The 134,583-nt window shown below is 36.8% G+C and overlaps 1 protein-coding gene across 1 annotated transcript; it reads right to left on the bottom strand.

Moving 5' to 3' along the window:
* Nucleotides 1-53,297: 53,297 nt before the first annotated feature.
* LOC145663202 (acyl-CoA Delta-9 desaturase-like) lies at nt 53,298-119,565 on the bottom strand. Its single transcript, XM_081729552.1, has 6 exons — nt 119,423-119,565; nt 71,117-71,338; nt 68,733-68,863; nt 66,146-66,351; nt 58,188-58,373; nt 53,298-56,121 (listed from the first exon to the last, which is right to left on the bottom strand). Exons 2-6 carry the CDS (start codon nt 71,322-71,324, stop codon nt 55,821-55,823), a joined length of 1,032 nt encoding a protein of 343 aa, XP_081585678.1. The 5' UTR covers nt 71,325-71,338; nt 119,423-119,565; the 3' UTR covers nt 53,298-55,820.
* Nucleotides 119,566-134,583: the final 15,018 nt, after the last annotated feature.

The raw sequence follows: 134,583 nt of genomic DNA, 5'->3' as shown, positions 1-134,583 counted from the left end.
TTTTGTCTATCTGCCGATGTTTTAAATATTTGTATAAATAATCTTGTAACGACGAAGTTGCTGTGGATAACGCGTGGTTTAAGTAACTGGCTGCTAACGGGTGTTTAGCTAGCCATTTTTCTGAAATTTAAACACTTAAATATATATATATATATATGTATATATGAGTTGACGTACGCTTATGAATCGCGTGTTGGTGATGTTTTCACGATGAAGTGTCGACTTAGAGTAACCTCTCTTCCGTGTGGGCGTTCTCCCAGCTTTCTTTATTTAAAAAAAAAATAGACGCTTCATTCTTCTCTTTGTGAATTTTGAATTTCGGATTCTGATTCGCCGCTTTAAGTTCGTGACACCATTTCCCAAAAGTCGGTTGATAATTTGGCTTGGGTTTCTAGCGTCTGTTCTGGGCTCGTACGTGATGTTAAAGAGTTTCATAAGCACTTGCGAAGATTGTAGATAAAAAATTTTGGTTCCTGTGTGTCTGTGACGTGATATTTGCGATATCGAGGTACTTAGGTAGTGCGACAGTATGGCTGGAGTAACAATACCATCGACTGGCGAGGTAGAACGGTGGGTGGTCTATTAGTGCGGTTACCGTCTTATGTTTTTTTTTTCTTTCTGAAAAGCAGAGAAACTTCTTTACCTGGGACAAATGAAAGAGGTTGCTCGGTTGCTAAATGAAACAAAATAAAATTTTCCTTGACTTTTTAAAATAAATTGAATTTACATATAACGATGTTTTAATTTGAATATATGAACAATTAATTAAGTGTGTGAGCGTAATTGTCACAGACGTTCCGCGCGTTCCCTCTCATTTTTACACCTGGTAGCAACTCCAGCCAGTAATAAATATTGTATTCATCATACAATAGAATATTTATACATTTATTTGCCATTTATTTTGTATGTCTACCTTTTTCTACTACCTGGCACATATCTACCAAGACAAGAAGTTGTCATTTGCTATGTAAGCCCAAAGTCAACAGTATTAATGCAATTCACACTACATTTACGGTAGCAGTCCTAGATTTTTTTTATATGTATATAATTCTGTCATCAATACCAAATAGCTTCTATTGATCATAGTCAAAACAAGTGAATTTAAAAATAACATTGCGTTTCAGTTTTGTCGGGATCCAAAATTACCATTTTGCTTTTGTTTCAACAACTTAGAATTTACTATAATGTCCTGCTGCGAGATGCTTCTGTAGAACTACGTTTCATATAGCTTTACTGATGAATAAACACTTAACTCCGATTTAACCAAACAACCAAGAATCTAAGGAATTACTAAAGCAATTTCAATTACAAAAGAACAATGTATCTTAATATGACGTTGCCTGTAATTCTTTATTCTGTTCTTTTTCCTAAGTCTTTTAAGTAGATAAACAAATTCAACTTTTATGACAATGGATCGGATACAGAGTTTTAGCTTTGTAATTTAAAAATGGAATCCTGAAAACGTGACAGCTATGATTGAATCGTGGCTAAATTGCGAGGGCCGTAGTGGCTCAGCGTTAAAGCGTTCACCTCCGGTGCTTGGGGTTCCGCGTTCGATCCCAGCTCTCACCAAGTGAAATTTGTGATGTGCAAACACCATGTGCGTGGGTTTTCTCGGGGATCTCCCGTTTCCTCCCACTTTCTTCATTTCACTCATTACTCATCATCACCGTCTCCTTTAGCCTAACCGGCTCAAAGATTTAATTTCATTTTTTTCGTGGCTAAATTGAAAGTGTATGTACAGTCATGTCCAAAATTATTGTCGTATGTCTATAGATATGTTGTAGGAATATAATTTGATAACGAATATGCCCGGTATTTCTCGTAATGTTAGTATGTGTATAATCGGCTAAGACATATATGTGGTAAATTCCATGTCAAAAAAGCACTAAATAAAAACAACAAAACGAAAATAAAACTTTCTTGTCCATTTAGCAACATTTTATTTTACTCGTTCTAATTTTCGTACTTATAATTCTTTTCCTATGAAATTTACCACAAATATACATTTCCCAATTATACACATAGTATCAGTATTAAAAGTGCCCTGCAACATCATTATCAAATTATATTCTTACAAGAAGACAGTTATAGATATGCGACATTCATTTTGGACATGAGTGTACACGGTTGATAAATATTTACAGCTTCTTTGACGCAAATAATTAATGAAATACATTCATTCTTAAAATTTCATACTAAAATTTTACCCAACTTGTAACAATACTGCAATTACTTTATCACGTGAAAATATACTCCAAAATTCTAGCTTGTAGCCAAGATTTTTACACCTGTCATGGATTCTCAGTTCGTGATCATTAGCACTTGAGGAAGTGCCCCATATTTTAATGGTTGAGGGTAATGTACTTGAGGAAATAACACGACGTCCTCTGCGTAGTACTGAATGGTTTAATAGATAGGGAATCTAGTTTTGTTACGTACTATAACATTTTAGGTTAAATAATAGCCCTGAATTCGTTATTAAAATTATAGAAATATTTCAAAGACAATTCATATACTTACCACCTGTTCAATTGATAACACAAGAAATCAAATTTATTTGAACTATTGTATTTTTCGTGGATTTTCTGCATTGAACTTAATCTTCTTTATAAACGAACTTACCTACATACACTATGGCTTCCTCACATACTACAGAACTATCCAGAAGGAGCAGGTTTCTACACGTCTGGCCATGAAAGAAGTAAATGATACCATACGGTACAGACCATAGAAAATGATATCATAAGATACGGATCAGGGACCTTAATGACGTATACATATTTCTGCAAGTTATCGTTACAGTACTCATGTCTAACTTTATTCAACTCCGTGTAGTAAATGGGCAATTCTCTGGCAAGTAGGAATGCGCACGAGACAAGATTGGAGACTGTCTCGTCTCGAAAATGTGTTGTAAAAGTGATGTCTCGACTCGAAAAATATATATTGGAAGAGCTGTGTCTCGGCTCGAATTTTGTCAGGAAAATTCTGTCTCGACTCGACTCGAGCGCATCCCTACTGGCAAGTGGTCCATTGTCAGTAAATTTTCAAAATTAATTTGAAACTATGATGTTTATGTTTTTTTCCATTAAGAAATAGTGTAACTATATACTGAGACACTTAAAATCTTTTTGAAAAATATATTTGATAGGTTTTGACCACATAAACTTTGTCTGTTCTACACCTTGCTTTTCACATATCCCAATTTTCAAATAATTTTCATACTAAATTCTAAACCTGTAATTATATGAACAATAACGGAAAATATAAAGTGGACCTTTGGCAAAATTTGAGAATTTTGTTTTAATTAATGATTGATTCTGATAGGCTAAAATCGTAGTTTTCTCATGTTATGTTTTGCTGCCCCGTGCGTAACGGAAAACATGTATTTTTTGTGTTTCCTTTGTAATTGTAGAAGATAAAGTATTGAAACTTTTGCTCCAAAGTAGAATTATTATTAGCCTCTTAGTGGTACTTATTATTATTATTTTTTATTAGTCTCTGTATTTACTTCATGAGGTATAGAAATGTTGTTCCGTGCGTAACGTTACGCACGGGACATTTACAGATTTATGCAAGGAAGTGAATAAAATTAAGTTATTAAGATTTCAATACGTGTTTATTGTTATTGAGGTTAAACAATGATTTTTTTTTAAGGCTAGCCATTGGCTAGCAACCTTTCAGAGGGCTACACCCTCTTTTAGGGAAGGGTAGTTAAAGCTATAGGAGAAGTGAGGAATTGATGGATGGGCTATGGGCTGTTTTATTTAAATCATCTTTTATTTTGAGGTCTTTATGATCTTTTCGATCATAAACATACAACAAGGTATAGGGAAAAAACATATGGTTATATAAATGTTAACATAACGAAAAATAATATAGTAAATGTAAGAATACAAAACAACATGACAAAAAAGAAAGAAACTATCGAATTTAAGTGAATATAGCAACGGAGAAAATATAGTGAATAAATGAACTCATAACAATAAGCAATAAAGGAAAACTAACGAAATTTAGAATATAAACTAACGCTCAATGTGAAATCATAGGCACTGATGGAGATGAGAGATGAAGTGAGGTGCACTTGACGCCACAACACATTATGAGGACTGTTAGAAGGACAAATGCGGTTATCTTCCGCCTAGGGGCTGCTCTAGGCTAATGAAGACGTGGTGAGCCCTGTTAGTAATGATGGAATCACTGTGCACAAAATGATGGAAAAATATGAGGGAGATGAACATGCAGGCGATATTCTTCCAGGAGTTGACGATCCATGTGGTCTGGTGGTACAGTGTAGCAGTATAATGTAAACAGAAGGTGAAGTGGAGTATAATGGTATCGTGCGGGAGAGGAGTGAAGTGCAAGATGATGCATGGTTTCAAAGAGGAGAGGTTGATGTTGTGTGTAACGCTGAGTGATGAACTTTAAACGGAGTGCTTCAAGATGATAGCGGAGAGTAGGAAATGAGATCAAGGAATAGAGATCACGAGTCGGACTTGGCAGAGAGATTCGGAAGGCAATGCGAAAAGCATGTCTTTCAAAAATGGCTAGTTTGTCATAATAGGAGGATGAAGCGGAAATCCAAGCCGGAAAGCCATACGTAAGAACTGGCCTGAGAAAGACTTTGTAGGTGTTCAATATGACGTTAGCTGTAAGGCCCCAGGTAGTACCGGTTAGCCGTTTTAGCAAGTTCAGACGGTTGTAGGCTTTAGTTCTGATACTTTGTAGGTGTGGTTTCCAGGTGAGATGGTTATCGAAGATAATGCCTAAGTATGTGACAGTGCGTGTTGGAGTGATGAATGTATCGTGGACAGTGAGCTTTAGAAGGGATGGATTGCGATGAACTTTGGTACCTTTACGGGGTGGAACGAAAACGATGGCTTGAGTTTTGGAGGCATTAATTTTAAGTTTCCATTTAGAACACCAGTGGGTGAAACCATCTATAGATGCTTGTAATGAAATATTTATAGCTTGGATGGTTTTGCCAAGAGCAAGGAAAGCAGTGTCGTCAGCATACTGGAAGAGGTGAACGTCAGTCGGTAGCTGCGGAAGATCTGCAACAAACAGGATGTATAAGAGAGGGGAAAGTGCAGAACCTTGAGGTACCCCACACATAAGAAAAATAGGATGTGAAAGCTGCTCATTTATTGCAATGTATGAAATGCGACATGCTAGGAAGTGATAAATAAGGCGAATGTAGGTTATCGGAAACTTAAATTTAATGAGCTTGTATATGAGTGCTAGGTGCCAAACCTTGTCAAATGCCTTCTCAAGATCGAAGAGAAGAAGACAGGAGGGTTTAATGGAGTTGTAATGATTGGTGATCAGAGTTGTGAGACGGAGTAACTGATCGTTGATTGAAAAAGATGGTCGAAAACAGGCTTGGTGTGTAGGTAGTAGTTGGCGGTCGAGTAAATAAGGATGTAGGCGTTTTACAAGTATTCGTTCGAAAATTTTGCTGAATGTAGAAGTTAACTGTATGGGGCGATAGGATGAGAGATTCGATGGAGGTTTATGAGGTTTGGGAAACATAAGTGTTTTAGACACTTTCCAGTCAGTAGGAAAAAATCCAGTTCGGAGTATAAATGTATATATAAATGCCAAAAGGGTAAGTAGTGTTATAGGGCTTTCTTTAATGTGTCTGTAGGTAATAGAATCGAGGCCAGGTGCAGTGTTTCGTTTGCGCTGGATGACGGATGTAATTTCGGGAACTGTGATAGGACTCGTAAGAACATGGTCGGGAAGTACATGAGTGATGTTTGGTTGCAAAGTCCTAGAGTGAAGATTCACTTGATCGACTGGATGAGGTATGTCCGTGTTGTCCGACTCGGATGGAGTGAATATGTCCTGCAGATAGTCAGCAAAAGCGTTTGCTTTATCTATGTCTGAATGAAGTGGAGCATCATGTAGTAGAAGAGGGTATGGGGTCCTGGTGTGTTTGCCACAGAGTGCATTGAAGCGCTTCCAGTATAGGGTAGGATGTGCTGTGTCGGAAAGATGATTGCAGGTTTTCACCCACTGGCGTAATTTATAAGCCGAAATGTAGTTATGAACTGTTCTTTGGAGTTGACGATGAAGGCGGAGTGCTTCGGGATTCCGGGTGCGCAGGAATTCCCGATATGACTGGCGTGAGCGACGGACAAGAGCTAGATATTGTGGTGGGAGTTTCGGCCGATACGGGATGGATTCAGACTGTGGAATGTATCGTGAAGAAGCCTGTTGAATGGTGGTAGTGATAGTATCGACCTGGTGCGTTAGTTCGTCTTGCGTAGTTGGGGATTCGTAGGCTGCTAGTGCGTTTGATATATAGGAGCGATATGAGGGCCAATCTGCTTTATCGTAACGTTGAGATATTCGTGGCGAGGGTGATGATGATGGAGAAGTAAGACCGGAATGATAAGTGAGCTTAATGGAGGCATGGTCGCTCCCAATTAAGTCCAAAACAGTTACCGTACAACGACTGATGATAGTGTTGGAGACTAATGCTATATCGGGTGTAGTATTACTGATAGGACGAGTTGGGGACGGTAGTAGAAGCAGAGAGCCGGTGGTATGAACAGTAATGAAGTCCGTAAAGTCATCTCGCTCTGTTTGAGAACGACTATGAAGGTTGATGTCGGCGAGAATAATGAAGTGTTTATATGATTGAGAGATGTGTGAAAAAAAGTCGTGAGGAATGGGAAGGCCGGGGCGGATGTAGATTGTTGCGAGAGTAAGAGCAATATTTTTGAAATACAAGGTAGTGATGACGTATTCGGGGATGTGTAAGAGAGGACATTGGTGTGATCGGTATGGAAGTGAATGACGGAATCCTATCGCAACTCCTCCGTTGGCTCTAAGTGCTGGGATGTGACTATCATGACGGAGTAAGGTGTATCGAGGGACAGTGCATGAGGTAGTGTGCTTTAGAAAGGTTTCGTTTAACAGAAATGCTGTAACGTTTTCTTCCAGCAAGAGAGTCTCAAACAGTACTTTGTTTTTAAGAAGAGAGCGGATATTGAGAAATAAAAATATTATATCCATAGTTGAGAAAGTTATACTGCTGTTTCGAGTTTAGTGGTATGGAAGTGGACATAGTTGTTGGAGTATGTAGCGTATAATGATACATGAAAAGTGGATTTGGCGGAAGCAATGATATGTTGAAGAACATGTTGACGTTGGAATGGATGGATATTTTGTAATGTCAGAGCAATGAATTCGAGTAGTTTGCTAATGGTGACAGGATCGTCAACTGTGCGGTTGGTAGAAACTGTCGGTTCTGCAGCCCGCAAAGGAACAACAAGCTCTGGATGAGATTCTTGGGCTGTAGGTTTGCCTTTACATTTATAACTATATGCGGGGTGTTGATCATTGCACGTGGGGCATTTTGGTGGTTGTTGCATGTTTGGGCAGATACGAGTTTGATGAGGCCCAGAACAGTAACCGCACACAGTAGAGTTGGTGCACTGAGAAGTGTGATGGGAGTTGTATACCTGGCACTTTTCACACCGGAGAGGCAAAGGTGGAGAAGAACGCGATGGTTCGACACGATGTTTACGTTTATATATAAGTGCCCCTGCAGTGAGGAGGTTATCGATGGTGTCTTGTGATGAGGTGAGGACACGTACCATGTAAGTAGGACCAGCATTATTTCTAATACGAATGACTTTGCTGATGGTATGTCCTTCATATTGAAGTTCTTCATGAATTTCCTCATCACTGTAAGTTGGTTCGACTCCTCGAATTACTACGGAAAGTAGTGGAGGTCGTCTCGGTGGGGGTGCTTGTTTGCGTCGACTAGAGCTGAGTGATGTGATGGTAGCCTGTTTGCCGAATATTTCAAATGAAGCCTTATTCCGAACTGTAGTGGCAAACTCTGGGTCTGGCGATTTGAAGATGTACCCGTTTCTGGTTTTTATTACTTCTGTTAGAGGTATGCTCGGTAGATATTTTCGAAGTTGAATTGTTACGAACTTTTCATTGCTGAACTTCGTGTCGTATTGTTGAAGGAGAAATGAGTGAAGAGAGGGTTTATCCGAAATGTGATTGTCCATGAGAGATGATTGATTATGATTGGCGGCGTTAGCAGTGTGGTCATCGGCTGCATCCATATCCGAAGTGTCTGATGGTCTATCTCGATGCTGCTTTTTCGCCTGATGGCGAGACTGCGTTACGGTATCAGAATACAACTGCTTGCTTCTTGGTGATCTGGACCGCGTGGAGATGTTTGATGTAGTTGAGGCAGTTGAACTGCCCGACTGGGTTCGCTGTCTGTTCCCCGTATCCTTCCGCTTGACCACCTTCGTGGCCGAAGCAGAGGGAGGCAAGAAAACAGCTGGTAAATTTGCGTGTCGGCCATCCCCTATGGGTCCACCAGAAGCATTGGGGTCCGCCATCTTGCAGACCGGAAGTGTAATAAGCCGTGACTCTGATCGATGTAATTCTGATGAAAGATGAGTGAGATGATGAAGGTGGGACAACCCGTTTGGATAGCTGTCCAGGTGGAGCAGCCCCTCTGGCTCGATCCGTAGATCCGACCGCCCTTGACTGGATGAGTCTGACGAGAGGATCTCAAGAAAGAGACAGACAAGAAGCTCAGGATTTGGAACAGGAAGGCTCGTTCAAAAATCGTTATCATGCACTTGATAACGCTTCAGAGCAAGCTCTGGAATAGTATCGTAAACAATGAAGAATTAACTTCTATATTAACTCAAAGAAACATGAATTTGCTGAGAGAAACTAAACCAAACATAACTACCGAAAACGTCTACGTTACGTTACATAGAAACATTTACCACGAGGCTTAGAAACAAATTATTGTGATAAATCATTTTTTTTTTCTTTTCATTAGAAAGGTGGATATTAAAGTTGGTTTGACAATCTTGTAGGAGACAAATAGATTCGCTTCAAAACTCTTTAGTTCTTTTCAAAAACATCTATTGGTTCTGAAAAATTATAATACATTCTTTCACCCTTTATCAGTAAATTAGGTGCTGGAAGTATGTTTAAAACTTGATCAAATGAGACACAAGATCTATTCTTTTCATCAAAACAAATCTTTGTACACCTGTTTCCATGCATTTCAGAATTGCTACTCTAATGTCCCTATCTTCCTCTACATTGTATACATCACTTTGAGACACACATATATACCGATATTTAATCCTATTTCTGGAAGAACTACAATCAAATTCCACTAGGAGAAATACACCTGCTCTAATATTCTCCACTCTGAGCTCGAGGGTCGGAGTTGGAATATCATAATGAACTTTGGCTTCATATAACGCTGCATTCTCATTTTATTTTTCAGTCTTACCTTGTCCTTATGTCTAAATTTTCTAGCCCTTCCAACTCCACTCACTGCTTTTGTTGATCGATTCAGTTCATCACTGACAATATTACTTGGAACAAAGTTACTTTTCTGTGAATCCATTATTACTTATTTTAAAAACTCACACTAAAAATCTTCACTGTGAAATAACAAACAATCGTGACAAATAACCAAAAATCAACTATTTCCCTTAAATTCACTTTCCTGCAGTTCACCTGACAATGGGCAGCATTCAAACAACTCAATATTTGGTAGGTATTAATAACACAGAGGATCGAGCAACCAAACAGTTGTACAACATTGTGTGGTTAGAACGCCACCAATCAGCGCTCAGACAAGTAGTCCAAAGACATGGTTACAACGCTAACCGAGTTGCTTAGCAAAGTAAGTCTATGTTAATACTTTGGAATATAATTTTATTCATTTAAATTAAGTTATGGATGCAAAACTTTTATGATTGTAAATTTCCAAAGTTAATGTTAAAATATCAATCTCTTTAGTAAGGATATTGCATAACAACAGTCTTAGAACAAAAAAATAATTGCATGGTTACTTTTCTATCCCGTGCGTAACGGTGAATAAAAAAGAAAACATAATGTGACAGTAATTAGATTCCTTTTACCAATTTAAAAACATAATCTACAGTAAGGAGAATGAATGTAGAACATAGATGATGGCATATAAAATTAAAATGCTGTCATAAACCACAGAGAATATCAAATGAAATCGAGGCTGTCAAATGAGCTTTTTGTCTGAGTCCCGTGCGTAACGCTTAATTTTGGCTTATAACTCAAATTTTCAATTGTTTTGAGTGTTTCATTTTATGTAACTATGTATTAATAATTTTCCTCCTGATTTTGACACATTTTTTATTTTATTTGAAAATATATTTTTTTAAAAGAAGTAGTTTTTGTGTACAGATGTCCCGTGCGTAACGCCGAGAATAGCCGAAATAGAATACTTTTGAAACTTCATCTCTTGAGGGATCTCAACGTGGAGGAAAAACGTGTAGATTTGGTGTTAATTTCATAATCAGGGTAGTGATAAGCAGGACCGTGCCTTCGGGGGGGGGGGGGACGAGCGGGGCGCCGGAGTAAGGGGGCGAAAAAATTTCGGGAGAAAAAAGGAAAAAAGACAGGAAAAATTGCTTATGCGTATTTAGATTATTGTTTTAAACAAAATAAACATTTTAAACATGTTTTTTTTTGTTTAAAACAAAGTACTTTGTTTTAAACGTTTAAAACGTTTTAAACAAAAAAAAAACGTTTTAAACATAAAAAAACGTTCTTTTTGTTTTTTTAAAAAAACATGTTTTTTTTTTCAACCCTGCTTGGAATATATGTATGGGGGCGCCGTTGTATACTCTCGCCCCGGGCGCTGATTTTCCACGGCACGGCCCTGGTGATAAGCAAAATAAGTAGGTGAAAGGAAAGTTAAATGTTAAGTATCGGAACTAGGGTACCCGTACCTAATTGGTTTTACTGTGAACAGTGGCGTGTTTAAGATTTTGTTTCAGATAGGGCTTTGGTAAGTTTATTCCTGGAAATGTGAAAATTCTCCAAGATATTTCATTTACTTTAAAATAGTAAATAAAATTTCTGGGGCTTAAGCCCGAAAGCCCCCCTTAAATACGCCACTGACTGTGAAGAACATATTGTAAGAAACTAAGGGAAGATAACTTGCGCAATGCATTAACTCTTGTGTGCAGACTTCTGCAGCTGTATAGAGCTTTCTTTCCTTAGTATGTAGCGATAAAATTTTAAATTTTGTCGGTGTGACCCTCCTCAAGAACCGCCTCTGTTTCAGAATTAATCCAGCATCATAAAATCAAGTTACTCGAGTCAGCTAACAGCAGTCAATAAAGAGAAAAAAAGAGCATGAATCAATGTGCTGAACACATATTGCACAACTGATAGAACGCTGACTAATAAAAAACGACGCTCTGGCGTCGTAAAATTTACTTTTGAATTTTCGTCTTAACAGAACGATTTTTTTTTTTCTTTTTAATCGTCTGGTGTCACCTAACATATTAAGTGTGAAAGAATGCAATGTTTACTTGCTTTGCGGAAATAAGCAACTGAATATCGATAGCAAAACTGAAAATATCTCTTTCGAAATACCTCAAAGATTATGTTGTAAAATAATATCACGTTGGAAGATTGCAAGAAATATCTCTCTGATCACAAATAATTGCAGCTTCTGAAATTCTTCAGATAAATTAAATGAAACTTGATTGCGTCTTAGGAAGTTTTATTTTTTAAAGCTCACCAATAAACTTTCCCACACGCACTTTTCTGTAGCTGCTGGTTATAGTCCATTTCTGCCCATTGGATGGACAACATTTGAGAACGGAGTGATGTAACGGCAGCAGGTTTTGCGTTTTTCAGCGTCTCAATACACAATACATGAGTATTATACATACAGCGGAAATGTTATAAAATGTCATATATATATTACCATATGAAAAAATCTAATGGAGTTCCGTTAGGAGTGCATGCATAAGGCAATAGTTCATTTCGACAAAACTAACGTCCTGCATAAGCGACGACACCAAGAAAACATTGGGGAGACATAGTTACTGTAAAGCTTTCTCGTATAGAATAGTACTTTCCACTAATTTCTACAAATATAACTATTTCCAATATTTCATGAATAGTAGTATTTTTTCAATGAAAATGACACTTAGTTGGCGGCTATTTGAAGCGTTCGTAACGCGTTTTTATTGCTCAGGCATACGCTTGGAATACGCTGACCAAGTATTTAAATGTGGATGGCTAATTACACTGCGCTGCAAACGCTAAAGCAATAAAAACGCGCACAAAACGCCAGCTCGAGCGTATTTGGTGCGTTTTGGAACAATAGACCACCTGATGTTTAAAAGATGTCTAAAGGAAGGGAAAAAAGGAAAGGCATGTTGCCAGGCAAGGGAATTTTAGCAAGAAACAGCTGCTTTGAAGATGCTTTCTGCAGAGTATTGGAACTCTGCTATTATAGACGTGGACCTGACAAAAAAAGACCTGGAAACCCTGACTGGCTCACAGTATAACTCTGGCGAAAGTAAAATTACCGAGAAGCCACCTAGGTCGCGTTCGCCGCAGGGGCTAACGCATCAAAAACGCATTCTCAAATAGTCATACGCTTAAATATTGGGGGCTCATCCTCTTTAATGTCAAACGCACAGTGACGGTTGACGTTTGTGGAAGATTGGATAGTTTGTATCATTAAGCAAAGATGAAGAAATTCTGTAGTTATCTGGTGAATAAATTTTGTATACTGCGCTCTTGGGAATTTGTAATTCCCATGAGGAATTAAGGACATGTCTTCTTTAACTTCAAACAAGAATTCTGCTGTTGTCTCTCGCATGTCTTCTGGTAGTCAATGGCTGTTCTCTTCGCGGAAGATTAAACAACCGTACGTCACGTGGTGAGGTACCATGATTGAAAGTATCTTTCCGTATATTTTACTGAATTTCTTATTACTCTGCAGCACACGCTTTTCTCTCGGTTGTGAGTCTATTTCTGATTTCGTGGATACAGTTTCAGAGACGACTCGTGAGGGAAGTTCCACTGACAATAAATTAAAGTTTGGTACTTGAAACTAAGAACATAAATGTCAATGTAATGTATTACGTCCCCGAACTGTTTCTTTTGCACTTATAGAACATCAAGGATCACGGTGGCTCAGTGGTAGAACACTTTCTTCTAAAGTGAGGAAGTTTTAGTTCGATCCCACTCACACGAGTTTGTGATGAACAATGTTGTGATCGTGAGTTTTCTCTACGCCCTCTCGTTTGCTCCCACATTCTCATTCCATTAGGTTATTTTACAATCGTTCAATTTCATTAACAATCAGTCTCGTAATACTAGAAATTTCATTCCATTTTATTTTACAATACACCAATTGAATATTAACAAAACAAACCTCAGGATCGTACTATTTATAGCAATTTTCCTTTATTTTAATTTTTCTACCTTAAAAGCTTCACAAATTATAAATTAAATTAATTTTTTATAATCAGAACAAGAAGTGAGTAATTATACAACTCCGGCCTTTACAGTTTCATTTCTTGTTTGTTTGTTATCCGCTCTGTCCTGCCACATTGGTCGAATAGTCGACAGTTTATTGTGGTGTACATTTACGAGCTGAGTCGAGTCGAGAAGTTTACGACACGAGACGAGAAGAAGCTCCCCGAGAATCGAGACGACACGAGAAAGAAATCTTCGAGAATTGAAATGAGACGAGACTTCTATATGCATTTACGAGACGAGACTAAAAAGCTATTTTTCCTTTCGTCTTGTCTCATGGGCAACGCTAGATGAAATGAAAGATGAGATTTGGAAGAAAATTACGTATAACTGAACAAAAGTGGAAATACAACAAATGATAAAGGGTAGTGAAGTTGGAACTCAAAAGAATTTTGCCTTTCAGTAACCTGATTTACTATCAATACGATCTAATTATGGAGCACATTAATTTGATAGGAACTGGAACGACTACCATAGTTCCTTTTCAGACCTATGTGTACCATAGATGTACATTTTACTTCGACCTCACTCATCCTCGCCCTCGCAGTAGCAGTTGGCCCTCGCCCTCGCGAATGGAATTGTCCATCCCCCTCGCTGTCGAAACTTGTCCTCGCCCTCGCGACCAAAACTTGTCCTCGCCCTCGCGCACCCTCACCATCGCCATTGAAGCTTGTCCTCGCCCACGCGAACCCTCACCCTCGCCATCGAAGCTTGTCCTCGTCCTCGCGCACCTTCGCCCTCGCGCACCTTCGCCCTCGCTGCCGAAACTTGTCCTCGCCCTCGCCGTCGAAGCTTTTCCTCGCCCTCTCGCACCCTCACCCTCGCCATCGAAGCTCGTATTCGCCCTCGCGATAGGAGTTGTCCATTATCCTCGCTCGCCCTCGCCTTCGTGCTCAAAACTTTTCCTCGCCCTCGCACACCCTCGCCCTCATATCATTGAGGGCGAGGGTAATTGAGGGTGAGGAGGCCTCGAGAGAGCCTCCTTCGTGAGGATCATAGCATCAATTATTCAACCTATTTGTTGAATTATTTCCTTATCGTCAGTGGCGGATCCAGGGGGGCGATCGCTCACCCCCAGAAGAGGAAACTTCTTTATTTTATATATACAAATAAAACGCATCCCAGAGTTTGGAGCTCTTAAAAGTAGCTCTAAGTAGCAGTATTACAACCCACCACACCCACCAGAAGTCCGTCCTGGATCCGCCCTTGCTTAACATACGTCCTAAAGAAAGGAAACGAAACATATCATCGTATAACTTACTGTGGAACACCTAAAATGGAACAACTGTTACAATGGAGATCTCGGTCATAGTGACGTTTACATCATTTATCAACAGTATCCAATGCCTTTACTTCAAAATGTACCTTGAACTACGATGCAAGCATAAGTATTCAGTCACACAAGGGCGGCTCTCATGAGGGTGAGAATGAAATCAAGGTTTGATGAGTGGCGGTAGAGTGACTGCCGTGGACTATCTGTCAGAATTTGACAGTCAACACGTTGGCCATCCCTGATGTATGTAGCGTAACTGAGGAATTTGAACAAATTCAAAGGGAAAGATCTAAAGAGCTTATTTTTAAAGATCCGTCAGCAAACAAATAAAATACTTCAGAACACTATTGTTGAATTATCACTCGGAAATATATACCCACTCTAACCTATAACATGAATGACTTCATTGATTTGAATGTGAATCTAAGTTAATTGGTATTTTAAAATATAAACTGAAATGTGTCAATGTGCTTGTAAGGTTAATTTCGATGCTCAAATATTGTTAATATTCACCACTAATAGAGATACATTTGTCCTACCTTAACAATGTTAATTTTTTTTTTCAATAATTGCCATAAATATGAAAGTTTGTCTGAAAAAACTACCCTAGGGGCCAATTTGTGCACTTTATCACTTTGGTCTTGGTTCATTTTTGGCAGCTATCATTGTTGGAAAGTTTATTTTCAGTAATTCCCACAATTATGAAATTATATCTTTCAAACGTTGTCTCAAGGATTCCTTACACTACAAATACGTAAAGGCAAATGAAAAATGAAATCTTTAGTTTAAGATCCCACGATTATGCAAGCTAAATGCTAAAGGAGACAGAAGTGAATGATGAAAGAAATAGTTGAATGAGAATGTGGTAGGAAACTGGAGAATCCTCAGAAAACCCACGAACACGATGTCCTCCACCACGAACTTACTTGGACGGGAATCGAACATGCGACCCTTCGAACAAAGGTAATTTCTCTATCGCTGAGCCACCGTTCCTCCCTAAATGGCACGCTCAGAGCTTAGCGCCTCCAGGGGCCTTGGAAAGATTATCGAGCCTAAAATGATTTAGCACTGACTTTTATAAATCCACCAATTCAACAATTAATAATATCGTGCAAACTTTAATACGTGCAAACTTTAAGATTGTAGTAATGAAAGAAAAGATGAAATCTTTAGTTTAGCGCCCCAGAGTTATGTAACTGCTAAAGGAGATGGATGAAATTGCAAGTGAATGATGATGAAAGAAATGGTGGAACGGGAAAGTAAGAGAACAAACCTTTATTTTCTTTGGCACAAATAATTAAACGTGTAGATTAATTGATTTCCAGAAATTTTATTATAATTAGCAATTAAAAACTGAAAGGGCGATCACAAACTTTTCTTGCCCAGGACCTCGCAACAATTTGTTACACGCTGCCATACATCATTAAAACAGGAGTAGAGTGACTGAATTATTTTGCTCTGTGGTTGAAAAGTAATAATGCAAAACAGACAATTATTGACTTGAAGAGATAGGATAGTTTAAAAATTCTGACTGGGGAATAAAATCTTCATCTTTACGTTTTACGATTATCGCAGTCTTGTAGCCAACCTGGAACGAAAGAGATTCAGCCCACTGAAGATTCTTTGCGAATATCATTTCAATGTGAATTTCGAACAAGATCTAAGCTTACCTTCATGCTTACGTTACGTCAAACAACTAACATATAAGGTGGAAATTATTCAACTTTTTTCATAGGATGTAATCCAGCTGACTAATAAAAATTTCATAAGCTTTATATGTTATATGTTGATTGATTAAATGTTGCACCTGATAATATGTAGTCGTTACTGCTTGTTGCATAGTATTAGCGTGTGTAATGGTTGTATGGGGGAGAGGAGTATTTAAACGCTAATATTCTAAAGTGAAATATTTACATAAAAATTAGGATAATTAAACATTTTCAATAACTCCCTCTTAGACTTCGACTCTGGTTATAGCTCGATTACCGGTGATTACTGAAAGTTAATGATATTGAAATATACAAAGGAAGTTAGTATAGTGTCTAGCAAGCATGTCTGCTTTGCAGCAAGTCTCAGGTTCGATTCCCTTGAGTGAAGTTTGAACGCATTATGGTGGTTTGGATCCTACCATAAACTATAGATTCACGTACCATTTAGCATCGGCATCGGTGATGAATTATAAAGGGACATTAACTCTAATACATCAGAATACAGACAGTCGACTGATTCCCAGATATTCATAAGTAAAACTTATATTTTCCAAAACAGCAAATTACGTTAGTAGAGTGCTATTTTTTTCTAAATATAGATCACTAGCAGCGTTCACCCCGCTTCGCTGCGGTCACCCCGGAACGCAATAAACTTTGTTACTTAGATAATTTTTACTTTTTCGCTTTCAAGTGATATGATAAAAACCATAGAAGATTGCAGTAAATCTTAACATTATATCGCCTGTCATTTATGTTAACCCGCCCCGCTTCGCTGCGGTCATCCCGGTGCTGGCATATTGTAAAAGTGTCTGTAAAAATAAGCAAATCAATTAAAAAATTTTAAACAGAAGATTCAAGCTATTTTCCGCTGTATATCGCCTGTCATTTATGTTAACCCGCCGAGTGACACGGTCATGCGGGTTGCATATAAATACGTTTATTTTTACCTATGATGAACTAATAACAAAGGATTTGTACGTTATGGACACTTGAATGGTCAATTATCTCAAGACACTGGTAATTAAAAATTAAAGTGATATGATAAAAACCATCTAGGGTCCAAATCCTAATAACCCCCCAAAAATGAAAGAAATTGGTTCAGCCGTATTAGCGTGATGAGCGGACAAAGGATTTTGTACGTTCTCTTTTATATACTAGCAGCGTTCACCCCGCTTCGCTGCGGTCACCCCGGAACGCAATAAACTTTGTTACTTAGATAATTTTTACTTTTTCGCTTTCAAGTGATATGATAAAAACCATAGAAGATTGCACTAATGTTAACATTATATCGCCTGTCATTTATGTTAACCCGCCCCGCTTCGCTGCGGTCACCCCAACCCGCCCCGCTTCGCTGCGGTCATCCCGGAACGCAATAAACTTTGTTACTTAGATAATTTTTACTTTTTCGCTTTCAAGTGATTTATAGCGCCTGTCAGTTATGTTAACCCGCCGAGTCACAGGGTCATGCGGGTTGCATATAAATACGTTTATTTTTATACCTATGATGAACTAATAACAAAGGATTTGTACGTATGGACACCTGAATGGTCAATTATCTCAAGACACTGGTAATTGAAAATTAAAGTGATATGATAAAAAACATCTAGGGTCCACATCCTAACAACCCCCCAAAAATGAAAGAAATCGGTTCAGCCGTATTAGCGTGATGAGCGGACAAAGGATTTTTTGTACGTATTGACACCTGATTGGTCAATTATCTCAAGACACTGGTAATTGAAAATTAAAGTGATATGATAAAAACCATCTAGGGTCCAAATCCTAACAACCCCCCAAAAATGAAAGAAATCGGTTCAGCCGTATTAGCGTGATGAGCGGACAAAGGATTTTGTGCGTTCTCTTTTATATATATAGATATAGATGAACGGTTTGAAATTATGTTTATTCTGTTGTGTGAGAACGTTTCTCTATAGTTAGAATTGAGGACATCTTCGAAAGTTCCCCTTCGGGAGAATGAACACTAAGAATCATGAAATTATAGGTGTAAACCTGAATGCAGTTTTACCCACTTATCTCAATAGTAATCTATGTAAATGTAAGGTCACTTGACAGGTCCAAATGTAAGGTCACTTGACCAAAGGCTTAGATAATGTCCCCACAACCTCCACGATGCGGGGCCACCAACTCCAGGGATGTAAAATATATAGAAAATGTTTAGAAAGTAGAGGCGAATAACTAGGGGCTGCAGCGGGCAGGGGCTGTGTTGCAATAATAGACTATCAAAAACTTCCTGCTCAAGTCCTAAAATTTCACACGGCGTACACCATAGTCTTAAAATTTTTCTCAGAGTATACGCTAGTCTTAAAAATTTCACAGGTTATATATGCTAGTTTTGAATATAGTACTACACGCCTTGAAGCAGAAAGTATGCGCAAATTACTAAGATTGAGTGAGCAATACACCTTCGTATACTCTCGACTACACCCCTGAATATATGCTTTTATTTTCTTAGTTTGCTTACATACGTGTGACGAAAATCTGGGAGGAACGCGACCACCCAAGCCCCTCGCTATGACGCCCATGATTAGATGAACCATAGCCGAATACTTCAGGTAGTTTTGCTTCTTTATTTCTAAGTTTTCCTATACTTTGCTGACTAAATATCAGTTGTCAGGAAGCTTTAAAACTTGCGATATAGAACCAAATCATTCTATTTTAATATCCTATTTAGCGAAAAAAAAAATAATAATAAAAACGTCGATAATGAAGGGTAACAGATCACAGAAAGAAGCCTACTGGACGCCCAAAATAGTCTCCCTTATCAAGACTCTGCGCTGCATATTCTTACACTATATTAAAAACGCTTTCAAAGATACCAATCTTTAAAAAAATAAATAAATAAATAAAATAAAAAATATAAATCTTTAGTTTAACATCCAACAGTTATGCCATCGATGGCTAAAGGAGACTGATGGAATTGCAAGTGAATGATGATGAAAGAATAGGTGGAATGAGAAAACGGGAGGAAACGGGAAAATCCCGAGAAAACCCAAGTATACGCTATCGTCCTCCACGAACTCACTTGGCCTGGGATCGAACGAGTGACCCCTGAAACCAGAGATTGGCTGTACCACTGAGCCAACGTGCTCCCGTCCAATAATACCAATCGTGTTAATCGTTTAATTGCAATAAATATTTTAGTTTTTAGTTTTCAGCATACATGTTCATTTTACTTCGACCTCACTCACCCTCGCCCTCGAGGCCAAAACTTGTCCTCGCCCTCGCGCACCCTCACCCTCGCCATCGAAGATTGTCCTCGCCCTCGCGTCACTGTGGGTGAGGGAACTTAAGGGGGAGGATGCCCTCGAGAGGGCCACCCTCGCGAGGGTGAACATCTCTGATGTGTACTGTTCCGAAATCTGAGTAGAAATTTAACGTGATAAATAAAAAAACTTGAAAAATAATTTGAGGTTAAAAAATATTGACGCTGTTATTGTTAAAAACTCTGAGCAATGAAAAAAATTGTGGTTCCTTAGGTAGTAGTGTTATTAAAGAAGCAACGAAGGTATAAAATATAAACGATAAATAAAAAGCGACCTGAGAAATGACCAAATTTCTGTAATGATGAAAAGCCCACTACGTGAGTCGCCGAATAAAGAGTTAATCAAGTAAAAAGAACTTAATCGCTAAATATTGAATTATACGGAGCAGGGAAAAGAAAATGTTGAGGAGAATGGAAAACAGCTGATTGCAATGATAAACCAATAAGGGCCACTAGGAACAATAGAGCTAAATCAAATAATGTAACATAATTAGAAAGATGTTAGGATATTGTTGTAGGATAGGCACGTAGCCAAGGGGGGGGGGTCCGGGGGTTCGAAACCCCCTTCGAGACCAGAAATCAAAAAAATAAGGAAGGATGAAACAAAATGAAACCAGAAAAAGAAGGATCAGCGTTAAAATAGAAAGCTACAGCAAGCTTTTGGTTACTCTTTCTTATGAGGAGATTTGTATTATTTGAAATACATGGTGGCGAGGTGAGCGAAATATCCTGGAAAGGTCAGGGAATTTGAAATTTCTAGAAAAGTTATGGAATTTTCAGAATTTCTGCTACTAGTGAGGGAGATTTCAAGGTTTCGAAAGCATAGTGATTTTGTGTAATAGCGTGAACATTTTTTTTTCATAATTTTTCGTCATCGCATCCTTTCAGTACAAACATGTTATTTCAAAAAGAATTTCTGCTGCTCCTTTAACCTGTCATTTGGAACAGAGAGTAGTTGACGGAAAAATAAAAGCAAAACTTTATGTGGAAAGAAAGTTCTGTTAACATTTGATTCAACAGAAAAAGTAACGCAGATATTGTAAAATACACCTATTTTACAATACATTATTCAGTATGTATTTTTGATAAAAATGAATACGTACTTTTCATAATAGTTGAGATCATAATGAAAGGAAAATTGTTATATTTGAATGAACAAAGAAAGGAACGTAAATATTGTAAAATCTTTTTCAATACTTTTTTTTTATTATTTTATTAGTCGAGATTTCTTCATAGTTTATTAAAATACTTACCAACATATCCTCATTTTATTGTCCTAACAAACCAATATATGTTGATAGTAAAGTAGTTTACATTGATCAAGCTCCTGAGCCTTCAGAATTTCATGTCACGCCTCCCTCCTCCTCCCCCACCCCCCGTTATGAAATCATGGGTAAACGAACCAATATATGTTCCAGTAAAATAGTTTAGAATGATCGAGCCCCTTGTGTGATGATCATAGTATTTCATGTCACGGACCCCCCCCCCACTTCACGAAATCCTGGCTACGTGCCTGTGTAGGAGAAAAAATTTTACTTTGAGTAACGTGGTAAAGGGTATGATGGAAGGAAAACAAAGGCTGTAAAGAAATATCAAATTAATGGATATAATTCCTATATCAACACGAACTTCCCTAAGAATCAAAATAAATAGGAACTTCTAAATATGTAGCAAGTGGCCTATGAATGATGAAGGAATACCTATGATTAATTGTACTGTTAGAGGTAGGAACGCGATCCTACTAATTCAAGTAACTTCTCATTTACCTAACGATTACTGCGTAAAGTTAGTTGGGGTCTACAAGCATTCTCTTTACATGCTAGAGAGGCCTATGGACTTTCCGAAAGAGATGTCGATTATACAGGTCACTGCTGAGACGGACGGACGAATGAAAGAACAGTACTTTAACCTCTACAAATCACGTGTAAATTTGTTGAAATTAGGGATGTTCAACATTTTCTGGAAACGAAAATTTCACTTTCCGGACTTCGGAAAAATCCAGAATTTAAAATGTTCTGAAATTCGAAAATTTCCGAAATCGAAATTTTTAACCTTCGGATTTTTTCCGAAATCCGGAATTTTTCCGATTTTACTTTCCGAAAGTAAAAATTTCGGAATTGACCGTCCCTAACCCTTAAGAGAACCGGGGTTTTTGGGCTATTTTTTAGACTTTCAGTCAAACAGCTATTGCATCGTCACTATTTATCCTAGGATCATGATTCATACCTCATTTTCTTCAGAATGGACCTGGCTTTCAAACGATACCACTTGCATGCTCATACCATCTACCAGGAGCGGGAAAAATGATGTCAAAGGGAAACTTTCGGAGGGATTTTTTTTTCTCGCACTTTGGGCCCCTCTGAAACGGCCCTGTGTGAACGTAGCCAAACAAAAAAATCTGATAAATAGTACTTGGTATACTGAATGTGTGTGCCAAATTTCAAGTTTCTATCTTGAATACCAAGGGCGGGAGAAATTTTATCAGGAATTCCCAACATGCCCCAAATTACCGTAAAACACCATGATCTCAGGTAAAAAATTTACTGAGACATCCCTAATTACCCTAAAATAATGTTTCGCCCATGATTCTCCTCAGAATAGAACTGCCTTTCAGGCGGTACCATTCACTTGTTCCCATCATGTATCTAAGGCGGGAAAACCAAGTAAAAGGGATTTTTTGATAAATAATTCCCTTTTTCAACGTTTAGCCCCTCTATACCCCCTGTTTTAACGCAGAAATCTGAAAAAAAATCTGGTAAATACTACCAGGATCGCGAAGAAAGGGATTTTTGTTAAAAATATCCCTTTTTTCAAATTTTTGACCCTCTGGATCCCCCTGTTTTAACGCAGAAATCTGAAAAATAAATCTGGTAAATACTACTCGGTGGACTGCATGTTTGTGCAAAATTTCAATCTTCTACGTGCAAAAATAAGCCCGCCAAAAATACTTTACATACCCCCCCCCAAAAAAAAAGTATTACACGAAAATATAGACTTAGTAAAAATAAAAATTTTAGACTTATGACGTCATCACCTCCTATGTCTCGACGTAGGAAGGTGTGAAACCATACGTAATGTCTTCTACAATGCCTCTGGACTTGAAAAACAAAACAAAAAAAAAAAAACGGACGAAAATGCTCAAATAGGAAAGTTATAACAAAATGTACCATGAAACACCCCGTATGGTACAAATTGTACCATGGGATTCCCAAAGGGCTAATTGAAATCTGTAAGATTTAAAAATCAAGCTTGTTTGTTCACTCTTATTGAGAGCAGGAAATCTTTCTTCCACGTCCTTCAGCATGAAGTGCAGAATTACTCCACCAGAGGTCGGGAAGCAACACACTTTTAAATTGCAAGTGTCGCCACCTAACGAATGGAATATAAATTACATAAAGAACACGATCATGGTGTTCTATAGTCCCGTGTAAACAAATTTCCGGCTCAACCAAATCGAAAGAAAAAAATGGCCGATTTATGTGCGCCTTTAATTATAAACATTGTGGACACAGTATTTCTTTGAGTCTAATAGTCATTTACAAAAGAGTAAATTCATTGTTATGATGCATTGGCTGTACTCAACTACTTCCCCCTCCCCTCAAAATATATCAAATTTTCGCTCAACGGAAACATCATCGGTCTCATCATAGTCCCTTAAACGGGACTCTAGTGCAACAGTCGGCAACTGGCGGACTGCGAAAAAAAAAAACGAAACTTTTTTGAAAGTATAAATTAGCTACTCAAGTAAATTATTTAAAAATATATTTTTCAGTACATAATATGCTACATTAGGGAACAATTGCTAGCAATATTGCCGTTTAAAGGCAAAACTTGGGGAGAAGATTTATTGAAGACTTGATGACTATATGACAAAATCAACATTAGTTACATGAAATGAAATGAAATGAAATTTTTGAGTTTTACGTCCCACGCTTATGCCGGTTAGGCTAAAGGAGACGGTGATGATGGGTGATGAATGACATGGTGGAATGAAGAAAGTGGGAGGAAACGGGAGAACCCCGATAAAATCCACGCACACGGTGTTTGTCCACCAAAACATTAGTTACGAGCCATAGCTAGAGGGGGGCGGTTGCCCCGGGCGCTGATAACAAGGAGGCGCCGAACTAGCAAGAAGAAAGCAAAGGTGTCGGAAAAGAGTAGGCTAAACGACGCGGCGCCCCGTTAAAGAATTGGCGCCCTTTAAATCAATGTTGTCAGTTTGCAAAGAAATACATAATGCTCGTTCCACTCGCGACCGAAAGTTTTTAATGAGAATCACAACAAGCTTTTATTTATTACTTAAAGAAAGTTATTGTGATTTGTTAATGATGATGTTATATACATGATGCCAAGTAATGACTTATAGTGTACGCAGAGGCGTTTTCAAAATGGGAAACGGTCAAAGTCTGAAATATCTGTTTAGCGCGTTGTGATAATGATGAGTTTGCTTAGTTAATGACGCTTTTCTACCCAATCAGATCAATCACGTTGGTGAGAATGAAGGTATGAAAATGAGAGGAGTTAAGAGAGACACGCAAGCTGCTGTTTGGGCGAGAATATTAAAAATGAAGGTAAACAAGGAGAATAATAACATATTCGAAATCGTAGAGTAGGGACTAGAAGGGTCAGAACTTAACCCAATGAATTTCGTCTTTTTCAAAGATTAATCACTACCAGAGATTTTTTTTTATCCCATTGACCTATGAAATGCTTCCAATTCAAAGGAATTTATTGGCATCATTTCTCCATCAACTAGTTGTACAGCCAGGATATGTTTTCTGTGCATAAGTATCAGCTGTGCTCTTTTCTGTCTATCTATATACAAATAAACCATAAACCGTCTGAATTTCCGTTATATTTCACTTTTTTTTTTATCGTAGAAGAATTAACTAAAACTCTATGGCCTATAAAACCCGGAGGTTCAATGTTGCTTTTATAAAACTTCTCCAATGACTTCTGTCCTTTCCCAACTGAGTCCAGTTTCTACTTTGTATTACTATTTCTGACAGATTCATCTTAATATTGCCGTCCCATCTGCACCTAGGTCTTCCTAATGGACTTTTTCCGATTGGATTTCCTGTCAAAACTTTGAAACCGTTCCTATTTTCTTTCATTCCCGTTACATGACCTGCCCACCTGAGCCTCCTAGATTTCATGGCTCTAACAATGTTTGGTAAAGGGTGCAAATTATGCAGTTCCTCGTTATGAAGTTTCTGTCATTCCCGATTGCCGTTTCTCTTGAGTCCGAATATTCGTTTCAGAATATTATTCTCAAATACTTTCAGTTTGCGTTCTTCCCTTAAAGTAAACGACTGTTTTGCAACAATACAGAACAACAGACATGGTTATTGTTCTATATATTTTAAGCTACAAATTCCTCGATATAATTCAAAACAACAACAGATTTTCAACTGAATAATAACACGAATTCCCTGCTTTCAATCGGCATTTCATTTCTTCGTGGATATGATTTTGGTTTGTTAATACTGATCCTAGATAGTTGAAAGTATCCACTTTATCGAAAATATTATTTGATACTTCGACGCATCCATAATTTGCCGTATTCCGATCCCAGAGAAATTCTATGTATTTAATTTCTTCTGCATTTACTTCTAAAAATGCAAGAATTTAATAATGTTTCTGCATTTCTTTCTATTGTTCTCCTATTATCTATCAGATTTACATCATCAGCATACGCCATAACCTCGCGAATACCGTTCAGCGAACACCAATTATGCTAGACTGTCTTCTTCTATATCTACTAAATTTGATCAATTTGATTGTGTATTCTTCATGCATATTTATGAACGTCGCAATGTGGGAATTTTGTAGAGTACACGATAAGATTTTTTGGATGTTCCAAAGTTCACGAAACTAACGCCGTTGTCATTACTTTCCTTATGCAGACTTTCTTTCACTATAACCGATTTGGAAATATTCTGCCGTCCTACCTTCGGATTGAGATCCTCTAGTAGAATTGTCATATGATATCGCGGGACTTGGTCGAATACCTGTGATACTTATTAAAAAGTGTCTTTTATATCATCATCCTTATTTTCTGTTGGAGCATGTACATTTAAAACAATAATATCACACCACCAACCTTTAAGAGTAATAAAAGAAAGTCTGTCATTAACAAATTCAACCCGTTTAACTGCTGATATTAAAGAATCGAAATTAAAATGCTACTTGTGTGGTCACATACAGAATAAAATTACAAAAGTTTAAAATTATTACTGGAAATTAATGCTATCACCCATTTGGGCGAACATTTTAAAAGCACATAGTTTCTAATGTATTGAAATTTCATTTGTTATTGATAGTATGAAACGCTACAAATAGCTGTTTCCATATCAGCCAAAGGTAGTTTTGTTAAGTTTAACAAACATTCCAAAGTATGCCTCTTGAAAATAGCTCTGGTTTGTAAAAGAATACATAATGATCGTTTTTGGCTGTTGCAATGGTCTGTCTATGCAGCTTGATTAAAAAAAAATAACAACATAGTATGACAACAAAAGCTGCTTCTCTTATATAAAAAAAGATGGAAAGAAAAGCTTGGTGTGGTGAGTGTAGGGGGCGCCGAATTCTACTTCGCCCCGGACGCCAAAATCTCTAGCTACGTCTCTTTCAACTGACGGGGCCACAGCGATGATCGGGAAAGAGAATCAAAGATAATAATGCTGGGCTACTATCTTATCAGTGCATAATTCACCAGATAGCCCTTTGTGGAAAACTTGGTGCTACTCTAAAAGAAGTAATGGACAGATTGATCAACTTGAATAACTTTATGAGGTCTCGTTCTGCTCTTCAGCACAGACTGTTCAAAGAGTTTATATCTGAGTGTGATTTGGCGCAATCTCACTCACTGCGATACAACAATGTTCGTTGGCTAAGTAAAGGGCAAGCGATTGAACGTTTTTGACAAATAAAAGAAAAAAATAACCTCCTTTTTAGACAACTTGGATACACAAGAAGCAAGGAAGCATCTGGAGTTTCTAGAAAACAAACGCAGTATGTTAGCTCTGACTTTCCTGAAATACATTCTGAAACATTTAAATACGCTCAATACCGGGCTACAAGGGAATGGCAAATTAATATGTAATCCGATACAAAGTGTGTCTTCTTTCCGTCGCAGGCTGGATATATTTGAAAAACACATTGTAAGTCAAAAACACAATTCTTGAATATAAAAATAATTCTGAAATATACATTGCAGTATTTTCAAATTTTATGTCAGATCTTAGGACGGAGTTTGCAGCAAGATTCCAAGACTTCGCAGGGATAGTTATCCCAATGCTTAAAGTCGGCTTTTGATGTTTCTCCAGCACAGAATGGATTGATCTGGCTGCAAAGTTGTTTCACCTTTCAAAGCCTTTACTCCAAATGAAGATAATAGACTTGGAGGAACATATTTCCTTGCAAACGTATAAAATTGCATCTACCTGAAATTTTTGGAGTAAACATGTCGCAGAAAAATATGGAAGTTGCAGGAAATTAACCACTTACCTGGCCACTATGTTTTCCTATGTTTGTGAAACTTCACTTTAAAAAATCAGCTGAACAAATTTCTGTTATCGCTCAAGATTAATGGCCGCCCACTTTGAAGATACTATTTACATAAGGTGCTTGGCTCAAGACCGCAAATGTAATTTCTCTCATTGTTTTTTGAATGTAATTATTTCTATCTATTGTATTTCATATTATTTTGTGAGTGAAAATTAATTTTCTTTTAAAAAATAAGAAATACGAGTTGTTTTTTTTATTTTTTGGACCTCGATAAAAATTTTCAAGAGTATCCGGACTCCACCTAAAATTACTTGCCGACCCCTTGTATAGACTAGGGATGGCCGGATCCGAAGATCCGGATCTGATTGGGTCCGGATCCTTTAGATCCGGATCTCGAATCTCAAATCTGGGTCCGGATCTCGGATCTGGATCCGGATCTCGGATTTCGGTTCTAGATCCGGATCTCGGATTTCGGATCTGGACCCGGATCTCGAATCTGGATCAGGATTTCGAATCTCGGATCTGGGTCCGAATCTCGGATTTCGGATCCGGATCTCGAATCTCGGATCTGGATCCGAAATCCGGATCTCAGATCTTGATTCTTATCCAAACCCACATCCCACCCAAATTATGATAATCTTGAATATCTAAAATTCGCCAAAAGTAATTTCACGAAGTCCTGACAGTGAAGAAGAGATCAGAAAATTAAGACGAATATTGACAAGTCTATTTGTTCCTTCATTCTACTCTAAAGATCAAATGCTTGGCTTACTTAAAAAAAAAAAATGATCCGGATGAGAGTTCCAATGTCGAATCTAGATCTACTCGGTTGGAGGACCGAGATGAAATACATACATATATGTATATGAAACCAGAGTACAAAACTCGAATATTTAAAATTCCTCAATACACCTATTTCACTGACAGTTAAGAAAACATAAATAGTTAAGACAAGTATTGACTAGTTTTTAGGTATATTTATCTTGCTCAGTCTGCTCAAAATATCAAATGTATACCTTACAATTAGATTTAATAATTATTTAGTAAATCACAATATGAGCACCGAGAATAAACTATGAATTTTGGTGACCCCTAATCTAGATTTGAAATTTCGGATTCAAACATAGAATCAGGCTGATATATAAATATTTAAGATCTGGAAACCGAAACATGTGTTAGTACCAAGATCGTAGCCGTTTGTACCTAGGTAATGCAAGCGGAAGGCACTTGCACTAATTCCGCATGTAGTTTAGGAGTAGTAGTCCCCGACGTTCGCCCGAATGACTCATCCTCACTCTCTTTTATGACCGGGGTGAAAGGTCAATGACCTGGCCCGGGGGCAATGACCTAGGGGTAATTAGGACCACCCCCTCTAAATTTTGGCAGGGGTACCTTGGCCCACCCCCTAAATTTTGGCAGGGGTACATAGGACCACCCCCCTTAAATTTTGGAAATTGCTAAATCTAAAAATTTGGTATGGTAGCCTAGGACCATAGTATGTACCTCTATTAGTACTGGGGGTCTATGTCGTTCCCTTTCATGGGTAAAAAATTGCCAAAAAGTCAATTTTCGGAGGTTTTTGACCTAATTTATCCCCTTGGATGAGGTGTTATTACCCTATATAGTTATATGGGCGTATACAGGGGTCCATTCCCTTTCATAAGACATGGGTACATTAATGCACCCCTTTAAAAATTTGGGAGGGGTACCTTGGCCCACCCCTTAAATTTTGGAAATTGTCCAATTTAAACATTTGGTATTATAGTATAGGACCCTAATATGTATCATGATAAATTTGGATGGTCCACCTCGTTTCCTTTTAGGGGTACAAAATTGCCAAAATATAAACGTAAGCAATACGTTGTACCACGTGTTTGGTTTTCGACCTAATTTATCTCCTTGGATGAGGTGTTATTACCTTATATAGTTATATGGGCGTATACAGGGGTCCATTACCTATCATAAGACATAGGTATATTAATGCACCCCTTGAAAAATTTGGGAGGGGTACCTTGGCCCACCACTTAAATTTTGGAAATTGACCAATTTAAACATTGGGTATTATAGTACAGAACCCTAATATGTATCGTGATAAATTTGGGTGGTCCACCTCATTCCCTTCTAGGGGTACAAAATTGCCAAAAATTCAAATTTCGGGGGTTTTTGACCTAATTTATCCCCTTGGATGAGGTGTTATTACCCTATATAGTTATATGGGCGTATACAGGGGTCCATTACCTTTCATAAGACATGGGTATATTAATGCACCCCTTGAAAAATTTGGGAGGGGTACCATGGCCCACCCCTTAAATTTTGGAAATTGACCAATTTAAACATTTGGTATTATAGCACAGGACCCTAATATGTATCGTGATAAATTTGGGCGGTCCACCTCGTTTCCTTCTAGGGGTACAAAATTGCCAAAATATAAACGTAAGCAATACGTTATACCACGTGTTTGGTTTTTGATCGATTTTATCCCCTTTGATGAGGTGTTATTATCCTATATAGTTATATGGTCATGTATAGGGGTCCATTACCTTTCATAAGATATGGGTATATTTGTGCACTCCTTTAAAAATTTGGGAGGGGTACTTTGGCCCACCCCTTAAATTTTGGAAATTGCCCAATTTAAACATTTGGTATTATAGTACCAGATCCTAACATGTATTATGATAAATTTGGATGGTCCACCTCGTTTCCTTCTAGGGGTACAAAATTGTCAAAATATAAACGTAAGCAATACGTTGTACCACGTGTTTGGTCTTTTGGCCCAATTTAACCTCTTGGATGAGGTTCTATTACCTTATATGGTTATATGGTTATAAATTTTTTTCGCTTCAAAATTTTGTTTGAATTTTTTTCGTTTGAAATTTTTTGTTTGAATTTTTTCGTTTCAAAATTTTGTTTCAAAGATTTTTTGTTCTAAATTTTTGTTTCAAAGTTTGGTTTGACATTTTTAAAAGTTTGTGCACTCATTAGTAAAGAACTGGAACTGTTTAGAGCAAAAACCTCTGGCAACATTGTGGTGCAATAGTACACGTCAAAACATGATAATGCAACGTCATCAGTTTTTCATCATCGTTCGAGTTAGTATTCATGATAACATCATCATGGCTACTTGTCTGCAGTTTCTAAACACGCGTGATGTGATGAAATCATTTACCAAGATTACTGATTTACAACAGAATGTACCTTATAGAGTCTTAGCTAGCCAAATGATCCCTACAAAGTTTGGATTAAGAATCGTAGTGAAGCTTGAAAATGATAAGAATATAATTTTACCAGCAAGATATTTACCCATGGAAGCATCAAAACAAGAAGGACTGCTGCGTTTCTTAAATACTGGATCTGTATCTTTATGTTACAAAGGATTCTTGGGTCGAAGTCATCAACTTGAATTTAGTACACAGCAATTGTGATGAAATCATGAATCAGCACATTTCTTTCCAATGACGTCAGCCGTAGTTGTATGAATTTGGTTGGTCGGCATGACGTCAGCAACTGTGATGAAATCATGAATTCAAACGTCAGCACATGACGTCAGCAATAATTATAAACCAGCAACTATAAATCAACCAATACAGTGTCATCCCACGAAATCATTTGAGCAAGTGCTTTTCAGGAGGAAAGATGTGTACTTCTAACGATAAAGAGTTCATCTTCGCAAGCTATTATCCAATAAATATATTTCAAACAAAACATGTGATGATTGGTATCAGTGCTAGAACATTTGAACCTGTGATTCGATTGGGCAAAGCAGAACAATTTGGTGTACAACTGACCTGTGAAGAATGGCAAATATTATGTTCACGAATCGACCAAATGAACAATTATTTTCATGATGAGCTAAATGTGACCATAGTCAAATCATTAGGCTCAAATCATGAAGTGGTGATGCGTACAGTCCTCGAAGAGAAGATGGTGCTGTTACGTAAAAAGAGTACATTTCATGTCCCTCGCAACATGGTGTATCTAACACAAACAGAATGGAACAAATTTATCAGCGTATTTCAGTGTGTTAAACATGCAGTGGAAGTGTGCAACAAAACAAGTATATTCCTGAAAAAGTACTATTTTGAAAAATGTGTTATGCATATTGTACAACATGTATCTAGATATTGTGATGGTTGTCAACATCGTTCGTGGGTGCATACCTGTATTGATAAACAGTTTATTTGTGATCAAATGGACATTGAGTTTCCACCAATTGATATTGCAATAGACCTTAAAAGACTTCAATTGGAATTAAAATTATATGCTAAAGACAAACTAGTGCACGAAGTTCAAAATACATTGTATCGACAATATCCAGAACCACTATCTGGTATGGATGTATGTGGAGTGTAATAAAATGATCCATTTCAATGAATTGTGTTTTTTCATTTCAAGTACAACCCCAGGTTCTGACGTGTACTATTGCACCACATGTTGTCAAAGGTTTTTGTTCTAAACAGTTCCGGTTCTTTACTAATAGGTGCACAAACTTTTAAAAATGTCAACTCAAACTTTGAAACAAAAATTTAGAACAAAAAATCTTTGAAACAAAATTTTGAAACGAAAAAAAAATTCAAACAAAAAATTTCAAACGAAAAAAAAAATTCAAACAAAATTTTGAAGCGAAAAAAATTTCAAACAAAATTTTGAAACAAAAAATTTCAAACAAAAAATTTGGAAACGAAAAATTTTAAACAAAAAATTTTAAACAAAATTTTCGAACAAAAATTTTCAAACAAAAAATTTCAAACGAAAAATTTTTAAACAAAAAATTTTGAAACAAAAAATTTGGAAACGAAAAAATGTCAAACAAAATTTTGAAACAAAAAAAATCAAACAAAAATTTGAAAGCAAGAATTTTTAAGCAAAAAGTTTCAAGCAAAAAAATTTTACGTTTCACGGTTAACCGTCAAACTTTATCCGGTTTTTAACTATTCGATTAACAAATAAACGGTTTTGATCATATTTATCAGTGAGTGCAAAATGTTGAACGAAACCAAGATTTTTAAATGTTAAACAAACTTAAAACTGAATACAGCAAAGATTTGAAAATCATCAACCAATCAGATTGCACGAAAGATAGTGATCAACCAATCAGATTGCAGGAAAGATAGTGATCATCCAATCAAATTGCATACACAATAACTTTGCTAGTGTCAGATTACATCACCTTATGATTAAATTTTAAACTGTTGTAGCATGTATTGCCTTTCGTCTATGAGTCATAAGATTCAATAAGGTTAGCTATCAGATTTCAAATCAATCACCACCAATGATCTTAGACTATGAGCTGTGACTAAAGTTCAATGTATTGTTTCAAATTTCGCACCTTATGTTAAAATTCTGTTTATCACCATTCCCAAATTTAAAGAATACTTCTCTTGATATACCTAAGTCTTAGAGTTAATCATATCATTATATGTTCAATAAGGTCAATAATGTCCGTCAATTGTTTACCTGAGTAGAACCAACTGTTTTCTAGAAGTGTGTGTGTACTCAAACTTAAGAAGTACCACAACAAAGGAAATGAATCCCTGTACACTACCTCATCAAGGACAATCACGTGGTACAACGTCTTGCTTACGTTTATATTTGGCGGGAATAATCAAAACCAATGACGCATTCTCAAATTATCCTACAAAGTTTCAATGTACCAATGTCCTGGACTCCTAATCCCATCATAGGTCAATAACCGATCACGTGATCGTAATGATTTACCCAATGAACAATTACCAATTATTGATACGACAATAAGAAATGTACCCCTTCCAAAATTTAAGATTGGTACACAAATACACCTGTGTCTTATGAAAAAAGTAATAAATCCTGTACTTATTCAATAATAAAGCCGGTCAATAACATTTAAATTTTGAATATTTGGCCATAAGAGGAACATCAACATCTACAATGGGTCTTAGAAAACGTTTACCGAATTTTGTTATTTGATAATTCCCAAATTTAAAAGGGAACATAAACATATAAAGGTAATAAACCATATAACATGCTAAATAGGGGTCAATAACCTCCGAAATTTGATTTTTGGTAGTTCTTTACCTATGAAAAGGGAACGATGTGGACCATCCAAATTTATAGTGGTACATATTGAAGACCTGTACTATGATACCAAATGCTTATATTAAACAATTTCTAAAACCGCGTGGATGAGCCAAGATACCCCTCCCAAATTTTTAAAGGATGCATCAATGTACCCATATCTTATGATAGGAAATGAACCTATATACATGACCATATAATCATATAAGGTAATAAAACCTCATCAAAGGGGAGAAATTGGGCCAAAAACCAAACACATGGTACAACATATTGCTTATGTTTATATTTTAGCAATTTTGTACCCCTAAAAGAGAACGATGTGGACCACCCAAATTTATCATGATACATGTTGAGTCATGTACTATGATACCGAATCCCCTCCCGGGGTGCATCAATGTACCTATGTCTTATGATAGGGAATGAACACCATATAAGGTAATAGGACCTCATCCAAAGGAATAAATTAGGTCAAAACCAAACACGTGGTACAACGTAATGCTTACGTTTATATTTTGTCAATTTTGTACCCCTAAAAGGGAACGAGGTGGACCACCCAAATTTATCATAATACATGTTAGGGTCTTGTACTATAATACCAAATGTTTAAATTGGGCAATTTCCAAAATTTAAGGGGTGGGCCAAAGTACCCCTCCCAAATTTTTAAAGGAGTGCACAAATGTACCTATGTCTTATGATAGGGAATAGACCCCTATACATGACCATATAACTAAATAGGATAATAACACCTCATCCAAGAGGATAAATTGGGCCAAAAGAACAAACACGTGGTACAACGTATTGCTTACGTTTATATTTTGGCAATTTTGTAGCCCTAGAAGGGAACGAGGTGGAGCACCCAAATTTATTATAATACATGTTAGGGTCCAATACTATAATACCAAATATATAAAATGATCAATTTCCAAAATTTAAGGGGTGGGCCAAGGTACCCCTCCCAAATTTTTAAAGGGGTGCAAAATGTACCTATGTCTTATGAAAGGGAATGGACCCCTATACATAACCATATAAGGTAATAGGACTTCATCCAAGGAAATAAATTGGGCCAAAATACCAAACACGTGGTACAACGTATTGCTTACGTTTATATTTTGGCAATTTTGTACCCCTAGAAGGGAACAAGGTGGACCACCCAAATTTATCATAATACATATTAGGGTGCAGTACCATAATACCAAATGTTTAAATTGGTCAATTTCCAAAATTTAAGGGGTGGGCCAAGGTACCCCTCCCAAATTTTTCAAGGGGTGCACAAATATACCCATATCTTATGAAAGGGAATGGACCCCTATACATGACCATATAACCATATAAGGTAATAACACCTCATCAAAGGGGATAAAATCGACCAAAAACCAAACACGTGGTATAACGTATTGCTTACGTTTATATCTTTGGCAATTTTGTACCCCTAGAAGGGAACGAGGTGGACCACCCAAATTTATCATAATACATATTAGGGTCCTATACTATAATACCCAATGTTTAAATTGGTCAATTTCCAAAATTTAAGGGGTGGGCCAAGGTACCCCTCCCAAATTTTTCAAGGGGTGCATTAATATACCCATATGTTATGAAAGGTAATGGACCCCTGTATACGCCCATATAACTATATAGGGTAATAACACCTCATCCAAGGGGATAAATTAGGTCAAAAACCCCCGAAATTTGAATTTTTGGCAATTTTTTACCCATGAAAGGGAACGACATAGACACCCAATACTGATAGAGGTACATACTATGGTCCTAGGCTACCATACCAAATTTTTAGATTTGGCAATTTCCAAAATTTAAGGGGGGTGGTTCTAGGCACCCCTGCCAAAATTTAGGGGTGGGCCAAGGTACCCCTGCCAAAATTTAGAGGGGGTGGTCCTAGGTACCCCTAGGTCATTGACCCCGGGCCAAGGTCATTGACCTTTGACCTATGACGTCACAAAAATTTTTGCTGACTCGACTAGATATAACGGGGGGACTACTACTTTAGGGAACACGAGCAACTAAAAACAGATAAATATTCTTTTTCAGGGGTAAGTCGCACTTTAACATGACTTTTCATGAGTGTTGTGTTCAAATACGAGAACTGTAATGGCAACTTGTTTGAAATAAAGGCCTTTTCATTTTTAACAAGAAAGTTAGGTACTTTCACATTGGGGAAAAATTAGCAAGGCACATTCCATTGATTAGGGTGCTGGTTCTTATGGAAGCTTTCACACTGAACCGAAAATTTCCTCATGTGGGTATCGGCTTGCTGAAAGACGTGGTTTATCAGGAGGTCGGCCAAGATTCTTTTGGACTTAGCCTGTAGACTGCATCTGGTCTCAATTATTCCCATATAACAAGAATAACCATTTATAAAGTTGGTTCGAAATGAGTTAACACTAATTGACCTTAAGGGGATAATCGTGATTTAAATATTCGTAAATCAGAAGAGATGTAAAAGTTAAGCGTTAAAATAAATCCGATAATTCCTAATGCAACCTAATGATAGCAATAAAACTCCTAATGTAACATTTTCAAAGCTAAGATTAACAGTTATATTCCTGAAGAGGGTTTATGGCAACATAGAATATTATAAATCCAATTATCATAAGTAGTACCTCTGATAGCCCCGCATTTCACATCACCATTGCCCTTCATCCTGACAAGTGGGCAATTCACTTACCCACAATGACTTTTCAGGCATTCCAGTGACATCAATATCTCAGTTTGGGTTTGGGATCATGCTTCGGTGAACCTTGACTATCACCATCAGCAGCTATTAGAGAATCAGAACTTATTTCTTATTAGATTATGTGTGGTAACTATAGCTTTTCGTCTATAGAAGACGGATAGTGTATGGTATTATCGCAGGAAATATTTGATACATAAGATTTAGTCTGTCAGTATTTAGGAGCAACTTTTAAAATAATCAGTTACTTTAAATGTGCTACGGATTAGCCGAGAAAACCCGACAGCCATAGTCGAGTGGTCTGCGGCATTAGGCTAGTAGTAGGCCCCCCCGTATGCCCGAATGACTCATCCTCACTCTCTTTTACGACCAGGGTGAAAGGTCAATGACCTGGCCCAGGGTCAATGACCTAGGGGTACTTAGGACCACCCCCTCTAAATTTTGGCAGGGGTACCTTGGCCCATCCCCTAAATTTTGGCAGGGGTACATAGGACCATCCCCCTTAAATTTTGGAAATTGCCAAATCTAAAAATTTGGTATGGTAGCCTAGGACCATAGTATGTACCCCTATTAGTATTGGGTGTTTATGTCGTTCCCTTTCATGGGTAAAAAATTGCCAAAAATTCAAATTTCGGGGGTTTTTGACCTAATTTATCCCCTTTGATGAGGTATTATTACCCTATATAGTTATATGGACGTATACAGGGGTCCATTCCCTTTCATAAGACATGGGTATATTAATGCACCCCTTGAAAAATTTGGGAGGGGTACCTTGGCCCACCCCTTAAATTTTGGAAATTGCCCAATTTAAACATTGGGTATTATAGTACAGGACCCTAATATCTATTATGATAAATTTGGACGGTCCACCTTGTTTCCTTCTAGGGGTACAAAATTGCCAAAAAATATAAACGTAAGCAATACGTTATACCACGTGTTTGGTTTTCGACCTAATTTATCTCCTTGGATGAGGTCCTATTACCTTATATAGTTATATGGTCATGTATAGTGGTCCATTATCTATCATAAGACATGGGTACATTGGTGCACCCCTTGAAAAATTTGGGAAGAGTACCTTGGCCCACCCCTTAAATTTTGGAAATTGCCAAATCTAAAAATTTGGTGTGGTAGCCTAGGACCATAGTATATACCTCTATCAGTATTGGGTGTCTATGTCGTTCCCTTTCATGGGTAAAAAATTGCCAAAAATTCAAATTTCGGGGGTTTTTGACGTAATTTATCACCTTTGATGAGGTGTTATTACCCTATATAGTTATATGAGCGTATACAGGAGTCTATTATCTTTCATAAGATATGGGTACATTGGTGCACCCCTTTAAAAATTTGGGAGGGGTACCTTGGCCCACCCCTTAAATTTTAGAAATTGCCCAATTTAAACATTGGGTATTATAGTACAGGACCCTAATATGTATTATGATAAATTTAGATGGTCCACCTCGTTCCCTTTTAGGGGTACAAAATTGCCAAAATATAAACGTAAGCAATACGTAGTACCACGTGTTTGGATTTTGGTCGATTTTATCCCCGTTGATGAGGTCCTATTACCTTATATGGTTATATGGGCGTATACAGGTGTCCATTACCTTTCATAAGACATGGGTACATTAATGCACCCCTTGAAAAATTTGGGAGGGGTACTTTGGCCCACCCCTTAAATTTTGGAAATTGACCAATTTAAACATTGGGTATTATAGTACCGGATCCTAACATGTATTATGATAAATTTGGATGGTCCACCTCGTTTCCTTCTAGGGGTACAAAATTGTCAAAATATAAACGTAAGCAATACGTTGTACCACGTGTTTGGTCTTTTGGCCCAATTTATCCTCTTGGATGAGGTTCTATTACCTTATATGGTTATATGGTTATGTATAGGGGTCTATTCCCTATCATAAGACATAGGTACATTTGTGCACTCCTTTAAAAATTTGGGAGGGGTACTTTGGCCCACCCCTTAAATTTTAGAAATTGCTCATTTTATATATTTGGTATTATAGTACTGGACCCTAACATGTATTATGATAAAATTTGGGTGGTCCACCTCGTTCCCTTTTAGGGGTACAAAATTGCCAAAATATAAACGTAAGCAATACGTTGTACCACGTGTTTGGTCTTTTGGCCCAATTTATCCTCTTGGATGAGGTTCTATTACCTTATATGGTTTTATGGTTATGTATAGGGGTCTATTCCCTATCATAAGACATAGGTACATTTGTGCACTCCTTTAAAAATTTGGGAGGGGTACTTTGGCCCACCCCTTTAATTTTGGAAATTGCCCCTTTTACATGTTTGGTATTATAGTATAGAACCCTAATATATATATATATATATATATATTACTATAAATTTGGGTGGTTCACCACGTTTCCTTTGATGGGTACGAAATTGCCAAATTTTAGTACAACCACGTGTTTGGTTTCGGCTCAATTTATCCCCTTGGATGAGGTCCTATTACCTTATATGGTTATATGATCATGTATAGGGGTCCATTCCATATCCCCTTAAATTTTGGAAATTTCCAATTTAAGCATTCGGTATCATAGTACATGACCTCAACATGTATCATGATAAATTTGGGTGGTCCATCTTGTTCCCTTTCATGGGTAAAAATTATTAAAATATAAACATAAGCAATATGTTGTACCATGCGTTTGGTTTTTGGCCCAATTTCTTCCCTTTGATGGGGTTCTATTACCTTATATTGTTATATGGTCATGTATATGGGTTCATTTCCTATCATAAGACATGGGTACATTGACGCACCCCTTGAAAAATTTGGGAGGGGTATCTTGGCTTATCCACTCGGTTTTAGAAATTGTTTTAATATAAGCATTTGGTATCATAGTACAGGACTTCAATATGTACCACTATAAATTTGGATGGTCCACATCGTTCCCTTTCATGGGTAAAGAACTACCAAAAATCGAATTTCGGAGGTTATTGACACCTATTTAGCACGTTATATGGTTTATTACCTTCATATGTTTATGTTCCCTTTTAAATTTGGGAATTATCAAATAACAAAATTCGGTAAACGTTTTCTAGGACCCGTTGGTATTCCTCTTATGGCCAAATATTCAAAATTTAAATGTTATTGACCGGCTTTATTATTGAATAAGTACAGGATTTATTACTTTTTTCATAAGACACAGGTGTATTTGTGTACCAATCTTAAATTTTGGGAGGGGGTACATTTCTTATTGTCATATCAATAATTGGTAATTGTTCTTTGGGTAAATCATTGTGATCACGTGATCAGTTATTGACCTATGATGGGATTAGGAGTCCAGGACATTGGTACATTGAAACTTTGTAGGATAATTTGAGAATGCGTCATTGGTATTGATTATTACAGCCAAATATAAACGTAAGCAAGACGTTGTACCACGTGATTGACCTTGAGTTTTAGAAATCTGATAGCTAACCTTATTGAAACTTATGACTCATAGTCTTAAGGGAATACATGCTACAACACTGGCAAAGTTATTGTTGATGCAATTTGATTGGCTGATCACTATCTTTCCTGCAATCTGATTGGCTGATCACTATCTTTCGTGCAATCTGATTGGTTGATGAGTTTTAAATCTTTACTGTATTCAGTTTTTAAGTTTTGTTTTACATTTAAAAATCTTGTTTTCGTTCAACATTTTACACTCAATGATAAATATGATCAAAACCGTTTATTTGTTAATCGAATAGTTAAAAACCGGATAAAGTTTGACGGTTAACCGTGAAACGTAAAAATTTTTTAGTTTGAATTTTTTTTTTGCTTGAAACATTTTGTTTGAAAATTCTTGCTTTCAAAGTTTTTGTTTGAATTTTTTGTTTCAGAATTTTGTTTGAAATTTTTTTGACAACTTTTGTTTCAAATTTTTTGTTTAAAATTTTTTTGTTTGAAATTTTTTTCGTTTCAAAATTTTGTTTGAAACTTTTCGTTTGATATTTTTGTTTGAAAAAATTTTTGTTTGAAATTTTTTGTTTCAAAATTTTGTTTGAAATTTTTTTTGTGTCAAAATTTTGTTTGAATTTCTTTCGTTTGAAATTTTTTTGTTTGAATGTTTTTTCGTTTCAAAATTTTGTTTCAAAGATTTTTTGTTCTAAATTTTTGTTTCAAAGTTTGGTTTTGACATTTTTAAAAGTTTGTGCACTCATTAGTAAAGAACCGGAACTGTTTAGAACAAAAACCTCTGGCAACATTGTGGTGCAATAGTACACGTCAGAACATGGTGCAATAGTACACGTCAGAACATGATAACGCAACGTCATCAGTTTTGCATCATCGTTCGAGTTAGTATTCATGATAACGTCATCATGGCTACTTGTCTGCAGTTTCTAAACACACGTGATGTGATGAAATCATTTACCAAGATTACTGATTTACAACAGAATGTACCTTATAGAATCTTAGCTAGCCAAATGATCCCTACAGAGTTTGGATTAAGAATCGTAGTGAAGCTTGAAAATGATAAGAATATAATTTTACCAGCAAGATATTTACCCATGGAGGCATCAAAACAAGAAGAACTGCTGCGTTTCTTAAATACTGGATCTGTATCTTTATGCTATAAAAGACTCTTGGGTCGAAGTCATCAGTTTGAATTTAGTACACAGCCGGATTCGTCAGCCATTGTGACGAAATCATGAATCAGCACGTCAGACATAGTTGTATGAATTTGGTTGGTCGGCATGACGTCAGCAACTGTGATGAAATCATGAATCAGCACATTCCTTACCAATGACGTCAGCAATAACTATAAATCAACCAATACAGTGTCATCCCACGAAATCATTTGAGCAAGTGCTTTTCAGGAGGAAAGATGTGTACTTCTAACGATAAAGAATTCATCTTCGCAAGCTATTATCCAATAAATATATTTCAAACAAAACATGTGATGATTGGTATCAGTGCTAGAACATTTGAACCTGTGATTCGATTGGGCAAAGCAGAACAATTTGGTGTACAACTGACCTGTGAAGAATGGCAAATTTTATGTTCACGAATCGACCAAATGAACGATTATTTTCATGATGAGCTAAATGTGACCATAGTCAAATCATTAGGCTCAAATCATGAAGTGGTGCTGCGTACAGTCCTCGAAGAGAAGATGGTGCTGTTACGTAAGAAGAGTACATTTCATGTCCCTCGCAACATGGTGTATCTAACACAAACTGAATGGAACAAATTCATCAGCGTATTTCAGTGTGTGAAACATGCAGTGGAAGTGTGCAACAAAACTAGTATATTCCTGAAAAAGTACTATTTTGAAAAATGTGTTATGCATATTGTACAACATGTATCTAGATATTGTGATGGTTGTCAACATCGTTCGTGGGTGCATACCTGTATTGATAAACAGTTTATTTGTGATCAAATGGACATTGAATTTCCACCAATTGATATTGCATTAGACCTTAAAAGACTTCAATTGGAATTAAAATTATATGCTAAAGACAAACTAGTGCAAGAAGTTCAAAATACATTGTATCGACAATATCCAGAACCACTATCTGGTATGGATGTATGTGGAGTGTAATAAAATGATCCATTTCAATGAATTGTGTTTTTTCATTTCAAGAACAAACCACATGTTCTGACGTGTACTATTGCATCATGAAAACAAATATTGACAAAGGTTTTTGTTCTAAACAGTTCCGGTTCTTTACTAATAAGCGCACAAACTTTTAAAAATGTCAAACCAAAATTTTGAAACAAAATTTTTTAAACGAAAAAATTTCAAACCAAATTTTCTTTTAAGCAGTTTCGGTTCTTCACTAATGAGTGCACAAACTTAAACAAATTTAAACAAAAAAAATTTGGAAACGAAAAATTTCAAACAAAAAATTTTAAACAAAATTTTGAAACGAAAAAAATTTCAAACAAAAAAATTTTAAACAAAAAATTTTGAAACAAAAGTTGTCAAAAAAAATTTCAAACAAAATTCTGAAACAAAAAATTAAAACAAAAAATTTGAAAGCAAGAATTTTCAAACAAAATGTTTCAAGCAAAAAAAAATTCAAACAAAATTTTGAAACAAAAATTTCAAACAAAAATTTTTTCAAACAAAAATTTCAAACGAAAAGTTTCAAACAAAATTTTGAAACAAAATTTTCAAACAAAACTTTCGAAACAAAAATTTTTAAACTAAAAATATCACACGAAAAAATGTCAAACCAAAGTTTCAAACAAAAAATTCAAAAACTTTTTAAATGTTAAAACAAAACTGAATTCAGCAAAGATTTGAAACTCATCAACCAATCAGATTGCACGAAAGATAGTGATCAGCCAATCAGATTGCAGGAAAGATAGTGATCAGCCAATCAAATTGCATCAACAATAACTTTGCCAGTGTTGTAGCATGTATTCCCTTAAGACTATGAGTCATAAGTTTCAATAAGGTTAGCTATCAGATTTCTAAAACTCAAGGTCAATCACGTGGTACAACGTCTTGCTTACGTTTATATTTGGCTGTAATAATCAATACCAATGACGCATTCTCAAATTATCCTACAAAGTTTCAATGTACCAATGTCCTGGACTCCTAATCCCATCATAGGTCAATAACTGATCACGTGATCACAATGATTTACCCAAAGAACAATTACCAATTATTGATATGACAATAAGAAATGTACCCCCTCCCAAAATTTAAGATTGGTACACAAATACACCTGTGTCTTATGAAAAAAGTAATAAATCCTGTACTTATTCAATAATAAAGCCGGTCAATAACATTTAAATTTTGAATATTTGGCCATAAGAGGAATACCAACGGGTCCTAGAAAACGTTTACCGAATTTTGTTATTTGATAATTCCCAAATTTAAAAGGGAACATAAACATATAAAGGTAATAAACCATATAACGTGCTAAATAGGTGTCAATAACCTCCGAAATTCGATTTTTGGTAGTTCTTTACCCATGAAAGGGAACGATGTGGACCATCCAAATTTATAGTGGTACATATTGAAGTCCTGTACTATGATACCAAATGCTTATATTAATACAATTTCTAAAACCGAGTGGATGAGCCAAGATACCCCTCCCAAATTTTTCAAGGGGTGCGTCAATGTACCCATGTCTTATGATAGGAAATGAACCCATATACATGACCATATAACAATATAAGGTAATAGAACCCCATCAAAGGGAAGAAATTGGGCCAAAAACCAAACGCATGGTACAACATATTGCTTATGTTTATATTTTAATAATTTTTACCCATGAAAGGGAACAAGATGGACCACCCAAATTTATCATGATACATGTTGAGGTCATGTACTATGATACCGAATGCTTAAATTGGAAATTTCCAAAATTTAAGGGGATATGGAATGGACCCCTATACATGATCATATAACCATATAAGGTAATAGGACCTCATCCAAGGGGATAAATTGAGCCGAAACCAAACACGTGGTTGTACTAAAATTTGGCAATTTCGTACCCATCAAAGGAAACGTGGTGAACCACCCAAATTTATAGTAATATATATATATATATATTAGGGTTCTATACTATAATACCAAACATGTAAAAGGGGCAATTTCCAAAATTAAAGGGGTGGGCCAAAGTACCCCTCCCAAATTTTTAAAGGAGTGCACAAATGTACCTATGTCTTATGATAGGGAATAGACCCCTATACATAACCATAAAACCATATAAGGTAATAGAACCTCATCCAAGAGGATAAATTGGGCCAAAAGACCAAACACGTGGTACAACGTATTGCTTACGTTTATATTTTGGCAATTTTGTACCCCTAAAAGGGAACGAGGTGGACCACCCAAATTTTATCATAATACATGTTAGGGTCCAGTACTATAATACCAAATATATAAAATGAGCAATTTCTAAAATTTAAGGGGTGGGCCAAAGTACCCCTCCCAAATTTTTAAAGGAGTGCACAAATGTACCTATGTCTTATGATAGGGAATAGACCCCTATACATAACCATATAACCATATAAGGTAATAGAACCTCATCCAAGAGGATAAATTGGGCCAAAAGACCAAACACGTGGTACAACGTATTGCTTACGTTTATATTTTGACAATTTTGTACCCCTAGAAGGAAACGAGGTGGACCATCCAAATTTATCATAATACATGTTAGGATCCGGTACTATAATACCCAATGTTTAAATTGGTCAATTTCCAAAATTTAAGGGGTGGGCCAAAGTACCCCTCCCAAATTTTTCAAGGGGTGCATTAATGTACCCATGTCTTATGAAAGGTAATGGACACCTGTATACGCCCATATAACCATATAAGGTAATAGGACCTCATCAACGGGGATAAAATCGACCAAAATCCAAACACGTGGTACTACGTATTGCTTACGTTTATATTTTGGCAATTTTGTACCCCTAAAAGGGAACGAGGTGGACCATCTAAATTTATCATAATACATATTAGGGTCCTGTACTATAATACCCAATGTTTAAATTGGGCAATTTCTAAAATTTAAGGGGTGGGCCAAGGTACCCCTCCCAAATTTTTAAAGGGGTGCACCAATGTACCCATATCTTATGAAAGATAATAGACTCCTGTATACGCTCATATAACTATATAGGGTAATAACACCTCATCAAAGGTGATAAATTACGTCAAAAACCCCCGAAATTTGAATTTTTGGCAATTTTTTACCCATGAAAGGGAACGACATAGACACCCAATACTGATAGAGGTACATACTATGGTCCTAGGCTACCACACCAAATTTTTAGATTTGGCAATTTCCAAAATTTAAGGGGTGGGCCAAGGTACTCTTCCCAAATTTTTCAAGGGGTGCACCAATGTACCCATGTCTTATGATAGATAATGGACCACTATACATGACCATATAACTATATAAGGTAATAGGACCTCATCCAAGGAGATAAATTAGGTCGAAAACCAAACACGTGGTATAACGTATTGCTTACGTTTATATTTTTTGGCAATTTTGTACCCCTAGAAGGAAACAAGGTGGACCGTCCAAATTTATCATAATAGATATTAGGGTCCTGTACTATAATACCCAATGTTTAAATTGGGCAATTTCCAAAATTTAAGGGGTGGGCCAAGGTACCCCTCCCAAATTTTTCAAGGGGTGCATTAATATACCCATGTCTTATGAAAGGGAATGGACCCCTGTATACGTCCATATAACTATATAGGGTAATAATACCTCATCAAAGGGGATAAATTAGGTCAAAAACCCCCGAAATTTGAATTTTTGGCAATTTTTTACCCATGAAAGGGAACGACATAAACACCCAATACTAATAGGGGTACATACTATGGTCCTAGGCTACCATACCAAATTTTTAGATTTGGCAATTTCCAAAATTTAAGGGGGGTGGTCCTATGTACCCCTGCCAAAATTTAGGGGATGGGCCAAGGTACCCCTGCCAAAATTTAGAGGGGGTGGTCCTAAGTACCCCTAGGTCAATGACCCTGGGCCAGGTCATTGACCTTTCACCCTGGTCGTAAAAGAGAGTGAGGATGAGTCATTCGGGCATACGGGGGGGCCTACTACTAGGCTGTGGATCGTTTGCTGTGAATGTCTTGGATTCAAATCCCGCTTCGGACATAAGCGTTTTTAACTGTCCTCGTTTACTTCTATGTCTGTGTGGTGTCATAATGGTTACCGTGTAATCCGTGCAAAGCGTTCAACAGGTTAAATAATCTGATACAAAGCTGTTACCTTTTTATATATAAAAAAACAGTGGTTAGCGAGTGCCTTCGGTGCCTGTGGTCATGGGTTCAATTTCCGGAGAGGCACTCAACAATTTCGATGTTGACCCAGGATCGTGAGGACAATTGGGGAGTTATCTTAAGTAAGAGGTGGCGGACTCCAGTCTAGAAATCCGGCATTAGGGACTTTGGGTGTCGATGCGTTGACTACACATTCCCACTTTGAACGTAAGCCCGCTGGTAGGAACCAAAGGACTGTCGTGCCAAGAATTTAGTTTGTTTTAATTATCATAAATGCCTTCTTTATTATTAAATTTTATCCAATATTTTCTTTTCAACCAGTTTGCGAAATTCAGAGCTAGCTACTTGTTTTCTTTTTAATTCATGTTCATAGTTAGCACAACTAATCACTAAGGAAAAACAATCTTTTCAATAAAATTCGCCTCGCGTCTTTCGTAGCTCTAAGTTTAGTTATTTTAAGTTTTCTTTTTTTTTTTTTTTTTAAGTTGAAGGGCGGTTTATCATTTTCCCCTCGCTTTCCCTATTTTTTTTCTAGTTTTATCTATGTTTCTTTGCACGGACATTGCACCTATACGCACGTGCTTAGTGTGTTCGTTTACAAAAGCGGCCCATTTTCCTGCCACTATAGAAAGTACGAGTGCCCTGTATCAGAGAAATATTAATTGACGTATGTAAGTGAATATATCTGTGACGAAGCCATAATTACTCAGTTTTTGCATCGTACATAGTTTCCTCATCCTCATTAATCTCTTCACCCCCGCTTCCTGAATTCCAGTTCTGGTATTCTTTCTTGATGGGGGACTGATGTCTCATGTAGGCTTATTAACTATAACATCAGCAATAAAGAAAGTAGGGTTTAATTTGCACTAATTTTAAGACATTACTTTAATTAAATAATAATAATAATACGGAGCGAGCTCAGACTACTCGTTAGGATTCTTGCTTCGCAATTGGATAATACCGGGGATTTTCCAGGGTTGTTCCTCAGTTATACTGGGCAAATGCTAGGTTAGTACCTTGATCTAAGGCTCTGGAGACCTTCCTTTCATTCCTTTTCCAAAGTTTTCATCTGTTGATTACTACAGTGTAAAGTGGCCTCTGAGGATGTATCTGGTAGCTTATAGTAAATAAACAATAACGACTTAATATATCTTCACGAAACGTGTGGGTTAATTTAACTATAGCCTTACAGTCCCAATAGATAGCTAAAGTTTTAATATCAATTTCCTGACTTGTAAACACTATTTTCATATTGTTTCAGCTTTCAATTTTCTCATGTATGTTCCCACCGAGAATTGAACCTATGATCACATGAACAAATGCGAATATGTTAAATATTTTTGAACACTTTAATATACCAAACACAAAACGCTTCACTGATACGATGTATGGATATGTTTTGGTTACGTCCTGCAATGTATGATTAAAGAAACCTGGAGGGCGAAGAAAAAATAACAGAAATCTCTTTTATATTTACTCATTCAACAAACTCCCAACCTCAGGAGGGCAAGCCGTAAGTTAGGTAATAAAGTCATACAACGAACACAACATATCGCTCTCCTGAAATTCTCGTGTGTTTAATTAAAAATCTACTGTTGGTCCACGCCAACCAGTCTGTATTTTTTGTTGTATATACTGTACCTTCGAAGTAAAAGATATTCATTATTACATTTGTTGAGGGTTGGACTCTAGTGAGTCAGAAACTACTATTAATAAAGAGTTTGTTTTGTTTAGTATTCCTGCGATTAGAAGTGTCTTATCTAAAAGATATTTCATTTGTATATGAGAAAATAAGAAAGTTTATTTTCTAAGAATAAAATAAATATTTTCAATGTGAAGCTAACATTAAGTTTCGAAGAAGAGTTTGTTACCATCTACATCAGTTTTCAGACAATTCAGTATACTCTGAAATGGGAAGAAGTCACACTTGGAAACATTTTACTAAAGAGACTTCGACAGAAAGTGCAAGATGTAGATATTGCATGGTTAAAATAAAATAAAGAACAAAGGTAACACAAACCTGTTATGGAAACATTTAAAAGCACAGCAACCTACTATATTAGTGAATCCGAAAAAACTTTTGACTAATTTTAGATATTCAATTTTATCATCACAATTTCAGATATAGGTTTGGATACGAATCAAGATCTGAGATTCGAATTTCGGATCCAGATCCGAGATTCGGACCCAGATCCGAGATCCGAATTTCGACAAGATCCGGGACATCCGGATCCGAAAATTTTTGGCCATCCCTAATTTACATAAGGTGCTCCCCGCGTGAATCTAACTTTAAAAAAGTAGCTCAAGACCGCAAATGTAATTTCTCCCATTGTTTTTTGAATGTAATTATGTCTATCTATTGTATTTCATATTATTTTGTGAGTGAAAATTAAAATTAAAAAAATACTAGTTTTTTTTTTCTTTTTTGGACATCGATGAAAATTTTCAAGAGTATCCGGACTCCACCTAAAATTATTTGCTAACCGCTTGTATAGACGAAATATATCTGCACATATGGACCGACAGAAGAGAAGACACATGGACATCAAATTTGCTTCACCATGTAGGGCTTGCAACACGGAGTACCGAGTTAGTCCGCCAGAGGTCGGAGATATCCCACAATACAATTTGCTCCCTGCTTACCCAGTATCGCCATCTAGCGAAAGAACTATACATTACATTGGAAAGTACTGTGTAGTCATCTGACTGCACTGTGTTCATTTATTTATTTTTTTCTGAAGATCATGAAATATTTAAATTTTATGTTCCATAATTTTTCCCTTGTAGGCCCATGAAGGCGGATTATTAATGACACTGAATGATTGTAAATGAATAAGTGGAATGAGAATGCGGGAAAAAATCAAGTGAACATCGAGAAAACCAACGGACATAATAATGTTAACCACTAATTCACTTAACCTGGGATCGAAGCATATACCTATCGCACCACAAGTGAATATTCTACCATTGAACCACCGTTTTCTGAAAGGAGAAATTATTTATACCGTGATGTATATTTTCTGATGAAATATGAAAAAAAAAAAAAACATTTCAAAGCAATCCTTAATACCACCAGTATTTTTTTTTTTTGGTTATCTTTTTACAAAGTATGGATTACATAATATTTTAAGGAAATTAAGAACATAGTAATTCTAAATCATCTATATAAAAAAAAAAACAATCTACGCCGCGGTGTGTTACTGGTAGAATGTTCACCTCCGGTGTATGGGGCCCCTGGTCCGATCTCAGCTCTCGCCAAGAGGAGTATATGTTAGACAAAATGTGTCCGCGGGTTTTCTCGCAGTTCTCCTGTTTCCTTCCACTATTTCATACATTATCATCTTCACCGTCTTTCTTAACATGTGACACTAAAGTAGAAATTTCATTGAAAAAAAAAACCCACCTAAAAACAGTTCAACTCATCAGTTAATTATACTTCCTATGTTGTTTCTAGAAATGCCTTATACAAATTAGTTGATTTTGTTAACGAAGTATTTTTTATGACTTCAATTTTTGGTAAAATCATGCGAACAACACCCCTATCAATAAACTACTTTTGGGGGGGAATTTTATGACAAAAATGAAAATGAAATGAAATGAAATCTTTGAAATTTTTCAGTTTAACGTCCCACGATTGTGCCCCTCAGGCTAAGGGAGACGATGATGGTGATGGAAGAATTCGTGGAATGAGAAAGTGAGAGGAAACGGAAGAACCGCAAGAAAACCTATGAGCACGATGTTGTCCACTGCAAACTTACTTTGCCGGGGGGCGTACCAAGAACCTCACGCACCAGAGGTAAGCACTCTGCCACTGTGCTACTAAGGTTTTTAAAACCATTAACTTGTATTGGCAATAGCATTTTAAAATACCTCTCTCAATCTTCACATTGCTACTTTAGCTGTTTTCATGACGAAGCGAAAGCTTCTAGATGGCCATGTTTTGCATTTACGATGCCCTATTCTTATATACAGTTCTTCCTTCTGAAATAATTACCTCTAGGTAAGCAACCAAAAGCATATATACTAAATACAAAATCTCAACATTTTGTGTGAAACGACTTAGACATGTTTCTATGTTACTGTAATTACTTTTTGCCCCAAGGCTTTCAGTTCTTCTCCAGGATAGCGACGTCTCTTGGCATTAGGTAGGAAGCAGCAGGCACGTAGCCAGGATTTCGCAATAGGGGGGGTCCGTGAAGAATTACTGTAGTTATCACACCAGGGCTCGATCATTCTAAATTATTTTAATGGTAACATATATTCGTTCGTTTAGCCAGGATTTCTTAATTGGGGGGGGGGGTGACATGAAATACTGTGCGTACAGACCAGGGGATAGATCAATCTAAACTATTTTACTGGCAACATACCCATATTGGTTTGTGAGAAGAATAAAATGAGGATATGTTAGTAAGTATAGCAACGAGATCTCTTTCGGCAGTAAAGACATTCTATAAAATGGATTACTGTTGCCCCAAAATTCAAAATGTCTCAAATTATTGGTGATTCTGGGCAATTCTTAAGTTCTACCTGAGGCTCTCTCTTATCGAATCGGCTTATATATCGTCATTTGTAGTCCGTAGCATTAGCATGGAGATAGCTGGAATTCGGAATGCTTCGTTACAATAATATCCATTTTTAACTTAACCCCTCCCGCCCGTTTCCTCCCCACAAAACCCCTCATAAGAAAGAGTAACCAAACGCTTGCTGTAGCTTTATATTTTTAACACTGATTCATCTTTTTCTCGTTTCTTTTTGTTTCATCCTTCCTTAATATTTTTCATTACTAGATCCAAAGGACACCCCGGACCCACCCCTTGGCTACGTGCCTGGAAGCAGCCGCAAATAGCGACAATTGTTAGTCTGGAAGAACTATTATAAATTAGCGTGACTGACAGACCGATTCGTCTTAAGTTCATATAGAATATACTGTATATAGATATTTTTGTCTAGATATTTTTATGCAACCCGTAACTCTAAAATGCTTTGCTGTTTGCATATTTGCGTTAGTCACAGACTGAGATTTTTTTTATTATAAATAGGATTCATTTTTATCCCCTTCAGATTAGACAACCTACAAACTCTCATGTGTGAACGTTGTCTATTAATCAGGCGTATAAAGGGTTTGCACAAAATACCTATGTTTCTGTTATATTTAGTAAATACTATTGTCAAATACCGTTTCGTTGGGTTAAAATAAGAAAAATTAGTGATATGTTCCGTTAGTGAGTCACTTTTTTACTATTACTGAAGCGGCATCGGAAGTGTCACTGTTATCTCAGCAATCCCGAAAACTGTGGATTCGACACTAATATCGGTCATCTAAGTTACACCACCAAATTGAAATAATAAAACCCATCCCAGGCTGAAACCTCATCTATATTGAAAATTTGATTGAGATCGGTCGGGTGATTCAAGAGTTATTAGATCACAAACAGTCACTTTTATCTCTATTTATGCAGATTCAATTCTGAAATGTGTTGAGTTCGCTCGTGTCGTAAGGGACTCTGGAAACGTTTTTCTTTTTAATAATAATAGTATTTTCAATTACAAATTCGCTGCACTTGATTTCGTGGCTAAGAGTTCTTATCCTAGATATGATAAAGCTTTTTTTTTCAACATAAAGAAGTGTGTAAAGTTAATAATTAAATAACGAAACACTGTAAATCTTTCTCTTCTCATCATTACGTTATGACTAAGTTTACTTTCTTTGGTGTGTACTTAATCCTGGTCACTTAAATCTTTTCTTCTTCGAAAGTTTCTTTGAAAAACTATTGAATAGGTTCCTTATTATATGATTCTATTCAATTATCTAGGATAGATCTTTAGGTTTAATTTTTTGTCATCTGAATTGCTATTTTTATATATTTATTTTGAGATATATATATAGATGATACCCTTTATTACGTTTTTCTCTTTGTGATATTGAAATTGATCATCCCTAGTTAATTTTATTTTTTTGATGTGTCATTATTGGAAAGCATTAATTTCATAAAGCTGGGTTAGAAGTTAGCGTCCAGTTCAGCACCGAGGCTATATGAGACGTAGACCTACGGTTTAACATGAGATTTGAGCCACATTAGCTCCTGCCGGGATTCGAACCCGAATGTCCCACTCCGAAGATACACACGCTAGCCATATTGTAATATCCCACACATGGCTCTGTTTATAAACAATCAACACATACTTGTAAAAGCAGCGTCCCACTACAAACTACTCCAATGGCACACTACAGGAACACCAGTGACGCAACTAGTCATGTGACGTAGAAGGATCATCAGTGCCACCACCAATTTGAAGCAACTATAAAACCAGTCCACATCTGGTATCAGTCTTTGGCTGTTCAACTCCACTCTCTCAGCTTGCCTAGAGCTTTGATAGGTACCTTACCCAAGCCTTCTAGCTTGCCTGGAGCTCTAAGACCTCTTATCTACTCCACTCTGCTTACCTGGATCATTGCGGAATTTCTAACTTCAGCCACCCAACTTGCATGGAGCTTTATGGTTATCTACCCTCTCTCAGCTTGCGTGGAGCATTGAGAATCCTAAATACACCCCATTTAATTTTGGATCTCTGTGTGGATCCTTCCTTAAGTTGCCTAGGCCTTAGAACACATAGGACCCGGATCTTGTGGACAAGTCAACTTGTTTCTGTTATGCATAGGACAAGGCAAGTTCAAATAAAAACGTTATCCATCAACTCTAGGCTCTAAAAATACGTTTTTTAGGGTCAACTTTTGGTCACTTTTTGCCGTTTTGAAGTTTTAGGTCATTTTTTAATATTTTAAGGTAACTTTTAGGTCACTTATGGTATTTTTATTCTTTTTCTTCGATATAAGGAAATCTTAAAATGAACACTGTTTACGGATGTGAAAAAGACGAAGTTAAATAATCTCGCTTCATGCTTCCTGACTATTGGGGTGGAAAAACTGCATTCTTAACAAGCTAATGAAAACTAAGCTGTAGCTGGTTAACGAAAGGTGGGGTAGGTAGGTGGCCAAACAGAGAGTTTTGGGTTGTTGACCACAAAGGATGTGATCACGTGAATAACTGAAAACGAATTAGAAGACGTACTAAGATTTTAAACAGGGTTTTTATCTATTTTTCTCATGTAGTCTACACTTGCGAACTTTTATTGTCTAAGAGTGCTTCCTAGTTTCAACTCGGGAGTGAATTGACGCTTTCAGTACGTACAATGCCGTACAATGGACTGATCGATGAACATAAATGATCAATGGAGTGCAACTAACTTAAACAAAACTTTTTGAATATGAGTGAGAAACGTTAATTGAAATACAATGCATATTTTAAAAAATGTCAATGTTTAACGAAATAAACGTTTTAAAAATCGCAAGTTTTAAGGTTAGTTTTTGTGAATTTTAGGGTCATTTTACAGGAATTTTAGTGTCATTTTATAGGTCAGTTTCTAGAAAATTTTAGGTTAACAAGATCCGGGCTCTGTTTATCACAGTTATTAAAGAAATTTATGCTTTTTATAGTGATACAATGTTATATTATTTATAACAGGAAATTTTATAATAAAAATTGGCAGCAGGAGAAAACGATTACCGTATGTGTGATTTTCTTTACCTACCTGCATTATAAGCAGAAGTTTACAATATAGCCAAGAAATTGCTCGCATTTGGAAGATTATTGTTCAGGATAAATTTTGGGATTTCTTTGATTGATAGCCATTTATTATCTTGGAACTTCATAGTGGACTACAATGGTTGAACAAATTCTATTGTTAAAAGGAAACTAATCTTCTAATTTAATTGTTTATTGCACGATTTCATGTACGAAATGAAAAAAAAAATCATAATATTACAAAAAGTTCATGGTATTACATTACGTTTAACTTACATTAAGATCCTCTTACACTGAGTTATTCTTTTCGGACATGTCTACACTATAAACAAATTATACCCAATTCAAAATAATATTTTATTCCAGAGAGTGATCCAAATATACGCCAAGTCCTTAATTTTATTTTTCTATCAATTTGTTGCTTCAGCTATATGTTACGATGTTGGAGGAAACATCAAACTCATTAAAGGATTGATAAGGAAACGGACTCTGGTCTCCTTACGAAGGATATTGTAATCCTGAGCTATGATCAGTAATCAATGGACTAAGGTTTATTTCTCCCCTAGTCTATGGGCAGTTGCTTTGTAAGTCTATTCCAACTTAGTACTTCATTTACAGAAAAAAGTGTGCAACAGAAGTATTTTTAAAATACGGACATTACAATAACCAGGATTCGATTATCTATACTGAAAAGAAAATTCTATTTGAAAATACAAAATTCATACATAAAAATATTTTGGCCTTCAGTTTGTGAATTAATATGCAATTTTTGGGATGATTTTTAAAATGTGATGTTTTCTTACAAATTTACTAAAAAAAAAAAACAGTAAATTCTTTCTATCAACAAAATTTTAATTTTAAATAATTTCATATAAATGATTCACATAAATAGGATATAATATTCTTTTACATTGTATATTTCTGTTAACTATTTACTGTAGCAAAAACACACACACACACAAAAAAAAAAAAAAACATGCACGTTCCATAATGGGATTTCATGATTGCTAGTACCATCCGGAAACGTACATAATATAGCACCTATTCAGGCATATATTCATGGTACAGAAATGATATACAAACATTATAGAATATAAATATTTTGAGGGGTAAATATGCAAACATGTCTGTTTTTAAGTGAAGGGCGTAATAAGCTATTTGCTTAGGGGGAAAAATTGCCTGAGATTAGTAGTTTCTTGTTTATTTAAACATGTTATTATTTAATGTATATACAAGGTATGATCAAAAACTAGGGTGAATGTAGTTGCACAGTGCCATCTACCAATGTTGTATTCATTTCTAACTAGTAAGCCCAGTAGCATAAACTTTTGATACAGTCAATGTCGAGTTTGAAAGATTTGTGACATGTTAGTTGGCTTTCAGAGACAGAAGAGTGAGGACGTGTTAACAGTGTCTGTAGCTCGCCAATATTAAGTTTTGTTCCAAACTGCAAAAAAAGGCCAAAGAAGCTCACGAAATGTCAAAATTAGTGTATGGTGATGAAGCAGTGGCATTAAAGACTGTTTACAACTCGTATGAGCGATTCAAAAGCGGCAGGGAGTCCGTTGGAAACAAGCAGCGATCGAGAAAACAATAGCAGATGACGTCAGAAACAGATGAAAACGGGCAGAAACTGGTACAAATGATTTGTTCATGCAGGCGAACGACTATTCCGCAGCTTTCCGAAGAACTAAACATCTCGTATGGGTCCCTGAAAAACATTTTAACTGCCGATTAAATGGGCAAATGGGTTCGTTCTTCACCACGAAGACGCACCCTGCCCCGCCTTGCTTTTGATCCGCGAGTTTTTGGCCGAAAATATATTCCTGTCTGTCCAGATTCGTTCTGCTCTCCAGATATAGCACCATGTAACTTCTGGCTCTTCTCAAAAATTAAAACCTGCTGAAATAAAACTTTTTGAAACCATTCCTGACATTGAGAGGACCATGACAGACAATTGAACGTCCTTCCAGATGTGCTTCCAGTCATGGGTTCAACGTTGAGATAAGTGCATTCCTAGCCAAGGACAGTACTTTGAAGCAGATTAAACCAAATTCCATTTAATCTTATTACTTTGCTTCTAATAAAATTATTCACCGTATTTTTTGATCACAGCTCGTATAGCTACAACATTTGGTAGCGAGACATTTGATGCATTACTAGGTATTCAGATGATAATAGTTTACTCTGAGACTTGTATTTTGTTTTACCATTATAACTAAGTAAAATGATTTACATCACGCCCGGGCATACACATTGACACACTTTCTTTTTGGAAATTTGCCCACGAGATTTTTTACGGTGTAATCGGGTGATTACTTGCAAATATCACTTCACGGTAACTTCAGAATGAGCTTCGCAGTAAACTCACAACGTGCTTTTGAAACAAGGGAATTCTGCTCTTGATAGGTAACCATTTGTTGAGTCACTTCGATATAGATTTGGTAACATTGATATAGATAACCAGCTAGTTAGATATCTGCTGATATAGATCCTAGAAACAAAGTATTTCTACATCGATTCCCTTCATCGGCACTAGAAACACAAGTCCACAGCCATAAATTACAAGACTCCGATCTACATGAAGTCTTCATAGTACTTGATGGGCACAATTTGTGCATTTTTTTTTAGAAACATTGTTTTAAAAACAGTCGCACTGCTCTTTGTTCACAACAAGTTCACTGACAAGGGACTTCTTCTTTCTTCTCATTTTGGGAAAGAGCGTCTTTTTGGTTCAGTGGGTGACTGCCATCGCCGGTTCTCATCGCCTTCTTCCAAACAACTTCTGGAGATGCCGTCTTGAGGTCGTAAGCCCAGCCGAGCCATGCGAAGAAGTCGATGAATGCTGTGGTCAGGTTGGCTCTGTAATTACCCAATTCGGCGGCCTTGTAGTCCCAGGGAAACGCATGGTGGTAGTTGTGCCACCCTTCGCCCCATGACGCCAGAGATACGTAGATATTCTCTGTAGGCTGGATATATCTAAAAAATAGAAGATAAACCTAATTATTTACAATCAAAAGAAATTTTTAACGCCTAAAATATTTGTAAACATTTTGTAAGCACTTAAGGAGACTTTTTTCTGTGTTTTCAAAGAGTTCATGTATCATGACAACGTGGAAAATAAATATTTCCAAATTAGGTGTGCACCCAGAAATATTTGCTGAGAGGGGTCTAATGCTGAACGTGTCTTATTCTACACCCTAAAAGACGATAAGTAATTGTTCATTATTCCCACCTATATTTCAAGATAAAAATGATAGAACTAGGTTATATTTATAAGTAAAGGAAGATGTGAAATCAAATAATCACTTCTCTGTTAAACAAATATAGTTCTGTTAATAAAGTCTACAAATGTTAGTGGACTTACGACCTTTTGGAGTGTTCGGACGCTGGACCCCTGTGGGTGCACCCTTGTTCCAAACCATGTATAGCAACACATATAAACATCATTTTCACGTCCACATAAAGATTGCAAAGAGAAAGATATTTCTTTTGATTTGGGTTCAGAGATAACAACAAGCAGTGGAGTAGTCGAAAATCAATTTTGTTGTCAAATGAAGCCTCAATATTTGATGTGCAGATACTGCATCTCTGTCCTAGGTACAGGTAAAGAAAAAAACGCTGTTCGCAACTGAATTGACGATGCATATATATTCTACTCTTTTGATTTCAAATATTTATGAATTAGAAAGATGACAGGAATGAGAGACATTATAGCTAAAATAAAAGGATGAAGTAGTAGTGGGCCAGACATTTTGTAAGCAGATATGATGACTGATGGAGAAAAGCAATCTTTAACTGGATTGGATACCAAGAGACAGAAATTACCTAGGAAAGGCGTGGGGAATGACGTGGAAAAGAATTGTCCAAAAAGATGACTGTTTAGAAGAGTTTCTGTCAGCAGTGGATCGATAACAGCTCAACACGATTTCTTGAAAAGATATCCCTAAATGATTTGTGGTTGACTGTGAACATAGTGGAGTTTTATAAGAAATTGTCTTTCTATTAACCCACTTGAAATGGAAAATAATATGTTCTCCTTGGAAAGCATGAAGTCAAGACATAAGCGAATTTCCTGGTAACACATAACCACAGCAACGTGTTTGTGATAATCGAAAAGCAGAAAAGAAAACGTCTTCGGAAATATCATTTCCACACGAGAATTAGGTTTTATGTTCATGATGTTTACTATGAAACTAGGATTAGTAGTAGGGATACCTTGGATTAGTAGGAGACTTTAAAATAAATAAATTGTTAATAGCTAGTTTAAAGATGGCTTCAATCAGGAGTCAATTAGTTCAGGTATTTTTCTTCTTAAAGATTATGCCTAACTGGTCTTGCATTCAATTAAAACAGGACGTTGCGTTTCATAAAAAGATCAGAAGACAAAGTGGCAAACCGTATGTGCAAGTTAAATCTTTGATTAATCTCCGACAGATATTATTTAATCTGAACGAAAAGATTGAATACAAAAGGTCCTCAAGGTCTTGCTTTCTCCAACATTCCCATTCCAATAATTCACTTTCATTGATTATCTGTCTGCTTTTGTTGTCTACAAGGCACAATTGTTGGAAGTAGAACTGGAAACTAGGGATAACCTTTTTCGAAAAATCTGTTTTTCGATTTTCGGAAATTTCAGTTTTCGTTTTTCGCTTTTTCGAAAAATTTTTCGTTTTCCGAAAAAATGTGCGTTTTTCGTTTTTCGAAAAATTTTTCGTTTTGCGTTTTTCCTTTTCAAAAAATTTTTCGTTTTTCGTTTTTCGAAAAATTTTTCGTTTTACGTTTTTCGTTTTCGAAAAATTTTTCGTTTTCGAAAAAGCCATTTTTCAAAAAAGTAATGAATATAAAAACTTTCCTTTCATTTTTACCTTGGTAGGACTCGAACTCATGTACGTGTAGTGTAAATGTTAACCTAGCGCTTCAGGTCCTGATCAGACCACATGACTCTACTAGGCGGTTTCCATTTGAATAAATTATATGCTTAACTCTTTGTAAAAATACACAGAAACAAAATTGATACAGAAAGAACAGAAGAGATATCTTACTTGTCGTAAGGTTTGTTTCCCCACAAATGAGCGGCACTGTTGACAAAGAAGGCGATGTTCAAGGTAGCCACGTAGCGGAAAAATCCTGGAACCATGATGCACACCAGGAGGTCCTCGTCCCACATGTAGTAGGGGAACAAGATTGGAACACCCATCCACCAAGTCGCTCCAATAATGAAGAAGAATCTAAACAACACAAATATACAAATAATAATAATAATAGAGCTATAATAATAATAATAATAATAATAATAATAATAATAATAATAATAATAATAATAATAATAATAATAATAATAATAATAATAATAATAATAATAATTCAATGCCGCGGACAGTTTGTTGGCAAAAATAGAGTACTTGCGTGTGGTTATCAGAGCACTACATTATGATGGAATAATAATACTACTAATGATAACAGTAATAATAATAATAAATTAGAACAAAAAGCTAAAAAGAGGAGCACTAATACATAGAAAATACAATGTAGATGAAAGTTACTTAAGCAGAAATAATTCTTTGTCAACGCTGTAAAAATTATCAAGCTTTGTATCTATCTAAACTAAGTAAAAGCTAAGAACAGCAGTCTTAAAATTACATTTTAGCTTAATGTTGTTAAAGTTATTGCTTTAAAAAAATATCACTTATCTCATAAAATTTTCAACTTGCTTCATACAGTATGTCTAAATTTAGGTACTTAAAGAAATCTGTCAATCTTTTTTAAAAAAAAAATCGCATTTGGAATTCAGAGGAACTAAAATTGTGCTATTCTTATGCTATGATTCGATACTTTAAAACCTATGTTTCGTAAACAGTATTCACTGATATAAACTTTATCTAGTTTTTTTTTTTTTTTTTTTTTTTTTGCATGCATACTTTGTCAAAATCTTTTTTTCTATTCGTAGTATCTTCAAACCACCATAAACATTCCAATATTCAAAGTTATTTGAACAGTAGCCTATTTTCATCTTAAAACATAAAAGTCGAATAAAATGCACTGATTCTGCCTTGTTTGTCAAAGTTTTAGAAATGCTGTTCCATATAACCGAACCAAATTCTAGTTTTGGTCTTACAAGTAAATTATACAAATATACATATGATTTATGACTAATAATAATAATAATAATAATAATAATAATAATAATAATAATAATAATAATAATAATAATAATAATAATAATAATAATAATACATTTGTCGTGTTTGTAATATTGGATTGGTTCACAACTTTGTACTGTTTTGTTTACAAGTTTGGTAATAATACGCTATTTCTTAAGAAAATTCCCCTCGAATGTCAAAATTTTGTCTTTTCTTACCAAATTTTCTCTAATTTGAGTGTTCAATTCTTATGACGAAAGTTATGTGACAATCAGCTATATTAAACTAAGTGCCAACCATGTTTTTTTTTTTTTTTTTGATTTGCTTGTTGCTTCTGTTTGTTTACTTTTTGCTTAACCTTTTTGCAAAAATGACTTTTTCTCAGTTTAACGTTGCACGATTATGCCCCTTAAATTAAGGAAGATGATATAAAACAAGTGAGTGATGATGGAAGAATTGGTGGAATGATAATACTGGAGGAAACAGGAGAAAACTCACGAACACTGTTGTCCACCTCAAAATTACTTGGCCGTTGATTGAACCAGGGACCCCACAAACTAGAGGCAACCGCTCTACCACTGAGCCACCGTGCCCCATTAAAAAAAAAAATCATCCAGTCAACAACGGATGTAAATTATGCTACTTTGAACACGCACACACACACGCACAGAAATTATTACTACTGTGTTGGTTTATTTCTGAAGAACAAAGAAAATTTTAAGCATTGTATTGGTCAATCAGTCAGCTTGAGAATTTCCCTGGATTTTCACGTTTTATCAAAAAAATCCCTTTTCCTAAATTTACCTACAAAATTTCCCTAGATTAGGGGAATTTCCGTCAAATTACAAACACCGCGCTGTTAAGGATTTTGTATTTATTACTTCATGGTTATTGCTTAGTTTTTTTTTCCGGTTGGTAAAAACTTATTGTATTTCTTAATACTTCTGCACACATTTTGTGTATTTTGTGGTAGAGGCAGTAGGGTCATTTCCGGTTTTGTTTGGGATGAGGGGAAGGGGAAAAATCGTCTGGTATAAGTAGAGACTCTTTTTCATTCGTATATTACTCAGAGGGAATCAATTACCCCCTCCACCCCAAATGACGCCCCTGGCAAAAAAAAAGTACCAAGTAAACAAACTACAATATTTCCGCCACATTCTGTTCTTCAAGTTTAACGAAAGATTACATGAAAACATCAGCAACGAAAACCTTTTGTGATGCATATAGAACCAATGCCATTGCTGATACTGTCTATGTTCTTTTTTCTTCTACAATGGTTTTCTCGTTTCCATACGTACTAATTTGAATACTACCTACAAACTTTGTGAATGAACGCTAACCGAAGTTTCTTCCCGAGAATTCTCATCAAACAACGCGGGAATTGGCACAAGGTATAAATTAATGCTATTGACACAATTATGTGTTAATTAATTAAGAAGTATTGGCAATTTAAATAAACATACATTAATAGTAATTGCGTCACCTGATCGCGTTTTGGACTTTGACCCCGACCTTTGTGACGTCATAGGTCAAAGGTCAATGACCTTGGCCCGGGGTCAATGACCTAGGGGTACCTAGGACCACCCCCTCTAGATTTTGGCAGGGGTACCTTAGCCCATCCCCTAAATTTTGGCAGGGGTACATAGGACCACCCCCTTAAATTTTGGAAATTGCCAAATCTAAAAATTTGGTGTGCTAGCCTAGGACCCTAGTATGTACCTCTATCAGTATTGGCGGTCTATGTCGTTCCCTTTCATGGGTAAAAAATTGCCAAATATTCAAATTTCGGGGGTTTTTGACCTAATTTATCCCCTTGGATGAGGTGTTATTATCCTATATGGTTATATGGGCGTATACAGGGGTCCATTCCCTTTCATAAGATATGGGTACATTAATGCACCCCTTTAAAAATTTGGGAGGGGTACCTTGGCCCACCCCTTAAATTTTGGAAATTGCCCATTTTACACATTTGGTATAATGCTATAGGATCCTAATATATATTACTATAAATTTGGGTGATCCACCTCGTTCCCTTTCATGGGTACGAAATTGTCAAAAATATAAACGTAAGCAATACGTTGTACCACGTGTTTGGTCTTTTGGTCCAATTTATCCCCTTGGATGAGGTCCTATTACCTTATATGGTTATATGGTCATGTATATTGGTCCATTTCCTATTATAAGACATGGAAAATGAATTGAAATTTTTGAGTTTTACGTCCCACTTATAAGACATGGGTATATTGATGCACCTTGGAGGGGTACTTTGGCTCACCCCCCTTTAAATTTTTGAAATTGCCCAATTTAAACATTTGGTATTATAGTATAGGACCCTAATATAGATCACTATAAATTTGGATGGTCCACCTCGTTTCCTTTCATGGATACAAAATTGCCAAATTTTAGTACAACCACGTGTTTGGTTTTGGCCCAATTTATCCCCTTGGATGAGGTCCTATTACCTTATATGGTTATATGATCATCTATAGGGTTCCATTCCATATCATAAACCATAGGTACATTGATGCACCCCTTTACATTTTTGCTAGAAGTACCATGACCAACCCCTTACATTTTAGAAATTTTCCAATTTAAGCATTCGCTATCATAGTACATGACCTCGACATGTATCATGATAAATTTGGGTGGTCCACCTTGTTCCCTTTCATGGGTAAGAAATTGCCAAAATATAAACATAAGCAATATGTTGTACCACGTGTTTGGTTTTTGGCCCAATTTATTCCCTTTGACGCGGTCTTATTATCGTATATGGTTATATGGTCATATATATAGGTTCATTTCCTATCATAAGACGTGGGTACATTGATGCACCCTTTAAAATTGGGAGGAGGTATCTTGGCTCATCCACTCAGTTTTAGAAATTGTTTAATATAAGCATTTGGTATCATAGTACAGGTCTTCAATATGTACCACTATAAATTTGGATGGTCCACATCGTTCCCTTTCATGGGTAAAGAACTACCAAAAATCAAATTTCGGAGGTTATTGACCCCTTTGATAAGTATTTAGCACGTTATATGGGTATGTACAGCGGTTTATTACCTTTATATGTTTATGTTCCCTTTTAAATTTGGGAATTATCAAATAACAAAATACGGTAAACGTTTTCTAGGATCCATTGTAGATGTTGGTGTTCCTCTTATGGCCAAATATTCAAAATTTAAAGTTTATTGACCTATTTTTTGATACGGCTTTACTATTGAATGAGTACAGGATTTATTACTTTTTCATAAGACACATGTGAATTTGTGTACCAATCTTAAATTTTGGGAGGGGTGCATTTCTTATTGTCATATCAATAATTGGTAATTGTTCTTAAAATTGGATAGTATCTCATTCATTGGGTAAATCATTGTCAAATATTAGTATGATCACGTGATCAGTTATTGACCTATGATTGGGTTAGGAGTCCAGGACATTGGTACATTTAAACTTTGTAGGATAATTTGAGAATTGTCAAATGAAATTGCGTCATTGGTTTTGATTATTCCCACCTATGGACCAAATATAAACGTAAGCAATACGATGTACCACGTCATTGACCTTGATGAGGTAGTGTACAGGGATTCATTTCCTTTGTTGTGGTACTTCTTAAGTTTGAGTACACACTTGTAGAAAACAGTCACAAGGTGATGTAATCTGACACTGACAAAGTTATTGTTGATGCAATTTGATTGGTTGATCACTATATTTCGTGCAATCTGATTGGCTGATCACTATCTTTCGTGCAATCTGATTGGTTGATGATTTTCAAATCTTTGTTGCATTCAGTTTTAAGTTTTGTTTAGCATTTAAAAAGTTTTTGAAATTTTTGTTTGAAAATTTTTTGTTTGAAACTTTGGTTTGCAATTTTTTCGTTTGATATTTTTAGTTTGAAAATTTTTGTTTCAAAATTTTTGTTTGAACTTTTTGTTTCAAAATTTTTTTGTTTGAAAAACGTTTGTTTGAAATTTTTTGTTTGTAATATTTTTTGTTTTGAAATTTTTGTTTCAAAATTTTGTTTGAAGTTTTTTCGTTTGAAATTTTTTCGTTTCAAAACTGAAAATTTTTTCTTTGAAATTTTAGTTTTAAAAAAATTATTCGATTTTCTTCTGTTTAAAATTTTTTTCTTTGAACATTTTTGTTTCGAATTTTTTGGGGAAAATTTTGGTTTCAAATTTTTAAGTTTATGCACTCATTAGTGAAGAACCGGAACTGCTTAGAAGAAAGTTTGGTTTGAAATTTTTTCGTTTGATTTTTTTTTTTTTTGAAAATTTTTGTTTCGAAATTTTTGTTTGGAATTTTTGTTTCAAAGTTTGGTGGAGAACAAAAGCATTTTACAGAGAAAACACAAACTAAATGGACATGAAATATGGAAAATAGAATGAATGAGGATTCCTCCCTCCTGGACCGAAGGAAACTTCTGGAAGCGCTGGATCTCCGCGCCCCCAGGAAGGAGGTTGAGTGATGGTGTGTGAGTGCCTAGACCATTCTCGGTCTTTGACTGGTAAGGAACTCCGGATGCTCTGGGAGCGTGTGTGTTTTCTGACGGTGATGCAATGAGTGTTAAATCTAAAGCCGTGGGAATAAATATACACTAATATGTAATAGAATTAATCATATAAAATAATATCGCAAATTGTGACATGAAGACTCGGAAATAGAGCATCATCTCGAAGCCGCTTCGCGATTCGGTTACGATAGCGTGCGACTTTCGGTCCGTGTGTACGCGGTGGCGGGACACAACTGACCAGGGCTCGCACTAAGTGCTCCGAATGGGTCCTGGGCCTCATGCCGATACTCACGGTCCGTTTCTGATGTGTAGGACGAACCGAGATCAATGAATAATACAGCTACATTAACAAATACAGCCATAATCATAATTTAAAAAAAAAAAATCAGTGAACGAACTTCATCGTTATGACATTTAAGTGCATTATAGAAAAGTGGTGTGTTATTGAAGTGATGTGCAGTGTAGTGTTAGTGAAGTGATGTGTATATAGTGATTATTAACCACACAGGGAAAGCCGTGACACAGGAGAGGAACGCACATACAGGTGAAAATCATTAGGTGAGAAACCAAGATTAGGAAGAGAATAAGCAGTAAGCAGACACCGAAATTAACAGAATAGGATAACAGGAAATTTTTCGTGTTATTTAATAAACTCTTGAAATCAATAAGACAAAAATAGAAAATGTAGGTTTTGGAAATATTAAACAATTGTCAACTTACTATGACAATTAGGTAGCAGCTATATAGCAATCAAATTTTGTTAAATAATACGATAATAAAATTAGGTAGAAATTAGGTAGTAATTCAATTCTTGTTTAGTTAGTTAATATTGATTAGATAGCTCAAGTCCTTTTGTTTTTCTTTCCGTTTTTCCTTTTGTTTTGTAACGGAACTGAATGAAAAAAATGATTAAAATAGAATAAATGTTATCGATTAGTAAGAGAAACAGATAGCAAATGGGTGGACAACAGATAGAAACGTATATTCAGGCTTCATTAATGAAAAACGTTAGTAAGAATCAGGCAGTTTTGATTTTAATATTGATCTACACTTGACTGTAATTTTACAACGATGTTTCGACAACATCTGCCAGTAATTCATTGTTAATTACTAGTAATATTAACATTTTAAATTATTCCTTGTGTACTGTCATGGGTTCATTTTGGGACCCCAGAGATATTTGATGCAGTGTATCTCTTAAATGAACGTGCGTATCTAAACATCTGTTGTTGTATTCTCTCCCCTGTCTATGTTTAGTATATTGAACACAAAATATCGTTTCCTGTTATTTCGCTCTTATGTAAAAATAAATAAATAATAAATAATAAATAAAAAAATGATCGTTTACCACTGCGGTCGTAGAAGGATCCCAAGGTATGCCCATGTAAGTAATCAAATATTTCTTATTTTTGTTTCTATCTGGGTTTACATAATTCTTAATAGATACTGACTACTAATATACATAACTACTCTTAGTACATAACTGCTAATATATTTTTCCCGAAAATTACTTCATTATTGACTTAATAAGTTGGGTGTGTAGCGAAAAGAAAGTTTTCTTACATTACTCTATATTGTTTGTGATCTCGTCTCTTTCTTGCTAAGGTTACTATTTTTTTCCTGTGGGGGCGCAGTGGCTCAGTGATAGAGCGTTCACCTCCCGTGTTTGGGGTCCCTGGTTCGATCCCAGCTCGCGCCGTGTGAACTTTGTAGTGGACAAACATCGCGCTCGTGGGTTTTCTCGGGGTTCTCCCGTTTCCTACCACCTTCTTCATTCCACCATTTCACTCATCTCTCATCACCGTCTCCTTTAGCATAACCGGCATAGCCATGGGACGTAAATCTCAAAGATTTCATTCCATTTTTTTTTATTTTCTTCCTAAGATTACTATTTGAAGTGATAGATAATTTGAATGCTGCTTAGATTTTTGAATAGTTTGTGAGTAACGAAGTCTCTAGTTTCAAAGGGCTAAAGCCAGTTACATCAAACAACAATTCAAGAAGACGACATGACTTCAATACTTTGGGTTGTAGTTGCGCCTGTTACCTGGTGAGGAGGTAATCAAGTATTATTTTTCTATTTTGAATGATGTCAATGATGTCGAAAATGACAGTCTGAGTTAGAGTGGAATGTAATACAGTATTGTTTTGAATCTGTATATAAAGTTTTTGTACGAAACACAAATAATTACTTGTTGTTAATTGGAGTTACTAAGGGGCCTCACCGTACCTCCTATGCTATATTGTTCGCGGTAATATACACAAGGGTTATTGCTAAAATCAGCTGAAGTCTTGATATTCAGATGCAGAATTATGACAAGAAACCGATATACCCAGTGTATATTACCTTTTTTGAAGCATGACGATAGGATTTGCTTGAAGGTCACTCATATCAACTGATTTGCCCTTCTTCTTGACCTCTGGGAGCTTCTCCATCATCAGCCATCCAATGTGGGAGAAGAAAAATCCTCGGTTGGCGTTGTGAGGGTCAGCGTCTGTTTCGCTAAACTTGTGATGCGTCCGATGGTCCCTCACCCACTCGTAGATGCTATTCTGTGGAACGGAGCAAAGTTATTTGATAAATAACACAAGAAAAGTTAAACAGAACATTGAAGTTAAAATATGCTCTCTGTACTAGTGATGACCATTTTCCAATCGGAAAGTGATCGCACGGAGTCGTGAAGCTTGACCTAGATTTACCAATTTCAGTGTCCAATAGAACACGAGATTGTGTCCCGGTCGTCAACCTCAATCCATGGAAGTTTGTCATTGTCGTCTCTAACACTGTACGGACACGCAGAACATTTACTGAGGGTACAGTGTTGTCGAATTGCTGCTCAGTTTCGTTTTCTTCATTTTTATTATTATTGTTGTAGTTGTTTTATATTTTTGTTATTATTATTATTATTATTATTATTATTATTATTATTATTATTATTATTATTATTATTATTATTATTATTATTATTATTATTTCCGATTAATTCGAATAATTGTTAATGTTCGTGTTGTGCTTTTTCTCGCTCCTTCGTCATGTCTTCTAAATTTGGCAACACTGTTGGTGCCCTTCTGTTGTTTCAAGTTTTCTCAAATGTGCATTCTGGAGGCAGCTCCTCGAATCATGCCGAATTCTTCCGATGCAACACATGTGAGGCAAAGAAGTTCTACGATTGGCATACAGCCCAAGGTTCAGCAGTTCTCGCGGTCACTATAGGGCTCACACGGGTTTAACCTCACTATTCTGAAAGAGGCTCACACTCACAAATGCTAAAAAGGCTCACGCTAAATCAGATTCGTTCTCGTTTGAGCTCACTATCCTCAATGAGGTTCACGGTAGCTCAAAACTATACTCGATCGAGCTTGAGACGCCATCCTCAATGAGGCTCGCGCTAGGGTGATCTCTCTCTCATAACCTCATTGAGCTAGCACTTCTTAGCCTCCATCCCTGGCTCACTATCTACGTATAAAGTTCATGATCATACGAACTCGCGCTGAATTATTGAGCTGAAGAGCGATTAAGCTGAAGAGCTCGACGCCGATTGGGTGATGACAGGTGAAATTAAGAAAAAATCAGGACATAGAGTCACAACATCATACTAGAAAAATTCGAGAGGAAATAAGGATAGCTCTTCGAGAATTGAGAGAAAAAAAATTCTTCGCAAATTGAGACGAGATGATACTTCTACGAAAAAATGAGACAAGACAAGACAACCTTATTTTTTGTTTTGTGCGTAATAATGCTGAATATGTACGGAGCAGTCGCATGTAAAGTACGGAGAGTGACACGATTTATGATTTCCATTTTTGTTGTTAAAGTTGGGAGCCTCTGTTCGGAAAGCACTTTTCTGTTAATGTTGCACTCATAGACGCTTTGAATACATTGGCGGCAACAGAAGTACATTGACAATATAGAAAAAGAAACACTACGCTGTGGCAGTGGTTTCCAACATTTTTTGATTGACGACACACTCTACCTAGGCAGTCAATGTTCATGACATCACCACACCTTTTATTTTATTAATAATATAAATTATAAAAGTGTAAATCTCTAAGTTTCTATAAAATATTGACTTTGTGCACTACTAAGCATTGTTGCTGACACTGTGCATTACTAAGCATTGTTGCTGACACTGTGCACTACTAAGCATTGTCGCTGACACTATGCACTACTAAGCACTCTTGCTGACACTATGCACTACTAAGCATTGTGGCTGACACTGTGCATTACTAAGCATTGTTGTTGACACTGTGCACTACTAAGCATTGTTGCTGACATTGTGCACTACTAAGCATTGTTGCTGACACTGTGCACTACTAAGCATTGTTGCTGGCACTGTGCACTACTAAGCATTGTTGCTGTTGACTAGTACAGTCTGTCTCACAATAGATTTTAACTAATTATCAAATGCTTTATGATCCTTAAATTCTGATATTTCGCGAAACACCTTATGCGACTTCTAGCTACACCAGTGTGTCGCGACACATTGGTTGAGAACCACTGTGCTGTGGTAAATGTTAAAATGTGTATGACGAATATTTACAAAGTAGAGGAGAGTAGGAAGTTTCGGTATCTTAAATCTTTTCAACACACAATTTGTCGTTTGGTTTTCACATTAAAACGTTTTCTTCTCGATGACCCTCGTACATACATAAAAAGAAATAATAATAACACTGCTATACCATTACTTCCTCAATAGAACTTACTTTTAATGCATTTACTGAATATCTATAGGCCTACCAATTTATTTTCTTACATCAAAACAAAAAGCTAAATATTTTTTTAATAGCCTATACTTGAACACCAGCAAATGTTAATTATACTGTATGTACAGTACAATATAATAATAAGAAAACTATACGTAGTTTAACTGCATACTAATAATGATAATTTAAATATTATTTCTAGTAATTATTAAAGGTTTTTGAAGTGTTACCTGTCCAGCCATAGTAAAGGCAATCGCCAGCAAAATCTCAAGAGGCCATTTGGCTTTGTACGCTCTGTGCGCCCATAATCTGTGGCCGCCTGCGGTCACTCCTAGGCCAGAGAATATCATCAGGAATATGGCTGAAAACAAGAAAAGATATTTACCACGAAGTATTTCAGAAGTCAGAAACTCTGGCTGGAAGGATCTCAAGTTTCTTTTCATGCGCGGTCGGCTCCTTTAAGCTTAACGTTATAAGTACACTATAGTTTGTCTCTAAGTTCTCATCCATTTTCTAAACGTTACAGCTCTAAAACGTAACGGATAATCTATTTGAATACAACGTTTCCAGTTCGAAGCAGGGAGTCGTTTCAAGATTCGTTTGGATTGGCGCGAAATGTTAGTAATATGGAGAAGCGAGTCTAATTGAAATACAATCTCAATTACTGAAATTAATATGTTCACAAGATTGAGTTACATCTATCCTATATAACGCAACCTTTCATATTCACTTCCGTAACTGGGATTGAATTTCAATTATATTTTGCTGGCACATTAAGTATCTTAATACCGTGGTCAAGTTCAACAATGGGTGTCTCGTTACAAGGAGAAGCTAAGCACCTTAGCATAGAGACGTGGCAATGATCATGGAGCTAGAAAGATGGAACAAGCGCTACTCACAAGCTTTTGCACAACTGAACACAGACAAAAGCGAGCCTAATTGCTGCACCATGCGTAGTTTTTGAGATCTAGCATCAAACATATCAAAACATTTAAAATTTTCCAGGTTAGGACCATCGTCATGTACGTGCTTTCTTAGCATTTTTCCCATGTCCTCACTTTTTTATCCATGAGATATCAGTCCTGATTTTATTGCAACAGTTTATTCACATACATAATTACTTTGTGGCCTAAGCAGCAATTTTTAGCACTTTGCCCTCCTGAGATATTATGCCACAAAAATGGCATCAAAGTCACACACTTCAACTTTCGGATCCTCATAAATCTACGGTGCAAGCAGTATCATAGCTGTGGATATTTCTGCAAACTTTTTGCAAGCAATAGTATTCAGCACAAAGCTTATGAACTCCTCACTTTATGCCATTCAAAAATACAACCCCTTTAAATGTGTAATTTTCTGTACTTTTTCTGGTGAATTCATGTATTGGTTTGCAACCCTGCATATTTATTTGAAAGCAAGAGTATATATTCTTTGTGTACCACATCTCTCCTGTGAATATTCGTTTTTTCTTTGGTGTTTGTTTGATTCGTACGTCCTGAGCAACTGTAGACTTCGTAAATACTTTGCAAATGCAAAAAATGGCACTCCACCGACAACAAACATGGCCGCCATTCAGGAACACTTGTACATACGACAACGTGAATAGTGTTATTGACCTCATACACAAGGTTCGTCACACTCAAATTTTTATAATATTCGGAGATACTCGAACCACTTCGAGCCACTTCGAACCACTTCGAACCACCGGAGTCGAAACCATTCGTATGGATTGACCTAGCTATCTACATTAATCTTATCACACAACGTCTGTGATAGGAAGTCGATACTCAATAAACGAGATAAAATATGATAAGAAAAAGGAAAATTTTGTGTCAGTCGAGGGAAATATTCTAAACTAAACCTACGAACACTGCTTATATTGCTTGATTTTATCACTGCAGGATCAGTCAATGGGGCACACTATTGCACGACACTAATCAAACTGAAGTCCGTCATTTGACGCAAGAAATCAGGACTCTTTACTCTAGGGATTTTGTTCTTGGACGACAGTGTAAGACCCATACACAGCAAGAACACTGTAGAATACATTCGTCATTTGTGTTGAACCACTCGACCTACAACCCTGATCTTGTTCCATCAAACTTTCACATTTTTCCTGCGTTGAAGTCAGGACTATTGAGACACCAGTTTGGAAGCAACTAAGAGGTGTGAGGAACTTTCTTAAACCGCTGAGCACCATTTTATTGAAGCTGACTTGAAAGTACGACAAATGTGTCAATGTTGGTAGCGACTCTGTGGGAAAATAGCCAAAAGATTTTATTTTATTATGATATTCATTTCGTTTGTTTGTTTGTAATAACTTTCAATGTGAAAGCAGTGTCGAAGCTTACTTTCGGAATCTCTCTCGCACGAAAACACACAGTTTAATTGCTTAATTGATTTATTGGTATTTACGTTCTTCATCAGCAGTGAAACTACATTGGAAGAGATCTATAGTTTAAAGGGGCTTCAGAACCAATGTAGTGAGTTCGATGGGTCTCCACATCAAGAATCAAACCCGGGACCTCATACACCAAAAGATATGCGAGCAGCAACGAATACCACATAGTTTAAAAGTAAAACAATAGAGAAATTGAAGTACTTGTATTCTCACCCCAAATATTGGTGTAAGCTTTGGCAGTGTCGAACATCAAAGTGAGTCCCCAGACACCAAGGACATGGGCCATCCCAATGATGAAAACATTCACCCAAACAATCTTCTGGCAGCTGTAGTCAGTGCGTTTAGGTTCTTCAGGCTCCGGGAGAGGGGCGGCCTCTGTCGTGGCATTCTGTACTGGATTGACAGGACTGTTTGGTGGCATGGTCTATTTTAAACCTAGAAATATACATACATTTAAAAATTATTTAAATTATACATAAATTATACGTAAATTACAAAATTATACATAAATTTAAAGATTTAAAAAGTATTAAGATATATTTAAAAATATATATTAATATTAAGAGTAAATTCTCCTTTTTCTGTTTTATAGAAAAAACAAAGGAAAACGAATATTTATGAGGAAAAAAGGTGTTTGCTACTAAAATAATAATTCACAGTTTTTATTCAGCTGTTCTTATTTATTGTTTATTTATTATTCATGTATTCCATCTCGTACTCACCAGATGGTGTCGGCATTGCGTACCAACCCACGTCGCGTCGTGGGGACAGATGGGGAGTTATTTGAAAGAAAGAAGTTTCGAGCTCTGGTCCAGAAAGCCAGCACTAGCACTGAGGGAAGTACCTAATTAACCCTAAAACCAAGGATGCAATAAGCCGGCTGGCAGAATCTGAGCCCCAATGAATGTGGCGCCAGACGTTATTGTAGTTTAAATTTTAAAAAAAAAGAAGAAGAAGAAAGGCTATTAGTAGACCCTTACTATTTCAAGTGTGCCCCTTCTGGCGCTGCTGTCGATCTGTGTTTTCCCCTCACCTCCCGTGAAAGAGGAGGGAAAAGTTGCTGTGGCCGAGGTCATTCACTTCTTTTCCCTAAGCAAAGGGAGGGTTTCCTCCATAAGAGGGGTGGCGGGAGTGGGACCGAAGTATGTTTCGCATATATTTCGAGGGCACACTTGAAATAGTAAGGATTTAGCAAATTGTATCAGCTGTTTCTTTGTCTCATCCTAGTTGTAGAACACATTCTTTCAATGAAAGAACACATTTTTTTCTTTCAGTTTAACGTCCCACGATTATGCACTTTAGACTAAGAAAGACGATGACTAAAGCAAGTGAATGATGATGAAAGAATCGGTAGAATGAGAAAGTGGGAGGAAACGGACTAATCCTGAAAAACCCACGGGAACTGTGTTATCCTCCAAAAATTACTTGGCTTGAAATCAAGCAACAAACCCCACGTACATACCAGAAGTTAACGATCTACCATTCAGCCACCGAACCCCCTACTTTCAATGCAAAATCATATTTACTTATAAATATTTTATAGAACATCTATAGTAGAACATGATACGCGAGTCACTATTTCAATTCATGATTAATGATCATATAGTATGGTAATTTAATACATTTTTTCCATTATTCTAAATCGTTTAAGTAAAAATATTTGAGAAAGTAAATACGAGGAATATTGGACAACTTTATTCTGTAAAAATAGGGAGAAGTATGCCTTGCTAAATGACATAATTTTCTGCCTTGTTAACTTCTAATGAGTTAGACAATGGTTATCTTTTTCTTTTGTTTCTGCACTGTTATTAGTAGCACGCACAGCAGGTTCTGTAATTTCTGCGCTGTGGACAGGTCGGGGTCATTGCCAAGAACACCATTTAGCATAGTTTCAACTCAGTCCAGTATCAACTGGCCAGACAGGTTCAAGTCTTCATGTCACGATCACAAATGGTTGCTTTACGTGTTTTATCAACTTATGCAACAGTCCAGTGTATTTAGATAAAACAACTACTTTTTACAATGTATTATGACCATGTATTCTTGCAGAATAAGAATAATAGAGTGTGCCAATACACTTATTTTGTGGGCCAATAATTTAGTCAATTTTCTTCTCTTGATTTCACTCCTTTGAGTTGTAATGCTATTATTCTTACTTTTACCATCTTAAATACTAATAAGAGTATACTCTTGGCTATTCGTTTTGTGGTCTTCCTTTCTTTTTATGCCTCTTTCTATTTCTTTCTCTCTCGTTTTTTTTGCGATGATAAATTACACTGTTGTAACACTTTTTTTTTTCTTATCTCGGAAACTATTCATCAGCTTTCACCCTCACCCCTATCATTTTGTTAAGAGGCCTCATCCCGGCGAAATTAAAATACCGCTAATTTTACAGTAATTATGTGATATCTTCAAATAGATAAAAGATAATTGAAATGTGGAACAAGAGCGCCCTAGACAATATTATTTTGCATGAGGTACCGTTATCACAAGTCACCCAGTAATTTTCTGTTATCAGCCGTTTAGAAACGCGAAAATAACTGCCGATTTTCAAAATGGCTCGAAATCGAAAGCAGATAAGTGAGTCGTAATAACGGTATCCCATGTAAAATGATATTGTTTAGGACGCTCTTGTTCCACATTTCGATTATCTTATATATTTGAATATATCACATAATTACTGTAAAATTAGCGGTATTTTAATTTCGCCGGGATGAGGCCTCTTAAGCTTAATAAGATGTATCCATTGTTATATTTAGTAGTAAAAACATCTAATTTTTGTGCCTCTGCATCCCTGGCTCAGAGGCCATGGTTCCTGCCCAGGGGTCATGGCCAGAAGTGCATAAGACAACTGCTCTAAATTTTGGAAGGGTACCTTGGCTCACCCCCTAAATTCTGGGTGGGGTACCAAAGACCACCCACCTTAAATTTTGAAAATTGCCAAAGCTAAAAATTTGGTATGGTAGTATATGACAAGGTGTTTGTACCTCTGTAAGTTTGGGTGGTTTATCTCGTTCCGTTTTATGGGGGAAAAATCTGATCTTTGGACATTCCTTTTTCGTTAAACTCTAAGAATTTTATGGAATTGATAATACTAACTTTCTAGGGCGTTTCAAATTGTTTTCTGCTTCTTAGAGCTTTGTTTGTTACAATAAGTGTATCTTATAAGGTTGAACGTTAGGACGTATAACGTTACACACGATAACTCTTGGAAATGAAAGCGAATTTTAAAATTATGTTTCTTTTTCTTTCTTTGGAATAAATAACCAGAGCAGTTATCCCCGCCGAGTACTTTAATGAAGTCAATCTATCACCATATTAACGGCTAACGGTGATTGTAACGGTGGCTATCCATATTAAGCATTTCTACTATTGAAACAAAGGTATATACTTGGGTGCGCGCTAAAAATGGCAGGCGGAAAAAAATGGCAGGAAGGAAAAACAATATGTGTACATGTAACATATACAAGTATGAAAGCATTTTCATGACATTTAACCGGCTGTCCTTTCTGAAGTATCTGTTTGGTTTATTGCAACATCACCTCGATTTCAGTTACCTAGGTAAATGTAGTAAGGGTCCCGAGAGGAGAAATAGCTATAACGATTACCTATACATTGCTTCAACGGTTGTATCTGACTTTGAAGAAGCAGTTTACAACACAGTTTGAAATAAACTTGGACATGATGTTTCTAAAGAAGGATGTGTCTTCTATCTACGACAAAGTACTTATCGTAAAATTCAAGAATAGGGTTTGTCAGGACTTTTATAATAAAGATGTAGAGTTTTCTATGTTCTGCAACTAAATTGATTCACTGGCATTTCTTTCATGTGAAGATGTGTTACAAGACATGGAATACTTCAAACAGATAGCTCCTTCAGAAGCAGAAGAGCTCATTCATTATTTTGATTCAATATATGTATCTGATTCATACAGGAGAATAGAAGGGGAAGAAACGTCGAAAGAAAGACGCATTCAGCCACAGTTTCCTCCCCAAAACTAGAACGTGCATCAGATACTCTTGGAGAGAACCCACGCACAAATAATTTATACAAGGGTTGAACAATAGGTTTTCCCGATTTGCTGGGTACAACCATCCAATAATATGGAAGTTGGTTGAGTGCTTGCAACAGGACTGCGCGGCAGTGGAGATAGTGATCCTGCAGTGTGACAGGGGGCAAGTGCCGAATAAGAAGACAAAGCGAGTGTATGTTGGTTTGCAGAACAGGCTGAGGGATTTGTGTTTAGATTACATTGACAGAAAAACTCTGTTGAAGACTTCTTACGTACAGTTGCTCACAATTTGAGATTTTAAACATGGTATAGTACAAGGTGGTTATTATTGTTGCATGTACGAGTAATTTACGAGGCTATAGTACAACGAAGCTAACTGTAGATTTGCATTATACGAAATTGGACAATACAAAATTATATAGACCCTAATAATGTAGTTATTGTTATTGGATATAAGTTATTCTGTATGGAGTATTGGGAATGTGACTACCTAATTTGCATTATAAAAATAATAACATTGTGGTTACTGTTGTTTCACGTAAATTATGTCCTGTATACAGTAAACATCAATTCAGGAATAATAGAAAATTAAATAAAAGAAGTACCAGAATTTTCGTTTGACAAGTTGCGTACTATAGTCAATTTGTTTCTCGAATATTCCAGTACTAATAATTTGTCTGCAAGGCTCGATATTCTTATATGCAGGAGGTAAGTTTCAGTAATATACAGTATTTGAAAATGTTTTCTTACGTGTTTACATATTGTTTCTCCTTCCTGACAGTTTTTCCTCCCTGCCATTTTTTCGCTTGCCATTTCTTCTGAATTTCATTTTTTCCGCTCTAAATACTACCCCGCTATTTTATCCGCATGCCATTTTTACAGTGGATCGTATACTTGTATAATGTCAGAAATTACACATCGCGCCGTTAGATGACAGCAGACATCCTACAGCGGTTGGCATCTACCGGACGAAATCGACATTTCAAAGCCTAATCGTTCTCACTGTTTTAAGAGTTGAGTTGAGTTGATTTTGAGTTTAATGACCCTTTCAGTAGCAAGGCTATATGAGACGGGGCCTACTGGTTAACGTGGAACCCGAATCACATGAGCTCCCGCCGGGAATCGAACCCGTGTCTCTCACGAAAAAGGCACGTAATTCACCATTTATTCTTTTGCTTGTTTTTCATAAATGAAAGGAGATAATGAAATGCAACTTACCGCAGATATAGATAATGTTATTTTACAACAGAAAATATGAACCTGAAGAATTTTTAGCGTTGCCATCCACAGAAATTACAGTGTTGCCAGAGTAACAATTTCCCCAAAATCTAAGTTAAGGCAGTGACTACAGGAACGAACTCAACTGCATTTGATTACGTATCACCATTTTTTAAATAATAGTTGTATTTCGTTTGTAATAAACAAAATAGTTTTAACATACAGTTATTAAAATTGAATTGAGTTGATTTTGAGTTTAACTTAAATAATAATGTTATTTAAAAAGTAGTTCACAAGAAACAAAACAACATGATATGTGATCAAATGCATTTGAGCTCGTTCCTCTGGTTGCTACCTTAACTTAGATTTTGGGGGAAATGTTATTCTGGCAACACTGTAATTTCTATGGATGGCAACACTGAAAATTCTTCAGGTTCATATTTTCTGTTGTAGAATAACATTATCGATGTTTGTGGTAAATTGCATTTCATTATGTCCTTTCACTTATGAAAAACAAACGAAAGAAAAATGGTAAATTTTGTATTATTTTTAGTATGGCAGGCTTTTAAGCAGAGTTTATTATTTTCATCCTTTTTTATTATTATTATCCGCTTTTAGGAGCTTTTAATGTTATAATTTTTTTAAAATTGTTCAGCTGATTGTCAAAACGTTGCCATTTTGTGCTGAAGTGAAGTGTTGTCCGGTCCGAAGAATTGGTACCTTAGTTTTTGACTGAAAGTGGACTATCGTGTCGTGAGGACGCGAAAGTTTCCATTTTTCTTCTTCTTCTGAATAACCAAGAGATCTTTACGTGAAATGAGAAAACGTTTCAGAATTCATTGCGTCAAAAAAAGTATAACCTTTCATTTCTCTCACTTTCTTATGGGCGTGTACTGGAACTTTTTTCATATATTTTCGTATGACAAGATCTTTTTCTCTTGCATAATAATGTGATTCTCACCTTTTACATCTCTTACAGCCGGAAATGATGACGTCAACACTTTCACTCTTTCGATTCAAGGTTACATCTTTTATTTTCTTCTTCACTCCTCCTTCATAAGACACACTTCTTTGGTTCTTACATCAGAATTATGCCAGTGTTGCCAGCCACGCCCAGGAATCGCAAACGTACAGAAATTTCCCCTTCTTGTAAGGTCAAATTCTTTCAACGTGTGCATTACGTATGGTTTTTGGTTTTGAAAAAATATATGAAATCTCTATGTTCTACGTCCCACTATTATGCCGGCTAGGATAAAGGTGATGACGGTGATAATGAAAAATGAATGGATGGGAGGAAATAGGAGAACCCCGAGAAAAGACACGCATACGGTGTTCGTCCACCACAAAGCTCACTTGGCGCGAGCTGAGATCGAACCAACTACCCCCATGCACCTGTGTATCTTAATCAGTGAGAATATGCTATATAATGGATCAACGTGTGATAGCTTCACGCCTTCTCATTTTGTTGTTATTGTTGTTTAATTTTTCACTGGAATGGTCCCAGGTTCAATTCCCTGGTGGACTCGGTCTATTTTCAACTTAGCCATTCCGAATGAGTTTTTCTCTGGGTTCTCCTCATTACACAAGGGAAATGACGCGATGGTACACTCATGTCCAAAATTATTGTTGCATGTCTATAAATATGTTGCTGTAGGAATATAATTTGATAATGAATTTGCCCGGTATTTCTTATAATGTTAGTATGTGTATAATCGGCAAAGACATGTATGTGGTAAATTTCATGTCAAAAGAACAGTAAATAAGAAGAATAAAACGAAAATAAAACTTTCTTGTCCATTTAGCTACATTTTGTTTTACTCATTCTAGTTTTCGTATTTATAATTCTTTTCCTATTAAATTTACCACAAATATACATTTCCCGATTATGCACGTAGTATCGGTATTAAAAGTACTCTGCAAAATTATTATCAAATTATATTCTTACAAGAAGACAGTTATAGATATACGACAATCATTTTGGACATGAGTGTACCTAACATAATAATAGTTCCAGGTCGCTTCCTTCCTTCTCCATTCCTTTTTGCCGGGGGTGTTATCACCGAGGGACATCATTCCCTCATATTTGAGACGAGCCATGGCCTTAGATGCCGAAAGTAGGGGTGTTCGGAATTCGATTTCGTATTCCGGAATTCGGAATTCATCTAATTCCGGAATGTTCCGAAATTCCGGAACGTTTCGAAATTCCGGAATGTTCCGAAATTCCGGAACGTTTCGAAATTCCGGAATGTTCCGAAATTCCGGAACGTTTCGAAGTTCCGGAATGTTCCGCAAATTCCGTAACATTCCAAAAGTTTGGAATTGTGGAATGCTCAAAAGTATGAATTTCGGAATTGTTTTCAAGACTGAAATTTTGAAGCTCACTGTTGATTCTGGAATCATAATATTAATATTAGTTCGAAGTTTGAATATAAAAGTTCGAAACAGTCCTGAGGCAATGGTTCTCAAACATTATTACAAGGCTTTAATCCCACAAATTTACTCGCAAATACTTTCTCGTTTTCACTATGGTATCTATGGAATATAGTAGCAACATGTCTTAAACAGTTATGCATTCTCGTATTTACACTTATTGGAATAAAGTACAGCATTTTATCTTTATCTTTTACATTTTTTTCAATCATTGCCATTTTGTATTTTGAAGTACCAACAAGGAAACAATTTACATGTTTGGCATTTTAATTCCAAAATATTTGTTTTACTATTAAGCAAACAATACAAGAGCACACGAAACATTTGTAGTCATGTCATTTGGAATTATATTAATGAACTTTTAATCTAAAGTACAAGGAGTACACATGAGTAATACATAATTGTGAAAATTTTGACAACTGAAACCCTGAAATGGTATAACTGATGCTACCTGAGACGTCATCAAATAATGCAACAAAAATGTAAATGTAAATTACTATTGAAAGAAAAAGCAAAATTTCTGTGCTAGAAAATAATATTGTTAGAGAACAATGATGTTGATAAAATATTATAAGGGCATGTATTAAATGTCAATTTTCATATAAATGCCCAGATGATTTTTTTTAAAAAAATTAGGGGAAAGTAGACTTTAGACGATAGTAGACAAGGCCATTATGTATGCAAAATTAGAAGACACGCATTCAAATTATTTCCTGTAATAAAAATTAGAATTCAACTTTCCATGGTAGATTGCACATGTTCTATCTCCGAACAAGGTGAAATACGTGCAATTTACTATGGAAAGTTGAATGTTAATTATTATTACACGAAATAATTTGAACGCATGACTCTTAGCATGCAAGATTGCATAGAAAATTGCATCGCATAAAATGGGCTTTATGGACTTTTAACTTAACAAACTTCTTTTATCTCATTGATCTTTTTTATCTGATTTATTTGAGAAATCAGGAGAAAGAAAGTTTTCGCCAACTTTTCTACTCAAGGAAATTAAGACATCAATTTTTGTAAAAATCAATTTACGCGAAGTACGAATAGTTTTTGATGCAAATTCATTATTTCGTAAGAGCGAAATATGAACATTAGGCTAATACTTTTAATGTGAATATTAACATTTACGAAATGATTTCTTTCATTTTTAACTCTTACCATCGCTACTCACAATTTCGGGTATACTAATTGAACATTTACCTTTCTTGTTGTTAGTTAGTCATTGGTGCAGACCCTTTCATCTGAATGCATAACTACCCTTCATATTGCAGCTTTGTATGAAAATGTACATATTCTGTTGGCTTGTATCGATGTAATTGTTTAAAGAAAGTAACATGTTTTTACATCAGAATTTCACAACATTGATAATATATTGGTGATTAATACAATTTCTCAACGTCTTTCCTTGATTTCAGCTCACTCTGCCTTTTACCTACTACGTGCCTCATTGTCCATGCCAAGGCTGCTATACTTTCTTCGTTGTGCTCCTTCTTGGCGGGATGCTGATCTACTGGAATGCTATGACAACACCTTGAAAACCGGTCTAGAATCTATCCTGAATTGTTCACTCAACAATAACTCTTGGTTGCAGGCGTCCCTTCCTGTTAACCACGGAGGTCTCGGCATTCGTCGCGCCATGGATCTGGCTATTTCATCCTTCCTGTCTTCATTCTATGGCGCTAAGCCATTAATTGAGACCATTCTCCAACAAGATCTTAGCCTAGTATCGGATTCGGATGTCAACGATAGCATTGCTAAGTGGTCATCTATAGTGGGATCAGATCCACCTGACCTTGATAAGAGAGGACTACAATCCTCTTGGGACGATCCTGTTATAAGTCATCACTTTTCAGCTCTACTTCAGTCATCCGATAACCCAGAAGATAAGGCCAGACTTCTAGCTACATCATCTCCAGAAGCAGGCGCTTGGCTTCATGCTATCCCGTCACCTTCTTTAGGATTACATCTTCCCAATGACAGTTTTCGAATTGCCAGTGCACTGCGTTTGGGAGCAGATGTTTGCGAGCAACACAGATGTCCTGCCTGTAGAAGTGTCGTAGACAAGAAGGGCCTCCTTCATGGACTCTCCTGTGCCAATAGTGCGGGCAGATATTCACGCCACTCCAGCGTCAACGACATTATCATGAGGGCACTAATTTCAGCAGGCGTTCCTTCTATATGTGAACCGTTGGGATGCAGTCGTGCAGACGGCAAGAGGCCAGATGGTATGACCCTAATACCGTGGAAGAAAGGAAAAGCACTTCTATGGGATTTTACTTGTTCTGACACCTTCGCCCCTTCAAATTTACATTCTTCCTCAGCACAAGCTGGCAACGTGGCTGCTCGCCGAGAAGCAGAAAAACGCAGGAAGTATAGCAATTTACTCGACAAATATAATTTTGTCGCTATAGCTATTGAATCGGGTGGTTCATGGGGTCTCGAAGGCCTTAACTTTATAAAAGAAGTTGGTCACCGCATTTCTTTATCGTCAGGAGATGCTAGAGCAACCTCTTTTCTACTGCAACGCATCAGCATGGCAGTACAAAGAGGGAACGTTGCATCAGTTTTAGGAACGCTACCCTCTGGTAAGGAACTGGAGGAGATCTTTTGTCTGTAATCTCGGCGAAGTTTGAGGATGCTGTTGCGAGGCTTATGTTATCAAAATTATATTTGAATTTTAAGTACCTTTCCAATATGTATGTTTGTTTCTTTGTTGAAGTCTATTGTTCTTTTCAGCACCGTGGCTACATGTGACGAAAACCTATAGTAAAATATAGAATCCGAACAAATGCATATATATATATATATATATATATATATATATATATATATATATATATATATATATATATATATATATATATATATATATATATATATATATATATATAACTGGTGTAACATGGTTCTGTCTGGGACCAGTTTACTCCTAATTTTATGCACACCATTTACGAGTCACAAAATTCTCTCTAACTTATTCAATAGTATCAGCTACAGGAAACAAAACATTCTAATAACGTGCACAGCCTACAATAATTTCATGTATCCGAAATGAAAAGCAATAATAAATGTATAACTTGTTAAGAAAAAAAAAATTTCTCAACAAACCAATTTTAAATGTTTTTCACTCACACAATTCATTTATCACCTTGCATAAAATTTTGATTAGTAGAGTTAGAACTAATCTTCATACGTAGGTTCCAATGCTTAGTATTTAACTGATAGACACCTTTATTTAGTTAGTTATTCAAATAAGTGTCGCAGGACAAGAAACGAGTAGCGCGTACATGTGAATAATTATAAGATATTATGTAAAGTTTGCACCTCTATTCGATTTACTCTCATGTACATTTTGACAAGTTATGCAAATAATGCTTGATAAAGCTTTCATTTAAAAAAAACAGCAGTAACATGATGATTATAGAAGTTACAAAAAACATTAAACAGTAATCCCTTGTTCGAAGAAATTTTTTGCTGTTTGCAGCATGCAGTATACTAAATACAATACAAGCGATGCATTAATAATTTTAGCTTTGCGTGATTTGAACCTGAAAATATGAAATACTGATTCTAGTTTCCAAAAAGTTCATGTAACATCAATAATGCATATTTTTACATAATACGGACAGCAGCATAATAATTGCACATTTTTATTTCAGACTATCCTATCCCTTTAATTACTGAAAATCGTATTTTCTTTTAAATGATTCTCTGCCCCTCCTTCAGGTACTTATACTTAACAATGGCCATACATCAAAAGATATGCAGTTCAATTTCTTGTTAGGGTTGCCTCGTATAAATGGAAAAGGTACAGTCGGTATTCATTTAAAAAAGAATATACAAAGTGGTTTATAAAAAAGGTGTTTCTCGGAAGATAAACTAAACTAAAGGGAAGAACTAGCTCGAATTTCTGTGTTCCGACTTCTGCAACAAAATCACGGAATTGACACTGAATCACTTATGATTGAGACTTTATGGATAACCAGACAAAGTTCCAAATCTTATGCGCAATCGTTCACAGTGAACGGATCTAGAGAATGAAACAAACCAGTTGCCGTGGATCAAAACTCCTTCCTTCAGCACAGCGGAATCAATATCCAGTTAAAAAAGCTAAGATTTGCGCACACCTCTCAGTTCGGGGTAACAGCAAAAATTATTTTTTCAATAAGAAGTTCCGGAATGTTTCGAAATTCCGGAATGTTCCGAAATTCCGGAATGTTTCGAAATTCCGGAATGTTCCGAAATTCCGGAGTTTCGAAATTCCGGAATGTTCCGAAATTCCCGAACGTTTCGAAATTCCGGAATGTTCCGAAATTCCGGAATGTTCCGAAATTCCGGAATGTTCCGAAATTCCGGAGTTTCGAAATTCCGGAATGTTCCGAAATTCCGGAGTTTCGAAATTCCGGAATGTTCCGAAATTCCGGAACGTTCCGAAATTCCGGAATTCCGGAACGTCTTGAAACTGTGTTCCGATTCCGGAATTGGAATTTCCGTTCCGAAAAATTCCGGAATTCCGGAATTAGGAACAGCCCTAGCCGAAAGCCCAGAAATCTAATCCCTAATCCTAATCCTAACCTCCCACGATTATGCACTAAAGTAAGAGGAAGACAATGATATAACAATTTGACTTGATTTTAACTTTAGTGTCCCTTTCAACATAGGGACATCATTTACAGGGGGCAGGAGGGGCCAATTGCCCCGCAAGAGTTTGAGGAATACACACAGTTTAATAGATTGTCTGCTAATATACTAAGTACAAAATGTAAAAGTCTTATGTGGATGGTGCTCTTGCCTCTCTCAAGCGAAGTCTGAAATGACGCCCCTGTTTCAGCAGCGAGGCTATCTAAGACGTGAAGCCACAGATTATCATAGAATCCGAAGCACATAAGTTTCAGCCCGAAATCGGACCCGGGTATCCCACGCCAAAGATACGTACGCTAACTGCTTAGCCACGATGGAGCTCGATATAATAATAATAATAATAATAATAATAATAATAATAATAATAATAATAATAATAATAATAATAATAATAATAATAAATTATATGGTGGAATGGAGAAATCGGAAGGAATTGATGAGTACTTCAAATTATATACCCGTACCGAAACTTCTACAAGAATTGTCGCGTGAGAACCTTAGGAATCTAGACATGTATTTTTGGATAGCGTACATGTTAGTTCCTAAGTGAAGTCTTGACCCGACTACGTTAGCTCCCGTAGTTTTGGAGCTATGGACCTTTAAAGTTCATTATGTCATGTTTTCATCAGCCTGAAACTCCGAAAGGAAGTATGTATGCACCTAGGTTGGTCTACATTTTTTTTTTTTTTTTTGTCTTATCTTGGTGTCAGGAATCACCTCCCAAACATTGTCGATGTTGTTTCGAAACACCCTGTATATAGTTACACTGTATTTCAGAAGTTTAGAAATCTTATAAACTGGGACAAAAGAGGTAATATTGTGTTTGCCTAAACCTGAATCATATAGCCTCAGTTAGAGTTGGCGAAATGATACTATTACAGGTTTTTTAGGGTGCGAAATGACACTATTCCTATCAGGATACTAAATGCAACTTTACCCGATCTTCTGGAAGATAAAAGAGTCAATTCTCATCTCGCGACCTATTTTTGTGTTTAGTAGCTCTGGCAACGCTGGCTATTACCGTGGTCATAATAACGGATCTAGGTCGGTTACCGTTCAAACACACGTCATTCGCTGACACTTTCTCCGACTGCAGCATCTTGTAAGAGAGGGGTTTCCCCAGCCGCTAGCATACTATTCCACAGATACGGAATAGCACTTTCCGATGTTCCCGTGCTTCATCAAGCTATACATGTGACCTGCTTATTTGCACGTGCACTTATAAAGGTTGAAAAGAAAAAACTCAATCTTTCTTGCGATCTCATTTCTGGTTTGCGAAAAGAAAGTTGTTTAGAAGTAATTGGCAAATTATCTCTTTGTGCGATAATAATAATGATAATGACCTGTTAAGATTTAATAATAGTTATTTGACAGAGAAATGCTTATATTATTTATGGAATCAGTTGTTATTTAACACGCACACACACAAAGCCAAGCTAGTCACCACACCTACACATTTCTTTTCGTTTTTATTGAAGAACTCCAAGGTCTTGAAGAACGAAAACAAAATACAAATTAAGTATTCCAGCTTATTTAAAAGCCTTTTAAAAGTAAACTCCCTTGTACAGTCAGCGACAAAAGTTTTTTTTCCGTTTGGTAAAATTTATTTTGGGAATATCGGTGGTATGGCTGGAACGTACAGAAAATCATATTCTTTTTAATTTACTGAAAACTGTAGTCAAATTGTCCTTCTATTCGGAAGTTAGCTATTTACGAAAGTAATTTCATAAAAGGGAAATAACTTTTCTCGTTGACTGTACCGTTACGTCTGCTTTCCGTATAGTTCAGAAGTCTTTTAGGTTAAGATTACGGCTTCATAATTGCCGGCCACTCAAATTTCTGCACATCATGCAAAATATTTTAAATAACTTTCAGTTCATCTTCAGCATTTTAGTGAAGTATGAATGGGCAATTGTTCTTATCTCCCTCAAGGGTTTGGTCACCACCCCCAACTTTATCTTTCTCCCTCCAAAATTTATCATTCTGCTCTTTCGAATATATCTTGTGTGTCCTATTTATTATTTTTCAGTTTGATTCTACCATTTCTCATGAAAAATTATGTCATTTCAACTAATCTCATATGCGCAACCTTCGCTCTAAAACTCGCCTGTGGTGTGTAGCCTCCAATGATGTAACTAAATGGGACCCCCTTCTGTTAGGCTGCTCCATAAAATATGTTGTTTGCTCATTTCTGTATATAGGGTTCCTACGTTCTGCATGGGCTGGTTCCACAAATGGACTTAGAAAGGTCCTGTTATCTTCAATAGGTTAGGACCTCATCAAAATTAAGTGCGGACTACGTCACTTCCAATATATACCGAAATCGTGGATGTGTGGAGCCATTCCTATATCTCCACCTAGGCTCGAACCATTGTTGTTTTGTTTCTCATGAAATCGTGAGGTTACTTGTTTACTCTATCAGTATAAGGTTGTAGCAATGCTACTCAAAATTTACTACTGAAGGATAATTAGAATAACAATCCGAGTCACCTGATCATACTTCTTATCCTTAATACCACTCACTCTCAAAACGTCTTTGCTTATTAGAATCACAATTGTAATGTGACTACAACATACTTTCAATCCTACATTGTATAAATTCTCTACCAGAGCCTTTCTATTTCAATTGTGCCCTCGGAAAATATGTGAAACATTCTTCGGCCCAATCCCCGCCACCCTTCTAAAGATAAAACCTTCCCTTTCCTCTGGGGAAAGAACCCTGCTTGTATCCAACTTTTGAAAGATCACGAGCACAGCAAATTGTTCCTCCTCTTTCGAGGGAAACGCGGGAAATCACGCACCAATAGCAGCGCCAGCAGAAGCACACTTCAAATAGAAAGGTTTTACTATACACTATGATAACACCTTACTGAGCAGAGTACGTAGTTATCACCTACAACACTTTGAACCCAACAGCCACAACCCTAAGGAAAACACACAAGGGGGTCGCGAGATCATTTTTAGGGGGAGACTAACTTGAGCAAATTTTAAATTCCTACTTACATACCAACGAAGAAGTTTAAGGGAGGCTGAAGGCGGTCGCAGGGTGGAGTCTTAGCCCCGAGGACATCTCTTAGCTATGAGCCTGCCTCCATCTAAACTCTTGGACCTTCTAGGTTGTCCCGAAACGATTGCAACCTCTTTACTTTATAAATTTGCTTGTATTGGGAAAATGAAGTGAGGAATAAATAAACGTTCCACGCTTATGCCCTAGGTACTTCATATCCTAGATTTACAAAATGCATTGAAAATAAGCAATGGGTGGAGATCAAGAATGTGTGCTGAGAGTGTACGGTCATGACAATGTGGTTTTAATTTCTTCACTCCATCCAAAAGCTTCTAGTTCATCTAACAATATTTTCTACATAAAAAGCTTTACAAAATGGTACTCATGTCGGTAATATTACATTCGAAAAAGATAAACAAAGGTTTATTTGTTTCCTGAAGTTCACTGTCCCTGAGACATGAGACATGAAGCTACATTTTACAGTGATATGTTCCAGGGGCGTCATTTAGGGGGGGGGGCAGGAAGAGGCAATTGCACCCCAAGAGTTTGAGGAATACATATACTTTAATAGATTGTCTACTAATATACTAGTACAAAACGTGAAAGTCTTATGTCGGTGGTGCTCTTGCTCCCCCGCAGCGAAGTCTGAAATGACGCCCCTGAATCAAAATCTACTGTTCCCCACCGGGATTCGAGCTCGGGACCACGTACGCCAAAGGTGAACGCCAGCGCTAGCCACTAGACCAGCGGGGAAGGATCCAGACAAAGGATTGCGAAGTCTAACAAAGAGCCTTAAGATGATGACAGCTCCTGCACATTAAATGTCAAATCATAAACAGCGTTAAGGGAGAATATTGATTTCTTGGAGTTAAATGTTCGTTTTCAGCACGGGCACAATATGTTCACGGGACTTCCTTTGAATGTCTCACATGTCCCTACCTGTCCTGGAACATTCAGGTTCGCAGTAGAAACTTCAAAGATAATGAAAATATCGAGGAGACTCCCTTGGATTTCTATGGAATGTGGCTGCTACAGGACAATATTTGGATGTCCAAATGTTCTCATGCGGTTGTCCTGAAAAGAATGCTGAAATGTCGTATAGTTCGTTTCTTCAACCCAAGTGCAATTCGCGTATAAAAGAGGCTGCCTTCTACGTATGGTGGCTCGTGTCATAAATAAGTCATCATCGTCTGAGGGATCTTGGGCAAACACCCCGACAACTAAATGTCCAACCAGAACCCTCATTTCAAACATTTGACAGTCGCTTGTCAACTCCATGTGGAGTCTTACGGTAGTTGCTACAGTCCCAAATGCTATCCTTTAAGTTAGTGCTCCACTCCCTGTTCCCAAGACCAGCTTCTTTGTTCTTACATTGCCTAACATCTATTTCATATTAGCTATAGTATGGGGAAGAAAGAACAGGCATAGTGGGTGTTAACACGTTGCAACGCAGCAAATGTAGTTAAAGGATTGACGAATAGAGAAAGGAAATCTGTTTTAAAAATCAGTGTGGGAACTTGAAAGAAATTTACCGAACTGCACTTCTGTTGATTAAACGTACTATACAGGAATCTCTCAGGATCCGAAAAGTGAGCGAACATCTGGTCATCCCGATATCCAGGGACAAATTTTACTATGGGACTGACAAATTTCGGTCATGTTTGTATCCGAAGCAACTACTCTTTCCGAAAAACGAAAATCTTTGAGTTTTACGTCCCACGGTTATGCCGGTTAGAGACGGTGATTATGAGTAATGAATGAAATGGTGGAATGAAGAAAGTGGGAGGAAACGGGAGAACCCCGAGGAAACCCACTCACACAGTGTTTGTCCACCACGAAGTTCACTTGGCGGGGGCTGGGGTCGAACCCAGGACCCCAAGCACCAGAGGTGAACGCTCTACCACTGAGCCACCCCCTTTCCGAAAAACGAGACCACAACCTCACACTTAGAAGTATGCTTGTTAACCACCTTCGAGACAGGAGCACTTGATGTTAAAGGGAATTGAATATGAGGATGATAATGGTCTGCTAAGGAAAAGGTCCTCAGTGACCAGTGCCGTGCAGTGGGAGTGTGAGCGGGGCGACGGCCCTGGGCGCCGAAATAAGGGGGAAGGAAAATTCGAGAGGAAAACGAACCCGAATGGAAGGAAAAAGTAATAGAACGTGCTCAAAATCAAGGAAAAGCAGGATTGAAAAATTTTCTTGCGTTTCGCGGCTGGCCTGTCGACCTCACTCATATATACGAGGACGCCGTCATATACTTTTGCCTCGGGCGCTGATTTTGCACGGCACGGCACTGTCAGTGATTGAATAAAGAAACGAGTGACAGAGCACGAAATATGTATTACTAAACAATTGAAGCATTATCTGCAACATTGTTTACGGAAGTCAAACTAGGGCGAATTTTGAGCTTTCGCATGATCGTCTAATTAAAGATTGATCAATGTGTAATTTACTGACTGATTAATAGACGACCTGCTGTGTTGAAGTGTTACTATCAGGCTACTCTTTCGTAAGACATAAAGAGGAAAATTGTTGTGATATTGTATTCCAAGAATTCATCCCACCATGGCGCGCCACGTGAAGTATACTTTCACTTCATGTGCCACACCGCAGTTCTTCTTTTGTTCCTGTGGCTACCCCACAGCGACAACAAAAAAGTATCTCCACACCCAGCATTCATCATAACTTTTTTTCTTACGAATGCATGAAGCATACAATGCATAACGCAAATATTTGATATAAAAAGAAAGAGAGCGAAATTTTTGATTCTTGTGTAACAGAAGTCGTTCAGCCATGAAATATACAGAAACCTTACATTCATATTTTCCGGAAAATGTTGGGAATTTTCACACATGTTTTATTATTATTTAAAAAAAAAAACATGTAGCTATTCCAATTATTAATTATTTAAAGTTAAAAAAAAATGTCGAAACCATCGTCAGAATAGTGAAACGCTCTCCTTGCCATCTTGATCACAGAATGTTGGTCTTTGCGTAAGTCCATTCTTTCAGTCTTTCCCCGCAAGTTCTTTCTTTTGATAGCAACCACGGAAGTAGACAATTGTATGGCCTTTGAATTGTATTTTTTAAAAAAAATGTTTAGCAGCTAACAGTGAAAGTTCAGCTTTTGTATTGCATTGTAGACCAAATTATGAAATTGTATTTGTTGGTTCATTTGTATACGGTATTTTGTTTCATTTCTTTCGATTAGTCACACGCATTAAGAATAATGCTTTTTGTCATGTCACATTTATTGCTTGACAATAACAAGCGCAGTTAAAAATGCGTTACGTATTATTGAAATCTGTCTATATGAAAGAAATCCTGTGGCCCAGCATAGTGTAGTCGGTAACACTCTCGCCTGTGGTGAGAGCGATCTCGGGATCGATTCCAGGTGGGAACACTCGGTCGAAAAAGTGTAAACGTTTTTTCAGGTCAGCCATTCTGAGTGAGATTTTAGGCACTACTGAGATGATACTTCACGTACAGGTTCTAGGCCGCAGGTTCCGTACAGATTCCTTCCTTCCCCAATCTTTCCTTCGTTCCCTTTCCTCGGACAATGTGATGGCCATGTTAACCCGTCACGCATGAGGGATGATGTTCCTTGACGATCACACTGAAAGAGAAGGAAGGAAACGGCCTAGGACCTCAGTATGTGAAGCACCATCTCGGTATTTGCCTGGTGTCTAAAATCTCATTCAGGATGATTGACCTGGAAAAGCTTTAACGCTTTTTTGACCGAGTATCCCCACCGGGAATCGAACCCGGGACCGGTCGCACCAAAGGCGAGAGCGTTAGCGACTACACTACGCGGGTCCATTCTATTAACAAATAGCTCTCATATAAAACTCTTCCAGTTGTCGTCTCAATGAGAGGCGAAAAAGTGTAAAAACAAATGCTTTGTTTATACTGCCTTATATACTTACAGGTTAAAGACTAGAGAATATTTTTCCCTCATGGTTTGCGAGAGGGTAAGGGGGAATCCGAACTAGCGTAATACGTTCAAATTTTAATGCTCCGCCAAGCGGAATCGAACCCAGGAGCACGAACACGAAAGGCACGCGCTCTAGCCACTAGACCTGAGAGGGAGGGCTTGGATTCATTCGGCATAACGGGTCTGCTTGGGTCACCAAGTCTGTCCGGGTCTAACCTAGATCCTGAAGACCTAGACAAGAATATTACCCAGATAGTGTCACCACTGTTAATTGCTAGAAGTATGGAAGATAAGGATGATGGAAAATGGGCTTGATACACTGTTAGTAATAGTAGGGTGCAAAGAATTCTAGCAGCCTATGGGAGGGACTTTTACATAGGTCAAGAAGAAGGGAAAGGATAACAGAAAATCCTCAACAGGTGCGTGGTTGAACTGAATTGATATAAGATCCAAAGGACTGAATTCATATAGGATCCAAAGGTTTGTCTCTGTAGTGAGGAACTTTTGGAGCCTGACTTTAAAAAAATACAAAATTTACCATTTTTTCTTCAGCTTGTTTTTCATAAGTGAAAGTAGATAATGAAATGCAACTTACCGCGATTATAGATAATGTTATTCTACAACAGAAAATATGAATCTGAAGAATTTTCAGTGTTGCCATCCATAGAAATTACAATGTTGCCAGGATAACATTTCCTCTAAAATCTAAGTTAAGGCAGCGACTACAGGAAAAAACTCAATTCTATTTGATTATGCCTAATGTTGTTTTGGTAACCTGTGAACTACTTTTTAAAAACTGTTATTATTTAATTTTAATAACTGTATGTTAAAATTATCTTTTATTTCAAACTAAATACACTATTATTTAAAAAGTGCTTCACATAATTCCAAGACAACATGATAGTAGCCAAATGCAGTTGAGTTCGTTAATCTAGTCGCTTCCTTAACTTAGATTTTTGGGGAAATGTTATTCTGGCAACATTGTAATTTCTATGGATGGCAACACTGAAAATTCTTCAGGTTCATATTTTCTGTTGTAGAATAACGTTATCTATGATTGTGGTAAGTTGCATTTCATTATCTTCTTTCACTTATAAAAAAACAAGTCAAAGAAAAATGGGTAAATTTTGTATTATTTTTAGTATGTCAGTCTCTTAAGTTATTTATTATCGTATTAGGTGGTACATCATACAAATTTCCAGGGTTTTGTTTACTCTTGTTCGTTTACCTGATAAAAACAAATTGCTTGCGCTTGGCATTCTGTTTTCAGGTAAGAGAAAATTAATATCAATGATTTGGGGTGAAAATTTTTCTACGACCACCACGAATTTTTGTCGAAAGGCAAGACTTAATATTTTTAGCTTGCATTTAATTAGTAAACAATAATGTACGTTTCGGCAAAATAAATATAGTTGTTTGTTTTCCCTCCTTTTTTTCATCACATTAAAATAAACACACTTGAAATACATATGTATATCGTCCTTTATTTGCACACCTGTTACATAAGGTTTAACAACATTTCTTTTGCAATAATTTTCTCCTGATGAAATCCTGACTCCTTTGTATGCAATACACTTAAAATCTCTTATTTGGTATAATCGGAATGGTATGTGTTACTGCAACTATCAACGTAAAAAAAATTGTTTACCCTTCCTTTTTTTATTATTATTATTTTAACAATGAAGCTTTTACCCAATGTTTACCTTCATGTTGACGGAAAAAAGACAAAAATAGGACATTAACAGTGCGTGTGTGCATTTTGGTTATTAGTTTATTAAAAAGAGAACTTTGTTCAGAGTGCTTGCTCACTTTCCCTTTCCGAGAAGAACGAAAGGAAGAAGCGAAAGAAAAAAATCCGTTTCGAAAGCCATTGAGGAGGGAAACAGTTGAAGATCAGCAAGTTATGTATCCTTATGTGGCAATAACTTTTAATAGCAACGAAATTATGCAAACGAATACCAAATGGATTTGTGTTATATTCAACAGTCTGACAGCTGAAACCAGACAGTTCCAAATGTTTAAATGGCTTTATAGGTAATTCAGTGGTTGAGTACCATATTGTTTTCATTTTCCTTTCAACTGGACATCGAATCTTTGTCAATTTCTCAACATTAAATGTATCAATGGCGGATGTAACCCGTGGCCAACGGCCCCTCAATTTTTTGAGCTATAAATTTTTTTAGCTATTATTTTGTATATTTTTGAAACTTTATAGTAATCTCTTGATAGGGCTCTGGCTGCCCCCCCCCCTAGTTTTTACCTTCTAGATCCGCCAATAAAATGTATAATCATTACATAAGCAGATACTGGCTATCTAGAACCGTACTGTTTCTTTGTACTTCTTCCTTTATTGTTGGCTTTGCAGGAAGCTTCTCTTAATATTTCGCGTGTGTCGCGGTACAGCCGAGTTCGATTCCCTGCGCGACATGATGGAGTTCGAATCCCAAGTAGTCGATGCTGAAAGAAATCCATCGAACCAAACCAACTATTTTGAAAGTGTCAAATATTAGGACGTTCTGCACCTTCTTTATCTTTTCTCTTTCAATTCTATTTTTTGGAACGCGTGTTTCCACGTTTTGTGTTGCTTTTCACTTTTTCTGTTTTCTATTGTTCTCTTCTGTTTTGAAAACTTGTTTCTGTTTTTCGATCCGTATTATTATTATTATTATTATTATTATTATTATTATTATTATTATTATTATTATTATTATTATTATTATTATTATTATTATTATTATATTAACGGGAACAGTAACTGTTGCTATTTTGATACGTAGGCTTTTTTTAACCGGACCAATTAAATAAATGCTGAATTTACCTTTCAGAATTAAGATCAGTAGGGTTACAGTGGCTCGATATAGAGGAGCGCGGTCACTTACTAGTAGAATATGATACCCATCTCTGGTGAAGTCTAGCGGACTGCGGCTTTACGCTAGTGATCAGGGGTTCGAGTCCCTCTGAAGAAGAGTTTTAGTTGTCCTCAATATTTCTGTGTTCGTGTCCCTGTCGACTCCGGTATTGTTCAAAAGTGACAGAAAGAGGAAATAAAATTAAGAAATAAACGAAATGAAATGAAATCTTTAAGCTTTACGTCCCACAATTATCCCGGCTAGGCTAAAGGAGAAGGTGATGATGAGATATGATAAAATGGTGCAATGAAGAGACTGGGAGAAAACGGGAGAACCACGAGAAAAACTCCATGCATACGGTGTTTATCCACCACAAAACTCACTTTGGTGCGAGCTGGCCCGCGCACTAGAGGTGAACGCTAAAATTAAGAAAGAGTTTTAAGCAATTCGTAGATCTCTCGCCTTTGGTGCGAGGGGTTCCTCTGTTGACTCTAGGCTATCTGAGCTTCTAATAGAATGCTAAAGCTTTCTAATAGAGTGAATAAACTTTCATCTATATATTAAAATGCTAGGTTTATATGATTTTTGTTAAGAAAAATTTCTATGTTTGTCTCCAATCTTTTCGAAGTGCTAGAAACGTGCAAATTTCACTGGTCGCTTCCAAATTTTGTGTAGATTGTCCAGCTCTAATTGAATATTTAAGAAAGAAAAAAGCATGGCCGTTATTTTTTTTATTACACTTCTAGGAGAACACTGGAAGTATTGAATTTTTTGAAAAGTAAATCATCATATCCTACGAGTTATACATTCCAACACCACATGTTTGTATACAGGGGCTGTATATCTGGCAGGCGTTTGTTTCACGGCCAAAAGATAATGAAAAACGAAGGATAACCATTTCTGCAGTCTAAGATGAATCTTCATTGTTCGGAGTGTTTTGCTCTATGAACACAATATATCTCTGACCTTATAATTATTAGTGCGTGTAATGTATTTGCATATTACATACTGCAAGCAAGAAGAAAGAAAAAACATTCATCATACATGAATCAGAATCTCCAACCGAAAGTAGGCCCCAATTTTGCAAACGGTGCGAGATATTGGGGGAAAAAATCTCCCTTATATGATACGCCTCGCTAATTTTATCAAGACGTCTTTCACTTGTATCTGTAAAGGGACATGTACAGATGTTGTGAGAAGTAACAAGGAGATTCATGCTCATGTATGAATGATGTGCTGTGTATAGAGCGCAGGTTCAGCTAGTTTTAAACATATATTAAAGTAATATTTTTGAGCAATATAATTACTTACATCGTTTTTAGGTAGTTCTTCAGGTTTCCAACGGGCAAAAGAAAAAGCGCCTTGCGTGGTAACCAGGCAAAAACGAGGATCTCGACTTAACCACACAGAACCCTTTGATTAGGGTATTTAGCAATTTGTTTAGCTTTGGGTTAACTCTATTTTACCTTTTGAAGTAGTTCCTTGAAGGATTTTTCTCTTTTCATTAGCAGATAGGATCTAAATTTACACGTTTGAATGAATGTAAAACAGGGGTTTTGGTTGTAATTTTGATTTGCAGGAAATTAAATGTACGCTTGTCCACAATGATTGTTTATGACGCAAAGTGAAATATTAAAGGTTGTCAAAAAAAAGTTGAAAATGCTCGAAGAGTATTGCCAGAACGAATTTAAAAAGAATTATTTTTTGTAAATTTATATGAAATTGAATAATTGAGTCAATAACTAATGGCGCATTAGTTATCGAGTCAATAACTGGTATTGTTGAATTAAATTTGGTACTGATCAACACCAATATGATTTTTCAACGACTTACGGTTCCCGAGATATGACTCTTTAAATCTCCCGAAATCGGAACTCTTTTGGGCAATGTCTCGGGAAGTGTAAGGGTGACGCGAAAAATTCCATAACTTCTTTCGGATAATTTTTGGTGCTCTACCAAATAAAGGGCTCAAAATTGAAAAATTTCCAAATAACACACACACACACACACACACACACACAGAGAGAGAGAGAGAAGGAGAGAGACATATAGAGGATTCAGTAACGGATTTTTTATAACTTCGTTGAAAACGTTGAAACATTTAAAGTAGCCGCTTTAAGCGCAGCTGAAACATATCAACCTGGAATACAGTGCGACCATTTCAGATTTCTAACTTAAGGGGTTTCTGACATACTCATTCAAGTTGAATCCCTCCTTCTCCCCTTTGGATACTACCAGGTGTGCCGGTTAATAATTCTGAATTTCGTCGTTCGAGGATGCTGGAAGCACACGTTAGTTCACAGTCTCAACTGGCATATCAGTGTGTTGCTAATATTGTGCCTATGAAAACACCGTTGAATCACTACCGAGTTCGAGTTAACGTGATACCGTTTTGGTGTGTTAAACATGTCTAGTTTCAAACCAAATAAGGAGCATGTGTGGCACGTACTGCTTTTCCTGTTCAATCAAAAGAAAAATGCAAGTGAAAGCCACCGTATTCTCGTGGAAACTTGAAAGACGTGTGTATACGGTGGTTTCGACGCTTCAAAACTGGTGATTTTGACCTGAAAGACAAAGCTTGCCAGGGCCAACCGAAAAAAATTCAAGACGCCGAATTGCAATCGCTGTTGGATGAAGATGCTACGCAAAGTCAACAACAGACAAATAACTTAAATGTTGGTCCTCAAACCTATCTGATCGTCTGCATGCCATGGGAAAGATCCATAAGGCAGAAAAATGGGTACCACATGATCTCAACGATCGACAAATGGAAAAGCGAAAAAGATGTGTGAATGTTGTTTGCTCGTCATGAAGGAAAGTCGTTCTTGCATCGAGTAGTGACAAGAGACGAGAAATGGATCTACTTCGAGAACCCAAAACGCAAAAAAGCATGGGTTGACTCAGGGCAACCTCCACATCGACCGCAAAACCGAATCGCTTCGGCACGAAAACGATGCTGTATATCTGGTGGGATCAGAAGGGTGTGGTATATCATGATCTTCTGAAACCAGGTGAAACAGTGAATACAGCTCGCTACCGTCAACAACTGCTCAATTTGCACCAAGCATTACATGACAAGCGCCCAGAGTGGGCTACAAGACACGGAAAAGTTATTTTGCACCAAGATAATTGCTAATCACACACAGGGAAAGACGTCAAAGACATCATTTCTGTGCTGGGTTGGGAAGTATTGCCACACCCACCATACTCTCCCGATTTGGCCCCGTCGAACTATCACTTATTTGCATCGATGCCTCACGCACTTTCCCAGCAACACTTCCTGAATTACGAAGATGTTGAAAAATGGCTTGATGACTGGATCGCGTCAAAAAGTGAACGATTTTTTTTTGGGGGGGGGGATGATAACCACACATTGGATAGACAGATGGGCCATGTTTATAGCTAGCGGTGGCGATACTTTGAATAAAGCTTTGTTAGCTTCCTCCGACGGTGCAACTGTTTTCTTTAATAGAAAATTAAGAATTATTAATTGGCACACCTAATAAGTGTAAAAAATGAAAACAGCTTACGGTTCTCTTCCTTGAAATTACCTAGAAATATGCCAAGCCAATGGTGTGAATAAAAATGATTTTAAAAATGTAGATATATTGTATTCAACGCGTTTTAATCAAGATCTACTCAAGAGAGAAAAGTATTGAAAATCAGAAACAGAAAATGGTTCTAAAATTCTTTTGAGAACATGTGAGTACGATTATGGATGTGAGTGATAAAGGAGAGAAGGGGAAGGTTAAATATAACGCTAATGATAGAGTGTAGTACTTTGCCCATGCACTAACATACTTCATGTGTATGGTCTGTGTGTGTCACAATTGGCAAAAGAGACCACTTTCTACTTAGAAAATGCTATTGAAAAAGATTATTCTGTGGTTTTCTGTTAATGCAAAAAAATTGCAACTGGTACATTATGACATCACTCAGTAGCTGCACTTCTAAATGTGTGGAGTTTGAGAAAAGTTTACGAAATAATCATTGGAATATTTCATTTTTTTTTTCGTTTTTTGAAACTTAACTGACCTACTTTTCAAAGTAATATTATTGTTCATTAGTGTCCATTATGTTGCACATAGAGCCACTCTGGATTTGCATCTTCCACATTTTAAACGTGTCCTTCGATACACCCTCTTTCTTCTCATTTCATACAATACTAATAAAGCATTTACAGACTGCGCGTAAACTTTTCAATTAAATACTTGATAATTCTCAGTAGGGGTGCTCGACTCGGGTAAAAAATAACGAAGTGGTGACATGGATCTTACTTTAAACTGCAGGTCCTGTCTCATGTAGGCATTGATATTCAAAAGGGATATTACAAATTAATCAATAAAACTCAAGTTATGTAGACCCACATTAGAGTAAAAGTGAAGAAACGTCTTGTAGAGGGAAAGCTTCAAGACTCTTGCTTAAAATAATGTTCGTCTTATTTTTTTTTTTTTAAATATATCGTCTTGTACTTACAACTGGAGCTCCTCCGTGGCTAAGCGGTTAGCGTACGGACCTTTGGCGTGGGAGGCCCGGGTTCGATTCCCGGCGGGAGCTCATGTGTTTCGGATTCCACGTTAATCAGTAGGTCCACGTCTCATATAGCCTCGCTGCTGAACGGAACGTTAAACTCAAAATCAACTCTACTTACAACTGTAGATGTAATATTTTGTGAGTGAGATTTGTAAGAAATATCTAAAAGATATTAAGTCGTTGAAATTAGAAAAAAAAGATATAATGAAATCTTTCAGTTTAACGTCCCACGATTATGTCCTGTGGGCTAAAGGAGACGGTAGATTAATGAAAGAAAATCATAATGGAAGAATTGGTGGAATGAGAATGTGGTAGGGAACGGGAACGCATAGGAAACATGTCGGTACGATGTTGGCCACCAGAAACTTAAGTGGCTGGGATCGACACCTAACACCAGAAGTAAGTGTTCTACTAGTAAGCGTTACCATGTTACAAGCCTTCTAAGTGAGCACAGAGAAGCATTCAAAGTGAGCGGGTGGCTAGGTGTTTCGTAGGCTGCACACCAGGGTGCACCCCCCACAAAAAATGTTGGGAGGGGGTTCAAAGTTTGGGGGGATACAATAATACAAGACACCACGTTTATGTATAATAGTATCGAATGGATGTTATTGTACAGCCCAAGAAAGAAAAAAAAAAAACAGTAAGTTATATTTTAAGTATTGACACCTACATTCTCCCGGAAAATTATAAAATTGGATTGTTTCTATCAGAAAAGAAATAGTACAAGTGAAGGATAAGATCAAATCTTTAAGTCTATCTGTTAGACAAGTATAGTGTCTTTAGGAAAGTGTACAAATGTATATGAACTTACGAAGTTTTGGGAAAATCAGGAGCCGGTGGACCCCTTCACCCCGTAGGTTTGCCCCTGCTGAACATACATAAACAAGATATTATTTTAGCTTAAGAACTAACTAACTAACTCTATGGCTTATGGAACCCGGAGGTTCAATACCGCGTTCACAAAATCTCTCCACTGACTTCTATCCTTAGCTAACTGCATCCAGTTTCTACTTTGTATTCCTATCTCTGCGCCTAGGTCTTCCTAATGGTCATTTTCCGATTGATCTTCCAGTCAAGACTTTGAAAGCGTTTCTACTTTCTTTCATTATAGCTACATGACCCGCCCACCTAAGCCTCCTAGACTTGACGACCCTAACAATGTTGGGTAAACCGTATAAACTATGTAGTTCCTCGTTATGAAGCTTCCGCCATTCTCCATTCTCGTTCCTCTTGGGTCCGAATATTCTTCTCAGGATTCTGTTCTCAAATACTTTCAGTTTATGTTCTTCCCTCAGAGTAAGTGACCATGTTTCGCAACCATACTGAACAACAGGCATGATTATCGTTTTATATATTTTAAGCTTCAAATTCTTCGACAGAATTCGCGACGACAGGAGATTTTGAACCGAATAATAACACGAATTCCTTGCTTTTAGTCGACATTTAATTTCTTCGTGAATATGATTTTCGTCTGTTAGTATCGATCCTAAATGTTTGAAAGTATCCACTTTCTCAAAAGTATTTTTTAATATTTTAACGCATCCACAATTTGCCGTATTACGGTCCCGATGCACTTCCATGTATTTAGTTTTCTCTGCATTTACTTCTACTAAACCCATGTCCCTGCAAGCGTTTAATAAGATCTCTGCATTTCTTTCTATTGTTCTCCTATCATCCCCTATTAAATTTACATCATTAGCATAAGCCACAACCTGGTGAATACCGTTCAACTCTAGGCCCTGGTTGCTATCTTTGATTTTCCTTATAGCGTATTCCAGAACAAAGTTAAATAATAATGGCGACAAAGCATCTCCTTGTTTCAGGCCATCTTCGACGTCAAAGCTCGTGGACAAAAGTTTTCCTACCCGGACTTTACTTTGGGATTCATTTAAACATATCATAATTAATATAATTAGCTTTCTCGGTATTCCAAGTTCTGTAAGAATATTGTATAATATTTCTCTCCTAACCGAGTTGCACGCCTTTCTAAAATCAATAAATAGTTGATGTACCGGGGTATTGTATTCCTACTTTTCTCCCAGTTTTTTTCGAGTATTGTTTTAGCTCAAGATTGAACAAAATTACAGAGTGCTTATATGACAAAAGTCTAATTTCTACTGGACAATAGCAATGGAACGAGGCAATACGACGTGAAGAAGGCAATACTTCCTATGTTGGTTTACAAATAACTCGAGGGCTTGCTTCGAAGCAAAATTCAGTTCCAAACGTAACTTATATCATTATTTTAACTTTTTTTTGCCCGTTTTCTTCTGCAACGCATGTGTACACACGCCAACAAGTTTACAATATGACAACCACAACACAGAATAAGTCACCTAAAGCATGAATAAGTAAAAAATATAGGAAGATGTAAGAATCAAACATTCATGTGGTTAGCATTTGCATCATTATTACACAAAGAAAAAGAAGAAAGAAAGAAAATACAGAAAAAGCTTTGTGATTTTTTTTTTAAGTCTATGCTGCAATGTTCTTACGTATTTAAACTTTCGTAAATTTATTAACATACAGTATTATTGTGGTTATAAATCTTATGTCATTAGGAAAGTGCTTACCAGTTTTCTAGTTCCAATAAATAGTGTATCTAAACTCTTAGTCTCTGATAGGCACATTGGCTCAGTGGTAGAACGCTTATCTTTGGTGTGTGGGTTCCCTGGTTCGATCCCCCAGCCAAGTAAGCTTGTGGTGGACAACATCGTGTCCGTGAGTCTTTTCGTGGCATCGCGTTTTTTCACACATTACCATTCCACCAATTCTTCCATCATCATTCCTTTGTCTAAATCACCTTCTCCCTTAACCTAAAAGGCCATAATCGTGGGACGTTAAACCGAAATATTTCATTTCATTTTTCTTTCTTCATAAAAACTATGACGCTGCAAGTTGAAGCACTTGTAAATTATTTATCGTTTTCTCAGGTGTAGAATAACAAGGGTTCAATACTACGTAAATATTAGGGATGGCCAGACGGATCCGGATCTCGGATATCCGGATCCTATAATATCCGGATCCGGATCCTATAAGATCCGGATCTCGGATCCGGATCCGGAATTTCGGATCTTGGATCCGGATCCGGAATTTTGTATCTTGAATCCGGATCCGGAATTTTGGATCTTGGATCCGGATCCGAAGTTTCGAATATTGGATCCGGATATTCGGTTCCTCTATCCACACCCGAAATTTCGAAGTTCAGATTCGGACTCCTGATTTGAATATTTTTGGCCTTAGATTGAGATCCAGAACTAAAATATCCATATGTATAAAATTGACTAGGTGAATTTTATCTAACTCAGTGGGAAGACAATTCAGTTTAAAAGACAAAAGATTACATGAAAATCTCATTTTCACATTTTTCGGGGTTAGACCACTGTTGCGCACACCCCATCATTTAGTCTTCTTTAAACGTACTACAAGTATGCCACTTTCATCTCAAGTCAGTAATTGTATAGATCTGCCTTTTGTTATATATTAATCGAGTTAGGATTAAAACTCGATTGTTTGTGAGACCTATGATAATATTTTCAGAATGAGTTATAACGTTGAAAAACTGCATAGTAATGCTGCATATTTTCTTTGTGCCACATTGGAATTTAATGTAGTCTATCTTATACAGTCGGCTCTTATGATTAGTTCAATGATCTGAACTCCTGCAGCATTACGCTAAAATCATGGATGTCTTTGAATTTTTGTCATTATTTCTATTTTTTATTACGAGCAAAATAAATATCATAAGCGGCATTTTACATAATACATATAGACGCAGTTCAGTCAGTTGATTGCTTAAAGTTTATAGCAAAGCTATTACATTTCTAAGACACTGGCGGCTTTAGGACAAAATCCATGGCTTTCCCATAAAATCTTAAATCTCTCTATATAAAAAGGGCAAAGTCCTGAGTGAGTGAGTGACAGATCACCGTACAGGCCAAATCGCTTAAGCTACAAACGTGAAATTTGGACAGTTTATAGGCTTTGTGACGTAGGATACTACTAAGGAAGGACTTTGGGAAATTCGACGAGGAAGGGGGGAAATGGGGTGGAAAATAATGATGATTCTTGACGTTAGATACTTCAAATTTGGTATTTGGGTTTCTCATTGAAAATAATTTGATACTTGTTAAAGTGCGTTTTGATGTTTAAATTAGAAGGGGCAGGGAAGATGTAGAAAGTAAAAGAACGGGTGGTAATTGCAATTATTGCAATTAGTATAATAATATGCCTATATCTTGGAAACTTAAAGGGTTAGAAACATGGAATTTGGTATTTGGACTTCTCACTTAATATAATTAGATACGTATTTCAACGTTTTTTTGATATGTGGCCCAGAAGGGAAGAAAAAGGGCGAGAAGAAAATTAAGTGGAGATTAGAATTATTGTATTAATATGTTCAATCATTTAAGGTTAGAGACTTGAAATTTGGTATTTGCATTTCTCATTGAAAATAATTTGACATGTGTTTCAGTGTTTTTCGACGTTTTAGTAAAAAGGAAAAGAGAAGAGATGGAAAGGAAAGAGGGTGGGGATTGTAATTATTATAATAACATGTCGATATCTGGGAACCTCTGAAGGTTAGGAGCATAGAATTTGGTATTTGGACTTTACATTTGAAATAATTAGGTATGTACTTAAGCGTTTTTTTATGTATGTCTTAGAGGGGCGGGGAGAAAAGACTTTTATATCTCGGAATCCTGGAATGCTAGAGAAATGAAACCTGTTATTTGAACAAAAATTCGTTATGAAATGAAATCTTTGAGTTTTACGTCCCACGCTTATGCCGGTTAGGCTAAAGGAGACGGTGATTATGAGAAATAAATGAAATGAAGAAAGTGGGAGGAAACGAGAAAACCCCGAGAAAACCCACGAGCACGATGTTTGTCCACCACAAAGTCCACACGGTGCGAGCTGGGATCGAACCAGGGACCCCAAGCACCGGAGGTGAACGCTCTACCACTGAGCCACCGCGTCCCCTTAAAAATTCGTTATGTTTGCAGGCGTATGATGTGCGAGGCCGTAGACCGAGCAAATGTGTGGGCTGGGGGGAAAGCCCCCATGAACTCGCACTGAAATTCGGTGTGTCTCGGGATACCGGAATGTTATTACATACAATTTGATATTTGAACTGAGATTCGGTATGGTTGTAGGTTTACGAGGTACGAGGTCATAGGCCGATCAAATGAGATATCAGAGGGTCTAAGGGCAAATCCCCAGACATTTCTTTTTAAATTGATTATGATTAGAGGCTTTTGTGGTGCGAGGCCCTAGTAACGGGGGTCTAGTGGCGAAGCCCCCAACTAGCCGAGGTCTATTAAGTACATAAATGTATTTGCGTAATGACTGGAAATTGCATGTATGCCTGTGGACAAAATTGCATAAGTAGCCACGAGAAATGACAATCCTTTAAGATAAACATTTTAAAAAGCTACCAAAATGTACTCTTGAATGAGTTGTATATTATGTTTGCGCAGGGCCGAATCCAGAACGGACTCCTGGAGGGGGCGGATGGATTCTTAGGGGGCGGTTGGGGATGCTAGCAGTGAAAAATTACTTAGATGATCTGAAATTGCCACAAATTACTACTAAAGTACACTGTTAATGGTGGAGCTGGGTAGAGGCGAACGACTTTTCGCCCTCCTCCTGCATCCGCCTATGTGTTTACATGAATGATATAGCTCCTTATACAACCTATGCAGAGTTAATAGTAGTGGATTACTAATTACAAAGATACGTGTTACTGCTCGAGACTCCATATGGTATTTTGTATACACATACAGTACATTAATACATTGATTTTGATACATTAATTGCCATTTAGAACTTCATCTCTACTACAATTCTTAATTCTAACTGGAGTGGTACGGTCACAGAGAAATGTATTTTTAAAGAAAGAAAAAAATCTCATCAAGAGCAAGAAAAGGAAGTTGCTCCTTAATTTGATTTGATCTATATTTTATGGGCTGTTCTATTAGCAATGGCCTAGCCCATCACGACTAGGAAATGGCCTCATTCAGTGACCACAATAACTCAGAAAGAATTAGAAAAGTAAGCAGCCAGAGTCTAATGAAGAAGCTTGGGCTTGAGACTAAGGTTTCATCCCAGCATTTGACTAGTGTTACAGAAAACAAAGGACAAATTTCAATCAGGACGACAGCTTTAAAAAAGAATTACTACCTTTTCGGTCAAGTATTTCCACTAGAATCGAATCTGACAATGAGATTGGTCTCACCAAAGTCGACAGTTTTACTCAATCAAATTTGGAGTAATTGTGACATATTAAGGCACGAAAACCAAATATCAACAGAATGAAGAGAACGCAAGGCTGTCACACGATCAGATACCAAAAGTGTCTTAAAATCTTATTTTAAGCATAGGAATGAAAATCACTTTGTCAATAATTTCGAAAATTTTGCTGATTCGGAACACCCGAATTTTCTGACACGGAGTTTCGAATCCGGATCCAAGATCCGGTTTTTCAGGTCTGGATCCAAGATCCGAAATTTCGGATCCGGATCCAAGATCCGAAAATTCGGATCCGGATCCAAGATCCGGATTTTCGGATCCGGATCCAAGATCCGTTTTTTCGGATCCGGATCCAGTGTCCGGATATCCGGATACCGGATATCCGGATCCAAAAATATCCGGATCTGGCCATCCCTAGTAAATATAGTGTCTTGTAGTATTGGAGATCCACTCTCAACTTTGGACCTCTTCCTTTGGAGCCCCAGTACTACAAGACGATTGTAGTTGTTATGTGTGCTACATTACATCTGTATGGTCAGTATATGTGTGATTTTTGTAGCAGTAGAATGACATTTCCTCTCTTGTGTATAACTATTTTTTTCTTTTCTTTTTTTCTTTTTCTTTCTTTCTTTTTCTTTTTCTTTCTTTCTTTCTTTTTTTTTTTTGTACATTAAGGTTATAAACAGTGCTCGGAAAATTCTATGGTCCCAGATCGGACCAGAAATACGAGTCTCGAACCTTGTTAATTTACGGTCAAAACATGAAAACCAATGCACCAAATTAGGCTTGTAATGACGGTAGACTTTCAGAACTGACGTTTAGGTCAGAAGAAAACCTTTCGAACATTTCTTGTAATTATAACTGAATCATATAAAATTCAGTTTTACTACCATGGTTTATGCCATGAAGGCTACACGAGACAGTAATGACAAGATTGAATAAAATCGTGGAATGGGAGAAAACTTGAGAACCAAGCGAAAACCTCGCACACGGCCTTTGTCCACGGTGTTTGAATTGTTAACAAAGGTTCAAACATACTTATAGAATTGGGTTAGATATTCAGTGGACAGACAAGAGAAGCAAGATTAATAATAACATTGTAAAATTGATATAAATATGCTTCTGTAATACAAAACTCACGGGAGCAGGAAGATTCAATGTAGGAAATCTCGGAGTACGAAAATTCGGTGTAGGGGAAAACTTGGTGTAAGAAAATTCGGAGCACGAACTTTGGTATATGGAAAACTCGGTGTGGGGAATGCTAGTGTAAAGAAAGATACGTTATAGTAGACCGTAAGATCCATTAGAAACTTAACTTTGAGGATAAAGGAGCGTATCAGTTTTAAGTTCAAACTTTCTTCTGCGATCAGTGCTCTCCCAAAAACAAGCAATGCTGTTGAGGATTGACACCGGGGTTTCGACGCTCATATTGGTGGCAGCCATCTATCAATATGGAAATTGCTGGATATCTTGCAAAGGAAGCAGGCATTAACGACCTTGCAAATTGAATGGTTACATGCTAGTCCCTCTCATAATAGTAAGAACAAATACAATTACATCACTTCTAGATTGCATTCGCTTGCAACTACTTTTGAAAATGGGAACATTGTACAGTATTTGAGAGAACTGGCCTACAACTTGTCATTATGACATATAATTCTGAATATCGCATTTGTTATTTATATATTATCCATTAGGGATACGCACGAGACGAGTCGAGACAGAATTTTCCTGACAAAATTCGAGTCGAGACACAGCTCTTCAAATAGAGAAACATACATTTTTCGAGTCGAGACATCACTTTAACAGCACATTTTCGAGACGAGACAGCCTCAAATCTTGTGTCGTGCGCATCCCTATTATCCATAGTCTATAGTGTAGGGTTTTCAGGATGCAGTAAATGTTTTATTGAAATTGTTGTTTTTATTTATTATTTTAGCCTTTGATCTTACTATTACTTCAATAGTATTTCTACAACTATTATCTGACAAAACCCTCCTACTTCATATTGCCCATCTGTCTATGACTTTTTTGATCAATACATTTTTGTATCTTACGTAAGTATGTATGTTCTATGGTGTATTATATATAAGGTGTTTTAGGACTAATAAATATTTTACAGAATTTGTTATTTTTACTCTTTATTCATTTTATTCTCAGAATTCTGTTTCTATAACTATTCTCTGAACTTAGAGTTGTGATTGTTTTATTTCTGACAAAAAGTGCCAGATTAATTGTGAGATGAAAACAAATTATAATAATCCCCTGCAAAAGATATGTAAGAGATATCGGACCAAAAAATAAGTTCTTTTCTTGAAATAGCAATAGGTAATAATATTTTATTCGGTGCATTTTATGTTGTTTTCTTTTTCATAATATGAAGTTTTATAAGTTATCGTAAGCCGTAATATGAAATATGTATTACACCGAATCCACCTTACACCGAGTTTTCCCCACACTGAATTTTCCTATACCGAGTTTTCTTACACCGAATCTCAATATATACAGATTACTATGGTTGTATAGTATGTAAGACAAATAAGAAACATCGGGAAAGCCACGGAGCGATGTTATCCACCATAAACTGGCTTGGCCAGGTCTCAAACTAGAGATCTATCACCACAAACCTCTCTCCCATTAACCCACCTTATACTCGAAGAGGGAATTCGCACTGCTAACTGCAGACCTGTATAGTATTCTGATGATTGATAATAAAAAAAGAAAAGAAAAAGGAAAATGGAAAGGACGAAAGGGAAAGAAAATTAATATTTTGATGGAAAATAATTCTGCCTGTAAATCGTGGCAACTACTTACAACGAAAATACTCTTAACAAGTTTTAAATTATTTGTGAGAATAATAAGCGAAAGATCAAATGGACTAAAAGGAAAGTAAATGCTTGAATACTATTGCAAAATACCATTACTTAGAGTCCACCATCTTAATGCAATTTACCTGTGGCTACAGTTTACTTTGGCTTAATGTTAATGTAAAGGAAGAAACACTTTTTTTTTATTTCCATTTTTTATGTCTTGTATCATGATTCGCAATTTTTTTTTATAGTCTCTATAGACAAAGGTGAAAATATATTTTTTGTTCATCTGAAAGTAAAATGAAAAGCTTTCTTAACCTTTATTCTTTGGCATCTTGGGCCGGGAAGTCTTTCAGTCGTTTATTACCAAACGATCGTTAGAGAGAATGGATCAAAATTTCAAATTTCTTTCTTGCTTACTAATAAATTACAGGAGAGAAAGTGGATAATTGGGATGTACCGCTACAGTATTTGTACAGTAATATCATAAAAAAACGAATAACAACTTCCTGTTAAGAATTAAGCAATATATCACTTGTTGTAACATGTCAATAGCTAAAGACGAATTAGTAAATTTAACACGGGAATTTTAATTTAAATTTCGAACAAGTGAATTTCATTTCACAGTGTGAAAGTACAATAAACTTACGAGCTTTACGAATTCAATAGTTTTATAACAGCGGCTCAGTGGTAGAGTGCTTACTTCTGGTGAGTGACAAGGGCGCCGATTTCTCTGTAATTTTTTTTTGGGGGGGGGCATTCAGATGCAGAAGGTGTATATGTGAAGATTTTAAGACAAATTGCACTCAAATTATGCCAAATATTGTGTATTCACAAATACAATAGGGGGCACACATGAGCTTTGGGGGGGGCTCGGGCCCCCAAGATCGGCGCCCTTGGTGCGTGGGGCCTCTGTTTCGATCCCCTGCCAAGTAAATTTGTGGACGACAACATTGTGTCCGTGGGTTTTGTCGGGGTGCTCCCGTTTCCTTCCAATTTCTCATTCCACCAATTATTCCATCATCATTCATTTCCTCTAATCATCGTCTCCCTAGGCCTAAGCTAACAGGGATAATCGTCGTCTCTAGACAATATTATTTTACATGAGATACCGTTATTACGATTCGCTTTTCTGCTTTCGATTTCTAATCATTTAGAAAATCGACATTTATTTTAGCGTTTCTAAATGGGGTATCTCATGCAAAATAATATTGTCTAGCACGGTCTTGTTCCACATTTCGATTATCTTTTCCTTCTTAGAAGATGTCAAATAATTATTGTAAAATTAGCGGTATTGTTAATTTCGCAGTGATTACGCCCCTTAAAAAAACTGGAGTTGACTGGACAACAGAGATCTGTCTGTTTGGCAGGAGATAGACTACAATATCGCCATGATGTGTGCTCAAATAAAACACTTGAGATGTGTTTGAAGAAATCTTTGACAGTTCACTTTACGTAGCACATGTCTCACAATAACATATGTTTATAAGATTTTACAGAATACATTTCTGAAATTGGGTCCATCATTTTGACTTGCCCTGTATAAGAAAACAAAATTTTTGTGAAGCACACTGATTTGAAAATTTAAATAGGAGGGAGATTCCGAAAATAAGTTTTTCTATCGTTTTGCCCAGGAAAGCGAACACCAATGGGCGAAACAAGACAGAGGTTGCACTCGCAACACACCCAGACACAAATGGGTATCGTTCGCCCGTGATACTACAGATGGTGCTGTCGTAGCGCCTGCGCAAAGCGGAGACGAGTCTTTTAGTCTGAGCCTGGTAGCTATGGAAAGAAGGCGTGTTTTGACGTCGTGGTCAAAGGAGGGAGTGCGAGCGGTTGTCAGCTATGAATAAGTACGTGGCGTTTCGGGAGCAGAAATCCATAACCGCCTCGTGGAAGTCACTTCTGGTGTTCTGTTGTTGGATGACAATGCGAGACCACGTTTAGTGACAGCAATGCAAAACCATATTGCAACTCTTGGGTGAGGGCGCCTTGCCCATCCACCATACAGTCCTGATCTCGCACCCAGTGACTTCCATCTGTTTCCGGCTTTGAAGAAGACTCTGGGCGGCAGGCGCTTTGGAAGCAATGCTGAAGTCACAGAAGGTGTTCGACTCTTCTTCCGTATTCAGAACCTTGAATTTTTCCTGGAAGGGTTTGTTTTTGAAGCTTATAGACCCGTATGACAAATGTCTCAATATATGTGGTACTTATGTGGAAAAATAAAGGTACATCTAATCTATAATGTCACATGCTATTTTTGGTCTTGCATCCCTACCTCTGTCCACAGTCGCCTGGGGAAAGTTATTTTCGGACTCCCCCTCGTAGATTTGAAGAAGAAATGAGTAAATTCAAACCGTTAAGATTGGAATCCATGTCAAAGAAGAAAGAAAAAAATCACTGTCTATATAAATGAAGGGAAAAAATTAGCAAGTGTTCTACAACACTACGTCATTATATCCTGTAGAGTAATCGTAGACCAAGATAATTCGTCTATTTGTAAGCCTTTCTCTCAGCTGGAGTCGTGTTTTTCGGATCTCTGTTCTTATCTCTTGTGCTGATGATAATTGCAAATAGAAAAGAAGAGGAAGAAGAAACGACTCAAATGAATAGAAAGTGATGCAGCGTTAAGAAGAAATTTGCAAACTGTCAAAATAAATTAATCATTCCATTGTGGTTAAGTAATTCATCAAAAGGTTACACATGCGTTTTTCACAAGCAGGAGGAATCATGTACTGTGTGATGTAACAGGATTGTAATTACATTTTATAATCCCATAGACGGAGAAAGTGTGTCATCCGCCGTTTTGTTGTATCAATAAATTGTCCTTGAATGCTCGTGATGTTGAGGCTTTTACACCTATCTTCCGGTTTACTTCACACCTCCATTACTTAGATTAAGAATATTTTTTTTAATCTCTGTGATAATACGCCCATTTAATAGGTTTTAAGTGTATTTACTGTGTTATCCACTAATTTTTATTTGTAAGGAAAGTAATAAACATCCAAAAGATATTGTAAAATGCTAGGAATTGGAAAATTAAACCATTCAGTATAGGCGTGCGAACACTGCTTGAGGAATGAGCATTGTTCCCTGTAATGTTTTGAAATCCCACAAAAATCTTACAAAACAATATACAAATTTGAAATGATATGTTGTCATTTTATTTATATTAGCTCCACATGTAGGGGATTCATCCATGAATTTGATAATTAAAGGGGTCGCGGTGACTCAGTGATATAATATTCACCTCTGTTGCAGGGGTCCTTGGTTCGATCCCAGCTCGCGCCAAGTGAACTTTATGGTGGACAAATACCGTGTGTGGGGGTTTTCTCGGGGCTCTACCGTTTCCTCCCACTTTCTTCATTCCACAATTTCCTTCATTTTTCATTATCATCGTCTCCTTTAGCCCAGCCGGCAGAATCGTGAGACGTAAAGGTTAAAGATTTCATTTCATTTTCATTTTGATAATTCAAATACTTAATACGAAATCAGAAAAGATCCTGGACTTTTGAAATATCTTTTTAAAATGCAATTAAATACTTTCATTAATGATAACACATACGTAATTCGTGCGATGCTAGTTATTGTTAGTTACTCCATAGAGGATTAGGCCCTCAGTTCGGTGCTTTGTTACTTATTGCTGCATTCTACATTTCACCGTCTAAAACAACGTTCCTAAAAACGTGGTTCTCAAGGTTTGCTTTTGTGGTATTCTTATGTTGAACAGTATTCCAAAAATACAGACAAAATATAAGCTCAAGTGAATCCAGTATCATGCACTATGCTTGAGTAACTCAAATTATATAAATGATAGATCATATAATTTAATAAAATGAAGATTATTCAAATGACGATAGCATATATAGAGATATGTATCACATGTAATACGTGTTTACTGTTAGCAATATCATTGTTAGAAATGTCTGTGTCATTGTTAGTTGAGTTGATTTTGAGTTTAACGTCCCGTTCAGCAGCCAGGCTATATGAGAAGTATACCTACTGATTAACGTGGAATCCGAACCACATGAGCTCCCGCCGGGAATCGAACCCTTGTCTCCCACGCCATAGGCGCGTACGCTAACCGCTTAGCAACGGATGAGCTCTGTCATTGTTAGAATTTGACCGTGTGTCACGGTTAAAATAACAAACAACATACAGAGTGATCACAAAGTCCCGTTACCCCGTAGGTATTACAGTGATGCTAATTAGTTGCTGTTTCATATTGTTGCAGGTCCTGGTATACATCTAAACTTAGTATCTCCTATGTTTTACCTAGATGTTAATGAATTATTGTTTGTTATTGTTGGAGGTGCTGATGTAAATGTAAATCATGGGTGATGAATTCACTTACACCATGGAAGAACAAATCGTAATGAGCAAGTGAGCTCACGAACGACCACAAACAGAAAAATCAATGAGAGATATTCAGCGTGATCAGAAATCTTTCCCTCCAAAGCCAACAATTTTAGGGTGGGAGAAAAAGCTCTTTGCAACTGGTTGCATAAGCTTTTCTCAGGACGACCATCAACACGACTGGAAACGTGAGTGAAGACTGCAGCATCTGTCGAACGTTGATTTAAAAAAAAAAAAAAAAAAAAAAAAGTCCATTCGTATGCGGTCAGAGGAATTGGGTGTTCCTTCTTTAACATTACAAAAACATATGAAGAAGGATTTGCAGTTAAAGGCATTTAAACCTTCATTTGTAAACTAATTGAGTGATAGTGACATGCAAAAACGTTAGCTTGCTTGTGGGCGAGTGCCCGATGTCTTTAAAACTCTTCCTTCAAGGAGGAAAGTATTTTTCTCGGATAAGTGTACAATATATCGCAGTGAAAAAGCCAGAAACGTCTATTTCTGGAGTAAAGAAAACCCACATTTTTATGAAGAATTTGAACACAATCAACCACATGTCATGATCTGGGGCTGCAATGTCTTCAACCCTCTTGGTAGGTCCATATTGCTTTGATAGATTTGTGAATCACATTGCATATTTCACCATGTTACGTAACTGGTTTATTCCATACCAGCAAGATCGGGACTGCTCGGTCGTGTATGGTTCCAGCAGGATGGAGGACCAGTAAATTATCCTATTGCTGTTAGAGAATACGTCAATGAGGTATTTCCTGGTAAATAGACTGGACATGGTTCTGTCCATTCGCCTGTACCTTTGGTGTTGCCTCCCCGAGGTCCTGATCTGTCATCTTGCGGTAATGCATTGTGGGGAATTCATTAAAGGAAAGGTTGCTGCCACACGTTACGAGACAGTTGACGAACGTAAGGATCAGTTTGACGTTCATGTACTGCTATCACGCCATCAATGTTGAGGAGAATTTCACTTCGTACATGGAGAAGAATCATACTCTGTTATGGAAACGATGGTCTACACACAGACATTCTGGAATAAATAGTAAAGAATAGTTACACTACCTTAAAGTTGTCATCTGCCATGATCCCATATTAATACAATGTAACCATCTATGAATATGTGGACACGCGATAAGGGGTAACAGAACTTTGTGATCACTCTGTAGATATAACCTTCCAGTTAACAGCGTATTTTTTCATATAGCGCGTAGAGAGTACACAAATGAATAATCTACTCCAGAGAATAAAAGTTGACAATTATTATTGGTAACGAGTGACATGCTTTTAGCGTCATAAAAAATAGTTTTAACGATTTGACGGAAAATTACACATTCGAATTTACCTTGAATTCGAATTTACCCGAATTTTGTTCGGGTCAATGTCTTCTGTAGATTGGTATATCATCTTTACACACTCTTGCTGATTTCATAATCAAGAGTCTAAGGGGGAGGGAGTTTCGGTTTTCAAAAGCAATCTTCGATTTTGGTTTCCCAAATCGATTTTGGGTTTCGGTTTTCAAAACCAATTTTCACTTTCGGATTTCGAAATCGCGTTTTGAACTTAGCTTTCTTTCTCTCCATATCTAGTACCAAAGTTACCACATGTGACCTGAATCAGTTTACAATTGAGGACCGGTTTTTCAAAACTCGATAGAGCAAATTTTGAGAAACGGAGCTATGCTTTTTTCTTAGCCAATCAGATGTCTTTCTTTCTCTCCATATCTAGTACCAAAGTTACCACATGTGACCTGAATCAGTTTACAATTGAGGACCGGTTTTTCAAAACTCGATAGAGCAAATTTTGAGAAACGGAGCTATGCTTTTTTCTTAGCCAATCAGATGTCTGATATTGCATGACGTCATGTCGTAAACGTCATATTTTTTGAAACTTATTATTATTCGTGGATAAATTAATCCATTCTTACTATTAGTGCAACAACGTAAGATTCTTATCCAAAGATAAAAAAAAAATGATTATCTTATCTGATATTAATCCTTGTTTGTTGCAACTGATAAGTAAAGGGTCCAAATGGATGAATCGATTTGCGGAATGGGACATAGTACACCTGATAGAGGATGTAAAAATATGTGTATGTGCAAAGTTATACCGGCTGAGCGCCATAAGAAACGGAGGGGGAAGGGGTCAAACTTGTGGGAGAAGGGTTATGCTATGTTAAAGAAATACATGAATCATATCGAAAACGCCTTAATTTGATTTGATTTGATTTTAAGTTTAGCGTTCGTTTCAACAGTGATGCTATATGAGACGTGGAGCTACAGCTTAACATGAGGTCATGAGCTCCCGCCGGGAATCGAATCCGGATTTCCCACGCAAAAGGTGCGTACGCTAACCGTTTAGCCAAGAGAGAACTGAATGGTCATCTTAAAGAAATAGAAAGAAAAGAAATACCGTTCATTTTAATTGGAGCATCCTTATTGGCGTGAAACTATTTTTGTAAAAATGAAAATGAAATGACATCTTTGACGATTTCACGATTATGCCTCTTAGGCTAAGGGAGACGATGATTAAGGCAAGTGAATGATGATGGAAGAATTGGTGGAATGAGAAAGTGGAAGGAAACGGAAGGCCGGTAGCCAGCCCAAAAATGCAGGGGAATCCGTTAGACGTTAGGGGGGCTCGATCCAACAGTAATATATAGTTCATGACCATATTATAGTTCATTTGCAAGCCTAGTGTGAAAATTTTAGGGGAACCAATAAAAATTTAGGGGGGTCCGGCCTCCCTAGAACCCCCTGGATACGAGCCTGGTATTAAGCACTCAACTACTGAGCCATTGTGACCCCTGAAACTATTTTTGTAATGGAGGTATGACGAAAATTGCCAGTGGTTGTGGGGTTTTGAAAGCATTTTACTATTTCAAAACCGAACTTCAGTTTTGATTATTTTATAACAGATATTTGATTTGAAAAAACGAAAATCGGTTTGGGTTTTCAAAACTGAAAAATTTGTTTTCGTTTTTGAAACCCAAAAATCAGTTTTGGTTTCTGCAAACGAAAATCGGTTTCGGTGTTTGAATTTGAAACCGAGATACTGGTTTCGGTTTTCCAAAAACTGGTTCTTTTTTTTTCTTTTAAACCGAAACTTGAAAATGTCGGAATGTGAACAGCACGAATGCATTTAATATTTTGTATAAAATATTTCTTATCTGCGTATTGCTTAACTTTATTAAGCATAGAAAATATATTTCTAATTATAGTGGTAGAGTACTCAAATTAGTATACGTTTGGACATATATATCGAAGAAACAAACCTCTTTGGAAAATGAAAGGAAGGATAACTGTCCCGTGATTTCTTTCCCCTAGTTGCAGGCGTCCATGGTTGAAAGTTTGTGTAGGCGAGTTCTAATGGAAAGTGTTGTAAAAAGAAAGAAAAGAAAAATCGAAAACAGGTTATGTGGCTCAAACTCTCACTGGGTAAGAAGTTAATTGGGTAACTACCGCTAGATTTTCATTGAAATATAACCCAGAAGGGTGTTCAAATAATTCCTACAAACCTATTCTTCCCGTGCAAAGAATGGACATTTCAGCAAGTATGTAATTAAAGTATACACGTTCATTGTTTATTTCAGTAAATCTTTGGGGGCACGGTAGCTCAGTGGTAGAGCGATTACCCTGGTACGTGGGGTCCCTTGATCGATCCCCGGCCAAGTAAGTTTGTGATGTTGTGTTGAACAATATTGTGTCGGTGGATTTTCTCGGAGTACTCCCGTTTTCTCCCACTTTCTCATTTCACCTATTCTTCCATCGTCATTCACTTGCCTTAATCATCATCTCCCTTCGCCTAATGATCATAATCGAGGGACGTTAAACTGAAAGATTTCATTTCATTTCTCAATTCTAAATTCCAAGGAGATTTTAACAGAATACAGCAATATCTTGCATAATTTCAGGAAAATGTAAAATAACGCTTGGTTGTTTTGGAGCTTAGAGTTGCGATCAGCATCAAAGCATGTAAAACGCAGAACTACAGCTTCACATGGAGTTCGAAGCACACCAATTCCAATCGAGAACAGAAGTCGAGACTTCCACGCCGATGACATTATCATAGTTACAGATTTAGTATATATTGAATCTGAATCTGAAATTTTATCGAATTGTTATTTAAACAATCAGTTAAGTAACTCGTATTTAACTATTGCAACTGCCAATATCCGTTGGTTGATGTTGTTAGTTGAAGTTTATCGTCCCTTTCCAGCACTTAGGCTACAGGGTGTCTCAAAAATCCCCTCACACAGGGTAACTCTTATTATCAGAGTTGCAACAAAATGTAAGAGGGAAAACCGTCTCCAAATATAATGTTTTCAATCGAGAGTTAAGAAACTTTTTTTTTTTTTTAATCGGACGAGCCGTTTGGATTGTACACTCTTTATGCGCCAATGTTAAATGAAAATGAAACGTTGCCATTTACCTTGATCCACAACATAAGTGCATGAAGTTACTATCTTTTACGCTAATGTGTCGATGACCAGCCCCCATTTCAAACATGCCCCCATTCCACTGTCTTACATTATCCACCTCCTGGTGAATGGCACCGTTGCATTTTAATCTAACATTGAGAGCATAAAGAGTTTACAGCTCAAACGGCTCGTCCAATTAAAAAAAAAAATCACTTCAGATTGAAAACATCATATTTGGAGACGGCTTTTCCTCTTACATTTTGTTGTAACTCTGATAATAACAGAGTTTTTGTCAGGGGACTTTTGAGACACCCTATATATAAGACATCGAACTATAATTTAAGGTAAAATCCAAACCATGATAATGCATTCAAATAGTCTTCTACTGGGAATAGAATCCGGAACCACATGCACTGAAAGAGCGCATGGTACCCACTAGACCAGCAAGGAGTGCTAATATCTTTTTAATTAACGGTGTTGAGCCGCCATTTTTAGTTCAATGAGTTAATTGGTAAAGGATTTTTCTCTTTTCAACCGATTTGAAAATAAAAGGAAAAGGTTCTGCATTCAACCTAATTATATATACAGTGAGATGTCGATAACTCGAAGCTTAAGGGAATAGATAACAATTCGAGATATCGAGTTTTTCGAGTAATCAAGGTTCGAATTATAAAGGTAGGTACAATAAAAATTCGACATAGAGAGGTTCTGGTTTCCTAATAAAAAATAATTATATAACCCCTATAACTCAAAGTTTTATTCATTCAATCTCTATAACTAAAAGTTCTATTCATTCAACCTCTATAACTAAAAGTTTTATTCATTCAACCTCTATAACTCAAAGTTTTATTCATTCAACCGCTATAACTAAAAGTTTTATTCATTTAACCTCTATAACTCAAAGTTTTATTCATTCAACCTCTATAACTCAAAGTTTTATTCATTCAACCTCTATAACTCAAAGTTTTATTCATTCAATCTCTATAACTCAAAGTTTTATTCATTCAACCTCTATAACTCAAAGTTTTATTCATTCAACCTCTATAACTCAAAGTTTTATTCATTCAACCCCTATAACTCAAAGTTTTATTCATTCAATCTCTATAACTCAAAGTTTTATTCATTCAATCTCTATAACTAAAAGTTTTATTCATTCAACCTCTATAACTCAAAGTTTTATTCATTCAACCTCTATAACTCAAAGTTTTATTCATTCAACCTCTATAACTCAAAGTTTTATTCATTCAACCTCTATAACTCAAAAGTTTTATTCATTCAACCTCTATAACTCAAAGTTTTATTCATTCAACCTCTATAACTCAAAGTTTTATTCATTCAACCTCTATAACTCAAAGTTTTATTCATTCAACCTCTATAACTCAAAGTTTTATTCATTCAACCTCTATAACTCAAAGTTTTATTCATTCCTCTATAACTTGAAGATATGCAAGTTCCTAAATTACAAGTTCCTAAGTAAATAAAATGAATACTAACAACAGAATACTGGATAGGAGTGACACAGAATTACGGTGCACATTAGCAACAATGAGAATGACATAAAAGCATAGAGCTATCGCTTCGAAATGAAGTATTTAAGTTTTATGTCTCTAGTTTACGTCGGCTAGACTAAAGGGGACGGTGGTGATGAGAAATGAATGAAATGGTGAAATGTAGAAGGTGGGAGGAAACGGGAGAATCCCGAGAAAACCCACGCACATAATGTTTGTCGACCACAAAGTTCACTTGGCGGGAGAAGGGTTTGAACCCGAGACCGCATGCACCGGAGGTGAACGGTCTACCAATGAGCCACCGCAGTCCTTAGCTATACCTTCGAGTTGTCGAGGTCACATCAAGAGTAATTCGACTTATAGAGGTAAACTTCGACTAATAGAGGTTCGCAAGAAATGAAAGTTCGAGTTACCGAAGTTTTTAAATATTATTACAAAACCCTTAAAATTCGACTTATCGAGGTTGCAATTTTTAAACATTCGAGTTACAAAGGTAATTTTAAGTTTGAGTGTTATGAAGAGTTCAAGGGAATGTAAAAAAATTTCGAGTTATCAAGAAACTCGAGTTATCGGGGTCCAACTATATATATATATATATATATATATATATATATATATATATATATATATATTATGGTTATGTTGATACGGCTTCGATATAGAGGCAGTGACTTTATTTTTTATTTTTATTTATTTATTTATTGAATAAGCATACCTTTGCGGTGGTCCCACATAAATTTCTTTAGGATTTGATGGTAACCTTCGGGTCTAGACCACGAAATACTCCAACAGAAGGTGAGTTGTAGTCGATTGAGAGTTTTGTTAAAAAAATAAATAAATAAGAATTTTAGGAAGGATCCAAAAATGGATCAAAAGATTGTGATCTTGGCCAATAATTAGCTTTTGGATTAGGGGCCACAAAAATTTTGAACGGCCCCTAAATTCGTATTTTCTACGGAATAAGCATATTATACTGAGGTAAGTGATAGTCTGGGTTTGGCAACACTATATGCAGTTCTCCAGATATAAGACCTACAAGAAAATTTTTTGCTTTAAATATATTGAATCTTTTAATCCAATAAATAAAATTGTTGAAATGAACAGGTATTTGAATGGATTAATTTTAGTGACATCTTTAAAATTGTTTAAATGTTCCTTTCTTTGCGAAAGTTGAATTCTGGTTTAACCTTAATATTTCTAAATCATATTTAAGTATTAATTAATTTATACATAATTCAAATTGATTTTCAAAGAGGAATGGACATTAATGAAACCTGAACAGAAAATCAGTAAAATTCAATCATTAACTTTTTCTTTTGATTTTTAGGAAAATCAGATGAATATATCGCTGTATAAACCAGTGGACTTAGAAAGCTAAGTTGACGGAGAAAACTAAAATGAAACAAACTTTTACTTCGCACGGATACATAAAAATGTAGGCTAAAAGACTTTTGATTTTATTAGATTGTCAGTTTAGCTTTCCTTTCAGCGGCGAGGCTATATAAGACTTGGACCTAGCTTAACATGGAATCCGAAACACATGAGGTCCCGCCTGGAGTTGAACCCAGGTCTCCTAGTTTAAGAAGTATAGGGTAAAAGAGTTCAGGGTAAAAGAAACTGATGATTAATGGAAATGAATGATTATGAGACAATTAGTGGAATGAGAATGTAGGAGACTTCCGAGAAAAACCCACGGACACGATGTAGTCCACCACAAAATCACATGACATGGAATCGAACCAAGGACCTCTTGCACCAGAAGTAATCACTCTGTCACTGAGCCACCGTGGCCCCAAAGGATGACCTCAATACTCAACAAAGCTAAAATTAATTAAAAATAAATGAATGAATGAAATTTAAGTTTGGACCTAGCAATTCCAGTGGCGGATCTAGAAGATAAAAACTGAGGGGGGAGCGCCAAAACCCAGACCATGATATGTATATCATGAGTTTACTATAATATATAAATAATAGCGTAAATTATTTTTGTCAATCAAAAAACTGGAGGACTTAGGCCCCCCAGCCTCGGGATAGATCCCGAGCTCCTCCGTGGCTAAGCGGTTAGCGTATGCGCCTTTGGCATGGAAGACCCGGGTTCGATTCCCGGCGGGAGCTCATGTGGTTCGGATTCCACGTTAATCAGTAGGTCCACGTCTCATATAGCCTCGCTGCTGAACGGGACGTTAAACTCAAAATCAACTCAACTCGGGATAGATCCGCCAGCGGTCAATCGAAGATAGTCTATCTTCTTCTTCTTCTTCTTTTTGAATACAATTGAGATATATCACTAAGTTGGTTCCCGAAATCGGATTTGAAACGGGATCCGAGAGCACCAATGAAAACTGACAAAGTACACCGCTAATATTAGTAAGAGTTATTCCGGGAAACATTAATGTATCCGGGAGAACAGAAGACTGAATCCGATTCCTGGAGAATCCCCGTCGTTCCAGGAACGATTACAAAGTAACAGTTTCCATTGTAAGTGAGACAAGAGCTTGTAAGAATAAAAATGATTGATGTGAACTCACCTTTTGTCACTGACAATTAATTATTGAACAATTAATCTTGGAATTCCTTTTGTAGTGAAACCGAAAAGTATGTGATTGTTGAAGTGAAGGTAAGTACACTGAAAGGCAGAGTGAGTATTGTTGTTCCTTTATAGTTGCGTAGGGGGTGGGTGATAGAAGGCTAATGGTTCGCTCTCTGAGGCAAGAGAGGTGGTGGCACAGATCAGGAAGCACAAGATATGTGGGACACTACTTTCATTGATTCCCAGCATCCCTTGCGATTGGCGCGGTGAAGGAAACAGCATTTCATCATAAACCCACAGCCACGAAGGAGGTGGTGCGTTCAAAATAACACGTTATATGGTGCGTGCGCCGTGTTATGTCACTTTTTTTTCTTTCTTTCACTATCACTCTGGAACAAATCTTCACACATAAACCACATATGACGTAGGTGCATAACCAGACGCACGCAATAACACATGTAGAATGTCATCCAACCTTTTTGTTCTTTTTTTTGCACCAGTTTTTGTTCTTTTCTAAGAAAAGAATTCTTATGCCGTGGTCACACGTGTCCGATTCAATACTAGAACGCTCACGTGCCAGCAATATCTCCAATAAACGGGGTCCTTCACCTTGTTCCAGCTGGATTCATCTTCGTCAGATTTATCTGGTTAATACCGATGCGGTAATCCCTTCATAATGAAAGAGCCGTGCGGCAGTAAAATTTGAAATGAGAGTAATAGGATACGAGTAATTAGGTTGGTGAAAAGAAAAAGTCTTGGATTTCTCATTTTGATGGTCACAATTGGTTTGTTTCCTTTAGTCAGGCAGGATGCTCTTGTAACCTGATGGTTTACACTTATCATTTCTTAGGGTGTGGTCTCGAGTTTGATTCCAGCCCTCTCCATTAGTCTAGTAGCGAGCTCGTGCGCCTTTGGTGTTCAGGGTTCCAGGCATAGGCGCCAACTACATGGGTGCTCTGGGACTCAAGCACCCATTAGAGATTTTTAATGGGTGCTGACCACCCATTGAACTTTTCCGTTGGAATTAACTTTGAGTTTACTCTTTCATGCCGTGAATAAAAAAAATAAGCTTTAGTGGATATGGCCCCGGCTTAAATTCAGATAAGGATTGATATGTGTTGAATAATCATTTATCATACCTATTTTAGACTTTTACCGCCTAATGCAGAGTCGTTTTGATGAATGATTAGCGTCATTCTAAAGACCTGACTACTGCAGGAAACAAAGTCGAACACTTTAGTAAGGCAGTAATCACGCTTCAGAACGACTCTGCATAAGGGCCTTAAAGTTTACGGCATATCGAGGATCGAGCAATATAACATTAAATCGATAATAATAATCCGCATTCAGAATCGAGTGTAATTTTGTATAATTATTTCTTTGAAGAACTCGGAGTTTGATGTTATTTTACTTTTTTTAAAAAAAATGTAAAATTCCTTTATATAAAATACAAGACAGTCGAATCATTTTCTATTTTCAGTACAATTATCCTCAAATGTTCTAAAGGTTTAATTGTAATCATTATTATTTTAATATTTTTCTGTCTCCTTACTCTGACCAATATTACTAAACACGTTTGAAATTCACAAACAAAATTTTAATGTTTAGAATTTTTTAGCCTTTGCAATTTAAAGTAATTTCACGGTTCATTTTATTTCAATGTGTCTTGATAGTCTTTCTCGCCTCTCACGAAGAATTTTGGAACCACAAGTATATTGAATGTAATAATAACATAATAACAATATGAGACGTTAGTGCTGAAGCCTGAGCATTCATTGAGGAACTTAAAAGTCGGCATGTATGGTCCTGGATTTGATTCCCGTCAGGAGAGTATAGAAATTAAAGATATTACAGTGGTTGAAATTCCACCTCTAATCTATATCTCTATGCTTTTACATATATTGTCATTCTAGCTAATATGTAATGTAATATCTGTGACTTAAGTTTAGACATGAAAGCCCCCTCCCAAAACAATACATGTACAGTATTGTATTTTTACTAGTAATCTAAACCCTGACTTTGGGAAAAGAAGGAATAATAGAATGACGTGTGAAAATAACTGAAACTGACTGATATCCAGGGCCAAATTTAGAGGGAGTGCACCGGAGCATGAGCACCCCCCTCCTCCGTTCTGAATATACACTATCTAAAGCGAGAAACTGACAGTGGAAATAACAATACTTTCCTAAAATTTCATGTCATGTTTCCGTTTCGGGCTTAAAAGTAAGTGGTTTTGCTAAACATAATAGTTTAAGTCAGTTTCTCATCACAGATGCCTAAAGACATTTTTTTTTTTAATAAATTTGATTCAAATGTACTCATAGTTATTGGTGCATCCCCCCCTCAGAAAATCCTGGATCCGGTCCTGCTGATATCAGTGACCAACCTATACTTTTCGACGTTGATGAGATGAGTAGTGACATCCGTGATGCGGTTTAAGACCAAATCTCTCTCTCACATTTGTCTTAAACGGAAAAGAAGTTAAATACTTTCGTCTCCCTATGCGAATGACGAGCATTTCGGTTAGTCTTTCATATCTAGAAGGGTGAATATAGAGCTTAATTCTTTTATGGAGAAAAGTTCCCTCTGACCGTCTCAGCTAATATTATATTTTATCAAAAAAAATAAAAAAAATATATTATTTATCTATGTACTTTATTTTATTTTTTGTCTCGTTGTATTTTACTTCTTTCGCAGAGACCACAGATATTGGAATATTTTCTTGACAATTTTAATTATTTTCTAAAAAGAACGTATGTGGCACTGAGAGAATACCTCCTTCATACAAAATCAGAGGCAAAAGTGTAAATCTTTGTAAAAAAAAAAAAATAAAGCCTTTTCTTTTTTCTCTCTTTTTAAGAATAAAAACTGTGTTTTACGAATAAAAAATGGAAATATTTATCACCCATTATTCTCAAAGTGATTGCATTTTTATAATTGAGTTTATTAAATACGAATTAAAAAAACATTATTTTTTGCTTTTTCATGACCAAATAATTTTCTTCCTCTTCTTTTAATGGTAAAAGAGAAAGATTAATAATAATACTATTAGAAATTTTTAAAAAAATATTATGTTAAAAAGTTTGATTTCCGTTGGAGAGCTTTTCTTAAAGAAAATTTTGAATTACAAATAGGAAGAGAATGTTTTAAATTTAAAGATTTTCTCCTCAGATTTTGGTTCGATAAATTTATTAAAAACACTATACTTTATATATCTTCGAAATATACAACAAATAATGCAAACATCCGAAGAAAATGATTTAAAAAAATGTTTTATCTCAGGGTTCCTCGTTTCCTTCCTAAAGCAATAAATCAAATAAAAGAAACAAAAATGTTGTATTTATATTATTATTATTATTATTATTATTATTATTATTATTATTATTATTATTATTAGTAGTAGTAGTAGTAGTAGTAGTAGTAGTAGTAGTAGTAGTAGTAGTAGTAGCAGTATAAATATTCTTATTCGACAGAATAAAATATCATTTAAATAAATTTGGAACCTCTCCAATAAGGCTTCTTTCTTATTATTTACACAAAAATCTTTTCAATCGAACATTTTCATGGAACAGACCTTGTTCATTTATTTTATTTTATTTTATTTATTTAGAGAAATGAATACTACAGTTAAAGATACCGATTTACATTATTCACAAAAGCAGATAACATAACAGCAGTAGAATAAACAGACAAGTGATAATTTTAATAAGTGGTTAAGAATCGATTCTGGCACTTAAAGAATTTACTACTTTTTAAAATTTAGTGAAGGACACTCTGAATATATCTACTTGTTAGAGGGTGAAGCGGCTGATTCACAACAGAATAACCAGAAAACTAAAAACGGGAGTTTCGTTTGGTTGGTTACTTCTACCCATATTAGAGTTTAGCTCTCCGTTCAGCATCGAGGATATATGAAGCATAGAGCTACAGGTTAACATGTGATCCCATCCATATGAACTCCCATCGGGAATCTGACTCTGAACTCCCACGCCGAAGACAAGTATTTTTTTTTTTAAGCTAAGCATATAACTGTAAGAGAGCTTCCGGTAGTTTCGAGCAGAGATGTCAAAATTAACGAGTCACTCAGATCCAGGCAGATCCGGGTACCCACACAAACCCATTGACTCACAAGCAGTCGAAATATTAACTCTACAGCATTACTGCAAAATTTTGTACTGAATTAATGATCCCCACTCTCGAGCTGCAATATGAATGTGTTTGATTCAGATGTGATGTTACTGAATCAAGGTAACATTTATTAACTACTTGAATTATAATTTCATGTTTATTCGTCTTCCCATATTGAAAAATAAGTCAGTAAATTTGAACACAAATTATACATAAAGAATTAACAAATCATATTTGGACTCAGTGTTACCTCCTATATCTGCATGGCAAAATTTTACAGGTTTGTTCGATTACGTTTCAAAAATCTTCATAAGAGTTTTTCTCGTCTATGATTCGCACGCGTGTGTACTCTTATTTACCTTGTAGTTATCTTTTAGTGCAATGGTTCCTAGCCCTTTTTGACAGACGACACACTTTACTGAACGTGCACAGTATTATGACACATTTGTTTGAATTTTAATTGATAATACTATAACAATGTAAGTCAGTGAGATACGCAAGGAGTGTTCGGGGTTTAACTCCCCTTGAGCAAGGTACTATGCAGAAATGAACATTTACTATATTAACATATTTATATGTACAAAAATCACGCTTGTACTGAAAGGATATGAGAAGAAGTGCTTGAACCACCTCCCTCCATTCACGAAATTTTGCGTACGACTCTGGTGTTAAGGTTGGTTTAAAGGAATACGTTTTGCCGATAGATGTCACTACATTCCTCGTATATCTCTCATGTATTTTTTTATCTTTCTCGGAAATTCACGATTTCTCTTACAAATTTCATACTACAGACTTCAAATTTTTAGAGAAGGAACTTCATAACCTATCGAAGGCAACAGTTTGTCCCGATTTTTTATTTAGAATTTTCTTCATTGTTGAAATGGCTTAATTGTTGAAATTGGATATCCAAATCTTTAACAATATACTGTTTCAACAATGAAGAAAGTTTTAAATAAAAAATCGGCACGGATTGTTGCCTTCAATATGTTATAAAGTTCCTTCTCTAAAAAATTTATGTATATAGTTCGAAATTCGTAAGAAAATTGTGAATTTTCGTGAAAGTTTTCTGAGTGGGTCAGTGGTTTGTGGGGCAACAGCATGTGACCCACTGTGACCCACCACCCAACATGACCCACTGCGACCCACCACCCTCCGTGACCCACTCCAACCCACCACCCACCATGAACCACTGCGACCCACCGACTCAGTCTGACCTACCGACTCACTCTGCTCACTGCATTGTAGACAATATCTTCTGAAGACTGGTAAATTTGTCTGCGTTTTACTTTCAGGACCTTCATTTCCCTTCCTTTTTCATTTGTTTCTGTCTACTTACCTGAGGTGAGTTTATCTAACGAAGTGAAAAAAGAGCTTCAGGCACTTTTGGATATTGATATTTGTAATTGTAATAATAGCAATAGGGCTTATACTACTACTTGGCTTTCGAGACTTGTGAGTTTTTAGAGGAGCTAACTACTGGAAAAATTATATTTTTGAATCACTGTAATATATAAATTATTATATAAAAAATTGAATGTAACTATGTGTGCCTGATCATCACGGCCAAATCGCAAAGTCAAATGAAATTATTTTTGGTAGCATCCTAAGGAGCTAGTGAGGATCCGAATTTTTGCGAAAAAAAATGAGTATCTCGCAAACCGTTAAACTTACGGAGCTGAAATCCAGTGTATTAACTCTTTATTGAAAATAAACAGAATGTGTCCTACCATTTTTTTAAATCCTCCTTTATTGGAGGGGGGTTGCTCTTTCTATATATTGAAAATTGGTAGTAAGTTAGTTTGTAAAAACGATCGAAAACAATCGATATTAGTTAAGAAAAATGCAGAAACAAAAAATACAGTGCTTCGCTTCATATATCCATTGCTTTCTACTATAATAATTGAATAAGCTTATGTTTATTATATGGAGCGCTTATAGCACAGGGCAATCAACTCATAAAGTTGTGAGAAAAATAGACATAAAATTTGTACTGTAAGCTTAATTACACGGAAATTTTAAGTTTGGATTGTACGCATAACCAGATGGAAAATTTTACACTTTTTTTTTTTCCTTTACGTTGGTCTACTTACCTTGATTTGGGACATTCAAATTTCATCCTTTTTTCCACTGAAAAGTATCGATAATTCATCAAGGAAATAATTATACTATGATAATTTAATTGAAATTCATCGTAATTTGGCCCATGGCAAACAGCAGTGTGGTAATTGAAGGGGAAGAAAGAGGGAAATTCCCATTCACCTCTGAACACTTCCTTGGAACCTCGTTCCCTTTTGCTTTCTAGGGGGAGAGGAACTTTGTAATGACATCAAGCCTTCATGTATAATTACAAAAATTAAATTTATAAACAAATAAGAAATCATCAGTTTATCTGGCTTTAATTGATAATTTATGCACAAGATTCCCTATCGAAGGTGTGGTAAATGAAGTTTCTGTTCTCCATGAGTCGACATTGCCAACTGACAAAGTCGATATGGGAAAGATGTTGTATGGTGGTAGAGAGATGATACTTCTTGCTGAGTATTTAAAAACTGACCGAGAAAAATCGTTATCAGACTTAAGTCTAATAAGCAGATTGTCGATGAGGCCTTGCAGAAATGTGTACGTCGGGTAGTAGTATTATCAATTTCGACAGAGTGCGAACGGGGATTTCCCCTTATGAATTTACATATGACTGATATTAGAAGTGCTCAAACATTAACTTGTTGTTCATCAATGTTAATGGACCACCGCTAGACAAGCTGAAAGTAGACAAATTAGTTATTTCTTGGCTAAAGGATGGACATCATTCCGCTGCGGATGATTTACCACGAAAAAGTTCTGGAGGCCAACAGGAAAGAAACCCGATTTCAGAGTTCTTTTATGGTGGCAAATTACGAGTTGTATTATTAATGGCTTATTTGTGTTATTCAATTTTGTACCTAATTTTTAATGTCTTTTCTTTGCTTTTTATAAACTAGAAAGTAAACTACTTTGAATAAATATTCATAATAATTGCAATTATGCATATTTGTAATTTAATTTAACGTGGTGTTTTAGTGATTACACAAATTACAATTATGAGCATATTTTATGGAAATGCTCTCATAGAGGGTACCCAAGCACCTTTATACGCTATGAAAAACTGATTTTTCAAATCTTTTGTGAGAAAAATACTGTGAACTGAGAAATCATATCCTTTTCCATATTGTACAGGGGTATTTTTCTGCAAATAGAAGTTTCTTTTGGAATGCGTTGAGAAATTAACACTTGCAAGAATACTCCTTTAGTACAAGTATATTTTAGGCACACACTAATTTCCCCCCACTTTGAAGTGCTTCGATTTCCTCACTGACATACACTTTACCATTTTATATTGTAAAGGTCAGATCCACTGTTATTGTAACAGAGTGGTGCTTGAGTGATTGACCATAGAAATTCAAACTCCGATTAGTGACAATTTCACAGTCTTGTTTTATTACAAGTGTAAACTCTTTAGTCAGTAGAGAAGATGCCGTGGATCATGTGTCAGAGTTGATGACGATGGATTTTGGTGAGTCAGAGAAGGTCACAGTGGATGAGAGTGGTTCATGGTGGGTGGTGGGTCAGAGTGGGTCACGGTGAGTGGTGGGTCATGGTAGGTGGTGGGTTAGTGGGTCGTGGGTCAAGTTTTTATTGACCCACACCAACTCTGATACGAAGACTGTAGTGACATCTTTCGGCAAACCTTGTCCCTTGAAACCAACCTTAAACCTTTAAGTTTCTATAGATCTAAAGCAGTGACTCTATACAGTACTAAACTGACCATTGTTGCTGCCGTTGGAGGCGTCTGTCTCAACATTGATTTTCACTAATAATTAAATCGTTCGGGGAACACGGTGCCTCAGTGGAAGAACACTTACTTCTGGTGAATAGAGTCCATGGTTCGATCCCCGGCCATTTTTAAGTTTGTGGTGGACAACATCGTGTCCGTGGGTTTTCTCGGGCCCTGCCGTTTCCTCCCAGTTGGTTATTCCACCAATTCTTCCATTATCATTCACTTACTTTAGTCATCGTTTCCCTTAGCCTAAAGGGCATAATCGTGGGACGTTAAATTGAAAGATTTCATTTCACTTTTATTAAACCCCTCACCGTTTTTAAATTCTAAAACTTCGTAACACACCCTACGGGACTGCGCGCTACACCACTGTGTCGCGACAGACCGGTTGGACATGATTACTTTCAGATGGAATATACAGACTTACACAATAAGAGGCAAAAAAGCTATAGATTTAATAAGAAGAGAAAGAGAACGAGAAAGAAAAAGAAAGAGAGAAAGAGAAGACCCCCGTCTTTGTTAGAATTACATTAGCAGCTTCACACATACTGTTCATGTGCATGACTGACTATATTTCGTCGTCTTCGTGTCATATCCGGTCTGACCGGATCAGTAGGTCTAGTGAGTCACGGATCATTAATTTCGTGATCGGTTCCATCTCTGGAACACAGAAACTTGAGACTCGAACTGATCATAGTTTGCGCCTCGTCATTCGAAGCTTAATGCCCGAGACCCTTATCTGTTGCATCGGCAGTTAGCCACAAATGAGCACGTATCAGAAGTGCCAATGAACGGTACGCATATAATCATTAGCTGAACAGTTTACTTCCGCGAAATAAATGTGTAAAACCATGGAAACAACAGTATGAAAATTAGTTTAATGATTCCATATCTTACCGTACATTCTCCTGAAAATTTATTATGATCGTAAAATTGGTGAAGATTTACGGTAGGAGGATGGGTATGAAGGAGGAGTACCAAGGAATGAGCAACGACCTTTCGCACCAAACGTGAGCACACTGTCAAACTCATACAGGAAGACCACTTTCTCCAAGTCAGTGATGAAGCTCTTGTTATGTAATTCTATCGTCTGGAGTGTGCGATCTTGATACTGTAGAGAAACCGTCAATGGTGATTTTGGCACGTGATATTCTTAACTAATCAGTGTATTGCAGTGTACTACATATGATCTATAGTTTTATGTCCCATGTTTAGGTTCTCTAGGCTAGAGAAGTCAGGTGAATGATTATGAAATTTGGTGGAATAACAAAATGGGAGAAAAAAGGAGAACCCCGAGAAAATCGACAGACACGATATTGCTCACCACAAAATCACATAATCTAGAATCAAATCAGGAACTTATCGCACTAGAGGTGCGCGCTCAACTACTGAACTACTGTTTCTTTCGTATAATACAGAATGGCGTTAAAGTCGATACTGTTTCTTGGCTCCAGTTAGGAACGCCACTGAAAGGTGACCATGAAGGACCTTGTGCTTTGCAGACAAACAGCACTGTTGAACAAAATCAACCTGGAGGTCACATATATTTTAGAGTTAGGTATACAACGTAGGGATGGCCGGTTCCGGATCTGGTCGGATCTGGGTCCGGATCTCGGATTTCGGATCTGGATCCGGATCTCGGATATCTGGGTTCGAAATTCGGATATGCATCCGAAATCCGGATCTCAGATCTTGATTCTTATCCAAACCCACATCCCACCCAAATTGTGATAAACTTGAATATCAAAAATTCACCGAAAGTAATTTCACGAAGTCCTGACAGTGAAGAAGAAAACAGAAAATTAAGACGGATATTGACAAGTCTATTTGTCTCCTCCATTCTACACTAAAGACCAAATGCTTGCCTTACTAAAAAATAATCTGATTTGACCCGGATGAGAATTCGAATGTCGAATCTAGGTCCACCCGGTTGCAGGACCGACATGAAATACACACATATTTATATTTGAAACCGGAATACAAAACTCGAATATTTAAAATTCCTCAATACACCTATTTCATTGATAGTTAAGAAAACAAACAGTTAAGACAAGTATTGACTAGTTTTTACGTATATTTATCTTGCTCAGTCTGCTCTAAATATCAAATGTATTCCTTACAATTAGATTTAATAATTATTTAGTAAATCACAATATGAGCACCGAGAATAAACTATGAATTTTGGTGCCCCTTATCTAGATTTGAAATTTCGGATTCATACATAGAATCAGGCTGAAAGATAAATATTTTGAGATCTGGACACCGAAACAAGCGCTAGTACCAAGATCGTAGCCGTTTTATCTAGGTAATGCGAGCGGAAGGTGAGCACTAATTCCGCATGTACCGGTACTTTGGGGAACACGAGAAACTAAAAACAGATAAATATTCTTTTACAGGGGCAAGTTGCGCTTTAACATGACTTTTCATGAGTGTTGTGTTCAAATACGAAAACTGTAATGGCGACTTGTTTGAATAAATGCCTTTTCTTTTTTAGCAATAAAGTTAGGTACTTTCACATTGAATAAAAATTAGCAAAGCACATTTCACTGATTAGAGTGCTGGTTCTTATGGAAGCTTTCACACTAAACCGAAGATTTTCTCATGTGGGTATCGGATTGCCACAATTCACCTTGCTGAAAGACGTGGTTTATCAGGAGGTCGGCCAAGATTCTTTTGGACTTAGCCTGTAGACTGCTTCTGGTCTCAAATATTCCCATATAACAAGACTAACCATATATAAAGTTGGTTCGAAATGATTTAAAATATCACTAATTGACCTTAAGGGGATAATCGCGATTTAAATATTCGTAAATCAGAAGAGATGTAAAAGTTAAGCGTTAAAATAAATCCGATAATTCCTAATGCAACCTAATGATAGCAATAAAACTCCTTATGTAACATTTTCAAAGCTAAGATTAACAGTTTTGTTCCTGAAGAGGGTTTATGGCAACATAGAATATTATAAATCCAATTATCATAAGTAGTACCTCTGACAGCCCCGCATTTCACATCACCATCGCCCTTCATCCTGACAAGTGGGCAATTCACTTACCCACAATGACTTTTCAGGCATTCCAGTGACATCAATATCTCAGTTTGGGTTTGGGATCATGCTTCGGTGAACCTTGACTATCACCATCAGCAGCTATTAGAGAATCAGAACTTATTTCTGTATTAGACAATGTGGGTAACTATAGCTTTTCGTCTATAGAAGACAGAGAGCGTGTCTTGGTGCCCGTGGTCATGGGTTCAATTCCCGGAGAGGCACTCAACAATTTCGATGTTGACCCAGCATCGTGAGGACAATTGGGGAGTTATCTTAAGTAAGAGGTAGCGGACTGCAGTCTAGAAAGCCGGCATTAGGGACTTCGGGTATCGATGCGTTGACTACACATCCCCACTTTCAACGTAAGCCCGCTGGTAGGAACCAAAGGACTGTCGTGCCAGGAATTTAGTTTGTTTTAATTATCATAAATGGCTTCTTTATTATTAAATTTTATCCAATATTTTCTTTTCAACTAGTTTGGGAAACTCAGAGCTAGCTACTTGTTTTCTTTTTAATTCATGTTCATAGTTAGCACAACTAATCACTAAGGAAAAACAATCTTTTCAATAAAATTCGCCTCGCGTCTTTCGTAGCTCTAAGTTTAGTTATTTTTAGTTTTCTTTTTCTTTTTTTTTAAAGTTGAAGGGCGGTTTATCATTTTCCCCTCAATTACCCTATTCTTTTTTCTAGTTTTACCTATGTTCCTTTGCACGGACATTGCGCCTATACGCACGTGCTTAGTGTGTTCGTTTACAAAAGCGGGCCTTTTCCTAGCACTATAGAAAGTAAGAGTGCACTGTATCAGAGAATTATTAATTGACGTATGTAAGTGAATATATCTGTGACGAAGTCATAATTACTCAGTTTTTGCATCGTACATAGTTTCCTCATCCTTATTAATCTCTTCACCCCCGCTTCCTGAATTCCAGTTCTAGTATTCTTTCTTAATGGGGGACTGATGTCTCATGTAGGCTTATTAACTAACATCAGCAATAAAGAAAGTACGGTTTAATTTGCACTAATTTTAAAACATAACGTTAATTAAATAATAATAATAATAATACGGAGTGAGCTCAGGCTACTTGTTAGGATTCTTGCTTCGCAATTGAATAATACCGGGTTCGAATTCGGAGACCAGCCATCCTGACTGAGGATTTTCCAGGGTTGTTCCTCAGTTATACTGGGCAAATGCTAGGTTAGTACCTTGATCTAAGGTTCTGGACACCTTCCTTTCATTCCTTTTCCAATATTTTCATCTGTTGATTACTACAGTGCACAGTGGTCCAGAAACCCTAAAAATGTGGCCAAAATAGGAAGATGTGGTTCCATGTCCATGAAACTTGACAGATAAAGGTTTGTGAGGTCGCTGAGTACGATTCTGATATCCAAATGAAAAACTTCAAAATGGCGGATCCAATATGGCGGACAAAAAAGAACAAATCAAGCCATTGATATGAAATTGGGTAAATAAAGGATTTGGGGGTCGCTGAATACGAATCTGATATCCAAATGAAAAAAATCCAAAATATCGGATCCAATATGGCGGATGCAATATGGCGGATTGTGGAAACAAATAAGACATGTAGTCACCAAATGTGTATAATAGCATGCAATATATATATATAAAGTAAACAAAATTATATTTTCTAACTGAAATATGTACCACGTTGGTTGCAAAATGTACACACTCAGTCTGTGTTGCATTGTACATACAAAACAAGTATTTTGTTCAGAACAATAACCAACGTGACAGATAGGCAGTTAATAGTCTTTAACACAGTTATTCGGACTGATCATCAGAAGATTGTGCGTGCGGAGCCTCTATATCTTTCAAAAGCATGATGATCTTTCTGGAGACAGTTGCTTTTTCCTATGCTTCTGTGGCATGGGTTCGCGAATCGCCGGGATCACTTGTGACCAGGAGTCGCAGAAATACATCTCGCAACGTGTCCCCTCTTGTGCACTTACGAAAATGATGTTCCCTGTACTGTTTGATATGCTTATTTCGGGCCTCTTCGGACATCTGCCCAATCGGTAATATGCAATGACAGATAATTGCGGATCCATGAACAAGAACTTTATGCACTGAAGCGGGCATGTAGAACCACGAATAGTGTTGAAGGTACAGTTCCAGTATATCATTTGACCAAGCTTCAAATTTACGTGGATCTATCTCCAACCCACAAGATAAGGCGTGAAGCAACACAGCACACTTCTCGATAAGATCCCGGTTCAGACCTGTTATAAACGCAACCTTATCGGGATATTGAAAGAAACGACGGGCAGTGTTTCCGTCATTTGGAGTACCGCTTCCGCCTTGCCTTGGTTCATCGATGACCAGCCCTAGCTGGGAGTTCATTGCCTTTTGGATGTCGGCTTGCTTCTTCTTCATGATCGGTTTGTGTTCTTTACGAATTTGCCATCTTCGAAGATCCAAGCGGTATGCAACATGAAGCAGCCACTCTATAAAACGGGTGGCCCCGCGTAGCGTAGTCGCTAACGCTCTCGCCTTCGGTGCGAGCGGTCCCGGGTTCGATTCCCGGTGGGGTCACTCGGTCGAAAAAGTGTAACAGCTTTTTCAGGCCAGCCACCCTGAATGAGGTTTTCCTGGGTTTTCCTCATTCACACCAGGCAAATGCCGGGGTGGTACCTAACTTATAGGTCCCAGGCCGCTTCCTTCCTTTCCCAATCCTTTCTTCCTTCCCTTTCCCCGGATTGTGTGCTCGCCGAGGGACGTCATCCCTCAAATCGTGAAGGGCTACATGGCCTTAGATGCCGAAAGCCCAGAAATCCAAATCCCAAATCCCAAATCTATAAAACGGATCCATGTATAAAGAGGAGACAGTCCGAAGCCAAGATTGTCAGGTTTTATTGGCTTAGGGCCCTTTGTCAATGTGTTCATCTCGTTTGGCGTTGCGCCACACACATAGCAGGTCTATGCTGATTTTGTGTGCGTAGTCGCGTTACAGACTTTGCCGTAAACCATTGTGAAATGCAGGCTGTATGTGACCTCAAATACCTTTCCTGCGATGGTGATTTGGCTAGGCGTCAGTTCTCGTATTTGTCCCTGCATACATTCAAATTCTTGTCGTATCAGTTCAGTTGTTTCCTTCTTAAACTGCAACCTTATGGGCCGGCAGGGGGATGATGGCCGCTGATTCTGCAACACTACGACTCGTAATCCCTTCCTTTCATAGAACAGTTGAATTGGTACAATTGACGTGAACACAATGTCAGTGTCTGTAAAGCCCTCCTCTTGTGCAACTTGTTTGTATTCAGCGTGTCCAGTAGTACCATCGCATCCCCATTTGGTGATGAGCTGAAGTGACATACTATATTTTGCTGGAATTCTTTCTAGCATAGGCTCCTGTGTTTGTACAATTAGTGCAGCTGTGTGGTCTAGCAGCGATTGCAGGGACACCTCCGCCTGGGACTCTGTAACGTCGATCAGTTCCGAGTAGCACGCTTTTTTTTTTTTTGCGTCAAGCACACGATTATATGCAGGATATATAACACATGATAAGTTCTTTGCACCGTTTCGCAGCAGCTGGTACTGATGGCATTTCAGATTTCCTTCAAGGAGCAACGCCAGAGCTTCGTCCGCAGTATAACACTTTGTAGTTGTCTGTTGTGACTGCTTCCAAGCCCTCTTCATTTTGGCAGCCCTGGTTGGTGATTTTTCCATTTCATGCAGTATTTTGGTCTTTTCCTCAAACTTCTCTCTGTATTTCATAGCAGCCGCATATACGAGACACTCACCACTTTCTGTCGACGATCGTAATGACTCCGTCTTTCTCCGCTTCGAGCGCTCGCTGCTCGCCGCGAAGCTTGTATGCGACCTCCCCTTCCTTCTATTGACGAAGAAGGTTCAGGCTCAGCTGCACTGTCCGGTCGAAGCACTAACACTAACGCATCGTTCAACCACTCCCCATGTTCCGCTTCTAATCTTTCATAATTTCTGTTGCACTGATCTAGCTTCTGAAATATTTGGTAGCAAAACTCATTCACAGTTCGCTTCGCTTCTTCTGCTAGTTCCGCTGCTGTTTCCTCCCTCAGGAACACGACAAGGTGCTTCTTTTTTGCAGACCTGCGTCCTGCAGTGTCTCGTAAAATGTGGACAAGTTTTCGTCTTGATATGTGATACGCCATGTCTGAAGCGAAAAGAAAATGC

Source organism: Thermobia domestica, chromosome 10 (assembly GCF_964235325.1).
Source record: "Thermobia domestica chromosome 10, izTheDome1.hap1.1, whole genome shotgun sequence".
Taxonomy (NCBI): domain Eukaryota; kingdom Metazoa; phylum Arthropoda; class Insecta; order Zygentoma; family Lepismatidae; genus Thermobia; species Thermobia domestica.
Note: the sequence above shows the minus strand (reverse complement) of the source record. Positions and strands in the feature narration are given on the sequence as shown.

What these genes read in the sequence shown, in the direction of transcription:
- LOC145663202 (XM_081729552.1), bottom strand. Translation starts at nt 71,324, where the DNA reads ATGCCACCAAACAGTCCTGTCAATCCAGTACAGAATGCCACGACAGAG. An exon ending in ATCGTCATGCTTCAAAAAAG is followed by an intron (nt 58,374 to 66,145) that starts GTAATATACACT and finishes TGTGTTGTTTAG; the next exon opens with ATTCTTCTTCATTATTGGAG. An exon ending in GGAAACAAACCTTACGACAA is followed by an intron (nt 56,122 to 58,187) that starts GTAAGATATCTC and finishes TCTATTTTTTAG; the next exon opens with ATATATCCAGCCTACAGAGA.